The sequence below is a fragment of the Neovison vison genome, chromosome 2, assembly GCF_020171115.1.
Source record: "Neovison vison isolate M4711 chromosome 2, ASM_NN_V1, whole genome shotgun sequence".
NCBI lineage: Eukaryota > Metazoa > Chordata > Mammalia > Carnivora > Mustelidae > Neogale > Neogale vison.
The window spans coordinates 148,603,556-148,746,933 of record NC_058092.1 but is presented as its reverse complement, the minus strand read 5'-3'; the positions used below and the strand labels follow the sequence as shown (position 1 = coordinate 148,746,933).

Genomic DNA, 143,378 nt, shown 5'->3' with positions numbered 1-143,378 from the left:
TGAAGAGTTTTGGTCAGGAAGGGATGCTGTACTTTGTCAAATGCTTTTTCAGCATCTATTGAGAGTATCATATGGTTCTTGTTCTTTCTTTTATTAATGTGTTGTGTCACATTGATTGACTTGTGGATATTGAACCAACCTTGCAGCCCTGGAATAAATCCCACTTGGTCGTGGTGAATAATCCTATTAATGTACTGTTGAATCCTATTGGCTAGTATTTTGGTGAGAATTTTTGCATCTGTGTTCATCAAGGATATTGGTCTGTAGTTCTCTTTTTTGATGGGATCCTTGTCTGGTTTTGGGATCAAGGTGATGCTGGAGAGGTACATTCTTCAATGTGGCATTTAGTTTTGCTGTCATCAAATGTGGAGCAATGCTTTCTTATTGCTTAGAAGTTTTATGTTTATTTAGAACTTTAAATTTATTTTTATTTTAAAACTTTAGACTTACGTAGTTTTTCTCCCATGAGTGAAATACATTGCTATTGTGGTCCAAAACCTCTTTACCTTAAATTCAGCTTTTTGAGCCAATCATCAATAGCTAAATTCTCCCCTCTGTGCCCTTGAATATGTTGGATGAAGCATCTTAAAAGAGGGCACCACTGGGGCACCTGGGTAGCTCAGTTTGTTGAACATCTGACTCCTGATTTCAGCTCAAGTTCCGATCTTGGGGTCCTGGGATCAAGCCCTGCATCAGGCTCCATGCTCATCACGGAGTCTGCTTGGGATTCTCTCTCCCTCTCCTGCTGCCTCTCTCGCTCCTGCACACTCTATCACTCTCTCCCTCTCCCTCCTCTTCCTTCTGCCTCTCCCTCTCTCTTTCAAATAAATAAATAAATAAATAAATAATGCTTAATGGGGAAAAGAAAGGAGGGTACCACCGTTGTTTCCAGGATTTTCTTCCAGGATATTCTTCAAGGTTTGACGTTGGCACCTTCTTTGTCTTAGGGGTCAACAGAAGGCTTTCCAAAAACAACCAAACTTCTCATTTCTTCCTTAACTGTCCTCAAATAGTTTTCTGATGGAAATAAAGAGTGATCACAGTGATGCAGTCCCGGCACCTGGACAAACTAACAACCCACTTCCGTGTCACAAGGACCACCTGGCTGAGAGCAGCTATAAAGTGTCCTCCACTTGTAAGTCCCATCCTCTCCTGATGCCAGAAATGTTCCCCAAAAAAGGTTTTAAATTAAATCTTAGACTTGAGATTTAAGTCTAAATCTTATGCTCACTATGCTTAAAAAATTTCTGTATGTGATATACTGTGATATATAAATTTTAATATTCATAATAATTTTTAAAATTAATCATTTTAACCTACTGATTAATTTCACAGCCCCCTAATGTGGCCATTACATGGGAACTGGACAGCATTGCTCTGGGGCCCTCTGAATGCTGGGGAAGGGGGTCCAGATTGGGGAGAAGGAAGAACAAGGCGTGTTGCTCATGGAGACAAGTAGGTAGAAGGGCTAGGGTCAGTAGTTCTGGGTACTGGCCCTTCCCCAGTTTTTACAAGTAGGGAGAAAGGAATGGAAAGGAGAAGAAGGGGGTTGTAAATAAAAAGAATGGGCTTATGAGCCAAAATGATTTATTTTGGTTCACTTGGATTTATATTTTTGCATTAGGTTTTGTTCAAAACACTCAGCTTTGACAGAGATATGATAACCAAAGTAAGCTGCTTAGGCCTCTCTAAACCTGAAATTGTTTTTTGAAAACACAAAGAAGGGGGGAAAAATCAGAGAGTTCCATTAATGCTGGCTATTTTGTCTGGGTACAATCCCAGTAATTGTGACCACTTCAGCCTTTCAGCCTGGTCTTGATGGTCCCATAGCCTGACAGCATTGCTCTCAATCTGGCTTTCTGAAGACATAGAAAGATGTGTGGTTTTCTCCCTCCAGCAGTGGGGACACTGAATTCAAATGCTTGTAATGCACGTACCTGTCAGAAAGCAGTATGGGTTTTGGTGGGGGGTGTGGAGGGAAAGAAGGGTATTTTAGTTGCCTTGTTTACCTTGAGCTGGTGCAGGGGAGACAGCCCAGGGTTTATTTGTAGAATGTGGAACACTGTGGCCTAAGGAGACGAGGCGTGCTGTTGATGGCCAACTGCTGTGAGGTGTGCCGTGGCCGCGGCTAAGCATCTTGGCCTCTCTGAGCCTGTTTCCATCACAAATGTGGAAAAAAAAAAAGAAAGTACCATTTAAAACAGCTAAATTTTCATAGTCAAATAGTGCCATAATATATACGTAGCAATATGAACCTGAGAATCTAATTTGGTAAAATATCTCTTACCAAAAATATGCAAAAGCAAATACATTTGCCTAGAGAAATCAGAGGTAAAATCGAAAGGTCACCTAGGCTTGATGAAAATCGATCGTGTCGATAGCTGCACGACTCTGAATACACTAACTCCCCTGGGTTGTGCACTTTAAATGGGTGAGTTTTAGCATAGGTGAGTTCAATCTCAATAAAACTGTTGCTGAAAAGAGAAAAAATTCCAAAGATTTGATACTGCCTCCAAATAATGTAACTCACCTATAACTGGGCCTCAAATGCTCACTGCGTGAGTGAGTAAAGGAGTGCAGAGCTCAAGGTAGCTGCGTAGTCACGGGAGGGAACAACAGCCCTCCTTCCACCCTTGAGAAAACGCCAGCTCGACTCCCTGCAGAACCTTGAAGGCTAAACTCCAATGGAGCAGCGTCAGACATCAAGTCCATGATCAAGTTTTGTATTTTGAATTGTTCTAGTTTAAAAACAAAAATGGGGTTTATGCTTCTTGAAAGTGTCCTTAAATTTATTTCAAACATATTTCTTGACAATTTCTTGACAATTCAAGCCAATATTACTGGGCTGATTAATGTTTCCAAGTTTGCCTCTATCTATAAAACAAAGGTCTTACTGAACTCTACCTCTGGAACTAATAATACACTATATATTAATTGAATTTAAATAAAATTACTTTTAAAAAACAAAGTTCAGACCTGAATTAAACCACAAGCTCTCTGATGGCTCATTGAATTTATGTTGGTAAAATCCTTTGGCATCTCAGAATAAAACCATAAGTAAGTATAAGAAGAGACAAGGTACTGCAATTATTACTTGAGCTCAGAAAAATAAAATGAAGTGATTTGCAGTGCTATCAAGCTATGTAATTCAGTGCTTAATCTACCTCTTAAACATCATCTTTGTTAAGGGCTAGGTATATAAAACAGAGAAGTCAACAAACCCACCCCTTAAAAGACAAAAAACTGATGTTCCCATAACTAGAAACATTCCTCTTTTATTATAAACATTTAATCCCTCTAAAGAATAAGATCCCTAGTTCCAATGCTACTGAGAATCTGTCATCCCCAAAGTTTTGCAGTCTTTGGAGAGTCCCTTCCTGTCTTGTCTTCCTCTCTCTTACCCAGTTCCCATGTCGTTTTCAAGCCTCACGCCTTTTCTCAACTTGCTAAGAGTTCCCAAAATACCACCATCACTCCGAATCCGACTTTAGACTGTGTGACGGGTCGGATCCTGCCACCTGAGCATGGCGCAAGGCCCGGCTCCAGCATGTGGCTCCTAGCCTGGGCTCTGAAGACTGTTCTCAGCACAATGATCTGTGAGTCCTGGACAGTGAGAACAGAGCTGCTTGGGCTTCCTTCCAGCAGCAGTCAGAGCACACAGAGGGCCTGCTGACTGCAGCTGGGGAGTCCTGAAATGGCTTTCTGTTTGTGTGTTGTGCCCATCCACACTGCGGTCCAAAAGGGCACCGGGGGGGGGGGGTGGCTCTGTTGTTAAGCATCTGCCTTCGGCTCAGGTCGTGATCCTGGGGGTCCTGGAATCGAGCCCCACACAGGCTCTCTGCTGCACGGGAAGCCTGATTCTCCCTCTCCCACTTCCCCCACTTGCGATCCCTCTCTCGCTGTGTCTCTCTCTGCCAAATAAGTAAGTAATATCTTTTTTAAAAATAAATGCGCACCAGGGGCACCTGGGTGGCTCAGTGGGTTGGGCCGCTGCCTTCGGCTCAGGTCGTGGTCTCAGGGTCCTGGGGTCGAGTCCTGCATCGGGCTCTCTGCTTGGCGGGGAGCTGGCTTCCTCCCCTCTCTCTCTCTGCCTGCCTCTCTGCCTACTTGTGATCTCTCTCTGTCAAATGAATAAATAAAATATTTTTTTAAAAATGCGCACCAGGATGAGGACACCTGAGTCTCCTATCAGCTGCAGCCCAGCTTCCTGCCCACATCTCTCCTCTCTCTCTGCTGAGCTCTGAGCAATAGTTACACGAATTGGGGCAGGCCAGAGGTTAATTTCTCTGCTCCTTTTCTCTATTTTTAGATGTTTCTCTCAAGGCTTTATGTTCCCGTGACATTGTTCTTATAGCCAGTGGTTCACACGTTCCTTTTGAAGGCCCCACAAATCTCCCCTCCTCCACCATCCTCTTACCTTCTTTGGGAATGATGAAGGGAGCCAGTGTCCGGACGGGATTAGCACTTAGGTGAGCATCAGCACTAAGCCAAATCAAAGCTCTGATAAAATATTTAGAGACTCCTCTGGGAGATGTTCTTCTTTTGGTCTCTGGGACATTTGGAGATGGGGAGAGGAAGGGTAGTATAGACAGAAAGCTAGGATCATTATAAAGGATAATAATAAAAGCTACCACTTACAGAATACATGCTGTGCACTGGGTATTGTGCTATATGCGAGATTCCGTGAGAAATCACGGAGAAACGGTGTTCACTACTACTCCCGTTTTCCAGTGACTCGGGAGGCCTTGTTCACAGTGGGTGCTCTAATAGCTCTAATTTGAGATGTTTGCTTGTAGGTTGAATACCAGCTTTGCTGCTTTAGATCTGCCTGCTTCTTGTCAGCGTGCACAACCATTCAGGAAGTCCCCGTGAACAGGAATGCCATAGATCTAGCCCATTAGCAAAAAACAAGGCCTAAAGTACTCCTCCCAGGTCAGCCGGGGTGACGTCCTATCCACTGATGTGCTACTCTGCAAATTCCAAGAGAATACTGTCAAGTGCAGCCCAAGAACGTTAAGATCATGTGGACTATTTCCTGACACTTAGCACTACTTCAGTGATGCCCTCGGACTCTGTGTGGGTACGTCCCAAACTTCTAGAAGTTGTCAGTGCCGTTGGATGTAGGGTGAATATTTCACACTTCCAGATTTGTTCAACTGGTACCTCCATTTTTCAGGTAACAGAGAGGCCAGCCTTGTTAGTAGTAGGTTCTCGGACATAGGAAATGTTTGCCCCATAAGTTGAATACTAACAATGTGTGCTAAGCCCTCCTGGTAAGTCATTTTGTTCTGTTTTGTGCTTGGTAAATGTGCCCAATTATTCAGGAAATTCCCATGAGCATTAATGCCTTAGATCTCGCCTATTAAGGAAAAACAAATTCCTTCTCTTTCAAGTTCAGTTTATTTAAAACAGTGCTCAAAATCCAGTTTTGTGGCAAATGTCAACACTTCATCTAGAACTTAACTCTATTTCTGTCGTGTTGTACACATTATCTGATCTGATGATTTGGTCTCAAACAAAGCCAGAAAATTGGCATGGCAACATATCTTCCTTAATCATTCTTTTACCTTTAAGACCACATATATTTATGTTGGAGATGTGTGTCATGTTTTTCTACCACTTGGTGTTCCTGACCCAGCACCGGGGAGGGTGGTCAACCTTTCTAGGTATAGGCAATATACAATGTTGACGTCATGCTGATCCACTGGGTAAGCAAGAAATGGCTGGCACGCTGGAGGCTTGATAAAACACAGTGCTTCAGGGGCACCTGGGTGGCTCAGTCGGGTAAGTGTCTGCCTTCAGTTCAGGTCATGATCCCACAGTCTTGGAATCAGGTCACCTGTGGAGCTCTCTGCTTCTCCCTCTACCCCTCCCCTCTGCTCATGCTCTCTCTCTCTCTCTCTCTCTCTCTCATAAATAAATAAATAAGATCAGAGGTCAAGAGATAAACCATACAAAGATGCTGAGCTCCAGCCCCTATTCCATGTGACACAAAAGGCTTCCCCCTTTGAATGCGACCTAGAGCAGGAAGGAGATCTTCAACAGACCCAGGCTGTAGGCAGAGCAGCCCCGCTCTAGGCATATGGCCCAACAGGCCTGAACCTGGCAGAGGAATCAGTAGTGGAGAAGATGCAGGGAGGTGCTGACGGCAGGCCCCAGAGGGTGAGTCAGCAATGCAGGCTCAGGGTCTCGAACAAGGCTGTCCTGTTACTTTAAAAATAGCACCCAGGGGCACCTGGCTGGCTCAGTGAGTTAAAGCCTCTGCCTTCAGCTCAGGTCATGATCCCAGGGTCTTGGGATCGGGCCCTGCATTGGGCTCTCTGCTCAGTGGGGAGCCTGCTTTCCTTCCTTTCTCTCTGCCTGCTTGCTGCCTGCCTGTGATCTCTGTCTGTCAAATAAATAAATAAATAAATAAATAAATAAATAAATAAATAAATAAATCTTTTAAAAAAAAAAAGCTCCTGATGTGCTTCCGGGCTCTGGAAGAGATAAATGCTTTCCCGTGGACACTAAGTGGTCATGCATGTACAGCTGCTTATCAAGACCTGGGTTCTGTCAAACTCTTCAGCTCATAGGATCAGGTGAGCCCAGAGACAACCCATCATAAGAGGGAAATGGCGCATCCTAATCAAGCCCAAGCAGGACAAGAGGGTATCAGTAAGCCACAAGCTAGAGTATCCACAGCCCTGACCACTCACCATGGTCGCACCAGGAACCCTTCCTTAACTTACATGAAGAGCCAGGGGTGGGTGAGGCAGAAGAAAATGCCCAAACTTGATTTATGATGGATGCCTCAGGGAGTAAGTTCAAGCCAAAAATGGCAGCTACATTGTAGCCACATTCTTCTCCAATAGAATACAAGGGTCCAAGAACCAAAGGGCAGAGGTGAGAGTGGGCTGCTTATCATCTCCTTGACACACTGGGGGACTTTGAGCTTCCCATCCCTCCTCTGTGCTCTTTGGGGGCAAGGGACGCAATTCAACCCACACACCCCAGTAACGCACTTGGACTCAGCATCTGCTTTCCAGAGCCCCTCCCAAAAAGGTGGGGAGGCATGTCAATTCAGTTTACACAGAAGATTATTTAGTCATCTAGAGAAATGCATTGTGTCTCACTTTGTTGTTTATTATTCATTAAAGCCCAGAATCTGGGGGGGCACCTGGGTGGCTCAGTCAGTTAAACCTCCGACTCTTGGCTGGGGCTCAGGTCATGATCTGAGGGTCATGAGATTGAGCCTGGTGCCAGGCTCTGTGCTGGGTGTGCGCCCTGCTTAGGATTCTCTCTCTCCCCCTGTCCCTCCTGCTCATGCACTCTTTCTCTCTCTTCAAGAAAAAGGAAAAAAAAAGTGTTATAAAGCCCAGAATCTGTGAAGCACTTTACCACATAGATTTCTGTCAGATAGAAAAGACAACCCCAGGGGTGACAAGGAAGATTTGGTACCAAATTAGAACTATTACCTAGGTAAAGTAGAAAATCTTTGCACCCACCCTACTTTTCTTCCAGGAGCAAGGGAAGATTACGTCTGTTCAATAAACTTTATAAGTGTTGTGGGAGACTAAAGTAAAATTGAAACAGACCCTTAAACACAGAGAACAAACTGATGGTTGCCAGAGGGGATGAAATGGGAAAAAATGAATAAAGGGGAGTGGGAGATAAAAGTTTCTAGTTATGAAATATGTAGGTCATGGGGATAAGAGCTAGAACATAGAGAATATAGTCCATTGTACCATACCAGTATTTTATCGTGACAGATGCTACTTACACCTGTGGTGAGCACAGCATAACACAGAGACTCCTTGAATCACTACGCTCTACACCAAAAATAATGTGACCTGTGTCAATTAAATAAATACATAGGAAAATAAATACTTAAGTAAATACATAAATAAATAAAATTGAATCTTCATCATGTTACAAACTCTGCTTGTTTGAAATACCATTATGTGAACATTAACATATTCATAGAAGACAACCAGTAGGAAAGAAACCTGTTTAGCTTTGGTTTAACCTGCTTATTAAGAAAAATGACCCACTGGGGTGCCTGGGTGACTGAGTCGTTAAGCATCTGCCTTTGGCTCAGGTCATGATCCAGGGTCCTGGGATTGAGCCGTGAATCAGGTTTATTTATAAATAAATAAACTCTTTAAAAGAAAAGAAAGATGACCCAAATTTGGAAACAGGCAAAAGGGATGCCTGGGGATTGTTTCAGGGTCCAGGTCAAAGTTTCTAGCAAGCTTGCTAGGAAAACCTTTGTTTGACTTCCTACTTACTACTGATTAGGATATTTTGCAACTCTAAAGGAGTTTAACCTGAACACAGCTGATAGTACAACAAATGATATTTGTCTTGTCAGAGTAAAGATAACCCCCCAAAGTATCATTTTTGCCCGGTGGGAAATTAACCACTTTTGTATTTAACACAGTAATCTTACTCTACATTTTCAAAAAAAATTCTAGTCCTGATTAACATATGAACTCTTGTTCTTCAAACACTTCTTGAGCTAGTTTTACCATCCTGCCATTCCCTCATTAATGATGTAGTTAATAGACCTTGGACACATTTTGATTTTATACTTGTAAGAGGTAGTCATGCTTTGTGACTTATTGAAAATTACACTTTAAAAACTATTTTCTTTTATTTTTTTTTATTTTTATTTTTTTAAAGATTTTATTTATTTATTTATTTGAGAGAGAGAGACAGTGAGAGAGCATGAGCGAGGAGAAGGTCAGAGAGTGAAGCAAACTCCCCATGGAGCTGGGAGCCTGATGTGGGACTCGATCCCGGGACTCCAGGATCACGCCCTGAGCCGGAGGCAGTCGTCCAACCAACTGCGCCACCCAGGCATCCCTAAAAACTATTTTCAAACTTACTTAGCTGCAGAAACACCATTGTCTTTTTTTCTAATCTCATTTAAGTCCATGGGCATTCCTTAGAATTATACAATAAGGTGACTGCTTGGGAAACCTGCTGCCAAAGCAGTTCTTTAGTCAAAGGAGGGCATGGTGTGTAAATAGGCATGATGAGCCTTACTGATTAAGCCAAAGGAAAGTTTCAAGCGGCCCTGAAAAAGTCTAAACAGTAAGACAGCTCATCAATTCACATACTCCTCCCATCCCCTCATCATCCCTGACATTGAAATGAACTACTGCTCTTTAGGAAAATGAAACAGACATACACATCCTGACTTCAAATATTTAATTCAATATTTGAACTTTGATATAGATACACAGATGGATACATGTGGGTATATGAGGGTCTCTTTTTTAAAAATTTATTTATTAATTTGAGACAGAGAGAGTAAATGCAGAGGGAGAGGGAGAGAATCTTCAACAGACTCCATGCTGAGCAGGTAGCCCAATGTGGGACTCGATCTCATGACCCTGAGATCATGACCCCATTCAAAATCAAGAGTCTGTTGCCTAACAGCCTAATGTGGGGTTTGATCACAGGACCCTGGGATCATGACCTGGGCCAAAGGCAGAGGCTTTAACCCACTGAGCCACCCAGGCGCCCCCAAAAGAGAGTTTTTATTAAAGTCTTCTAGGAAAAAGACCAATAATCACAAAGATAAATACTAGAATTACAGGCAGCCACACCACTCAGAGAGAATCATACAATTCTTCTCAATTGCAAAATTGGGATCGTACTGACCATGTTACTAATGTCATTTTCTTTTTTTCACTTAACAATATGTCATGAATATTTTCTTTTGTCATTAAATATTCTTCTGCATGATTTTTCATGACCTTATTGTGGGGAGTGCCATAATTCATTTTATGAGTCTTACCATGGGCCATTTAGTTTGCTGCCTGTTCCTAATATTTTCTTTAGGATAGGTTCCTAGAAGTGAAACATTAAGAAGTGTATTTTTCTATTTTTTTTAACATGTTGCCAGATAGTCCTCCAAAGTGTGTACAATTAAAAATACCACTAACAAGGTGAACCATGAGAGACTATGGACTCTGAAAAACAATCTGAGGGGTTTGAAGTGGCGGGGGGTGGGGGTGGGAGGTTGGGGTACCAGGTGGTGGGTATTATAGAGGGCACGGCTTGCATGGAGAACTGGGTGTGGTGAAAAAATAATGAATACTGTTTTTCTGAAAATAAATAAATTGGAAAAAAATTCAAGGGAAGTGTGGAAAATGCCAATAAAAATATGTGTGGACTGTAAAAAAAAAATACCACTAACAGGTATATGAATGTGCTATTCCTTACATTCTCCACAATAATTTCATTTGTGTTTCTATTGTAGTTTCTTATTGCTATTTTTAAATATATCAGTTCATTTAATATATTGGTTAACATGGTTAGTTAATTTAATAGAGAGATTGATATCTCATGGTTTTAATTTGCACTTAATTACTAATAAGGTCAATATTTTTTCATATTTGTCTCCTTAATTTTCTACTGTGAGTTTATTTTTCCATATGAACTTTAGTTTCACTCTCTAGAAAAGATTTTTGGTATTTTTACTGAGATTCCATTAAATTTAGAAATTAACCTACAGAGATTCAGTGTGTTTATGATATTGAGCTTTTCTATCCAAGAACACTGGATATATTTCCACTTGCCTAAAATCCATTTTTGTACCTTTCAGACATGTTTTAAAGTATCCTTTTATAAACTTTGAACATATATTTTATGTTTATTCCTAAATGTATTTCTGTTATATAATTATACTGTATCTGAAGGCATTTAAATTTTATATGTCGATATCATATTTTGCTGCCATAATAGAACTATGTTGCTTTAGTCAGTTTTTTTCCAATTTATTTATTTTCAGAAAAACAGTATTCATTATTTTTTCACCACACCCAGTGCTCCATGCAAGGCGTGCCCTCCATAACACCCACCACCTGGTACCCCAACCTCCCACCCCCACCACCACTTCAAACCCCTCAGATTGTTTTTCAGAGTCCATAGTCTCTCATGGTTCATCTCCCCTTCCAATTTACCCAAAAGCACATACCCTCCCCAATGTCCATAACCCTACCCCCCTTTTCCCAACCCCCCTTCCCCCAGCAACCCAGCAACCCACAGTTTGTTTCATAGATTAAGAGTCACTTATGGTTTGTCTCCCTCCCTATCCCATCTTGTTTCATGGATTCTTCTCCTACCCACTTAAGCCCCCATGTTGCATCACCACTTCCTCATATCAGGGAGATCATATGATAGTTGCCTTTCTCCGCTTGACTTATTTCGCTAAGCATGATACGCTCTAGTTCCATCCACACCGTGGCAAATGGCAAGATTTTGTTTCTTTTGATGGCTGCATAGTATTCCATTGTGTATATATACCACATCTTCTTGATCCATTCATCTGTTGATGGACATCTAGGTTCTTTCCATAGTTTGGCTATTGTGGACATTGCTGCTATAAACATTGGGGTGCACGTGCCCCTTTGGATCACTATGTTTGTATCTTTAGGGTAAATACCCAGTAGTGCCATTGCTGGGTCATAGGGCAGTTCTATTTTCAACATTTTGAGGAACCTCCATGCTGTTTTCCAGAGCAGTTGCACCAGCTTGCATTCCCACCAACAGTGTAGGAGGGTTCCCCTTTCTACGCATCCTCGCCAGCATCTGTCATTTCCTGACTTGTTGATTTTAGCCATTCTGACTGGTGTGAGGTGATATCTCATTGTGGTTTTGATTTGTATTTCCCTGATGCCGAGTGATATGGAGCACTTTTTCATGTGTCTGTTGGCCTTCTGGATGTCTTCTTTGCAGAAACATCTGTTCATGTCCTCTGCCCATTTCTTGATTGGATTATTTGTTCTTTGGGTGTTGAGTTTGCTAAGTTCTTTATAGATTTTGGACACTAGTCCTTTATCTGATATGTCATTTGCAAATATCTTCTCCCATTCTGTCAGTTGTCTTTTGATTTTGTTAACTGTTTCCTTTGCTGTGCAAAAGCTTTTGATCTTGATGAAATCCCAATAGTTCATTTTTGCCTTTGCTTCCCTTGCCTTTGGCGATGTTCCTAGGAAGATGTTGCTGCGGCTGAGGTCGAAGAGGTTGCTGCCTGTGTTCTTCTCAAGGATTTTGATGGATTCCTTTCTCACATTGAGGTCCTTAATCCATTTTGAGTCTATTTTTGTGTGTGGTGTAAGGAAATGGTCCAATTTCATTTTTCTGCACGTGGCTGTCCAATTTTCCCAACACCATTTATTAAAGAGGCTGTCTTTTTTCCATTGGACATTCTTTCCTGCTTTGTCAAAGATTAGTTGGCCATAGAGTTGAGGGTCTATTTCTGGGCTCTCTATTCTGTTCCATTGATCTATGTGTCTGTTTTTGTGCCAGTACCATGCTGTCTTGATGATGACAGCTTTGTAATAGAGCTTGAAGTCCAGAATTGTGATGCCACCAACTTTGGCTTTCTTTTTCAATATCCCTTTGGCTATTCTAGGTCTTTTCTGGTTCCATATAAATTTTAGGATTATTTGTTCCATTTCTTTGAAAAAGACGGATGGTACTTTGATAGGAATTGCATTAAATGTGTTGATTGTTTTAGGTAGCATAGACATTTTCACAATATTTATTCTTCCAATCTAGGAGCATGGAACATTTTTCCATTTCTTTGTGTCTTCCTCAATTTCTTTCATGAGTACTTTATAGTTTTCTGAGTATAGATTCTTAGCCTCTTTGGTTAGGTTTATTCCTAGGTATCTTATGGTTTGGGGTGCAATTGTAAATGGGATTGACTCCTTAATTTCTCTTTCTTCTGTCTTGTTGTTGGTGTAGAGAAATGCAACAGATTTCTGTGCATTGATCTTATATCCTGACACTTTACTGAATTCCAGTACAAGTTCTAGCAGTTTTGGAGTGGAGTCTTTTGGGTTTTCCACATAGAGTATCATATCATTTGCGAAGAGTGATAATTTGACTTCTTCTTTGCCGATTTGGATGCCTTTAATTTCCTTTTGTTGTCTGATTGCTGAGGCTAGGACTGCTTCAGTCAGCTTTATGACTGAGTCTCTGAGCTTTCTAGGAATTCTAACATGTCATCTGCAATCAGACCTTTTTACTTCTTTTACCAATTCTCCTGTTTCTGGTTGATTTCCTTTTATTGTTTGTATTGGCTAAAACCTCCAGTACTATGTGAAATAGTAACATAGGTACTGGGCATCCTTACTGGTTCCTGATCCTAACAGAAATGCAGCTAACACTTCCTCTTTAAGTAAAATGTTACTTTAGAGCTAAGATACAGGGGAGGAGTTAAGATGGTGGAGAAGTAGGGGAACCCTATGTTTGTCTGGTCTCTTGAAGTCAGCTAGATATTTATCAAATCATCCTGAACACCTGAGAAATCAATCAGAGATCTGAGAAAAGAAATTCTTCAATTCTACAAGTAGAAAACTGACCACTTTTCGGGAGTTTCGTTTAACAAACAGACAATAACACACCCAGGATCCAGTTTTTTGTTGTTTTTTGTTCATTTGTTTTATTTTTTCCTGTTGTCATTGTTGTTATTATTGTTTTTCATCTTTCTTTCTTCCTTTCTTTTCTGGACAAAATGATGTGACAGAGAAATCCATCCCAAAAGAAAGAACAGGAGGGTAGTACTCACTGCCAGGGATTTAATCAATATGGATATAAGTAAGATGTATGAACTAGCGTTTAAAACAATGATTGTAAAGATACTAGCTGGGCTTGAAAAGAAGCATAGAAGACACTAGAGAATCCCATACTGTAGAAAGAAAAGAACTGAAATTTAGTCAAGCCGAAATTGAAAATGCTGTTACCAAGATGCAGACCTGAGTAGAGTCCATAAAAATGAGGATGAGTGAAGCAGAAGAGAGAATCAGTGATATAGAACATAAAATGATGGAAAACAAGGAAAATGAAAAGAAGAGAGAAAGGGAGACTCATCAATTCCATAAGCAAAATAATATCCATATAATAGGGGTCCCAGAAGATGAGGGACGGGAGAAGGGGAAGACAGTTTGTTTAAACAAATTATGCTGAAAACTTCCCTAATCTAGGGAAGGAAATGGGCATTCAAGTCCAGGAGCCACAGATAACCCCCCTCAAAATCAATAAAAACAGGTCAACATCTTGACATATAATAGTGAAACTTGCAAATTTCCAAGATAAAGAGAAAATCTTGACAGCAGCTTAGGACATTAACTTACAAGGGTAGAAGCGTAAGGCTGGCAGCAGACCTGTCCACAGAGACCTGGCAGTCTGGAGAGGGCTGGCATGATTTATTCAAGGTGCTAAATAAGAAAAATGTGCAGCCAAGAATACTTTATCTAGCAAGGCTGTCACTCAGAATAGAAGAAGAGATAAAAAGTTTCCAGGACAAACAAAAGCTAAAGGAATTTGTGAACACTAAACCAGGCCTGCAAGAAATATTAAAGGGAATCCTTTGAGCAAACTCTCTTTGTAACAAATGTAACAAATGTAATAAAGACCAGAAAGGGACAGAGACAGTATACAGGAACAGACATTTTACAAGTAATACAATGGCACTACATTTATATCTTTTAATAATTACTCTGAATGTAAATGGACTAGATAGATGCTGCAGTCAAAAGACATAGGGTATCAGAGTGGATTAAAAAAAAAAAAAAAAACAAGAGCCACTGAGGGGCACCTGGGTGACTCAGTCAGTTAAGCAACTGCCTTCAGATCTGATCATGGTCCCAGGGTCCTGGGATTGAGCCGAGTTGGGCTCCCTGCTCAGCAGGGAATCTGCTTCTCCCTATCCCTCTGTCCTTCTTCCCAGCTCATGCTCTATTTCTCACTTGCTCTCTCTTTCAAGTAAATAAATAAAATCTTAAAACAATAAGACATATCGATATGCTGCTTACAGGATACTCATTTTAGATCCAAAGACACTTCCAGATTGACAGTGGGGTGAAGAACCATTTAGCACGCTAATGGACATCACAAGAAAGCTGGTGTAGTCATCTTTTATCAGACAAACTAGATTTTAAACCGAAGACTGTAAGAAGAGATGAAGAGGGACACTATATCATAATAAAAATGTCTGCCCAACAAGAAGACCTAACAATTGTATTTATTCCCCTAGGTTGGGAACAGTCAAATATATAAACCAATTAATGACAGAATTTTAAAAACTCATTGATAATAATACAATAATAGTAAGGGACTTTAACACCCCACTCACTGCAATGGATAGATCATCTAAGCAGAAGAACAATAAGGAAACAAGACTTTGAATGGCACACTGGACCAAATAGACTTAACAGATATATTCAGAGCATTTCATCCTAAAGCAACAGAATATACATTCTTCTTTAATACGCATGTGACATTCTCCAGGATAGATTATATACTGGGTTACAAATCAGGTCTCAACTGGTACAAAAAGACTAAGATCATACCATGCATATTTTCAGACTACAACACTATAAAACTTGAAGTCAATCACAAGAAAAAATTTGGAAGGACCACAAATACATGGAGGTTAAAAAAATCCTACTGAAGAATGGATGGTTCAACCAGGAAATTAAAGAATTCTCTAAAATACATGGTAGCAAGTGAAAATGAGAACACAACAGTTCAAAACCTTTGGGTTGCAGCAAAGGCGGTCCCAAGTGGGAAGTACATAGTGATATGGGCCTTATACTAGAAACAAGAAAAGTCTGAAATACACAACCTAACCTTACACCTAAAGGATCTGGAAAAAGAACAACAAATAAAGCCTAAATCTGGCAGGAGAAGAAAGAATAAAGATTAGGGCAGAAATCAATGATATAGAAATAAAAAAAAAAACCAGTAGAATACATCAATGAAATTAGGAGCTCTTTCTTTGAAAGCATTAATAAGATTAATAAACCCCTAGCCAGACTTATCAAAAAGAAAACAGGAAGGACCCAAATGAATAAAGTCATGAATGAAAGAGGAGAGATCACAACTAATACTGAATAAATACAATCATAAGAGAATATTATGAGCAATTATATGCCAACAAATTAGGCAATCTGTAAGAAATGGATGCATTCCTAGAAACATATAAACTACCAAACTGATATAGGAAGAAATAGAAAACCTGAACAGACCCATAACCAGCAAAGAAATTGAAACAGTAATCAAAAATCTCCCAATGAGGGGTGCTGGGATTGAGCTCCATGTCAAGCTCCCTGCTAAGCAGGTCTGCTTCTTTCCCTTCCTCTGCTTCTCCCCCCATTTGTGCTCTCTCTGTCTCTCTCTCAAATAAATAGTCTCCCAATGAATAAGAGTCCAGGCCAGATGGCTTCCCAGGGGAAAGTCCTACCTTAAAGTTCTACCTGAAATTTTCTACCAAACATTTAAAGAAGAATCAATAACTATTCTTCTGTAACTGTTCCCAAAAGTAGAAATGGAAGGAAAACTTCCAAACTCATTCTATGAGGCCAGCATCACCTTGATCCCAAAACCAGACAAAGACCCCACCAAAAAGGAGAATTACAGACTAATATTCCTGATGAACATGGATGCAAAAATTCTCACCAAGACACAAGCTAATAGGATTCAACAGTACATTGAAAGAATTATTCACCATAACCAAGTGGGATTTATTCCTGGGTTGCAAGTGTGGTTCAACATCAGTGAATCAATCAATGTGATACACCACATTAATAAGAGAACAAGAGCCATATGATACTCTAAATAGACATAGGAAAAGCATTTTACAAAATACAGCTTTCTTTCTTTCTTTTTTTTTTTTTAAGATTTTATTTGTTTGTCAGAGAGAGAAAGTACACAAGCAGGGGGAGTGGCCAACACCTTAATCTGGGATGTCTAACCTCCAGAACTGTGAGAAAATCAATTTTTGGTGTTTAAGCCCCACTGTGGTATTTCTTTTGGCAGTCCTAGCAAACTAATATAATATCTTAGCCTTGATAATCCTGAATTGCTTTGGCCACTAGTTGTTTTTGTATTATTTGTAACAGCATTAAGTATCAACCTTATACTAGTGTTACAAAAAAGAACTTAAAAGTTTTTTTCCATTTTCTATGCTATGAAAAAATTTGAGAAATTATGACTACTTGGTCTTTAAAGTTTTGGCAGAATTTCTCTGTGGAACCATATGAACCTTCTGCATTTTTTTAAAAGATTTTATTTATTTATATTTATTATTTATTTATTTATTTTTATTTTTTTTTAAACTTTATTTATTTTTAAAGAGAGAGAGAGAGCATGAGTTGGGGGAGGGACCCTGGGAGATGGAGAAGCAGACTCTCCGCTGAGCAGGGAGCCTGATGCAGGACTCAATCCTAGGACCCTGGGGTCATGACCTCAACCAAAGTCAGACGCTTAACAGACTGAGCCACCCAGGTGGCCAAACCTGCTGCTTTTTTTGTGGACAATTTCCTTGATAATTTTCCCTATTTCTTCTATGGAATTGTACTGTTTGTCTATCTCCAGAAAATTCTAGTGAAGTGCAGTTTCCTATAAAATTATCAATTTCATCAGTGTTTTCAAATTTATGTGCATAAAAAAAACTTATGTGCATAGTGGTCCACAAAATAGTCCCATTGTATTACAAATATTTTTCTCAATAGTTATTTCCCCTTTGTCATTTCTTATATTACATATTTGGTGGCTTTCTTCCTTTTTTCTCAATTAGATTAGTTGTTTGAATACTTTATTGCTTTTAAAAAAACAGTATTTTTAAGTTAATTATATCTACTTATTTATCTATCCTCCATCTCATTGATACCTGTTTTTATTTTTTACTATTTCCTTTTTTTTGTGTGTGTGTGTGTGTGTTGTTGTTGTTTTGTTTTTGGGTTTTTTTGTTTGTTTGTTTGTTTGTCTTTTCGTTTTTTTCCTAGCTTCTGAGTTGAATATTTTATTCACTACGTTTTATTGTTTTACTTATATTAATACAGGTTTAAGGCCATTGATTTTCTTCTGATAGCTGCTTTAAAATAAGTTCTATAGATTCCGATATGGAGTGTTTTTTATTTTTATTGTTTTAAGATTTACTTATTTATTTGACAGAGAGAAAGCACATGAGAGAGTACTAGCAAGGGCAGCAGCAGAGGGAGAGGGAGAAGCTCAGCAGGGAGCCTGATGCGGGGCTCCAGCCCAGGACCCTGAGATCATGACCTGAGCCAAAGGCAGATGCTTAATCAACTGAGCCACCCAGGCGCCCCAGATACACAGTGTTTAATTAATTAATTAATTAGTGTTTAATTAGTTAATTAATTAACTAATTAGACTCTGTAATTTTTCTTTATAATTTCCCTGTTTTTTTTTTAAAGATTTTATTTATTTATTTGACAGAGAGAAATCACAAGTAGATGGAGAGGCAGGCAGAGAGAGAGAGAGAAGCAGGCTCGCCGCTGAGCAGAGAGCCCGATGCGGGACTCAATCCCAGGACCCTGAGATCATGACCTGAGCCGAAGGCAGAGGCTTAACCCACTGAGCCACCCAGGCGCCCCTCCCTGTTTTTTAATGAAAAGAGCTTTTTTAAAAATTACTGATGAAAGCTTCCTTTTATCATCTATTTTATTAATTCTGAATTTTATCACATGATAATCATAGAGTGTGGTTTGTAATGATTCTGTTTTATGGAACTTGTGCTTTTTTGTGACATCATATGCAATCATATTTCGTGAGTACTGCACAGGTACTTGAGAAAGACTGCTGTTAGGATGTGAAGTTCAATATATATCGATACCATCTACCTCATTGATTCTGTTGGTTAGATTTTCCATATCCTTATTTAATTTTTGTCCATCTTGACCTTTCTTCTACTAAGATTGGTATATGCAAGTGTGCTATTGTTAGTATTTTTTTTCTCTTGCATTTCCAGTTCTTTTTGCCTTCTAAGAGTGGCTATTGTTATAACATCATTGCTAACTCTGACTTTTATTTTAAAATATGTGCTTCTTGGGGTGCCTGGGTGGCTCAGTTATTAAGCATCTGCCTTCAGTTCAGGTCCTGATACCACGTCGGGCTCCCTGCTCTGTGGGAAGCCTGCTTCTCCCTCTCCCACTCACCCTGCTTCTGTTCCCTCTCTTGCCATGTCTCTCTCTGTCACATAAATAAATAAATAAATCTTCATTTTAAGAAAAGATTTAAAATATGTGCATCTTGGGGCACCAGGGTGGGTCAGTCAGTTAGGCATCCAACTCCTGGTTTCAGCTCAAGTCATGACCTCATGATTATGGGACTGAACCCCGCATTGGCTCTGTGCTCTGCATGGAGTCGGCTTCAGATTCTCTCACGCTCTCCCCTGCTTTCTCTCTCTCTGTCTCCCAAATAAATAAATAAAATCTTAAAAAGTAAATATGTGCTTCCTGGGGCGCCTAGGTGGCTCATTCAGTTGAGTCTGACTCTTGATTTCAGCTCAGGTCATGGTCTCAGGGTTGTGAGATCAAGCCCTACATTGGGCTCCCTGTTGGACATGGAGCCTGCTTAAGACTCTCTCTTTCCCTCTCCCTCAGCCTCCTCTCTCCTCACTCTAAAAAAATTATATATGTATATAAATATATATATATAATATGAATGCAAATAAACATATATATGCTTCTTCATATAGTGCTTTTTTTGACTTGCATTCTACTTTCTCTGCTCTCAAGATCACAGAACTTGCTTTTCTTTCTATATTTCCATCTGTTTGCTTTCTGACATTCTTTTATATACAGAATACAGTTGCTCTTATTTTATTAGACAGATTGGAAAACTTTCTATTTCACAGATTAACTAAATCCATTCACAGTTACTTACTCCTTTTGCATTAAGATTGCTTTGTTTAGGGGCGCCTGGGTGGCTCAGTGGGTTAAGCCTCTTCCTTCGGCTCAGGTCATGATCTCACCGTCCTGGGATCGAGCCCCACATCAGGCTCTCTGCTCAGCGGGGAGCCTGTTTCCCCCTCCCCCACCCATCCCCCGCTTGCCTCTCTGCCTACTTGTGATCTCTGTCAAATAGATTTAAAAAAAAATCTTTAAAAAAAATTGTTTTGTGTATAATTAGTTGATATGCTTCTCTACATGATGTGTTTACTTTGCTCTATTATTTTTAAATATTCTCTTGATATTTAGGAAACGTCATATTATTATTCTAGAGCTTCCTTTTGGAATTCTCTGTTTTCTAATGGTAGCTGCCTTTCACTTTCCTGATTTGTCCATTTGTATTCATATCTGCTGATTCCCATCTGTTGTCTAGACAGTGAGTTCATTTTGCTTTTGCTTTCTCTTTTCCTTCCTCTATTTTAGTTGCTTAAATTTTTACTTAGAATATATCTTATATATACATATATATTACTATTTTATCCTTTTTCCCAACTTTGTTTTTATCTTAGATTTATTTATTTATTTATTTTTAAGGTAGGCTCCATGCCCAACATGGGGCTTGAACTCACAACCCAAAGATCAAGAGGCTGAGCCAGCCAGACACCCACTTGATCTTAGATTTAAATTAATTATATTACATGCTCACCATCAGCCCTTTAGCTAAATATTTCACAATCATCTTTTAGTTGAAGGTTATCCTCTCATAGACTCTTCAAGAAAGGCTCATAAGTTCCATATTTCCCAAGCTCTTCCAAGTTCAAAAAATTTTTTCTATATTTGTAATACCTAAAGGACAACGTAGTGAGTTGAATAGTGTTCCACAAAAAGAGATGCTCAAGTCCTAACCTCAGGGACCTGTGAATATCAATTTAATTGTAAAGGGAGTCTTTGCAGATACAATTAAAGAGCTTGGGATGATACTATTATGGATTTCGGATAGGCCATCATTTCAATGACTGGTGCCATTATGGAGGAAAGAAGGTGAACTTTCCAACCCAGAGGCACATAAGGGAATGCCTTATGAAGAAAAAGATTAAGATCAGAGTTACACAGCCTCTAGGCAAGGAAGGCCAGAATTGCTAGCAGCCACCAGCAGCTAAGAGACAGGCATAGAACAGATGATCCCTCAGAGCCACCAGAAGAAACCAATGCTGCCAACACCTCGATTTTAGATTTCTAGCCTCCAGAACGCTGAACGAATAAATGTCCATTTGTTTTAAGCCACCAAGTTTCTGGTAATTCATTATGATAACCCCAGGAAGCCAACACAGACAGCTTAGCTACTTATAAAATCTTCCGTTCATGCTTTCTTTCCTAAAGCTATTTTTCTTTTCAAAAAGGACTGCTCCGAGCCATCAGAAGAAATGAAATCTTGCCATTTGCGACGACGTGGGTGGAACTAGAGGGTATTATGCTGAGTGAAATAAGTCAATCAGAGAAAGACAATTATCATATGATCTCCCCGATATGAGGAAATTGAGGGGCAACGTGAAGGGGGTGTGGAGGGTAGGAAAGGAATAAATGAAACAAGGTGGGATTGGGAGGGAGACAAACCATAAGAAACTCTTATTCTCACAAAACAAAAGGAGGGTTGCCGGGGGCTTGGGGGTGATAGGGAGAGGGTGGTTGGGTTATGGGCATTGGGGAGGATAGGTGCTATGGTGAGTGCTGTGAAGTGTGTAAACCTGGCGATTCACAGAACTGCACCCCTGGGGCTAATTATACATTATATGTTAATAAAAAAATAAAACAAATTTAAAAAAAGGGGCTGCTCCATAGTTGCCCCACTTTGCGTGTGAACTTTGAAAAGTCTGAAGTTTGGAAGTTATCTAATTCTCTAGGCCTTGCAGATAGTTGGTCCTTTTACTTGGTGTCTTGGAGAATTTATCTTTAAAGTTTAACGATTGCTCTATCATATGTCTCAGAATCGATCTTTGTGTGTCAATTTTCTCAAGCAGGTGTGGGCTCTTTAAATAGCAGATTCAGATTGTTTCTTTTCTTTTTTTTTTTTTTTAACAAAGCACCAGACAAGTGTCTGACCAGACTGCTTTTTTTTTTTTTAAAGATTTGTATTTATTTACTTGACAGAGACAGAGAGATCACAAGTAGTCAGAGAGGCAGGCAGAGAGAGAGGAGGAAGCAGGCTCCCTGCTGAGCAGAGAGCCCGATGCGGGGCTCGATCCCAGGACCCTGAGATCGCGACCTGAGCTGAAGGCAGAGGCTTTAACTCACTGAGCCACCCAGGTGCCCCCAGATTGTTTCTTTTTTGGAAATGTTTTCTTAGATTATAGGTTGTTACTTTTTTTTTTTTTTTTTAAGTAGAATCCAATCCCAGTGTGGAGCCCAATATGAGGCTTGAACTCATGACCATGAGATGAAGACCTGAGCTGATATGAAGAGTCAGACACTTAACTGACTGAGCTACCAGGTGCCCCAGTTTATAGATTTATTAGTTCTGGTTTATTGTTTTGACTTGCTTCTTCTTTATAAGAATTTTGAAACTTCCTTACCCACTTCCATTTTAGCCATTTATTCTCCTTTGTTTTGATTGTTTTCCTGCCTCTTTTCAATGCTGCTTATTTAATTTTTTATTTGAGACTATTTTCCCTTGGGCACTTAGCCATTTAGTCTTCAATTTGGAGATGATTTTTTATTTTTGTCCATTTCTTTCTTGAATTCAATCAACTCATTTCTTCTCTTCCTTATTTTGCCTATTTCATTCTTGGCAATTTTAGGCATCCTTTGCCTATTTCAATCTTGCCTAATTCATTCTGATTCAATGTGCTTTTCATATCCCAAATGCTTGACTGAAAATATTTAGTTTAATTCTGTGTATGGTATCACAATTTTCTTCTGGTTTCTGTTATCTTGGGGGGAAGAATTTTTATCACCTGAAATGCTTTTATCTTCCTTTTCTGTTTCCTATAGTTTTGTGTTGATGAATTCTATGCAATGTATCAGCATAGTTGGCAGTTGAGGGTATTTCACAAAATGGCTAATTTGAGGATGCTCTCCTTCATCAGGGTAGTAAAAGGCAATCTATTTAATGGCTGTCTCTGTGAAGGGAGGAGGATGGGATTGTGATCACTGATTTTGGTTCTTACTTCCAATTTTAAGACTCTAAATTTCCCTCTTTCTTCTTCTCCATACCACCAAGTCTCCAAAGAGTACCCCTTCCTTCATTTTTTATTAATATTTTTATTTATTTACTTATTTGAGAGAGAGAGAGTGAGTGAGAGTGAGCACAGGGGAGAGTGAGGAGGAGAGAGAAGCAGGCTCCCCACTGAGCAGAGAACCCGATGTCAGGTTTGATCCCAGGACCCGCGATCATGACCTGAGCCCAAGGTAGATGCCTAACCAACTGAACCACCCAGGCGGCAACCCCCCTTCCTTCTTTTGAAACTTTCTTCCCACTTTCCCTTTTCCTTTTTTGAGACAGTTACCTTAAGTCCTGCTCATTTTAAAGTTATTTCCTTGTGTAGTGTTTTGATCCACTAGAACCCTTCCCCTCTCTCCCATATTTTCATCTTTAAGTTTTCCTTCCCTCTCATGATTTTAGGTCAATTTTAGACCCCCTTGCTCCCCTCTTCTTTTGTTTTCACAGGTTTTCTGAGGTCTTCCTGTCCCAGTTCTGTTCAAAGCCTGGTGACAGAGCTGAACAGAGAATTCTGGTAAAAATTGGTGTTTATGGGGCGCCTGGGTGGCTCAGTGGGTTATAGCCTCTGCCTTCAGCTCAGGTCATGATCCCAGGGTCCTGGGATCGAGCCCCGCATCGGGCTCTCTGCTCAGCGGGGAGCCTGCTTCCTCCTCTCTCTGACTGCCTCTCTGCCTACTTGTAATCTCTGTCTGTCAAATAAATAAAAAACAAAAAAAACAAAAAAAAACAAAAAAAAATGGTGTTTATTTTTCTATGCACTGGCAATATGAGCTTTGTAATTACATTATAGGTATGAGGTTTGTGTGGCCTTGTTTTTTTTGTTTTTTTTTTTGTTGTTGTTAGTTCATATAGTTTTGGGGCACAGGTATGAGAGTCTCCTTATTTAGTTGGCTATGATCAACAGCAGTTTTCCTTGGTTTCTTTATTTTTTTATATCCTAGATTCATTTCAGCAGTTTAAAAAATTTTTTTCAAGGGCTTAAATGGAATTATTTTGAATCTATAAATTAATGTGGGAAAACCAACTTGGCCATCAGGCATGTGCTTTGGAAACTTCCAGAATCAAATCCCACTCTGCCATCCACTATTTGTGTGGCTTGGGGCAAATTGCTTCACCTCTGTGGGACACAACTTCTTCAGTTTTTTTTTTAAATAATTATAATTTAAAGATTTTATTTATTTGTCAGAGAGAGAGAGAGAGTGAGTGAGCACAAGTAGGCAGAGAGGCAGGCAGAGGCAGAGAGAGAAGCAGGCTCCCCACTGACCAAGGAGCCTGGTGCAGGACTCGATCCCAGGACCCTGGGATTATTACCTGAGTTGAAGGGTTGAAGGCAGCGGCTTAATCAACTGAGCCACCCAGGAGTCCCTTCTTCAGTTCTTTAAAAAGAAAAGAGAAAAAACCCTCAGAATATTGTATGATTATGTGTATAAGTTGCTTAACACAGGACCTAGCACATATCATGTATTTTTAGTTGGTCTACACATCCAGGAAAATATCTCTTCTTTTTATTTGAGTCTTCTTATTTCTACCTCAGTACAGCTTTATTATTATCTTCACATTTGTCTTGTACATTCCTTTCAAGTTGATAACTAGGTGTTTACTTTTTTTTTTTTTTTAAGTTGGCTCCACACCCAGGGTGCAGGTGAACACAGGGCTTGAACTCATGACCCTGAAATCACAACCTAGGCTGAGATTAAGAATCCGCTGCTTAACCAACTGAGCCACCCAGGCACCCCTAGGTGTTTTACATTTTTATTATAATTATTAACGCCATTTTGGGGCAGTGTATTCTCTACCTTCATTCACAAGAAAACTTATTTTTATCAATTTTGGATTCAACAAACTCATAGAATTCTTATTGCTTCATTATTTTTTCACTGAACTCTGTTTTTTAGGTAAATAAGAATGTAATTTGCATGCAAATTTATCTTTCTCCTGTTGATAACTATACCTCATTCATTTTTATCTCTTCCATCAGCTAGTACCTCCGGCACCATGTTTAACAATGGCAGTGATGACTGGCGTCTTTGTCTTATTTTTCTAGTGGTTCAATAATGAGTATGACATTGGCTGATGGCTTGATCTGGATGCTCTTTCTTAGGGCACTAATTGTGTAATGTGACAGTTCTGTTCTTATCATGTTAATTTAGTGATAATGTGTTCTGTTGGATATGCTTTGCTGTTGTCTTATTAAGGACTTGTATATTGATTTCTTTTGTCTTTTGCTTTTGGTGGCTATCTTTGTTAGGTTTAAATATTAGGGCTCATGAATTTCACAAAATAGATGAAGAAATCTATCTTTATGCTTTGGGGTAGTTTATTTTCCATGGGAATTATTTATTCTTTAAACATTAGAAAGAGGGGGGCGCCTGCGTGGCTCAATGGGTTGAGCATCTACCTTCAGCTCAGGTCACAATCCCGGGGTCCTGGGATCCAGCCCTGCATCGGGCTCCCTGCTGAGCAGGGAGTCTGCATTTCCCTCTTCCTTTGCTCCTCCCCCTCTACTCGTGATCTGTTTCTCACTTTCTCTCTCTCTCAAATAAAAAAAAAATTTTTTTGAAAGAGGCTGTCAACACAAGGGTTTGTAAAAATTAGGAAAAAATTACAAATAAAAAATTTTTTTGAAAAATTTTAAAATTTTCCTCCCTTTTTAAAGGGAGGAAAGAATAAAAGCCTCCTTCAAAGGAGGCTTTTATTGTTTTCTTAATTTTTAGTCAATAATTTTAGTTATTCTACTAGATGTGTCACTTCTGGGAATTTAAACTACAGACAAACTCCTACATGTGTGGAATGCTAAATGCTTACAAAGATATTCACTGCAGTATTGTTTATAATAGCAAAAGCCTACTATTAGGACATTAGTTAAATAAATTGGGGTACATCCAGGCAATGGAAGGCCATTCGGCCTTTAGAAAGGATGATGTGCCAGTTGGGAACCAAATCTTAAAATGTACAATGAAAAAAGCAAGGTTCAGGGCTGCATGTCTAGTATGCTATATTTGTGTAAAAAATAAAAATATAGGGGTGCCTGGGTGGCTCAGTGGGTTAAAGCCTCTGCCTTTGGCTCAGGTCATGATCCCAAGGTCCTGGGATCGACCCCCACATCTGGCTCTCTGCTCAGCGGGGAGTCTGCTTCCTTTCCTCTCTCTCTCTCTCTCTGCCTGCCTCTCTGCCTACTTGTGATCTCTGTCAAATAAATAGATAAATAAAATCTTTAAAAATAAAAATATAGATACATATACTCACACACTCATACACTCCTCTATTACCAGAATATCTTTAGAGGATACACAAGGAGCAGTAGTTTTCTCTAGACAGAAGTGAATGACTAGGGTATTGGTATCTGTGTCCTCTTGTAACTTCTGGGTCTTTCACCTCCTACTCAAAATATGCTAAAATGTTTCTGTCTGTCTGGGTCCAACCTCAGATGGTTAACACAAGAGAAAACATTGTACCTAAATATTATAAAAATCATAGAATCAGGCTCACTGTCTGGTTTCATGTATGTTACCTTTGTGTAATAGTCCCGAGCTACATTTCATGAGATCATGCAAGCTTCTCTGTAGCCTGAAATCTGGACAGCTGTGAAACATAATCCTGGTAAAACAAAGTTAGGCGTTGTAGGAGATAAGACCTGCAAACCGACTGCTTAGAGTAGCTTGAATAACTCAGTTGCTTATTTGGCTAAACATGAATTAAATGGGCAAATACCGGGCATCTATGGTAGTACGATTTAAGACACTAATGTTAGGCTTTTGTAGTACTTTCCTAGAGCTGCCTTAGTAAAATACCACAAACTGTGTGGCTTAGAAGAGCAGAAATTGTTTGTCTCATGGTTCTGGAGGCTGAAATCAGGGTGTTGGTGGAGCCATACTCCCTCTGAAACCCATAGGGAAATCTTCTTGCCTCTTGGCAGCTTCTGGGGATTAGCAGGCAATCTTTGACATTCCTTGGCTTGCAGCTGCATAACTCCCAATTTTGCCTTGGTCATCATATGGCACTTTTCCCTGTGTGTTTCTGTCTTCATATGGCCACCTTCTCATCAAGATACCATACTCCTACCCCCATAGGGCTTCCTCTTACCTTAATTAACCATAACTGCGACCACTCTGTTTCCAAGTAAGGTCCCAATCTGAGATACTAGGGGTTAGGATTTCAACATTATCTTTTTTGGAGGGACACAATTCAACCCATAACCACCTTTGGGGAGAAGGTGAGAGAGAATGTAAAAGCCAAAGATGCGGGAACCTACAAACACTGCATTGGGCCTGCCTGGGTCCTATTGGTGAGATTAAGTTATAGCCTCAGTCTTCACCCTAAGAACACAGTGAAGATGAGTTAGCAAAAACTTCAATCTGGGCTCCAGAGGAATTTACAAATTCGGCCCCATGTAGAGCCCCCCCCCCAACCTTCCTGGTTCCTGCTTCACTGATCTGCATGCTGTACTTTCAGCCGTTGCCCTGCTACCCCTGAGTTACCGAGAAAAAGGGAATGTACTAAGAACGGTCAAATGACAACCCCACCCTCACCCCCCACCCTCATCAGATCACAGACTTCACACCAGGAAGACTTGCGTTGGCTTCTTGTGCTATTGTGCTCCACGGGCCCCCCCTGCTGTCCACGTAAGCACCTTAAGCACACTCTGAGACGTACAAGAGCCCACAGATGGAAATGTTCTTGGAGTAATCCCAACTGCTCTCAAGTTTCTGCCCAAAGACATCCTTTTTGAATTCAACACCTGTTGACCACTAAGCCTGTTAAGAGTCTGTTCACTAAAGGCCAGATTTGACTGCTTGGTTCAATTACACCTCCACCACGAGCCCTTTCTGGCTGTCAGTGGGCAGGATACGGACTTCTGTTTGTTGTCTCAGAATTCATACACCCCCTTTTCTTGCTTTTCTGTAGTATTTTATATTATTAATCCATTTGCACCTAAGTGTTTTTATCACTTATCTAAGTGTTTTTATCAGACTATTTCTTCCCTTTTTCAGTGGCCAAAGAACTTCTAAAAAGGCAAAGAGAAGTTATTTTTATTTTTAAATGGGAATAGGTTATAGTAATACAAAGCGATAACATGTATTTAACACATATACATGTGCAAAACATAGATGCTTATTGCTTTGCATTACAACAACCTTCTCATATGAATGTATATTGAATTTATACATACACACGCACATATATTTAGAATAGCTTTTTTTTTGGTGTGATAACTATGTAAATCGCCCTAGTGATTATTCTGCCAATATTTATTCCCTACTCCATTCTCCCGTTATATATATATATATATATATATATATATATATTTAGGAGCCATTGACCTTTTCTTTAGAGTCTACAGAAATAATTCTTGCCTTGTATATGATATAATGGCTGGGAAGGATTTTTATTTTTAGCATGACATTTTGTCAAGGTTGATTGATTTCCTATTACCTGCCTGATTTTTAGAAATGCAAAGGACCAATAATTGTTTTGTTTTTTTAATCAACTATACTTGGAGTTATTTTTCTGTAGACTCCAGGCCCCAGAGAGAGTGCTTGCCAAATAAGTCTAGTGGACATCACTCTGGGGGAGGCAGAAAGCAAACAATGGCCCTGCCTTTCCCAGCCCTTGGAGCAGCAACTGTGTTCTGGAAAATGGGAAAAATAAAGTAGAAGGAAGGTTAGATTTGACTTAAAATTGTCACTTTCTGGTCTGTCTGGGTGGCTCAGTGGGTTAAGCCTCTGCCTTTAGCTCAGGTCATGATTTCAGGATCTTGGGATCAAGCCCCAAGTTGGGCTCTCTTTTCAGCAGGGAGCCTGTTTCTGCCTGCCTCTCTGCCTACTTGTGATCTGTCTAATTAAAAAAGAAAAATTGTCACCTTCCAACTGAGAGAATGTAATTTTTTGACTTTGCTTCAGCTGGGGCTTAAGTGGGAATGTATAATGTGAGGTATGAAGCACTATCTCCTCCCTTTTTAGAAGTCACCTAATAAAATCTTTCCAAAAAGGAACATGCCCAGTCATAAATCAGTGGAGTCCATTTCAATCTATACCCTGCATTCTACAATTTAGACACCAATGAGAGGCTAGCCTAGGTCGTGGTTAACTTGGATTGGTAGTGGTGGGGGCAACACCTCCATGCTCCCCTTGGTCTAAGAGGTGGAGTTTAGAGGATGGCATGCTTCCTGCTTACTTCCTGCTCATCAGGGCATTTGAAGCACAAGTTATTTAATTCGACACTACTATCAGTACTTCGTGTCAAAAGTCCTACACTCCTTGCCTACACAGCCCCAAGTAGGGTGAAGTGAGTGAGTCACTCTCCTGGGAGTGAAGCTTAATAGAAGCCCAAGAAGTCTCAGTAACCAAGATATATAACATTTTAACGCAAAATTTTAAAATAATGGTAAAGTAGGCCAGCTGCTAACTGCTTATTTCTGTAAATAAGGCTTTCAGGGGTGGGATTAAGAAGGGAAGAGAGAGGCTGAATGGTGCAAGTGCACAAATGCATTTGAAATTTGAAGTTTTGATATATTTGAAGCTTTGATGTATTGCTTATCATGGATTTTTTGTATTAATTTTAATTTTTTAAATTAATTTTGACTTTAAAAATATTGCATTAAAATATTTATCTTGACTATTGAAATGTGATTTTCCCCCACCAAATCCACAAATTTTGCAATTGAGCCAAGTGTCCCTCACTAGCCTTACCCGAGTATCGGCCCTGTAAAATGACGAGTCAACAAAAACCTATCCACCTTGTTCAACCACGACTCTTCCACGTGAGAGAACCGGGCCGCTCCCCTCCCGGTCCTCAGCGTGGGGAGGCCGCAGCATGGAGTCTCCCTGCGTCCCGTGGGCTAGGATTCTCTCCTCTGGCTTTCCTTGCGCGTGTACTGAAAGGTTACATGGGGTTTGGATCGGTCTTGCTCTGAACAGCAGAATGCCTCGACTGCGTCTGCTTTTGCACTTCGGCTCGCGTTAGGCAATGACCTCTTCCTCCGCTCAAAGTTAGCCGGGTCACTGCTCGCCCACGGCGTCCCCCAAACACCTCCCACAACCGCGCCGACCCGCAGCGATGTCCTCTCAGTGTTCCGCGTCTCAGTCCGGTGCTCTGGAGTGGGACACAGCGTGACAGGACCAGCCGTCGTCTGGGGCGCCGAGGCCGCGGACCCGCCCCAAGCGCCGGCCCGCCGGCGGCCCGGCCGCCCCATCCTTTCGCGGGTCATCGTGTGATCTCGTCTGAGCGCTCCGCCGAGGACTCCGGCGTGAGAAACGGCTCGCGCGCTTCCCGGTTTTTACAGGAGGCCGCTGAAAAGCGCGAAAAAGCTCCCCGCGCGATAGTGCGCAGGCGCAGCGGCCCCCGGGGCTGTCTTCAGCCCCGGCCTTGGTGGAACCGGCTGCGCGCTCGGCGCTCGCCAGCCCCGTGGGGGCGCTGCGAGGAAAGCGTCGGAGGCGGGCGGGGGCTCCTTGGAGGGGGTGGTGCCGGGCCCGGGTCGCCGGCCTGGGGGCGGGGACCCGTGCGGGCGGAGGGCGGTGGCCGGGATGGGTCTGGGACGGACGCGTCCCCGGGCGTGCACGGCGGCCGCGGGCCGGATGAGACGGGTGACGGCGGGTGACAGCGGGCGGGGCGGCGGGCGGTGCCGCGTTCACGCCCTCCGCTTGGCCGGGCCGGGAGGGCCCTCGGACTCGGGGCGCGCCGGGCCGGGCGGGCTGAGGCGCGCGGCTCGGACGCGGCCATGCAGGGCCCGCTCGCTTGGCCGCTGCGGCTGCTCGGGTGGCGAAGCCGGGCCGGCCACACGTGGACGCTGGGCGCCGGCGGCCCGGGGCCCCGACCTCCGCTGACGGGCCTGTGGCCGGCGCGGCCTTGGGGCGCGGGGCCGGGGCTCCTCCGGGATGCCGGCGCCGCGCGAGGCCCGCGTCGCTGGACTAGCGGCTGCCCGGGCGGGGGTCCCCGCGGCCCCGGCGGTGGAGCAGGCGTGGCGCGGCTCCTGGGGCAGTGGGCGCGGCCCCCCGGCGCCAGCAGGTGCGGGGCCCTTGCGGGGCCCGACGCTCCCCGGCTCCGGCGCGCGGGGCTCCGGGGCGGGCCGGCAGTCGCAGCCCGGGGCGGGGGCGAGGCCCGGCCAAGCGGGTCGGCGTTGCCTGCGGCCGCGGCGCCTCCCGGAGACGACTCGCGGCTGCGCCCGGTCGCGGCCAGGCGCTCGGAGGCTCAGAAGCTCTTGGGGCTGGCGTACCCGGAGCGCGGCAGGCTGGCAGGTAGGGCTTTCTCCGTCCGCTCCCCTCGGCCGTCCGCGCACCTTACAGAGCGCGTGTCCCGGGACAGTGGGGGCGGCAGGGAGACCCCGGGCCACTTGCCACACAGTGGGGAGGGACGGGCTGGCCCTTCTGTGGGGATCTTTACCAAGAAGTCCTGGACGGAGCGCTCACCTCTCGGTAGCGTTGTCGAGCCTTTCAGGTTGGCTGAGAATCTGTTCTCAGTTGTCCTTTATGTTTGTTTTCTTTGCTTGACACACACACAAGGGCAACAGGATCTCATTACTGGAGTCTTGGGGGCCGGTCTGCTTGGGCATTGCCAGAGTTCTCAGAGTGAGCTGCCCCCCCCCTTACTTTTGAAAATTTATTCTAGCCAAAAATATACCTGTTTTGTATTATGCAGTTACACCACTTCTTACAAACATTATGTATTAGGCTAAGCGAAATGAGATCAAGACAAATACCGTATGATTTCACTCATGTTGATTTTAAGGAACAGAACAAATGAACGTAGGGGAAGAGAAGGAAAACAAAGTAAGAAAAAGAGGGAGGCAAACTGTTAGAGACTCTTAACTACAGGGAACAAACAGGTTGCGGGAGAGGAGGTGGACGGGGGATTGGGCAACTGTGTGATGGGCATTAGGGAGGAGGGCACTGGATGTAATGAGCCCTGGGAACTGTGTGCAACTAATGAATCACTGAATTCTACCGCTGAAGCTAATGATACACTGTATGTTAACTAAATTGAATTTAAAAAATAAATAACATTATTTGCTTTAGACAAGTTTGTTAAACTCAAAAATTTTTTGCTATGTGAAGCGAAACAATGGAAACTTTTCAATTTGTTTCAAGTGCTTTTTGCCTCCCTGAGTGGTAAGCAGGAAGTTACTACCTCTTCAAAGAAAACCAAACACTGGCATGATGAGCAGTCTGTGTACTTCAGAAAATATGAGAAACTGTAGATCATAACCCAACTAAATCATAATTGAGTAATTTTTAAAAGAAATCAAAACGAGGGGCGCCTGGGTGGCTCAGAGGGTTAAGCCGCTGCCTTTGGCTCAGGTCATGATCTCAGGGTCCTGGGATCCAGCCTGCATCCTGCTCTCTGCTCAGCAGGGAGCCTGCTCCCGCGCCCTCTCTCTGAGGGCCCCTCTGCCTACTTGTGACATCTCTCTCTCTCTCTCTGTCAAATAAATAAATAAATAAAACAAAATCTTAAATCAAAACAAATGTTTTTAGAACGGTTTTCAGTATTTCCTCATTTAACCATAGTAGGGGAAATGTTTACATGCAAGGGCCTTTTAAGATCTAAAAGTTTTTGAGAGTCCCCTAAATCTTCATTTCTTTAATTAATATTTATTGAGCACACTCAATGTACAGTAGGCCATGGGGTTACATGGCAAGCAGAAAGAAACATGGTTCCTGTTCCCCTTACAGCTTCCAGCTTAGTGGGGGAGGAAACATAAGTGAAATAATCCTGACTAGAGAGAAAAGTGCAACCGTGATGAGGGCGTGGGAAGAGGGCCTGTGAAGTTGTCAGATGCAGCCCTTGAAACAGGTGAGAGTCCCACATGCTTTGCTGCAAATCCATTGCTTTTGAAAGAATTTACTAGAGTCATTTGTGTTGTAGGGTAGATAGAGTAGGAATCTTTTACCTCTGACTGACCTTTGAAGCTTAGGGCGATTCTTGGTATCACAGAAGTCTAAAGAGAATTTCTTAGCATGTGTGCAGCACAGAGCAGGGGCTCAGAGTGCCTGAGTTGAGGGAATAAATAATGGTCCCACCAGGTCCAGATTGAGGCCGAACTTTGGAGACCCTGAGTGCTTCAGGGTATGTCTGCCATTCCTATATGCAACTCAAAATGAGCGCAAGGAAAGCCAGTTTTGTTTTGTTTTTAAAGATTTTATTTATTTGAGAGAATGATTACAAGTAGGCAGAGAGGCAGACAAAGGAGGGGAGAGGAAGCAGGCTCCCTGCTAAGCAGAGAGCATGATGTGGGGCTTGATCCCAGGACCCTGAGATCATGACCTGAGCCGGAGGTAGGCACTTAAGCCACTGAGCCACCCAGGCGCCCCAAGGAAAGCCAGTTTTGTTTTATTCCTGAACTATCAGATGCGAGAAGGTATTTTAGGTATCGGGCTTTGCTGCTGCCCACATGTGCTCAGCACTATGGGTAGCCCAGTCCTACCTCTCTCGTAGCCATCATCCCTGTACCGTCTTTCCATTCCAACATGTCCTACCATGCTAGTATGTTGAGAAGACAGTTTTTTTTTTTTTTAAAGATTTTTTTTTTTAATTTGACAGAGAGAGATCACAAGTAGACAGAGAGGCAGGCAGAGAGAGAGGTAGAGGGAAGCAGGCTCCCTGCTGAGCAAAGAGCCCGATGCGGGACTCGATCCCAGAACACTGAGATCATGACCTGAGCCGAAGGCAGCGGCTTAACCCACTGAGCCACCCAGGCGCCCCGAGAAGACAGTTTTAAATAAAGCAAGAGTTGTACCTCCTTTTATTTTGAAAAGAGCGATTTTGATCTGCCTCATTAAGTAATTGTGAACATGTCATTTGAGAAAGCCCGATGTTGATACACTAATTTTTTTAAACAGATAATACATACATATTGTATCTTACCTGGAAATCTGATGAAAAACCCTTACTAGGACATATGAAGTCCTTAAAAGCCATTATATGTGATATATTGAAGCCAGTCTGGGTGTTGGTGTTTGTGGGGTTAAAAGGAAGTGAGGTGCCATCTTTAATTTGTAACATACCATCATTAAGAGCAGCCTCAGATGTTGGCACATCTCTTTGAAATTTGGATAAAGAGCTGTGTGTGTGTGTGTGTGCGCGTGCGTGCGCGTTAAGAAACCAAAAAACGCTGAGCTGAAGACAAGCAATTCCAGTGTTAATTTGCCAGTTTTTAGGAAAACAAATGCAAAAATCCTTTCTCAATGATTCAGCTATACATTTGATAAACAGTATTTTCATCTGTCTTTAGCAATTTGCTGAGTATGCTGCCTGAATTCCAGGACCAGAAAACTTTGATCTGAAGTAATTTATATCAGAAATTTTAAAATCAGGGTCTACCATTTGAAATGTTTCCAGATGTGTGTGGAGAAGAGTTTCAGCATTATTCCCACCCTCCTCCCAAAGGCACTGCAGTCCTCTCACTGGCCCCGTGCTCCCTGTCCCTGAGGCTCACTTGGTCTAGGAATTTGCAGCCTCTTCCTATAGCCGCCCACAAAGTTGCTCTCCCTTGTCTCTCTCTTATCACCTTGGCCAGAGGAGTCTTAAAAGATACAGGAGCTCGCAGGGGAGCCCCTGTGGGTGGACTGCTGGGATAAGAAGTAATTTGTCCAAGCCCCTTGCTGCGTCTGGTAGATAGAGGGAGGCTGTGGAGGGCTTTAGCCATCCCACTGAGTTAGGGGCAAGGAACACTGCATAAATTGATACCAGGAGTGAGCTGTGGGTGGTTGGAGTACTGTGAGGTTATAATGACAACGCCAACCTGCAGGTACATAGAGGCAGATTGCATTCCCTACACTTCCAAGGCAGATTCCTGGTTACACGGTGCAAGCAAGGTACACCTCCACCCCTCCACCCGCACTGTTCAGTTGAGGCCTCTGTGGAGAACTGGGGAGGGTGCCTCTCGTTTAAAATACTGATAAGGGCTTCTGTGGTTTGAGATTAGGACTGTTCTTAGAACCTGATGGCCACCAGGAACTTTTGCTGAATTTTTTTGTTGTATTTCTTTTATGAAGGGACCAGAAAGAACAGAGTGACGAAACCACTGAATGCAGAAAGCAAAGAGAGGGTGAGCAGTGCTTAGAGTGGCTATTTCCTCAGGCCCAAGTCAGGACAGGCGCTGTACCAAGGACAGTGCTGCCAGCACAGGGGGCCGAGCCTCCGAAATAGACTGCTCTAGAAAGCTGAGGACGTTTGTTTGCCCTGGAAATACCACATTTCAGAGAAAACGTGAACATTCTGTAGCTCTGCTATAAAATGTGTTAGAACTGATTGAAGCAGACCCATGCCTATCATATTTTAAAAGAACTCGGTATGAAGAGAAGTAGGGTTCATTATTTTTATGTTGATTACAGGTTGATCGATATTTTGGGTATATTGGATCCAAAACACTGTTGAAATTAATCTTACTCACTCTTACTCTTTTAATGTGGCAGCAGATTTGAAAGTACGTAGGTGACCACTGTCTTCTGTCCACCAAACACCGAGTGCTGGAGTCCAAGGCATTCCTCCCACGGTTGCTCAGATGCTCAGTCTTTACACATGCTGGCCGTCTGGAAGATCTTTGTTCTGCAGATTGCTCCATGAGCCTGAGCAGTTTCCTAAACTCTGTTTCCTGCTAGCCTGCCGGCTCCTGATGCCTTCACTTCCTTTCCCATCCAGCTAACATGCCAGGTTTCTTCCCCTCACCCTCTAACCTGCAATATCCTCTCCTCCTTTGTGCCCCATAATACCCACCTTGCATCCACGGAGAGTGTCATAGATGCTTGAGCACTCAACATGTCCAAAAACCAAAGTTGCCTTTCTCCCCAAAGCTGCCTTTTCTGCTCTGTCACTTCTCCCCGAGAGTGGGCTGCTGTGTGAACCCCTTTGCCAAAGCTGGAGACATTCTTGGTGCCTTGGGAAGCTAACAGTAATGAAGATAGTAGCTAATTATTGTTTGCTAGATGTTGGGCTCTGTATCAGATGCCTCACATATATGTGCTAATTTATTCCTCGTAATGTTTCTGTGAAGGAGGTATAACTTTATTGCCATTTTATAGATGAAGGAACTGAGGCACAGAGAGGTTAAGTGACTCACTGGAGGTCAAACAGCTAGATGGCAGAGTGAGGTCCAGTTTAGAACCTGTCCTCCTATCATGCTCCCCAAATCAAGGCAATCCTCAGGTCCTGTAGCATGTAGTTCTTAAAAATATCTCCAGTCCTTGTCACCCTCCCTGTCCTCTCGACCCCCATCCCAGTTCCCACCAGTCCCTCTTGCTTGGGGCAGTGGAATAGCATGTTCTGAGGAGTCTCTGTCAGGCAGCCAAGCTGGCCTCCAGCCTGCAGCCAGAGTGGATCATTTAAGATGCAAATGTGTCTTAAATGTCTTAAATGGTTGTGTCTGCCTTCAGCTCAGGTCGTGATCCAGGAGTCCTGGGATCGAGTCCTATCCCACGCTCCTTGTTCAGCAGGAAGTCTGCTTCCCCTTCTGCCTGCTGCTCCCCCTGCTTGTGCGCTCTTTCTCTGACAAATAAAATCTTTGAGTAAATAAGTAAATGAAATGCAAAGCTGACTGCAGCACTACCCAGCCTAGCGCCCTCTTAGCCTGCCATTCTGCAAATTCCCTATTCCATGCTGTGATCTAGAACCCACTACCTCTCCACTTCATTTCTCAGTATTTCTTCCTTTGTACCATGAGGTCCCTGTCCCAACTCTGTCCCGTAGCCATTCTGCTTCCTGGCCTGCCCCAACCCCCATGCTTGTTCCCCTTTCTCTGCTTCGAATGTGGTGAGATGAAGGCTTTATGTCAGTGTGGTTCTGCATTACATGAACTGGGTGACCTTGGGCAAGCTCCCTTACCTCTCTGTGCTTGAGTTTCCTTTGAAATGCTGTGGATAAAAAGGGTTTGGGGAGGATTCAAGGAGATAGTGACTACCACATGCTTCAGACAGTGGCGGGGACTCATTTCTGTGTTTCATCTACAGTCCCGGACCCTGCCTAATGGTCAGATGACTCGTTAAGAGATGGGTACCGTGTCTCGCAGGAGCTGGCCGTGCTGTACAGCTTTTTCCACGCATCCTAGGCCTCTGTTTTTTCATGAGCTAACTCTGCATTTTAGGGTTTCTTTCCCCCTTCTTTTGAAGAGTTTTTCCTTTTACTTTTTGAAGGCCATGGTTCAGGAAAATGAGGATAGCAGAAAGATACCTGAAGAGATCTGTCAAGAGGTACATGACAGTTGCTGGGGTCCCATCAGACAAGGATAGGAACAAGGAAGAGGCTTAACCACAGAGAAAAGTTAGAGAGGGATTTCAGAAGGGTTGTAGTATAGTCAGTATGTCTAGTTTAGGGAGGGATCTGAATTGATAGTTAGACATTCATTAATGTCTAAAACAGTGGTATGTAGTAAAACCTCCATTAAGAAGAATCCATATAAACAAAAGCTGAGAATAGTCTTTTACTTTTGTCTATATTCAATGTGTAGGAAAAGGACACATATGGCAATAAAATAAATGGATAATTTTTTAAAAATTAAAAGGCAAAAGGGGATATCCTTTTGAGTTTGGATTCAACTAAATTCCTTCCTCTGTAATCATTATTATTACTGTGTAAGAATTAGTGTTCAGAATCAAAATCATAGGGCATTTCATTTACAGGCTACAGATTTTGATTTGGAATCAAAGCCTTGAATTAGAGCCCTGGGGGAGGGAGGGAGAAGTGGACCCTTCTAGCACTTCACATACATTATACTCTTGGAAGCATTTGCCAGAGTGGAAGAACAGACTGGACAGAGTAGCGACTGATGAAAGATGAAGCAGAAGGCCTTCTTAGCTCGATCCCTTATTCCCCAGGACACCTCCTCCTGGAGCCTGCCTGTTCACCACAGTTGTGTCAAGCGAAATCCCAGGTTAGACGTTGTGCGTACCTGTGGGCTTTCAGTCCCTCTGGGCCCTGTCCTTAGGAGCATGGCATTTTGAAACAAGACCCCAGGTCTTTTAGCAAAGTGAAATGGCCCCCGGCCAGGTTCATATTATTAAGTTAAATTGTGGTTTTGGGATTTTAAGACAGGCACAGGGACTTTCTGGCTCTCTGCAGAGTCATTTTCATCTGTTTTTTTCTGAGGTACCAGATCTTAATGTTTCCATTTAGGCAACTGAGGAACTTTGGTCTGATACACTTTTGTGCCTTCTTTGCCAAAGTTCAATTTATTTGTTCATTCATTCATTTAATATTTATTGAACTTCTCCTCTGTGTCGGGTGGGGATATAGCAGTGAACAAAGCAGACAAAAATCTTTTATGTCCTGGGGCACCTGGCTGCCTCAGTCAGAAGAACATGTGACTCTTGATCTTGGGATTGTGAGTTTCAGCCCTACAATGGGTGTAGAGTTTACTTAAAAGTAAATTCTTAAAAATCATTTATGTCCAAATGGAGAGGTAGACAATAAATAAGTGAAACATTTAGAATGCCAGAGTTGTGGGGGGGGCCTAGGAGAAAAATGAAGAGAGAGTGAGACAGCCAATTTTGGGTATCTGTATTTTATTTTATTTTTAAAGATTTTATTTATTTATTTGACAGAGAGGGTGAGAGAACACAAGCAGGGGGAGCAGCAGAGGGAGAGGGAGAAGCAGATTCCCCGCTGCCCCCTGCAGGGCTTGATCCCAGGATCCTGGGATCATGACCTGAGCGGAAGGCAGCCACTTATTGACTAAGCCACCCAGGCGCCCTGGGTAACTTTACTTTAAATAAGGTTGTCAGAGTAGGTCTTCTCCAGAAGATGTCAGAAGGCCTCGAGGAAGGAAGAGAGTGATTGTGTGAAATGTTCCTTACTTAAAAGACTCTGCTTTCTCCTAGAGCTCTGCCAATTAAAACTGTTGACACTGAGTTCGCTCTGTACTCTTTTTAAGTATAAAAACTATTTTTTACTTGAAGTATAGTTGGTGTACAATGTTATATTAATTTCAGGTATATAATATATTGACTAACTAATTCTGTTACTCCGTGCTCACCATGATAAGGGTAGTCACCATCTGTCACCAAACAATATTAGTAATGTAGTATTCGCTATGCTCCCTGTGCTGAACTTTGGTCTCTGTGACTTAGAAGATCTGACGTCTTAATCTTTCTCAATTTCTCACTTTCTCAATTTCTCCCTCCCACTTTCCTTCTGGCACTCAGTTCTTGTATTTAAGAGTCTAAAATGTTTTGTTTATTCATTTGTTTTGTTTTTTATATTCTACATATAAGTGAAATCACATGGTATTTGTCTTTCTTTGACTTATCTCATTTAGCAAAATACCCTCTAGAGGCCCATCTATCTTAGAGCAAATGGCAAGCTTGCCTTCTTTCTTATAGCTAATAGTCCAGTGTGTGTGTGTGTGTGTGTGTGTGTGTACCAGATCATCCAGTCATCTGTGGGTGGACACTTGTGTTGCTTCCATATCTTAGTATTGTAAATAATACAGTCTACACTCTTTTTTATTAAGGTCACATAAAAGTAGTATCTTTAACTTCGGTGTTAGCATTAGGCAAAACACAAAGAGAAGCAACTGCTGTTTGCAGGGTGTGAGCGCTCCCATCTCCCAGGGCTTAGTCCACGTCGTATTCATCTAGGAGCCTCACCATTGAATCTGGTGGTGGTGGCACTAGCTGAGTTCCTGGTAGGACCAAACTCAAAAGGGATGCAGTGGCATGCACCCTGCCCCAAACACCCCAATCTTTTTCTTTTTGTAATATTTTATTTATTTATTTTAAGGAGCAGGAGAGAAGCAGAGGGAGAGAAGGACAAAGTAGACTCCTCTCTGAGTGCAGATCCTGATGTGGAGCTCGATCTCACCACCCTGCGGTCGTGACCTGAGCCGAAATCAAGAGTCAGATGCTTAACTGACTGAGCCACGCAGGTGCCCCCAAGCCCAGTCTTTATCTTTTTAAAAAAGATTTATTTATTTAGGGGCACCTGGGTGGCTCCGTGGGTTAAGCCACTGCCTTCGGCTCAGGTCATGATCTCAATGTCCTGGTATCAAGCCCCGCATCCAGCTCTCTGCTCAGCGGGGAGCCTGCTTCCTGCCCCCGCCCCCGACACCCGCCTGCCTCTCTGCCTACTTGTGATCTCTCTCTCTCTATCAAATAAATAAATTAAATCTTTAGAGAAAAATAGATTTATTTATTTATTTTACAGAGAGAGACACACACACACAGAGGGAGCACAAGCAGGGGGAGTGGGAGAGGGAGAAGCAGGCTTCCGGCCGAGCAGGGAGCCCAATGCAGGGCTTGATCCCAGGACCCTGGGATCATGACCCTAGCCGAAGCCAGAGGCTTAATGACTGAGCCACCCAGGCGCCCGCCCCAACCCCATTCTCAAGAAGGAACTACTGTTACCTGTTTCTTACTACTCTCTCAGAGATGTGCTGTGTGTATATGAACTTAAGAGCCAATGAGCAAATGTTAACATTTGTGTCTTAGGCTGTTTTCCCTAACAGGTATATCTTGGTGATGTTAATACCTGGAGAGTTGTCTCATTCTTCTGAATGACCGTGTAATATGCTTAAAATCAATGCTCCTTAATTAATTAACTTGTTCCCCACTGGCAGTTGTTCGCCTGCTTTGAGTCTTTTGCTGGTATAAGTAATGCTGTAATGAACATTCTCGAAAGTACGTGTTTTGCGCACACATATGGGAGTATGTGTATACGTTACAGTCTTAGGGGTGGGATTGCTGGGTCAAAGGGAGTGTACATTCACATTTTAACCAGAATGACATCATCATTCTCCATGGCAGTTGGACCAGTTCGCACACCCACTAACAGTGTAAATGCTTCAACCACAGCTTCACCAATGCAGTGTGTTCTCAAACTCTTTCATCCTTGCCATCCGATAGATGAAAACTGGTATATCTTTGTAGGATAAATGTGCATTCCTCTTGTCATGAATGCACTTACTTGCCTGGGGTATGTGTTGTTCCTGGTTGGGTTTCTCAATATTTTCCTTTCTGTTAAGACTCTATTTCCCTGTTTTTTATATGTGTGAACAATTGTGTTATTATCTGTTTTCATATCATGCTGCTATTCTGGAGTTTACTCTCCAAAGCAATAAGATTAAGGATCATATCATGTGTGTCATGGATGCCAGTTACAGTGTACTATTTCAAAACTTTGTATAGCCTTTAGAAATAGTATATGTAATCAAGAGCTTTAACAGCATTGTTTTGATCTTCAAGCAAAGACACATTTAGATGCCAGAGAATGACAAAGTATAGCAGGAATGCAGGAAAAATGTCACCTGAGCTGAACACCCAGATCAAGAGGCCGGGAGGGAGGTCAGAACGGATCTTCAGATTTTCATAGTTAGTTCTTGGTTATTCCTGGCAAGGAAGACACGATCAGACAGACCTGCGTAAAGCAAAAGTCATTTAGTCTGGGTACCTGGGTATGATCCGTCCCTCCCTACAGTTGCCCTGCTCGTCCCATCCCTAGAACCTGCCGGATTCTTGCCTTTAGTCAAGGGTCCAGGAACAAAAGGAAGGAAACTCCCAGCTCCCAAGAGTAGCACGTGCTCTGAACAGCGGCTCTGGGAGAGAAGTGTGGTGAGGTCGGCCCCCTGCTCCTTGCTGAAGCGCCCACGGACCTGAGAGCTGCTTGTGTTTTTCCAGCCGCAGTTGGGTTTCTGGCCGTGTCCAGTGTCATCACCATGTCTGCTCCCTTCTTCCTGGGAAAGATCATCGATGTCATTTACACAGACCCCACTGTGGACTCCAGCCATAGCCTGACCCACCTCTGCCTGGTGCTCAGCGGCGTGTTCCTGTGCGGTGCTGCTGCCAACGCTGTTCGTGTCTACCTCATGCAGACTTCAGGTAAAACAGCCCTCATCCTGCACGAGCGAGGCCTTCCAGAGGACTCTAGTGTGGTCACATGGGGTTACCGGGGCTCGAGCTTCCTGGGCCCCGAGCCGTGTGGTCCTCTCTCCCTCCCAGCGCGTTCAGTGGGGACGGAGCCCCATGTGCAGCCTGTTGGAGCTATGAATTGTTTTAGGTCACACACTCTCTTCTTGACTCTCCGTGTGCATGAAGCAAAATAAGGCAAGTAGCCTGTGCTCTGGGAGGTTTGCAAACGTGGCCCCTGGTCAGGAGGCTGGGGTTCTGCGCCTCCTTCAGGGGCCTGTGCAAACCTCATCTGCTCCGTGTTTGTGCTGTCCCTTCAGCAGGCATGGGGGGCGATGAGTTTTTACAGCAATTCCATGACAACGCCTGGCTGCTAACAGGTGGGCGACAGCCATCATAATCATAAAGCCTGGAATGCCCGACTCTAAGTCGCTTCTCATCATCTAGCTAATAAAATACTCTGCAAATAATTAACCCATGCTCACTCTTTGAAAGTTCAGTAGAGAAAAGGATTGCCAACAAGGAGCAAAATTAGCGTGGGCGAAGTTAATGTGCTGCAGCTTATTGGTGAACACTCCTTTTTAAACATCTCTCGGAGATACCGTATTTTATCCTCCACATCCACAGTCTGTGTGGGGTTACTAAGAGAGAAATCAGTGCTTGTGACCAGTGCACACCTGCCTGTATGCCAGTGCTCAGGTGAGTCCCTTCCCACTGGGGGGATGCAGGGCCCCAGACATGCCTCAGAGACTGCAGTGCCCAGAAGAGGACCTCAGGGCCAGGCTGCTGCCTGTGAGGGGGCTGCACCCCAGCTGATGCCCTTCCTATTTGCTTTTGCAGGTCAGCGCATTGTGAATAGGTTGAGAACCTCCTTATTCTCCTCTGTTCTGCGGCAAGAGGTTGCTTTCTTTGACAAGACTCGCACTGGAGAATTGATTAACCGCCTTTCCTCAGACACCGCGCTCCTCGGGCGTTCGGTGACCGAAAACCTCTCAGATGGGCTCAGGGCGGGGGCCCAGGCTTCTGTTGGCATTGGCATGATGGTATGTTGGCTGGCCCATGTGGTACCTTCCAGTCAGGGCTTTGGCCTGTGCCAAGCCTCTCAGTCATAAGGGGAGCTCAAATTGAGCTCTTTTCATCACCCTGTGAGCCACTTAGCCAAGAGGGCTGGCACAGGGCAGCAGGGACGTGGAGGTGGCCTTCCTGTGTGGCCCCCTGCAGCCTTCATTTCTCCAGGCCTGCCCTGATCTGGGAGTGGACCGTTACATTTAGAAGAGATTACATGATTGCCTGGGTTTTCTAAAAATGTGTGAAAGAATGTTGCAGAGAAAAGCAACAGGTGGAAGGAATCCTTTGAGTGCCAGGCAGTGGGTTAGAGGGAAGATTGTGAGGGACATTCTCTCCTGCCCCCAGAAAAGACAGTGTTATCTTTTTTTTTTTTTTCAATTTATTTATTTTCAGAAAAACATTATTCATTATTTTTTTTCTTTTAAAAATCTTTTTTTTCTTTTAAAAAATCTTTTTTTTCCAATTTATTTATTTTCAGAAAAACAGTATTCATTATTTTTTCACCACACCCAGTGCTCCATGCAAGCCGTGCCCTCTATAATACCCACCACCTGGTACCCAAACCTCCCACTTTTGTAGCAACATGGACGGGACTGGAAGAGATTATCCTGAGTGAAATAAGTCAAGCAGAGAGAGTCAATGATCATATGGTTTCACTTATTTGTGGAGCATAACAAATAGCATGGAGGACAAGGGGTGTTAGAGAGGAGTAGGGAATTTGGGTAAATTGGAAGGGGAGGTGAACCATGAGAGACTATGGACTCTGAAAAACAGTCTGAGGGGTTTGAAGACAGTGTTATCTTGACAAGACCAAGGGATCATTTCCTCTCTTCTTCATGTAAGGAGGAGGATGAATTCCATCCTTCTGTGCACAGAAGTAGATCTGTATGGCCCTGAGGTGAGCTCTCTGTACCCTACAACCTCTTTCCTGTCTTAACTGGGTGGCTTGAGCACTGTCCTGTCTGTTTGCCTCCCTTGAAAACAATGTTTCTCTTCAGACCTGTGCTGCTGGCCAGTAGAAATGTCATGCAAGCCACACAGGTAATTGTAAATTTTCTAATAGCCGCATTTTAAAAAGCAAAAAGAAAGATGAGGTGAGATAAATTTCAATAATATATTTTACTTAACCCAATATAAACAAAGTATCAGTTCAACATGTAATTTCTATAAAAATTATTAATCTGATATTTAGTATTTTTTTTTCCATGTTAAAATTTGAATATTCAATGTGTCTCTTATACTTATGGAGCATCTCAAGCCAGATACCAAATTTGCATTGGAGATACTTCATCTGCATTTAGATTTATAGAATTTGCCTTTGAAAAAGTAGATTGATGTACCAGGTTTTCCAGAGGTACATAAAACTTTACCAGTAACTGAACAGAAATAGAATATTCCTTTTTAAAAATTTTTATTTATTTATTTATTTTTAAAAGATTTTTATTTATTTATTTGACAGAGATCACAACTAGGCAGAGAGGCAGGCAGAGAGAGAGAGAGGAGGAAGCAGGCTCTGTGCTGAACAGAGAGCCCAATGTGGGGCTCGATTCCAGGACTCTGGGATCATGACCTGAGCCGAAGGCAGAGGCTTTAACCCACTGAGCCACCCAGGCGCCCCTTAAGTTTAAATTTTAATTAAAACTGAACAGACTTAATGGGGTGCCTGGGTGGCTCAGTGGTTAAAACCTCTGCCTTCGGCTCAGGTCATGATCTCAGGGTCCTGGAATCGAGTCTCGCTTTGGGCTCTCTGCTCAGCAGGGAGCCTGCCTCCTTCTCCTCTCTCTCTGCCTGCCTCTCTGCCTACTTGTGATCTGTCTGTCAAATTTAAAAAAAACAAAAAACTAAAAAACTAAATAAACTTAAGAATTCAGTTTCTCAGTCACACTAGCTCCATCAGAAGTGCTCAGTAGCCCTGTGATGCTGTCATTTTAAGCAGGGCAGTCCCAGAGCCTTAGAACAAGGACTATAATTCATCCCATCTCCCAAGTGAAATAGCATGGACTTATGTCCTCTTTGCTTCCACGTAGCGGTCAATCTAGACCAGAAGGAAGTGTTGCAGGCTGAGCTGGTAAGGTCAGATTATGGAATGGAAAGCTGCTTTGAAATCCTGTGTTTTCCCAGCGAAGAGAGAAGCCAAGCTCTGGAAGAGGACCTGTCCCACAAGAAAGCAGCATTTCTAAATATCGAAAATTCTGGGGCTCGGGAAGAGTGGGGAACCTCTGTAACCGTTTCAGACAGTTCAGTGTAAGTCTGATGGCTAATCAGAGCAGCCTTAGTCTGCTCAGGCTGCCCTAACAAAGTACCACAGAGCTGGGGCTTAACTGACAGATTTATTTCTTTTTTCTTTTTTTTTAAGGTTTTATTTATTCATTTAACAGAGAGGGAGAGTACAAGCAGGGAGAGCAGCAGGCAGAGTGGGAGGGAGAAGCAGGCTCTCCGCTGAGTCAGGAGCCAGACGTGGGACTCGATCCCAGGACCCTGGGATCGCGACCTGAGCCGAAAGCAGCTGCTTAACAAAGTGAGCCACCCAGGCGTCCCCTGACAGATTTATTTCTTATAGTTCTAGAGGTTGGAGTCCAAGGGCAAGGTACTGGCAAGGCTAGTTCATTGTGAGGCCTCTTCTCTTGGCCTGTTAGGTGGCTGCCACCTTGACATGTGCTCACATGGCCTTTCCTCAGTGTTTGGGTGGAGAGGGTAGCTTTGGCGTCTCTTCTTTTAAGGACACTGATCCTGAAAAGGCCCCATGCTTGACCTCATTTCACCTTAATTACCTTCTTAGGCGTACCATCTCCAAATACAGCCACACTGGGGTCAAGGCTTCCACATATGAATTTTGGGGGGACACAGACATTCAGCCTATAAAGAGCCTCATGAGGTGGCGTCACCTGGAACCTGGTCTGCAGCCCTGGCGGAACAAAGGGATTCTTCATTTCTCACAAGCTCCCTGGAGATGACTTAGGATCAGCCTGCTCACAAGAACCTAATAGTGTCTATACCATACTGTAGATTGAATAGTTTTCATTATGGTATCTTCCTTCCTGCATTAATATGTGTGTTCCTGCTGTTCCAAAACCCCTTTTTAGTGACAGGGCACCTTCAGAAAGTTCCTACCAAGCATGGAACCAGAGCACAGAGAAGGGGGTGGTTCTGAGACAGTCTCCCCAGGGGTTCTTGTGTAGTTCCTGCCCCACCACAGAGGACACCCCATGTGGATGGTTTTCTTGAGCTGCCTTGTCAGGCCCCAGAACCATCAGGCCTGCCATGATCGCGTCACTCCCCCTGCATGTGTCCTGCTGGCAGCCATCATCCTGGGGCCCTGCTGGACTGTATGACTTGCTTGCTCGGGGCCGGGGTGGGTGGTCATTCCACAAACTGAAGGTCCCAAGCTAATTCCTGCTTCAGGGCCTTTGTGCACTTGCTCGTCCAAGACCCTATTACACCTGAAATAGTCCTCTCTGTCCCTCTTTTACCCATTAGCTCTCTGGCTCTCCCCTTGGACAAAACTCCTCATGGGTCAGTTATCTAACAGGTGCCTGGAATGGCGTGTACTACATGTAGGCATTGGGTTAATGAGCTGTCAAACGAGTAAATGAATGAATGATTGGTTGGTCCATCTGTTACTGTGCGTTTCAGTGTGCAACTTTTCCTCAGCTTTTTTTTTTTTTTTAAAGATTTTTAAATTTATTTATTAATTTGACAGAGAGAGACATAGTGAGAGAGGGAACACAAGCAGGGGGAATGGGAGAGAGAGAAGTAGGCTCCTCACTGAGCAGGGAGCCCAATGCAGGGATCGATCCCAGGACCCTGGGATCATAACCTGAGCCGAAGGCAGACGGCTAAAGACTGAGCTACCCAGGCACCCCCTTTCCTCAGCTTTTTAACAAAGACTTATGCTGATTATTCTATTTTCCATGCAAATGAGATTTGACAGTTTTTAACAATTTGTTGAAAAGATGCTAGTGCCATTTAAAATCTAGTCACCAAATTGCAGGGTTGATAGGACCCACTGTGTTATTTCTATGGAAGTTGATTACTTCCTCCCTGAGCAGCTCCAACAGTTAGAAACTCCTTCTGTCGAGTCCACATCCACCCTGCTGAGATGTTGTTCCTTTGAGCTGTGGAAACAGCTCCAGCTCTCCTTGCACTTGTTAGCTGTAATGCCTGCGGGGAGTCCTCTTCCGTCTCTCATTCCATGTGGGTTTTTGTGTGTCTTGGCCGTCTTGGTCATTTCAGCAAGGCATGTCTCTCGGTCGTTCAGTGCCTTCAAGGGGATCCAAGCTCAAATACAGAATTCCTGGTGGGGCCTGGTCAGCACCGAGCAGTGTGGGCCTCCTTCCTTGACTCCTGGCCTGCCTGCCCCTCCTCTGTGGTTGAACAGCGTGGTCTACTGTGCAGCAGCATTGTATTGGCCATGGTACAGCACTGGGGGGGGGGTCACATATTTCTGTCCTTTCTTCAGCAGCTTTGCCTTCTTACCCCTGTGTGGCATGCTGCATTTTCATGGAGTTTTGTGAAGATTGAAGATGTCCGAAAAGTTCCACCCAAACAGGATGTACAATTTTGAGACAGCACCTTCAGCCTTCAAACCTGCCTATTAATTTAAACACACACACACACACACACTCTCTCTCTCTCTCTCTCTCTCTTATGTAGGTAATGAGAATGTCTTGCTACTCTGTGTAATGAACACCTTTGGCTTTTGTTTTTGACAGTTTTTTGTCTCACCTAGTCTGGCCACTTTTGTTTTGAGTGTGGGGCCTCCAGTATCCATCCTTGCTGTGATTTATGGACGTTATCTACGGAAACTAACCAAACTTACGCAGGATTCCCTGGCACAAGCCACTCAGGTAAAGGCTGCTCCCCTGTGCGGTCTCCGCCAGAAGGAACTCAGAGTGGGGTACTAGGGGGCATGCCCTCGGAGATGTACTTGGGATTTTCAAAAACCTACTTACTTTTCTTCAGTTAGCCCTCAAGATCCTAGAAACGTCAAATACTCTGCCTTCTAAACTCTAGTACCACCCATACTTTGGAGTGGATCCCACGTGACTGAACACTGTGTGAGCTCCTTAGGTCTTTATCATTTACCAGTTTTTATAGGATGGAAAAGCTAATTATATATTTATTTTTTAAGATTTTACTTATTTATCTGACAGAGAGAGATCACAAGTAGGCAGAGAGGCAGGCAGAGAGAGAGGAGGAAGCAGGCTCCCTGCTAAGCAGAGAGCCCAATGTGGGACTCGATCCCAGGACCCTGAGATCATGACCTGAGCCGAAGGCAGCAGCTTAACCCACTGAGCCACTCAGGTGCCCCCAATATTGTATTTTTTAAAAATTAAAAATAATTTACATTTTCATGTTACAAACACTGTGTGTGCTTGTAACTGAAAACCTGAAAATATAAAGAGGGAAAAGAACACATACAACCCTATCTCTCAGAATGAATGTTATTAACATTTTAGAATCTATCCTTTTTATCTTTTTTCTCAGCATAAAAATATATTTCAGTGTCTGTTAGTCCTCCTGTTTGTCTGTCTACATATATACGGTATTGGTATTTGTTTGCAAAAATGGGGTTGCTCATATACTCTGCTTCGTAGCCTGTTTTTTACTTAGTCATGTATCCTAAACAGCTTTCTACTGATAGTGTCTTAAAAATGAGGGTCCTACTTTAACTTGCCTGTAGAAATCTTGAAATGTGACTTTCCTCTCCCTGAAATGTGTTTATTATTCTCCCAGCTAGCTGAGGAACGTATTGGAAATATAAGAACTGTTCGAGCTTTTGGGAAAGAAATGACTGAAATAGAGAAATATGCTGGCAAAATGGACCACGTGATGCAGTTAGCAAGGAAAGAAGCGTGTGCTCGGGCTTTCTTCTTTGGAGCAGTAAGTAGATCATTTTGAAAAGAATGCGAAGGGTGGACGTTATGACTGAAAGACGGTGTTATTCTGTGACTTCGTCATGGATAGAAAATCATTCTCTTCCACTTCAAGACTAGGTGTGAGCCTTCATAAACTGTTTCTGTGGAAAAAGAGGAAAACCGCTACATGGAAAAAAGGCAGTGAATGATGAGGCCCAGACAGTGTGGGATCAGGCTTCCTGGTGTGGTCCAGGCCACCTGCATCTGCTTCACCTGGGAACTGGCTGGACATGCAGATTCTTAGTTTCCCTCCAGACCTAGGAACCAGAGGCTCCGGGGTGGGGGCCGGCAGTCTGCTTGAGACAGGCCTCTGGGTCCTTCTGATGCAGGCAGTTTGAGACCCACTGCGGAATAACCAGAGTCACCATGAGGGGAAATCAATAGCGTGTTCAAATTGGGAAGAACTTCAGGTGATTCAGTAATGGTCACGATTTAGAGGAAGGAGAGGCCCAGATAAGGCAGCATTGACCAGAGACCACACACCTGACAACGTTCAAGGCAGATCAGACAGATGGGACTCTGTCTGTTATCCAGCTTTGCTTGGGGTGTCACATTAAAATAGATAAACACACATATTAGCTGTGTACTTTACTCCCTTATGGAGGGAGTTCTTCATGGTGTTTTTTCCTTTGCAAACTGAATAGATTGAGTAAAACAGGAATCAGATGGGTGTCCTAGGTTCTAGGTTTTCATGTTGATGAGATTGTTTCCTTCAACACTGCAATATTTCAGAAATTCAGATTAAAATTTACTCTTTGGAAAAATCTTGTTGCATTAGTTAAATGCAAAAAGGAAATTATAGGCCGTTTTAATCCTTGTAGAATTTAGGTCTCTGGTTCCCACTTGACGTCTCTGTTTTCTTCATTTGACAGACAGGGCTCTCCGGGAACCTGATCGTGCTTTCTGTCCTCTACAAAGGAGGGCTGCTGATGGGCAGTGCCCAGATGACCGTGGGTGAACTCTCATCCTTCCTACTGTATGCTTTCTGGGTTGGAGTGAGCATTGGAGGTATATAATCTAAATAGGTTTGGGAATTATAGATTAAAAGTCAGGTTATTGTTTCTGAAATAAAAATTTAACTTTCCCATTACATCACCTCTCATCAGTTAAGTTCCAACTGAAAAAACATTTCCTAGAACATTAGTCCAACTTGACTTTGAAAGAAGAAAGATCACTGTGATCCCATGTAGGTGGGCAGCTCCTTGGCAGGGAAACTGAGGCCTCTTACAGCGTACCGAGCTCAGGGTCACACTGGAGCCATGTATTCCAACTTGAGTATTAAGACTGTGTATTTGCTTTGGCCCTAGAAGGTGGGGAGGAGAAAGGACAGTGCTGAGCAGGTGTGTCCACAAACCCACAGTCCTGTGGCAGTGGTAGTTTTGTATGAAGTTCGCCCCGTTCAAAATTGCTGAACAGTCAAAAAGTGTAAATTAGAAAGTGCATGAAACAGAGTTGCTTGCTTTTGTCAGGAATCTCTGAGTTCAGCTTTTGTTGTCCATTCTCACCTCAAGGGAAGCAAGGTCCACAGAGGCAAATCTGTGTGAAGTCTGCGAGGTTTTCTTTTCTGTACTTCTCTGACAGGCCCAGCCAACAAGGGCCAAGTGATTTCCTGCTCTTTGTTTCCTGTCTTTGAAGGCTGAGACGGAAAGGTTAGATAAATAGCTCGAGGTCTGGTCATCGGAAGTCTGGTATCCCACAGTGTCACCTCAGCCTGAGATTTTTATTGTCAGAGCTTGAAGGCAGAGGCCTTTCCTTAGACATCTGCAGGCAAGTGACGAAGTTTTCTGGACCGAGATTTTCGGAGATCCCTGAGAACAGCATTTCAGTTCTGCTGGCTGCTCTTGAAGAAAAACCTGATTAGGACCATTCAGGGTGCTGAGTGGCTTGGGGTGGTGAGAGGGTCAGCTCAGGAGCACCTGGTGATGTGGTGTTGCCCTTCTCTCTACCCCTGGGTTGAGCCTGCTGGGCTGGAGGGTCTCACACCTGGGCGGGCACGTTCTTTCAGGTCTTCTGGTCTGCCTCGGAGTGGATTGATCCACCACCATGTCCCCTCCCTGTGGCGTTTCTGACCACAGTCCACTTTCCTCCCCGGCCTCCCCTCGTCTTCGTGTTTTCTGCCACGAGCTGACTTGATCTTTCTCAGTCCCTCTGCTCTTCCCACCCTCTTTTCTCCAAACTACGTGGCCTGATAGAAACCACGTCTGTTTTGGTGTGTTCACTGCCTTACTTTTTGTCCTGACAAGTTCACAGCTATGTCTTGCACAGAAGTAGGTTGGACACATGGTTCCCCTCTGCCAGGAGTCAGTTACCTCCCCTGTAGTAGAAGCTGCTGCTGAGGCTTTGTGCTCAAGGTTTAGGGGTGACTTGCTTTCGGAGCCGCAGGCTGTCCCACATCTCTGGTCACCATCTTGCATGACACCTGCCGTGTGGGGGTGAAGCGGGGAGAAGAGGTACAGGTAGATGTGGCGGGGTCTCTTAGCTCACAGTTTCCCCGCAGTTACAACCCAGACAGGTACAGAAGGCTACAGGAACTTCATTCAAGAAGTTGAGTTCGATTTTAAATGTTTTTGTGACGCTCACTGTTCAGAATAATTGCATAATGAATCTGCAAACAAGAAATTAGATTTTATTTATTAAATAAATAAGAATTTTTAGATGTTGTTTTCTGCTTAGAACCACATACTGAAAAATGAAAATTCTTCTTGCATTCTTTGCCGACAGAGGGTGAGAAGTGCTGCTTGAAAAGCGGGCTTGTTTTGCACCAGAGAATGCTCGTACATCTTCTTACCGAACCCTGATAGGGTTCTTACTGAACCCTTGTTTCTGACTCATTTTAACAACACATTTTAAAGTTACGGGTCCATGGTATTTTGTACATTCACAGCACTGTGCAACTCCCACCTCACCTTAGCTCCCAAAAATATTTGTCATCTCAAAAGAAAACCCCACATTCCTTAAGCAGTCTGTTTCCTCATCCCTCCCTCCCTCAACCTCTAGCAACCACAGTTTGCTTTGGGTCTTCATGTGTTTGCTTGAGTTCGTACAAATGGAATTCTATACTATGTGGCCTTGTACGTTTGGCTCCTGTCATGGAGCAGAATGTTTTCAGAGTTCACCCACGTTGTAGCATGGCTTGGTGCTTCATTACTTTCCATGACCCTAACACTCCATTGTGTGGAGAGACCACAAACTGTTTATCCAGGGCCATTTTGTTTTGTTGTTTTTAGTTTCCAGAGTCTAAACTCTACTGTGTTGAACTACCTTCAACTCCTTCCTTCTCTTCTTTTTTGCATTAATAGAATTTTTTTTTTTAGAGGAATGTTAGGTTCACAAAAAGATTGAGGGGAAAGTAGGGAGAGTTCCCATATATTCCCTGCTTCTACACGAGCACAGCCTCCCTCACGATCAACATTCCCCTCCCCCAGAGTGTTACATTTGTTATAATTGACAAACCAACACTGACACGTCATTATCACCCAAAGTCCAGTTTATATTATGTTCACTGGTGTTGTATATGGGTCTGAACATGTATCTATCATCACAGCATCACACAGAATACTTCCACTGTCCTAAAAATCCTCTGTGCTCTGCCTCTTCCTCCCATCCCCTGACCCTTCACAATGGATCTTTTTACTGTCTCCATAGTTTTGCCTTTTCCAGAATGTCACATAGCTCAGATTGGCATCTTTCATTAGTACAGTGCACCGAGTGTTCCTCCGTGCCAATTTCAGGGCTCAAAAGCTCATTTCTTTTTAGCACTGACTAATATTTCATTGTCACATGGACCACAGTATATCTGTCCATCCACATATTGAAGGGCATCTTGGTTACGTCCAAGTTTTGGCAATTGTAAGTACAGATGCTTTAAATATCCATGGGCAGATTTTCATGTGGACGTAAGTTTTCTCCTTCTCTGGATAAACACAGAGGAGTGAGGTTGCTGGATCATACGGTGAGAGTATGTCTAGTGTAAGAAACTGCCAAATCGCCTTCCAGAGTGGCTGTCCTGTGATGCGTTCCCGCCAGCAGTGAGTGAGGGTTCCTGATGCTCCACGTCCTCACCATGTTGGCAGCTTGCGTTTTCGTCATGCTATTAGGTGTGCAGAGTATCTCCCTGTTGTTTTATTTGCATTTCTTTGACGACATATGATGTTGAGCATCTTTATGTTTATATACGCTTTTTTTATTATCTGTATTTCTTCTTTAGTGAGGTCTTTGGGTTCAGATCTTCTGCCCATTTTTTAACTGGGTGGTTTTCTTATTGTTGAGTTTTAAGAGTTCTTATATTGTGGATATCCATCCTTTAGCAGGTACATTTTAGACAAATATTTCTCCCACTCTGTGGCTTGTCTTCTCATTTTTGTTGGAGAGCTCAAGTTTTTGCTTTTCATGAAGTCTAATTTATCAGTTTTTCTTTCATTGATCATGTGTTGGTGTGGTATCTACAAAGTCATCACCAAATCCACAGTCATTCAGGATTTCTCCTATCTTATCTTCTAAGAGTTTTATAGTTTGTTTTTGTTTTTGTTTTTGTTTATTACATTTAAGTCTATGGTCCACTTTGAGTAATTTTTGTGAAGGGTGTGAGGTCTGTGTCTAGATTTTTTTTTTTTTTTGCATGTGAATTTCCAGTAGTTCCAGCACCATTTGTTAAAGATTGCCCTTTCTTTATTGAACTACCTTTGCTCACTTGTCAAAGATTAGTTGACTCTGTTTATTTGGTTCTGTTTATGCCCAGTGCATTTTTAACCTGAAGAAGTTAATCCACTGTATTTTGCACAAGTTTCCACAAATATATGCACAAAAGTACCTTAGTAAGAATATTCGAATACCATTTTTGCAGCATCCTTATTGAGGAAAAGTGTTACAAATGTACATTCTTGAAGTTTACATGGCTTAGTGTACTTGGAGTTTGTTTGCTTTAAGTCTTAATTAATTCATAGTTCAAAGGTGACCTTAAAGAGATCGTTGGAATATTTAACATTTCCAGATTTTCAGTTTTTAGCCTAGTAAAAGTTCTATTTGTTGAGTGACTGAAAGGGGGGGGTTGATTTTGTGGATAGGAATTTAAAATGAATATTTAGATGTTTTATATTCCTTTTAAGTAAGTGTTATATTTTATTTACATTGTATGTTTTTTGACGAGGTAGATTTTCTCTGTGACATTGTGATTTTAATTCAGTGGTTGATTACTATGGCTATCTGCATTTGTAAATTCCCAATTCAACATTTAGTCTTTATGTGAAATTAGATAAGCTGAGGGCAAACAAGGGTATGACACAGGGAATTTGAATATGGTAGTTGCCTCAAATCCTTTTTTGAAAGCTTACAGATTTTATATTAAAAGCAACTTATTATTTGCAAAGGGCTGGGGGTAGCAGATGGTCATTTCCTGGCATTGGTGATGGATATGTTTGCTTCTTGTCCTCAGGTCTGAGCTCTTTCTACTCGGAGCTGATGAAAGGGCTGGGTGCCGGGGGCCGCCTCTGGGAGCTTCTTGAGAGAGAGCCTGAGCTGCCTTTTAATGGTGGGTCTCTCATGAGTTTGTTCTTTGTTGGGATTAAACGAATGTGGCTTTGGACAGTTAGAGCACCGCTGTGTTCTGCCTGCAGAGGATGAGCATGGGAAGGATGTCATCCCTGCCACACAGCAGAGAAGGGTGATCAGAGGGGCAGGCAGTGAGAGAGGAAGGAAGGTGGTGGGCACTGCAGCTGGGCAGAGGATGGCCCTGGAAGCATGGGGGCTGACCGCGTGGTGTGCCGTCCCTGCAGGTGATTCATTACCACCAATAGCAGGAAGGAAGCGAGTGCCACCCCGGGTTGCAAATAGGAAAGGCCCTGGCCAGTCCAACAGATTGGTCTTCTGTAGTGATTCTGATGTTTGGGCAGTGGGGAGGATGGGGGGAAAGGAAGACAGACCACACATACAAAAGCCTCTGAATTTCTTGGCTTTGGGTAGTGGGCTAGGAGATGCTGGTGTTAATTGGCTAGAGCAATCTCCTATATCAGCTGCTTTCTTGGAAGCTCATTCTCGGGGGGCTGTGTGGCCCGGAGCCATAACTGTTCCTCATCACGGACTCCCAGGACATTGTTGCTTAGCCCCAGATCATGAGTTGAAATCCCGGTATTCTCCAGTGTGATGGGCTAGAGGAAATAAATGCAGCTGAAAGGGGCTGAACAGCTTTTCCCAAGTCATTAGCAAGGTGGTACCAGGCTCTGCAGCTCTTGTGCAAGGCCTACCCAATTTACTGTCCTTGTCTTGAATATTTATTTAGAGTAGATAAGATGAACTCTGGACCTGGGGAGCTCCAGAGGCAGTGGCACAGAGGAAAGGCAATGGGCTTTGAAACCAGACTGCACCCCAGGTGAAAGCTCGCTCCACCACCAGTCAGCTTGGGCAGGTGCTTGTCTTGGAGAGGCAGTGTCCTGTCATCTGTGCCACTCAAGGCTGTGAGAATCAGACGAGTGCATGCGCATCGTGCCTTGTACAGAGTGGGTGCAGAGCAGGCTCAAGGCCTCCTCCTGCCGCCGGCGCCATCTGTGTGTGGTCTGACCAGTGGGAGGCCGGAGATCTGCTGTGGTCTGATCTTCCTGTGAAGTGACTCTTATTCCGTCCCATTGCAGAAGGGGTCATTTTAAACCAGGAGAGCTTCCAGGGCACTTTGGAGTTTAGGAATGTGCACTTCAGCTATCCAGCTCGCCCGGAGGTGCCCATATTCCAGGATTTCAGCCTCTCCATCCCATCCGCATCGGTCACGGCGCTGGTTGGCCCAAGTGGTTCTGGCAAATCAACAGTGGTGTCCCTTCTGCTGAGGTTGTATGACCCCGTTTCTGGTGAGTGCTTCGTCCCATGCTAGGTGGCAGGATCCTCCAGAGCCCTTGTACTCCTGTGTTCTGGGGGAGGACGAAATTGTGCAAAGACCTGTAGTGCGAGAGTTGTGAAATCCCAGAGGACTGGTTCCCAGAAAGAAGTCCCTTACATAAGGTGTCCCTTTTAAGAAGACACAAAAGGCCTGGCAGGCAGTGTGTATGGTTCCTGTCTGACCTCCTCAAGTCCCGAGTGACTTCCTGAATTCTACCTCCTCATCTCCCCTCCTGGGAGAGGATGGGCAAGGCTGCTTCACAGCTCCAACAAGGTGCTCCCCATGGGGCTGAGCAGCACCGAGGATTAAGTACCACTCTGTGCTGGCCGTTCAGCTTGTAGAGCTTCTCTGGAAGCCTTCAGGCTGCATCTGCCCGCAAACTTGCCCTGTGGCTAGCGTGCTGACAGGTGACTTGGCACCTGGGGGTCCCTTCTGTGTGACTGCATTATGGAAACTATTTTGAGGTAGTACGGATTTTCGTAATGGATTTTTCTTATTCTGGTTTTTATTTTTAACTGGATTATATCATCTTTAGAGCAGAGAACATGTTCTTTTATTTCTTTATATCCTTTGTTAATTACGACGTAATTGGTGTATAACGTTATTAGTTCCAGGTGTGCAGCATGATTCAGTGAGTGTATATTGTGAAATGTCCAACATCCCTCACTGCACATAAAGTTTGTATCCTTCTTCATAGCTGAGCTTGGAGTAGATAGTCCGTATTAGTGGGTTTGATTTGGAACTGAGAAAACAGTGATGTTTCTCAGCAAGAAGACAGCTCTTAGTAAAAATCATATCACTCATTTAAAATTAATCTGTCTTATGATCTTTGTATCTGTGCCATTTGGTTAAGACCATGGTCATGTGCCAGATAAGTATTCGACTTGCAGATCCCGACCCACAGGATCACCAACTGTGTTAAAATAGGTGTTAACTGTACTGTTGCCTCTGGAATCCCTGTTTTGATTCACTCTCCTTGCTATAAAATTCTGAATTTAGAAAAATCCTAGTCAGGTGAATGCAAACAAGTCAGAAATATGAAGCCCCTAGTTTCTTTATCATGATGAACAAGTCAAGGAGAAAAGAAACTACATGTAAATTCCAGCCTTGCATAGTCTATAGAATACTTGTACTATTTAAGTCAAAGACCTCAGGTTTTTGCTAGTTTATGAAAGTTTACAGCTGGCTGGTGTAATTCCACACCACAGACAGAGAAAGTGTGTTTTAGTCACCATCATTGCCATCCCCAAACATTATTGAGTTCCCTCCGTGGTGTAGAATTAATTCTGTTAGCTAGGGTCACAGAGTCACATCTGATTATTGAAAAGCTCTGCTCTGATATCAGATTTGTGGTTGTGGATGATTCTCCTCTGACCGTATTTATGCAGGAAGGGCTATTTTAAGGAGTAATAAAAGAGCTAAAAAAAAAAAAATCACTGCCAGGGTTGAGTTTCCAGGACACCTCTTCAAAACGTCACCACAGAACCAGACCTTCAAAGTGGTTGCTGATGCCGACGTGGTCAGGAAGCTCCAGAGTTAGAATCTTCTGGGGGAGCCCTGAATCAATCCAGAAAGGAAGTCAGTCACTGCTGTGAGGCGAGTTGGATGGATGAACTAGCAGTGGCCTAGTCAGCTAACCACTGCAGGGAGACAGTAGACAGGGAAATTCTGTGAAATGTGTTGAGTTTAGATTCTTTCTGGATATTTTGAACATACTTTTCATCTTTAAAAGAACTGAATGTGGAAATTTTCCACCAGATCCTTTCAGTGTTTACATTAGTTGTTGGCCCCGTGACACTCCATGACTTTCCTCTCCTCTCTCCAAGGAACTATCAGTCTTGATGGCCATGATATCCGTCAGCTAAATCCAGTCTGGCTGAGATCCAAGATTGGGACAGTGAGTCAGGTAAGAAGAGAGGTTCCATTTTTGTTACACTGTCTTTTAAGTTTGCTTTTATTATTTATGTTTTCTTTAGACTTGAACCTCTCAAAAGAGAAGGAGGAATTGATGTTATCCAGATAGGTTAAACTAATCTGCCCTGGCATGTTTTTTAGGTTTGTAAATAGTGCTCTGTCTTGACCACCTTAAAGACTTGAACCAGTTGAAACCAACTTTTTATCCAAAGCCGGGGACTAGTATAGCCTTGTAATGCAGGTGGTTCAGAGAGGATGGGCGGAAGTGATAGAACTTTCTAGCTTTTTTTTTTTTTTTTAAGATTTTATTTATTTATTTATTTATTTTGTCAGAGAGAGAGAGAGAGCATGAGCATACAGGCAGACAGAGTGGCAGAGGGAGAAGCAGGCTCCCTACGGAACAAGGGGCCCGATGTGGGACTCCATCCCAGGACGCTAGGATCATGACCTGAGCTGAAGGCAGCCGCTCAATGAACTGAGCCACCCAGGCGTCCCTAGAACTTTCTAGCTTTTACGGACTCTTCCATAATTCCTATTCTCATCACTGGCAGTGTCTGCTGTTTTACATGATGGGTTTCGGGAATAAGCAAGCAAAGATGATGGCAAGAGCCAGGGTCTCCTTGCAGAGAGGTTGCTGGTTTCAAGGCAGAATGTCTGTGTGATATGGTCACTTTAATGAGGCTGTTTTCATGAGACCATTTGGTGCAGGGAAGTTCTGACACAGCTGCTGATACTTTATTATCAGGCTATGTGTACCACAGGCGGACCTGAGGCTTCCCTCATTTCTGAGCCTCTCCCTCTAATGAACTTCCCCTCACCCCACTCCACCGGCTACGGAGCAGGACGGGCAGTGATGGTGTGGCTTGGCAGTATAAGGATAGCAGCAGGGCATATTGTTTAGGGATGGAGAAAAGAAGCTGGAGGCTTATTTGCTGTTTTAGGACCATTCCACAGGGTTCTGTTAAAATGTCCTGCTCCCACCTGGTTTGGGTATATTTCAAAAAGTAATGAAGAGAGATGGGGATTCCCCCCTCGATCCTTAGTGGGAAGCCCACAGCTGGAAAATACAGATGGAGCCGGCATCTTCCATACCTGACAATTCCCAAGGGCAGGAGCTTACATTTATGAAGTATCTGCTGGTGGCCAGGCACCTGCCATGGGATCTCATTTCCTGCAGTATCTCGATGAAATCAATTCTGTTCATGGAAGAACATGAATTTTTTAGAAGTCAGCTGGGTGGATTTATGGGGAACGAGGAAGTAGAATCAAAATAGTATGCAGCTGGGCTCCTGGCTGGCCCAGTTGGTTGGCGTCTGACTCTTGGTTCCAGCTCCAGTATTGGGATTGAGCCTGTCGGGCTCCGGGCTCAGTGTGGAGTCTGCTTATCCCTCTCCTTGTCCCTCTGCTCCTTGCTCCCTGCCCCACTCCTGCGCATGTGCGCGTGTGCATACTCTCTTGCTCTATCTGTCTCAAATAAATAAGTAAATAATCTTTAAACGAAGAGTGTAAAGTTGACACTTCAACAACATGGATTTGAACAACATGGGACCCCTTATGCATGGTTTTTTTAATAGTACAGTACCATAAATGTATTTTCTCTTCCTTAGGATTTTTTTTTGAAGATTTTATTTATTTATTTGACAGACAGAGATCACAAGTAGGCAGAGAGGCAGGCAGAGAGAGGGGGAAGCAGGCTCCATGCAGAGCAGAGAGCCCGATGCGGGGCTCAATCCCAGGACCCTGGGATCATGACCCGAGCCGAAGGCAGAGACTTTGACCCACTGAGCCACCCAGGTGCCCTTCCTTAGGATTTCTTAATAATGTCTTCTTTTCTCTAGCTTACTTTATTGCAGGAATACCATATAGAATATGTGTGTAACACACAAGATACGTGTTAATCCACTGTTTATGTTATCAGTAAGGCTTCCAGTCAACAGTAGGCTATTAGTGGTTAAGTTTTGGGGGAATTCAAAAGTTATACTCAGATTTTCGACGGCATGGGGGTCAGCACCCCTAACATTTGTGTTATTCAGCAGCTGACTGTGTATTCCTTGAGAGCAATTTAATAGTTTTTCGAGGTAAGGACTATATTAAGCTTCACTGCGTTTCCTAGATATGTTTGAAGTCTGTTTTGGAATTTGCAGCAAATATGCTTTGTTTCCAATTTGCAGGAACCAATTTTGTTTTCTTGCTCTATTGCTGAGAACATTGCTTACGGTGCAGACGACCCCTCCTCAGTGACGGCGGAGCAGATAGAAAGAGTGGCTGATGTAGCTAACGCAGGTGCTTTCATCCGAGACTTCCCCCAAGGATTCAACACTGTGGTCGGAGAAAAGGGCGTTCTCCTTTCAGGTACCCTTTTGTTACTGTTTGGCCCCCAAAACTCTCTGCTCCAGAGAACTCTGCAGTATTTCATACATCACTATTAATTTCTAATTAGGCTTTTGTCCTTAGAGTTTAAGAGATTAGCTTTTCTACTTTCTAAAAATCTTTTTTATATGCTGAAAGCTCCCCAGTTTCCTTCACTTTCTACCCGAAAGGTGTTCCCAAGTTCCCACAGAGTGTCCCACTGAGTATAAGATGAGATTTTCTCTCATCTGAGGAAAAAAAGGTCCTTTCAGCTTGAGATCCTTGAAAATGGCCAAAATTAAGAGAGGTACAGGTGGCAGGCTGATGTGTTCAGGGGGGCAGGGTCTGTGAGCCGGAGCAGAACTGAAACCGAAGAGCTCTCTGTTCCCCATGTTGTGCTTTACATGTTAAACCAGGGGTCCCCAGACTCTCCTGTAAAGGGCCAGAGAATAAATATTTGAGATTTTATGAGCCACAGGTGGTTTCTGTTACATGTCCTTTGTTGATTTTTTTTTAAACAACCCTTTAAGAATGCGGAAACCACTCTTAGGTTTACATACAAATAGGTAGTGGTTGGGACCTGGCCCTCGGCACAGCGGGCAGGACTCATGGCCAAGGCTCAGTCTCTCTTCCCTGGGATGTTAGAGCACGTCGCAGCGCAGTGCATTCTGGGTACCGTATTTTTAGGCGGGAAAGAAAAAACTTGTATTCTGTTTGCTTTAGAATACAGAAGTAAGACCAATGAGTAGACTTAAAGGGAAAGAAATCTGGGGGTAAGCCCAGATAATTTCTTAGTTACAATTATTGCTATGTGCTCCCTTCCATGCGATGAGCTCTCTGTCACTGGAGTATCTGAGCAGAAGACAGATGCCTCTGTGTCAGAATGAAGGTTGCCAGGTTGGACAAAACTTTTTGTTTCAGGTTAGACCACAAAAAATTTAATACAGGCATGTTTTTATTGTGTATGATTTTTTTTTTAAAGATTTTATTTATTTATTTGACAGAGAGAGATCACAAGCAGGCAGAGAGGCAGGCAGAGAGAGAGGAGGAAGCAGGCTCCCTGCTGAGCAGAGAGCCTGATGCGGGCCTCGATCCCAGGACCCTGAGATCATGACCTGAGCCGAAGGCAGCGGCTTAACCCACTGAGCCACCCAGGCGCCCAATTGTGTATGATTTTTTAAACAATAGGCAGTGGATGAAGAAATGTTTTGGATAGATTTGCAAGATTGCAGCAGTAGAATCACACACTGCTTTGTACAAAGGCACTGCTCTGGCATCTCTCAAACACATCCTTGGGTAGAAAACCAGTTTCAGCTGCTTGTGGTGACATTATTGAGTCTCAGGGGGTTGGGCCGAGAGCTACCTCACTTTGTCCAACAAGCATGTCACCTCCTCCCTTGGAACAGGTTCCGCACGGTCTTCCCTCTACCAGAACTCTCAAGCTCCCGTTTCAGAGTGAAATAACCAAAGGTTTCAACCTTTGCTTAGTCACTTTCTGGTTGGAAGAAAGGACATCTAGTGACAGATGCCCAGTGCACCACTTGGCACTGAGGATTTCTCAGAGCTGACCCCAAACCCTCCGCTGACTGCTCAGCCAGCCCACCTCACAGCACTCCGACACCCTCACCAACTTCAGAGGTTCAAAAAAAAAAAAAAAAAGGATTTCCCTGGTTCCCTTGTGAGCATGGGGCTGCCTATTTGAGGAAGCTTTTAGGCGCACCACACATTTCAGATGTAATTGGATTTCGGTTCATCATTTATGAGCTTCTTTAGATGAAGTCATGTAATGTCCAGCAGTTACTATTAATAAGTATTTCATCCAATAAAATCAACCAGAAAGGACTGTTTCCATCACCAAAAATGTAGTGAGTTTTCTAAAATGAAGTAAGTCGGGAGGAGTCTCGAGTACTATTTGTAAGTTACAGTTGTAACTTGAGGGTCCCGTTCCCCGGAGGAAAGGAGAGAGGGTGGTGTGAGGTGCAGATGAGGAAAGGAATTCTCAGAGATGTTCTGCCTGCCTCTGTCCCATCTGCATTTACCCACTCCTATCCCCCACCCCCCAGTTTCTTCTGTTGTTTTTAGTAGAATTTGAGTTCTAAAAGGGTGGATCAGAGTGGCTTACTCAGACTTTGACTCTGCCACTTACCAACTGTGACACCCAGGATGGGTTATTTGGTGCCCTTGGTTCTTCATCTGTGTAAAGGGAATAATTACAGGATGTACTTCATAGGACTCTTTTTTAAGGTTGAGTGAGATAACATTGTAGTGCTTTTAGCCTGGTACATAGGAATTCCTCAATAAATGTTAGCTGTGATAATTGTTGTTATTACTTTTGAGGTTGATGAGGAGACAATAAATTTTTTAAAAAAGGCTTTTGTAATACTGTCTATCTCAGCTGTGACTAACCGGAAGAAGCTGCCTTCAAATCGCCACTTAGCTTATCAGAAAAACCTATTACCAGGAATTTTTGTTAAGTCTTTCAAGTTTAAAAAATATATATATTGTCATTGTCAGGTGGGCAAAAACAACGGATTGCGATTGCCCGTGCTCTGCTTAAGGTAAGCTTGACGCCACTTGGCCAGATTTTTTTTTATTATCATTTTTAATTAGGGACCTTATAATTTGTAATTTACTATGCTTCTTCCTTTTGTTTTGGAGGGGGAGGGTAGGTATACGGTTGGTAGTTCCCATGAAAGATGAGTTGGGAGTTACACTCAGTGTATGTTGTTCAAATTTAACAAGTATTTCTTGGGTGTTAGGGGCCCAGTACTGTGCTGGGGTTGTTGGAGGGAGAGAAGTTTAACACATGGACCTCTGTGAAAAAGTATGTGGTCTAACAAGCAAAGCAGTGATTCTATAAAAATATTAAAACAATACAAGTATGATTCATTGTATAATCTATAGTCAATTGCTATACTTAGAATAGACTGGAAGTACTTCCACAAGACTCCCAAGAGGAGAGGAAGGCCATTTTAGCTGAAGACCCCAGCCATTGTGGTTTTTAAGGACATGATAGCCTTCTGCTTTGTTATATAAATACCCTCCTCAGATTTATAGGTGATATTTAAAAAGAAAAGAAACAGCATTACTGAAGCATACCATAAAATTCACCAGTTTTAAGTGTACCCTTCAGTGATTTTTAGTTAGTGTACAGTTGCTCAACCGTCACAGAGTCCAGTTTTGGAACATTTCTGTCACCCCAGATAGATCCCTGGTACCTACCTGCAATCCTTCCCCCCTCCCACCTCTAGTCCCAGGCTGCTTCCAATGTACTTTCCCTCTGTCCTGATTTGCCTTTCTGGACATCTCAGATAAATGCAGTCTGACAAGAAGTGGCCTTTGCATCTCGCCTATTTTACTAGTATAATGTTTGTTTGTTTTTTCAAGGCGGGGAGGGGCAGAGGGAGTGGGAGAGAAAGAATCTTAAGTAGGCTTCACTCCCAGTGTGGAGCCTGCCGCAGGGCACAATCTCACAACCTTGAGATCGTGACCTGAGCTGAAATCAAGATCTGGAGGCTTAACCACCCCATGAGTATCATGTGTTTGAGGTCTGTTCATGTCTGTCCTATATCTCCCGTTGTGGGGGCAAAGCACGACTCAATTATCCATTCACCAGTGGTGAACACTTGGATGGGTGAAAATTTCCAGGCTGGGGCTGTTGTGAACAGTGCTTCTGTGAGCAAGTAGCGACAGGTGTCTGTGGGGACGTCTGTTTTCATTTCTTGCGTAGACACACCTAGAATTTAATGTGTTCGAGACATCAGCTGACTCTTACGTCTTCTCAGTCTTATGTGATGCTCCTAACTAAACTACAAGCAGGACCTTGAGTGTCTAGACTCTGTCTCACTCCTTTAGATCCCACCTCACACCTCTGGGTGACTGGCCAGCAGGGTAAAACGGCACTGTAAACAACGTCCAGCCCAGTGACACCCACGACGGCAGCTCAGCGTCCCCTCTAACTCTTCCGTGCGTGGGCTTATCTCACACACCTAGGAGTCTGTGCTTTTCTTTCCCAGAGCAGCTTTATTGTGATGTAACTTACATCCTATACAGTGCTCCCGTTTAAAGCAGGTTCAGTGGGGTTCAGTGTGTTCTGAGTTGTGCATCTGTCACCCTGATTGATGTTAGAACATCTAACGTGGAGAACATCTAACAAGAGACACTCGATTCTTCACCAGTCACACCTGGCCTCCTCTTATTTCTCTGTTGACCTCAGCCCCAGGTGAACACTTCGCTACTCTGTCTCTGTAACGTGCCTGTTCTGGACATTTCCTACAGATGGAGTCCTGTACTGTGGGGCCCTTTGTGTCTGGCTTCTTTCTCTTGCAGAATGTTTTCAAGGTTCATCTATGCTGTTTTGTGTATGAGTAATTCATTTCTTTTTATTACTGAGAGTGTGTGTGTGTGTGTGTGTGTGTGTGTGTGTGTGTTTTAAGATTTTATTATTTATTTATCTATTTGACAGAGAGAAAGAGAGAGAGATCACAAGGAGGCAGAGCAGCAGGCAGAGAGAGAGGGGGAAGCAGGCTTCCCACTGAGCAGAGAGCCTGATGCGGGGCTCGATCCCAGGACCCTGAGATCATGACCTAAGCCGAAGGCAGAGGCTTAACCCACTCAGCCACCCAAGCACCTTGAGAGTGTGTGTGTGTGTGTGTGATTTTTTTAAAAGATTTTATTGATTTGACAGACAGAGATCACAAGTAGGCAGAGAGGCAGGCAGAGAGAGAGAGGCAGAAGCAGGATCCTTGCTGAGCAGAGACCCCCCCCCCCGCCATGCTGGGCTCGATCCCAGGACCCTGGGATCATGACCTGAGCCAAAGGCAGAGAGGCTTAACCCACTGAGCCACCCACGCGCCCCGAGAATGTGTGTTTTTATAATATAATTGTGTTCCCTTTCAGAAGAAAACAACATGAAAAACATATTAACAATTAAAAATAATGCTTTTCTTTTTTCAGAATCCCAAAATTCTTCTCCTCGATGAAGCAACCAGGTAAGCATATCTTAGTACTATGTGTGATTGTACAGTCCAATTCTTCCCATACCCAAAACTTACTATTCTGTGCTTCTAAGTGATACAGCTGAAAATGCTGTTTTCCCCCCTTCCATGTGAAAGTGACCGGGTCTGGCTGCACAGTGACAGCTGGGAGGCAGTGGACAGGCCCAGTCAGCGTGGAAGGTTCTAGTTTCAGTTCAATCATGTTTGTGATGAGCCCCCATCATGCTCAGCAGCAGCCATACCCAGCGCTTTCTACTTCTGTGACAGCAGGTCAGTGGAAATCAAGGGTCCCAGGTTTCCTTGCCATAATAGTTTTGGAATATAAAAAATAGATCGTAGACGTGTATGGACAGGAGCCGTTGTAATTCTGATCGCAGTGAAAATGTCTGGGGCAACTGCGTGTGTGATAGGAGGCTCGTGAGCGCGTAGTGTGCGTGGACTGACGTCTTTGCTTTCTCACACCGTTTCTGGTTGGAAGTGCCCTGGATGCTGAAAATGAGCACCTGGTGCAAGAAGCTCTCGACCGGCTCATGGCAGGAAGAACAGTGTTAATCATTGCCCACCGTTTGTCCACCATTAAGAATGCCAACATGGTGGCTGTTCTTGACCAAGGAAAGATTACAGAATGCGGGAAGCATGAGGAACTGCTTGCAAAACCAGATGGGATATACCGAAAATTAATGAACAAACAGAGGCTTGTTCCAGCATAAAGGAGCAATGATCGATAACGTGAACATGAGAGACTTTAGAGCAAAACATCGTTGCAGGAAAAAAAACTTAGGGATGGTATCTGATCTGTAAATCATACTTCAGGTTATTTAAAATACGCCTATTTTTTCCAAGGTGGGGAAAATATTGTTTTGAGATGTACCTGTTCTCAATACCTTTCTATTCAGAGTTTTAATAATTGTGACTTTCTAAATACACTGAAATTATCTTCAGGTTTTTTACTTTCTTTTATCCTGGAATACCTTAATTAATATAACATGGCACCTCATTTTATTTTTTTTTACCGGCTCTTACAGATTGAAGCTATTGTCAAATGACAACTTTTAAAAGGGGGTTGTAAGTAAAAAGCCTAAATTGTTTTAGGTGATTTGCCAATCAGTCTGTAATTCTCTTGGTAGTATTTACCTGCATTGTGTCTGATTTTATTATAAGATGAAATCTTCCCTTTTTAAAATTCTGATAATCTCTTGAAGGGAACCTGAAATACAGACATAGAGGAATAGTTAGTGTCACATGGAGAGAAGGGAACATCTATGTTCCCCATATCCTGTATCTTCAGGGGTATGAGACCTTAGAAATGTGTGTTCCTCTGGGAGGAAACTGTGTTTGGATGTGTGTGATTTTCAGCATTTTTAGCACATGAAAGCCTGATCAGTTTTAAAAGGGGAAGAGGCCCATCCTTTGAATATGGAAACTTCTATTTTAATTATTCACACATTTGTTACTTTGGAAAGCCAGGCATGAACTGCTAGGTATTAACAAGGGGTAAAAATGAATTTTTGATGCCTTTTTCTTGTTTTATGTGAAGGCCTGTATTTTGAAGATTATCTTTTAAAAATTCATAATTTCTACCAAATTTTAGGTTTTATCAGTTAAATACTTTTGAAAGTTCATTCAATGAGGCAAAAAACCTAAATAAATGTAATTTCAACCTTAAAACATTTGAAGAAAGTTTAGTTCTTCCTATTATATGTAATATCAAGAAACTCTCAGAACTTGTTACTCTTCTGAAAAAAGGACAATAACCCTTTTTATTTAAGGCTATAGTTTTTTCACTCAAATGCCTCAGAATTCTGAAAGCAATGCTGATAACTATTAGATTTGCCATACTTCAAATCAGTGCTGTTAATTTGCTCTGCCTCGAGAAAAAGTGCTTTTTCTTACATTGATAATGCCAGAACTTAAGAAATAACTATGTTGATGTAATTAAAATAGAAGTTTGTCCGTGTCCTAAGTATTGATGAGTTCACTGATTATTTCATGACAAGCGTGTCATATTATAATTCATTCTACATAAGGGAATTTATTATTGAATAAAATGAACTCAGTGAGTAAATGAACTCCATGTTCTTTGTATTAGGAAACAATACATCTGTGACAATCATTTTAACAAGCTTTACTTGTATTCTTTATACAATTTGCTATTATGGTGTGGTTTTCAGAAAGCAGACAAAACAATTACAAGGCTGGATCTGAGGGAAATCTCTTTGTGCCATAGAAGTATTTACAAAATTGAATTTGATCATTTTATTTTATTTTCTAATACAAGATGTTCAATTGTGTCTTTAGGGAACATTTTTTATCCTGGATTAAAATTTATAGTGAATCATCTGTGTCTGTCACTTCTTCTAAAACATAGTGAACTTACCTGTGTCTGTCACTTCTTCTAAAACATGGTAAAGAAAAGTAAGTAGTAACTACAAGTTCTTTCATTTCCTCCCTACCTGATTGTTAATATCCTCATATTTACTTTTATTTTTTTAGGATTTTTGCTATTTACCAACTGTTAGAAGGTGGGGGAGGGACAGTAAATTAACCCCCAAACCGAGCAGGTACTTAGAGACTGGAGAACAAAGCAGGTGACTCCATCCAATTTAAACAGAGTTTTATTCAGGGTAACTTGCTGATGGGGGATCGGGTGGAAGATGGCCAGGCACCTGCACAGCTACTCTCCATAAAGTCCAGACCTTGGTCTACAGATTTTATGGATCAAGGAGATGCATGGGTGGGAGGGCACTGTAGTGAGATCAAAGGGTTTGCATGCACCTGACAGCGAACTTTTAATTAGATAATTGTGGCGCCATCCATGCATGGGGAAGGGTTAAGACTCTTACCTCCAACAGATGCATGGGAGGCCAAAGCAAGCCTCCACACATCCCAGCCTTGGTGGGCATTTCTAAGGTATGTATATTAATCTTCAAGGGGCCTGGAACGGAGAGAGGTCATAGAGCAAACATGAACAAGACGGAGGGCTAAAGATGGAGTCAGTATTGTCAATACTCCTACATAAACACCTGTTTAGTTGCTTCAGTGCAGCAACCAAGCACCCCCTGCCCCCACCCTGGACAAGGAGTTGTGCTGTAGAGTTGATGACAGAATGATTATCTGCCCTCTAGGAGCTTCTAGTCTATTTAGAAGGAGAGATAAGGCAGATAAAATTAATTACAAGGGGTGCCTGGAGTGGGTTAAGCCTCTGCCTTCGGCTCAGGTCATGATCTCAGGTCCTGGGATGTAGCCCCACATCGGGCTCTCTGCTCAGCAGGGAGCCTGCTTCCCCCTCTCTTTCTGCCTGCCTCTCTGCCTACTTGTGATCTCTGTCTGTGTCAAATAAGTAAATAAAATCTTTTAAAAAAATTAATTACAAGAAAATAGCTAAGTAGTACAGAGGTGTTGTTGCCAGCACTGTGGATGGTACCACTTTGTTTCCAGAGTGTACACGTTAACATGTTTGATACTTCCACAATCCTATAATTTATTTTTTATTTATTTGACACAGAGAGAGGAGGCATGCATAAACAGGAAGCAGCAGGCAGAGGGAGAGAGGCAGGCTCTCTGCTGAGCAGGGAGCCCGATGCGGGGCTCAATCCCAGAACCCTGGGGTCATGACCTGAGGTACCCCAGATAATGCTATAATTAACATAAAAATCTATCATCCCTTTTTCCTGGAAGACAAAACACGAATAGGAGAGATGTAAGTCAGTTCAGCACTGATGCTATATAGAAGGAGATATTTGAGAAGTGGGAGCCAGATCATGGGGAACCTTTAATATCATGCTGAAAATCTTAGCTCTTTCATCCTACATGCATGGAGAGCCATTGAGGGATATGTATGTTCATATAAGAAATTTAGAAAATAAGCCAAAAGTCCTTTTAATCACCAGAAACTCTACCTGTGAGGATAAAATTTCATGTTAATGAGCTTAGGGTTTTTTGTCCACCCTCCCAGGCTCACCCCATGTGCAAGGCCTTCTCTGACCCTGGACTTGACTGGTTCTCAGGAAATAATCATAAGCTAAATAAACTGTTACAGGATAAACCCTTGTCAGTACATTTTTATAAATTAGGGCTCTATTTTGGGAAATTCATTTTGTTTCATAAAAATGCCAAAGCTGTTAGAAAATAAATGAAAATATAAACATTACAAAACATTAAGTATATTTATGAAAGGGGTATGTGAGAACTACATTGTAAATGTTCCTATGGGGGTGTTCTACATGATTTTTACATCTGAGGCATCATGGTGATTTCTATTCATTCAAAAAACATCTATTTTGTTAGGTCCTCTGCCAACAAAGGACCTGTGCCTCCCTCAATAAACTGCCCCGTGGATCTACAAGCTAACCGGCTGCCTGATTTGTATGGCCTGCAAGCTAAGGATGGTTTTCACAGTTTTGTTTGTTTTGAAAGATTTTTTTATTCATTTAGTGAGAAGGAGAGTGTGCAAGCTGGGGGAAGGGCAGAGGGAGAGGGAGAGGGAGAGAGAGAATCCCAAGCAGACTGCACAGAGCGTGAAGCCTGACTTTGGGTTTGATCCCATGACCTTGAGATCCTGACCAGAGCCAAAACCAAGAGTCGAATGCCTAACTGACTGAGCCACCCAGGTGCCCTAGTTTTTACAGTTTTAAATGATTTTTAAAAACCAAAAGAAAAATGTTTCATAACATATCAAAGTTATATGAAATTCAAATTCCAGTGTCCATAAATAGAGTTTTATTGGAACACAGTCACACTCATTGGTAAGCAGTTGCAACAGATTGTATGGCCTGAAAACTGGAGATACTTTCTGACCCTTGACAGTTTGCTGACTGCAGAACTAGTGAAAACAATATGCATTCTTCCCTGCTTGGAGGACTTCTAAACTACAATGAAATTTAGAGTTTAGAGTCTCAATTTAGAGTCTCAAATTTAGAGTCTCAAAAAGTTCCATTGCCATTAGATGGCAATTAAATGAATGCCTTGAAAATGATTAAGCATGGATAATTTCCATGAGTTCTTCATTGTTTCCCTGCCTTTCCATTTTAATAATATCACCATTACTGTGTTGGTGCTAGTGGAATTCTAACAATTATACTACAGCTGCAGGAAACAATTCTGGCTACTATCCCGTTGTTGATTGCAGTGATTAGTGCCACAGAAATCAAAGTTTGGAAGGGCAGTCTTTAGGAAGGGTGTATAAAAAGAAGGCACGTGTTCAAGTTGAGCTTCTCATACGTGTACATGTGTCTATGAGGCATTTTTTTTATTGCAATAAAAAATGGGCTCATAGTGGACATACTGTTTTTTGACCAACTTGCTTTTAAAAATTTTACAAGAGTATTTTCCTACATCCTTAAGTATTCATTACACACATCTACATGTATTCTTTTTAACCATATAGAACTTTATAATGTGAATATACTATAAATCTATCATTGGACATCTTTCTATATTCTTTGCTATTATAAACATATTTATTATGATTTTTTTCAGCTAAATTCTAAAAGTGAATTGCTAGGTTTAAAGAGCATATACAAGGGGCGTCTGGGTGGCTCAGTCAATAAATGACTGCTATTGGCTCAGGTCATGATCTCAGGGTCCTGGGATCCAGCCCTGAATTGGGATCCCTGCTTGGTGGGAAGTCTGCTTCTTCCACTCCCACTCCCCCTGCTTGTATTTCCTCTCTCACTGTCTCTCTGTTAAATACATAAATAAAAAAAAAATTTTTAAAAAGATAGCATATACAAGCTATAAGGCTTTTTGATAGATTATTCTCTTAAAAGACCATACTAATTTATAAAAATCTCACCAAAAAATACATCAAAAGTGTATACATCAGCGCCTATTGCCCCACAGCCTTTCAGCATGAACGATTTTCATTTCATAAAAACTTCCGGCTAATTGAACAGGCAAACAATACTGTTTGGTAGTTTCATTTGCATTTCTTTAATTATTAGTCATGTTGAAGAACTTTTCATGTGTTTTTGGTCGTTTCTAGTCTTTGACTTAATGCTAGCTAGTTCATGCCCTTCATACATTTCCATTTTTTCTATTGGGGTAGCTTGCTTTCTCTAACTGATTTTCTTTAAAGAGTACAATTTTATTGGAAATACTGTTTCTCTTCGCTTGTTTGCCTTCATTCTATGTTCTTGTTTTTTGACATCCACAAATACAGTCACATCTGTATTATCTAATTCTCACAAGTGAGTACTATTAGTGATTTAATAGAGGCTTAAAACGAAGACAGTAAATAGCAGACCGGAGATCTGAAGCGAGTCCCATTTAATTCCAGAGTCTACACACTCAGTTACTACGGCAGTGGTTATCTCCGGTCCCCGGATGGCCGCCTCACCTGACACCTAGAATCTCGTTACAGATGCAAAGACACTGTGATTGGGCAGTAATGCGGTTTACAAGCCTTCCTGGTGATGATACCGCTTGAGTGTGAGAATTCTCGATTTCCTGTCTAAGGGACTATCCTATTCAAAAAGAGGTGGAAGTATAAACAAGGAAACGATTTATTGTTTGTTGTTGTTGTTTGCTTGTTTGTTTTTTAAGCAAATGGCAGCCACTAGGAAAAGGCAGAACCCTAGGTAGTGATCAAGAAGGACTTGTTCTGCCCCCAAGGCACAGTCCGGATACTGTGCCACTCGCCGCGGTCACCACGGTCCAGTGCAGGAGGCTGACGCGCACGGACCGCGTTCAGGGGCTACAGTACCAGAAGTCGCCATGGCGGGGAAGGGTGAAGAACGACTCCTGCACAGAGCTCTTCTGTTTGACTCGAGTAACCGGCCAGTTTTACCAAGGGGGGCAGAGCTGTTAGGACAGGGTCCCTAAAGGAAAACAAGAATTCGGCTTTTAACAGGTGGCTGCCAGGAGTCCTGCAGGACACGCAGGTCAGAATGTCCATTGGCGAGCTGTCCGGAGCCTGCAGGTTTTGAGCAAGATCTCAGAGAAAGATGGGGACGTGTGGCGTCACGAGCGTGGATGAGACAGCAGGGAGCGGGGAGTGACACACGTAGAGAGGAACAAATATAACTGTGAAACCGCTGGCAACTTTCCCGATTTCCCCTCCTCAGCGTGGACCAGTGAACCGACCCTTTCCAGTTCCCGAGGCGCAGGAAAGACCAGAGCGCAGAGAGGCTTTGCGCTCCGGCTGCTAAAGGGCCAGACAGTCGAGAAGGGCACCTGGCTCTGCAGTTTCACTTTCCTGACACTCCGGACACCCGCCAGCCCCCTAAACCCTCCACTGGTCACCTGCAGTACCGAGTCCCACGGCTCCAGGCAGCTTCTGACGTCATTACCACGCGCCCTCCCCGGCCCGCTTCCTACACGGCTCCGACCACACCCCGCGGCTCGGCGCAGCGCTGTTACGTCTCACCGCGCTCCTACCCCGGCCTGCCCCGCCTCCCAGACAAAGCCCGCAGCTCGCGCTGTGCTTTTGCGTCATTACCGCGCGTCCTCCCGCCTCTGGGCGTTCAAGATCCCCCGCGCGCGAGCAGAGCTACAAGCCCACAGAAGGAACCTGCGCGCTCTGTGTCGCCTCTCCCTTCCGTCATGTTCCCGGGCGTCTCCTCTCCGCGGACACCTGGGCCCGGGACCCGAAGGGGCCCGCTGGGCGGAATCGGACCCGGCTCCACGCCCCGGGCGACTAGCCGAAAAGGTCTGTCACTAGGGTCGGCCGTCAGCTCCCCGGTGCTCTTTTCGCCGGTCGGCCGGCGTAGCTCGCTGAGCTCGCGGTAAGTGACTGTCCCCGCTTCGGTCTCTTGACCGATCGGCGGGCCTGAGGGGCTAGTGTCTCCAGAAGCCTCCGGAACCGGGGGCGGCGGGGAGGAATGCCAGAGTTTTGGGGAGATAGATCTTCACCATCTTTGCGGGTAGTTACTTCAGCTTCGCTTTAATTTATCAGGCATTCACGTTGCACCTTTCCTGGAATGAGCTCTGTGCAGAGGTGGACAAATTAGCATTCAGTCGGTGGTTAGCCGCCGCCTTGCTACCCCGGTGTTGCGGCGTCATCAGTCATGGGTCTTTTAATTTGTGTCAAGGCGGTAGCCTGCTTCACTTACGGTCAAAGAACCCATGTGAAATCCGCCGACGGTGGTGGGAAAGAGCAGCTCCAACCCCGGAAAATGCCTCGTAGAGCTATTGTGATTCATATCTTCTGGTTGGTAACTGAGGGGTTCGGCCGTACACGACAACTTTGTAGCGAGATTAATAGGCGAAAGTCTCTCCACAGCAGTGAGTTAAGAATAGTAATTTTGTAAACATATGGGAAACGTGGCACATCAGTGCACATCGCCTGTTCATTCATGCTCCGCACCCACCCTTTCATGATTAATCTAGAACTTTAGGCGGTAACTTGTTTCTGAGTAGTTTCTTCCGACTTTGTCTACCCTAAAAGAACTTTGTTTTGCAAAGAAACTTAATATTTTGAAAGTGCTCTTCAGAGTGGTGATCTTGTCAGTGTTTTCTACTCCTTTTGAGAAAAGTCAGGGAATTAAAGCTGTACTTTACTTAATGTGTTTTTAAAACATTTACTTACTTCCTAGTGTTTATTTAAAGAAAAATCTTGGTTATAATGGTATGTCAAGAAACAAAGCTCACTTAATCCTCATGATAAGAGAGGGAATACGTTTTATACTGGTAACTACATTATTTTTTGAATGTTAACAGGGTGAGGAGATAAGATTTCAACTGCTGTATTTGTTGAAGAACAGGTAACAGCAGATACTCGCGATTCTAACTTCTTGTACAAATCTGGGGTCGCCTGTGTGGCTGAGTCCATTAAACGTCTGCCTTTGGCTCAGGTCATGATCTAGGGGTCCTGGGACGGAATCCCGCACAAGAAGCCTGCTTCTTCCTCTGCCTCCCTCCCCGTCCTCTCTCATGAATAAATAAAACCTTTTTTAAAAAAATCTGGTAGATTTCATAAAATTCTGTAGCTGATGAGGGAAAAATGGGTGAAAGAGAGTGGGAGGTACAGACTTTCAGTTACAGAATGTGTAAATCATGGGATGAAAAGCACAGCATAGGGAATATAATCAGTGGTGTTATAATAGGGTTGCATGGTGACAGAGTAGCTATACTTGTGAGCATAGCACAGAGTTTCTAATCACGGTTTTGTACAGCTGAAACTAATATAACATTGTGTGTCAACTCTACTTCAATAAAAAAAAGTTCCGAGGCTGATGTGAGCTTAAAGATAATCTAATTCAATGTTTGTAAAGCTTATTTGACCACAGTGTAGAATAAACTCTAGATTATATTCTGTTTTTCAAAAATGTTGATTGAGACCCTCAAAATGATCCACAATTTGGAAAACACTGATGTAGTCCAACCTTCGTATGTCACAGCTAAGGAAGCAGTTATAAGGAGTTTAAGTGAATGGAGCATACATCTGATTACTAGAGCATGAGTCAGAAGCCGTTTTCTAGATCCTGTCAGTCTTTTTTTTTTTTTAAACAAAAAATGTATTATGCAGTACGTATGAGCCAGAGTTGTGTGTTTTGTTTTGTTTTGGTTTTTTGTTTGGTTTTTTGTTTTTGGTGTTTTGTTTTGTTTTGTTTTACTGTTACACCTCATCTTTCTTCTTGTTTATCAAAGATCTTCTCTTTATGTGAAAATATGTACCTAAAAATTAGGATAGTGGAAAATAAGTTTTTCAAGGATTTTTTTTATTTGACAGAGAGCAGGGGGAATAGCAGGCAGAGGGAGAGGGAGAAGCAGGCTCCCCACTGAGCAGAGAACCCAATTTGGGTTAAGATCCTGAGACCCTGGGATCATGACCTGAGCCCAAGGCAGACGCTTAACTGACTGAGCCACCCCAATGCCCCAAGACAACAGAAAATTTTAAGATACGGTTCAAGGAATGTTGTCTTTTTTCTTTAGAGGAACACCTACACGAATATTGCCACACCACTGTGTAACCGAGTCTATGAACTATGATGTGAAAACATTTGGATCTTCTCTTCCTGTTAAAGTAATGGAAGCCTTGACATTGGCTGAAGGTAGGTGTCATTTTCCATTTGCCTCTATTAGCAGTTCAAAATGCAGCCCGGCTCTGGCTCAGATTGGTATTTGTGCTTTGTCTGATATCCCTTCACTTAAATGGGGTAGAAACAGGTAACATTTGGTTTTCACTGTAATTGAGAAATGTAATAAATTTGAAAAGCAGAGTGAGTTTAATTTTAGCACACATTTCACTGCATATGCAAAACTCATCTCATTTCAAAAGTTGATCATGTGTATGAAGTTTAGCTTAAAAAAACCCAAAACACTGCCTCACATTATTGGGTGTGATAATGCAGTAAGGTCAAGGCTTACTACCTCTTTTTCTGGATCCTCGAGGTTAGTATCCTAGAGGTTATATGTACACGTTTGTGTTATCAGTGTGGTGTACTTTTAGAATATTCTCTTGGCAGAGAATCAGAGTGGCGGTTTGGAAGAACTAGTCACAGAAGGGTCAGAAAGGCAACAGTAAGCATGAGGGATTGGGTGACTGGAGAGCAAAGTTCAGAGCATCGTCATGGATGTTCCCAAGTCGTCTTTATTTGTGATTCAATTCTAGATTTTTGTGATTTTCTGGAACAGTGTTTTTCAGACTGCAGGTAGTAACTGAAATCAGTTTAGTGGCTCATGGCCAACATTTAAAAAAAAATAGAATGCAGAATATCAGAGTGCCTTTCATATAATAATGTTAGATGCTTGTTTGTTTTATTTAAATTGTATGTGAATGCATCATGATATAAAATGTATTTCATACTGTGAATGACAGTCAAAAAAGGTTAAAGGGTACTCTGTTCGAATATTTCTCATCAACCTGAACTTGCATATCTTGCCTGTGAGTCCTTGAGAACTCAGGTATAGTGGGTTTCAGACAACTAAACTTCTACTAACCTCTGTCATGCACTGTTTTTATTATTATTTTTTAAAGTTTTTAAATTTATTTTTGTGAGAGAGTGAGCATGCACCAGAGAGAGCACACACATGAACAGGGGGAGGGGCAGGGGGAGTTGCACCTTTCCTGCTGAGCAGGGTAGGACCCTGGGATCATGATCTGAGCTGAAGACAGATGCTGAAGGTGACTGAGCCGCCCAGGTGTCCTGCACTATTTTTGTTTTAAATATATATAATATACATTCCATTTTTCTTTACTCTTTTAAAAATTTGAGCTTAAATTATATTTAAACCTTTTAACATACTCCAGGTTCATGCCACCAGACTTTTAGTAACAAATAATTCTCGGCCTCAGAGGAGAGAGTCCCTAGAAATTAGGATGTTTAAACTGAGGGGTGTGTAAACCGGAAGAACTTTTCCCTGTATGGAAACCTACCAAGGGCTGTGTGTGAAGTCAGAGACCTCAAGGACTTACCAGTAGAGTATTTGGACCTGCTTTATTGCTTTCAGGAAGAGAAAATATTGAGCTGGTATGCTGATTCAGCAGAAACCACACTTGGCCTGCGTGAGTTAGTATTTTAGCTTGTACGTTATTGATGCCTTTTATCTCGCCCCTCTACCCAGCTTCAGGCAAAGAGCAAAGCTCAAATTAATTAAATTTCTAGGGTTAACACACTTACTGAGGTTTACCACCAGTGCTTATGACAGCAATATAATAATTCAGTTTTGTCATTTAATGTGGAATGTAAACCATCGGGTGTCTGGGTGACTGGCTCAGTTGGTTAAGCGGCCGACTCCTGGTTTTAGCTCAGGTCATGGGCTCAGGCCCTGTGTCATGCTCTGCACTTAGTGAGGAGTCTACTTGAGGTTCTCTTCCTCTCTTCCCTCTGTCCCTCCCTTGTGCATGCTCTCTCTCTTTCTAAAATAAATAACTTTTAAGAAAATATGGAATGTAACCCTTGATGTCTGCATATAATAAAGTGCTTTATCATATTTTTAAAGAAAGTATTTGAAAAGTACTTATCATACTTTAAGGAAAGTATTTGAAAATCACATTCTTTTGAAGGAACAATTTTTCCTTGAAATTTTTAAATATATTTAATGGGAAAGATTATTATTTGTGTTGCCATATCAAAGTAAAATTACAAATGTTACTAAATATAGAAAGTAAGATGCTGGTTTATAACCAATATTAAAAGATATTAAACCTAAGTCCAAAATATACTTTTTGCCTTCAGATACATTTCTGAAAGTGATTATAAAAGTTAAATGGATTTCTTATTTTGGGTATTAATAACTCTTGAATTACTCAAGAGCACTTTTTGGTGTGAATGAATTTTTTTATGTGGCGATCACTTTTTTACACACACACACACACACACACACACATATATATGTAAAGATTGTAACCATAAAGAAGATCTTGGTATAAGGAATTTTAAGGGTTTTCTCTTCTTTTTGTTTTTTTTTAAAGATTTTATTTATTTATTTGACAGACAGAGATCACAAGTAGGCAGAGGCAGGCAGAGAGAGGGGGGGAAAGCAGGCTCTCCACTGAGCACAGAGCCTAATGTGGGACTCGATCCCAGGACCCTGAGATCATGATACGAACCGAAGGCAGAGGCTTAACCCACTGAGCCAACCCAAGCGTCCCTTCTTTTTTATTTTATTTTGTTTTTAACAGTTTTTCTTATTCATGCTTTAAGTTTAATTACGTACTTTTTTTTTTTTCTTTTTTTTTAGTTGATGATCACTTGACTGTTCACATAGATGAAGGAGGATGGGCTTGTCTGGTCTGCAAAGAGAAACTCATTATTTGGAAGATTGCTCTGTCACCTTTTACTAAGGTAATTGCTGTTTAGGGAGCTAAAAGGAGGTAGAGGAGAGGATTACCAATTGGCTCTTAATTTTTACCCTAAAGCTTTAGAGTTGTTAAAGTACAGTAATCTGAATCTACTCAGACCTGGCTCTGCATTTTTGTTATGATATGGAGTACTGAGCATGCAAATACATTTTCGTGTTGGGAAAGTTTCTCCCATTTAATAATTTTAAACTAGATCCATATTATTTACATTTAATAATATTAGACTTTATAATTTTTAATTAACATTATAAATGTCATTTCAGTCTGCCTAATGAAGTTTAAGACTAAATGCTGTCCACCTAACCTAATGAACTGAGTTTATTTATTTCTAAGATAGAACTCTGTTTCACTAAATCTACCAAATGATGCTTAATAGGGAAAAACTGAGGGGTGGCTGTGTGACTCAGTCAGTTAAGCAGCTAACTCTTGATTTTGGCTCAAGTCGTGATTTCTGGGTCACATAGGACTATCATTTGTGTTTCTAAGAACTTATTCTCAGCAACTTATTTTCTTTTGTGTTCCAGATCAGGCATCCTATCTTGCACCAGTCACTGGTTACTGTTGTTACTGGGCCATTGTTCTGTTGGAACTGGGGACTTGTGCTTACCTAAACTCTTAACATCTGTGGTCTCCATACTGGTGCTGCCCTGAAAATAGAATTTGTAGTTGAGAGCATAGGTGAAGGAGACGTCCTGGGGGCCCTGATGAGTTAGCAGAAGGAGCCTGATACCTGGCATAGGCCAGGAAGTATTTTCTGGACAGCTTGGTATAATTAGTTATTCTGTGGTCATGAAGATTTTAGATGTCAAATAAACAAATCAAGACTAGCCTGGGAAAATTCTATACATATATTTCTTAACCAGTACACATCTTTTTAGTCCGGAAAGATACTGGGCTTGTTAATATTCAGGGTCTGGTCTACCTCTTAAGTTTTCCTGATTCTATATCTCTTAAGATACTTTGTTTTGAAATTACTGAAAGCCCTGATGAAACCCTAATGAAAAAGATAAGAGAAAAAAGAATATTTGTAGAATGGTATTTCCAGCAATGAGTGAGAATATGAAATATGCAGGGAAAGAAAATAGTGAAGTCAGGTGCGTATTCAAAAAACTTGGATTTGATGTGAAAGATTTTTGGTTTGGGTTTCTTCTTTAGTTATCTGTTTGCAAAGAACTTCAGCTGCCACCTAGTGACTTCCCTTGGAGTGCAGACTTGGTGGCTCTCTCTTATCCTGATACTGCAGGTGAAGCACATTCTACTCAGGTAGGTGACTTAAGTGCTTATTGAAATATAGATTTTTTTAAAATAAGGGAGTTCTAGTATTAGAGGAATCATCCAACCTGATTCAGACACATAACCATAAAGCCACAGGAGTCAAGACACTAGTATTGGCAGATAGACACATAGAGAATGCAGATACAGAGGTGGCCCTTTGATCTGTGACAGCTGCAATAGCAGTTCAGTGGAGTAAGGATAGTCTTTTCAGTAAATGGTATTGAGACCATTGATCATCCTTATGGAAAAAAAAAAAGGCTTTCCCCTAAACTTCCTATCTTATACAAAGATTAACTCAAAAGGGATCATAGATTTAGATCTAAAACATAAAACTGTAAATTTTTGGAAGAAAGCAGGAGAAAATCATCATGACCTGGGATTAGACAAAGAGTTCTTGGAAATCACCAAAAGCGTGATTCACAAAAGTAAAAAATAGGTAAATTGGACTTCATCAAAATTAAAAACTTGTCTCTGTCAATGCCAGTGACAAGAAAAGAGACAAGTTACAGATTGGGAGAGAATGTTCCTAAGTCCTATATCCAAGAGAGAACTTGTATCTAGAATGTAAAATGAACCCTCAAAGCTTAATAAGAAAGCAACCCAATTTCAAAACAGAGCAGAAGATTTGAACAGATACTTTACCAAAGAAGATATAAGGGTGTCAGAGATGTTCACTTCATTGGCCATTAGGGAAATGCATACTGAAATGACAGTGAGCTTTCAGAGTACACCGATTAAAATAGCCAAAATACAAAATACTGACCCTGCCAAGTGCTGGCAAGGTTGTGGAGCAACTGGAACTCACACATTCCTGATGGTGATGCAAAATGGCACAGCTACTTGATTTTTACTTTCCTAGCAATTCCATTCCTAGCTATTTACCTCATAGAAATTAAAACTTAACAAAAGTTTACACATAAAACAGTGTATGATTGTCGTAACAGCTTTATTTGTGATAGCCAAAAGTGGAAACAACTCAAATGTCCTTTTAACAAGTGAATGAATAAACAAATGGGTTTTATCCATAGAATGGACTACTATGCAATAGTAAAAAGGAATGAATTCTTCATACAGCAACAACCCAGATCAGAGACATGCTGAAATGAGATAAGCCAGTGCTTAAAGGTTACATTCTGTATGATTTCATTTACTTGGCATTCTCAGAAAGGTGAAACTATAATGATGGAATTATACCCCATACCTTGATGGGGACAAGGTATGATTATAAAGTGATAGTTAGCATGAGGGAGTTTGGGATGTTTATGGGACTGTGCTGTGTCCCTATATTGGTAGTAGTTACCTAGGTCTATACAGGTGTTAAAATTACTAGAACTGCACAAAAAGGAAAAGAAAGTAGATTTTATAGTCTGATGATGTTTAAAATATAAGCAGGAAGGGTTATGTCCCCCCTAATTTCTATAAGTCAAATAATAAATTGCCCTAGTTTCTTTTTATCAGTGTCACTAGACACACCAGACACACCTTTTTACTGTAATTGCTGAGTGTTATGATCTTGTTTGAAGGCTATTGCTGTCATGGTTGCCACCAGAGAAGGATCCGTCCGCTACTGGCCAAGCCTTGCTGGTGAAGATACCTACATGGAGACCTTTGTAGATTTGGGAGGCGATAAGACTTACAGTTTCCTAACAGCGGTGCAGGTATGTGATGGATTTTCTTTCATATTTATTGGAAAGCTGTGATTTGCCTTGGAGTGAGATGTGAATGAGTAAAAGTTGTTTTGGATAGACCATACAGCCAGTGGGATCAGAAAGAGGCAAGAGAAGAATGTAAGGATCTAGAAGTTGAGCGGTTGGACAAAGGAAAGCCTTTTTCCTAGGACTCTGAAATACCAGTATTGGATCATAGCCCATAGTATTCATTTCTTTCAGAAGTATTTCCTGATGGTGACTTAGAAACCCGTAGACATTAGGAAGAATGGCTTGCATTATAATGTACACTCTGCAAGTTTACCAAAGAATAAAATGTGATACTTGATTTGTTGAACCTGTAGTGTGGTGAACCTGTATTTTAAAAATCAGAATTAAGGAAACACCCAATTAAAAAAAAAACTGAAATTTATGTAAAATTAATAGTATCATATATTAGTAACATGTTATATTATTTGTAAGTAAATCATTTTAGTAAAATGATACTTTTTAAAAAATTCTTTTAGATTTGTTTTAAGGTACAGATGAAGATGACTTGTTTCTGTATCAAAGCATTTTGTGTTAATGCTCTTTATCTTAGTTATAGATTGTAACTAATTTCACAATATTTGTTCATAGGGAGGAAGTTTTATTTTGTCCTCATCGGGAAGCCAGCTGGTTCGGCTGATACCTGATAGTTTAGGAAAGATTCATCAACACATTCTGCCTCAAGGACAAGGGATGCTTTCAGGAATTGGTCGGAAGGTTTCTTCTCTTTTGGGAATTTTATCTCCCAGTAGTGATCTCATCGTAAGTTGATAAAATGATTTTGTTTTACAAGCTTGTTTCTTCGTGAAATCAGTAAGTTGGAGGTTTCCTATGAAGTTGGTGTTATCTCTGTATAAATACTAGTGTATAGGAAGTAAAACCTTTGATGTTTTCAGTGAAGCATTTTTATTGTGATCAAATGAGTTCATACGAACTCTCACAAACCCTGTAACTTTAGTATTCTTAAATCATACAGATTCTCTTACATGTACATTCTTTGGATTAAAACTGTTATATAAAATTGTTATATAAAATTATATATAAAAATATAAAAACTATTATATAAAATTGTGTTTAAGGACCAGTTTTGCTTTTTGACTTAACCGAAAGTGTTCTCGACTCCCATGACTCCATCTGTTTGTGTGGATGACTCGAATCTGGATCTACTGGCCGGGCTTCTGCCTCAGGCTCTGGCATAGCGAAGGGAGGCAGATGGCAGCAAACCTGGAACGTCTCCTCTCTGCTAGAGGCTCTGTATTTGTTATTTTGAGCAATAACTGTGATAACCTGTAACGTAGAGCGCTTTCTCCCCAGTTTGCAGATGAGCGAACAGCCTCAGTGACATTTATGTAAACTGCCTGACGTTGCACGACTGCTCTGTGGCAGATATGTGCCCAGGCCTCTTTGAATTGAAAGCACATTTTCTTCTCACTGTGCTGTTTCCTTCTAACTGCAGGTTGCTCTCATCATCTGCTTTCTTGATGGTCTAAAGACCTAAAACCTAATATGCCTGAAAACAAATTGCTCATATTCCCTCTTCCCTCACATTTTCTACACCAAAAGTGTATATAAAACTCGTTTTTCTTTTGGCCTGTTAATTACTGTTCATGACCCTGTCACTGTTTTCAGTGACCTGGATATAAACTCTTCAGTGTGTTTGTGTTTGTGGGTATGTGTATGCACGCCTCCCTTCTATAGTAGATTCCATACTTAACAGATACTATAGGTTTGACTTCTAACATATCTCATTTTCATCCCTACCTTTTGCTTCCATTGTTATGCCCTAATCTGCACTCTTGGTGAATTTCCCCTAAGCCCTGGGTGGCAGTTCAGTTTACTCTCTGTTGGCTCTCTAACCCATTAGTGGCCAGAATCATGGTGCTAGGAGAAATGGAGAAAATCAGGGCTTTAACTCAAAACAATCGTGTGCCCAACTAAAAATATAACTGTACTTCATAACCAATATATACTTGAAAAGGCAGAATAATCTATCTACATATAACTTGCCACATTCCTTTTCCTACAGCACACCTCTTGAGTTCAAAAGCCATTGATAATACCTTGTTTACTAGGTTTACAAATTCACATTCAGGACTCTGCTGTGTGTCCCTAATTTTTCATTTGAGCATTATTTTTCCTCCTTTTCTAGCTATAGTCTAGATTCCAGTGTAACAGGACTACTTGTTCTCTGGAAGGCCTCATAACTTTCCCACAACTGTACTCTTTGTGGGCTGTCTGCTTTTATATTTCTAGAAATCTTACCTTGCTTTCAAGGTTCGTATTAGGATCACTCCTTTCTGGAATACTAAATAAAGAATTCCGCCAGGATTACTAATGGAATACTTATAAAACATAAATTTGAATTTCAGAAAAGTAGTTCCTTCACATTAGAACTTAAAAATCTGTAAATGTAACTTTTTTCTTCTCTCCATACAGCTTTCAAGTGTACTTTGGGATAGAGAGAGAGCAAGCTTTTATAGCCTGACAAGTTCGAACATCAGTAAATGGGAATTGGATGATTCTTCAGAAAAACAAGCACATAGTTGGGATCTAAATAGAGTCCTGAAGGAAAACATTACTGATGCTATTTGGGTAAGGAAAAATAATATTCATCTTTGTAATTCACATTTTGATTAGATGAGAATGCTAGTTTCTTTAATTATTTTATTTATTAGAACACATTTCAATGCAGTGTAGCTTTTATCATCAGATAAGTAGAAATAGGGAGTTTAAGCCTTAGAAATACTGGAGTTCACTGATTTACTTAGTAGCTTTAAAAATGCATATATTATTTATTCAGCAACTTTGAACTGTTTAGTAGGTGCTGGGAATACAAAGGTGAAAAGCAATGATCCTTATACTCATGGAGTTTATGTTATTGGTGTTTTCATATAGGGATCTGAAAGTAACTATGAAGCTATTAAAGAAGGGGTCAACATTCGGTATTTGGATTTGAAGCAAAACTGGTAAGCAATTAGCTTGTCCTCAAAAATACAGGTAGCTATTTGGGATACTAATGTTTATTGTAAAATGATGATCAGTCTTGCTGTCTGTTCTTCTAATGCTGTTCACATCATACTTTCATACTTACTGAAAGGCTTTGTGTCCTTTTCTAGAGATGCCGGTTGATTTGAGAAATATAGGCGGTTCTCAGTCCTCACCTGCATATTCTTATGTTAGTTGTCTGCCCTAGTTCGAGACTCATCTTTCCTGCTCTTATGGCTGGAGCTTCTCTTCACACTAAGAGATGCCCTCCCTGCTGCTGCTGCAGGGTCCCCCCTGCTGTCATCCTTCTCTTCTCAGTGGCGATAGCAGCCATTCTTCTGCAGCCCTTTCGCTTTAGTAAGCTTATGTTTGTGGTGATACTGAAGAAGGGAGAGTGGGGTGAGGTTTTGTCTTGGCAGTACAAGTGAGAACTCACTCAGGGTTTAAATTCACAGTGAATTTCCTCTTAGAGATGGTGCTCTAAGTGGCACTTAAGATCCTAGGTTAGTCTGATAAATCCTAGGTTAGTTATCCTGTGTTATTATTTAATTTTAATACCAAAGGTTATGTGGAACTTAAAAACCATTTATAACATGCCTTCCATGTTTATTTGACAGAGAGAGATCACAAGTTAGGCAGAGAGGTGGGGGGGTGGAAGAGCAGGCACCCTGCTGAGCAGAGAGCCCGATGTGGGGCTCAATCCCAGGACCCTGAGATCATGACCTGAGCCGAAGGCAGATGCTTTAACCCACTGAGCCACCCAGGCACCCCTAGAGTAATTTATTTAGTAGAACAAATTCTACTTGTTTTTTTGGAAGGATATTGCGGTTCTACTGTATAATTTTTCTTAGGCTCTTGAGAATGTCAGTAAGATCCTTCTTTATAGTTTCTGAAAACCTTACATAAACTATCAAAGAGGTAGAAATAGCGTGTGTTTAATTTCCACAAGTGGTTTAATTAAATATAGTTTATGTGTTTTCATATATCTTTACCAGACTTTCAGGAATTTAGGACTACTGCTAGGGTGCACCTGGGTGGCTCAGTCGTTAAACATCTGCCTTTGTCTCAGGTCATGATTCCAGGGTCGTAGTAGTAGGATCGAGTCCCGCATCAGGCTCCCTGCTCTGGGAAGCCTGCTTCTCCCTTTCCCACTCCTCCTGCTTGTATTCCCTCTCCCACTGTCTCTGTCAAATAAATAAAATCTTAAAAAAAAAAAAAATTACTGCTTCTGGGACATAGCCCATGTGGTCATACGATGTAGATATTTTTTCCACATAGTTTTCAGAACAGAGATGTAGACTGAAAACAGAAGAGAAACATGGCTTAAGAATTTCTGGACTGGGTCAGAGCCCGGGCTTGTCTCCTTCATTGTTGTCATGCTAGCAAGGTGCTTGTGGGACTTTTAAGACACAGCTCTTTTTCTCCTTCTGGACCATTTAGTGATCATACGATGTCTGTATCTGCATACGTTCTTCTATTTAAGAATACTGTCTGTCTTCCTGATGCTCACTGATGCTCTTTGATCTTTTGCTTGTGTTGGCCAGGTTTGTAACCTAGGCATATATTTTCATGGAACAGGCTTATAAGTTCTTTTACTAGATTATTACACCGAGCCTCATTTTAGATGTGAAATTGGTTTTTTTAAGTCTTAAGTGTATTGTTTTGCATATACTTATGTAAAATTTTAACAGTAAATTTTTTGTTTTTAAAATTTTTTTAAAAGATTTTATTTATTTATTTGAGAGAGAGTGAGGGAGAGCATGAGAGGGCAGAAGGTCAGAGGGAGAAGCAGACTCCCTATGGAGCTGGGAGCCTGATGTGGAACTTGATTCAGGGACTCTGAGATCATGACCTGAGCTGAGGGCAGTGGCCTATCCAGCCGAGCCACCCAGGCGCCCTGTTTTTTTTTTTTTTTTTTTTTTTTTAATTTTTAACAATAAATAAAAAATTTATTGTTAAGTTTTTATTGGTTTGCAAAATTTAGAGTATCTACCTATCGTCTCTGCTCCCTAAAACAGCTTCATGTTTTTTTCAAATGTGAAGATGTTTTTATATAGATGTCAACTAAAACTCTTCTAGCACTACTCTAAGAAGTTCTGTTAGACTGTCTCCATGAATGGTGGCGCCCCTTATCACCCAGTGTACAGTTTCCAGAGTAACTTCAATATGAAGCCTTGTCATAGGTAAGACCAACTCTGCCTCCCTCCTTGGTACATTCAAGACCACATTCTCTGGGACCTCAGTTGGTTTCTTTTTTTAGCTGTACTTTTCATCTCTGTGACCTGTTTATTTTATAACTGGAAGTTTATACCTGTTAATCCACTTCATTTTGCCCATCCCTTTAGCCATCTCCCTTCTGGCAACTAAGAGTCTTCTTTTGTTTTTCTGATTGTTTTGTTTTTAAGATTCCACATATAATGGATGTCATATGGTATTTGTCTTTTTGTGTCTGACTTACTTCACTTAGCATAATACTCTAGTTCCATCCATTTTGTCACAGATGGCAAGATCTTATTCTTTTTCGCTGAGTAGTATTCCTGGGTGTGTGTCTGTGTGTGTCTGTGTGTGCGCACGCGCACACCATGTCTTTATCCATTCATTTGTTGATGAGTACTTGGGTTGCTTACATGTCTCAGCTGTTATAAATAATGCTGCAGCAAACATAGGGGTACATATATATTTTCAAATTAGTGTTTTTGTTTTCTTTGGATAAATACCCAGTTAGTGGAATTATTGGATCATACAGTATTTCAATTTTTAATTTTTCGAGAAACCTCCATACTGTTTTCCACAGTGGCTTCACCAGTTTGCATTCCCACCAATAGAATGTGAGGGGTCCTTTTTCCTCTACATCCTCACCAGCACTTGTTAATTCTTGTCCTTTTTATTTTAGCCATTCTGATAGGTGTGAGGTGATATTTCATTGTGATTTTGTGCATTTCCCTGATGATGACTGATGTTGAGCATCTTTTCATGTGTCTCCTAGCCACCTGTATGTCTTCTTTAGAAAAACATCTATTCAGGGCCTCTGCCCATTTTTAAATTGGGTTATTTGGGGGTGGTGGTGTTGTTGTGTAAGTTCTTCATGTTATTTTAGATATTAACTGCTTATCAGATACATCATTTTTGAAATTCCATTTGTTAGGTTGCCTTTTTGTTTTGTTGATCATTTCCTTTGCTGTGAAAAGCTTTTTATTTTGGTGTAACCCCAGGAGTTTGATTTTGCTTTGGTTTCTCTTGCCTGAGGAGATATATCCATAAATATGTTGTTAAGGCTGATGTCCTAGAGATCACTGCCTGTTTTCTTTTAGGAGTTTTATGGTTTCAGATCTCACATTTAGGTCTTTAGTCCATTAGTTATTTTTATGCATAAGGTTCTTCTATATCCTGTATTAGCTCTTTAGGTCACTGCCAGTATATTATAAGTTTGGGCTAGTATTGTTGGATTCTTTTCAGGAGTCTGAGTAGGAGTGATAAGGGTTCAGGAGCTGGTGAAGATCACAGTGAAAAAAACGAGAGCCATGTTCAGATTGCTCCATTTGAAGTGATGTATTTAGTCAGTCGCTGGGTTTCATTTTTTTTCTGGTTTCTTGTTTTTAGTTGTCAGTAGGGGGCTCTTGCTCCCTGCCCCCCCAACCCCCATTAATATTTCTGAAAAATATTGAATGAAAATTGAATGAAAGTTGCTAATAAATACTACTGAATATTTTGGAGGGCTCGAGATTAGAGATCATGTAATTCTTTGTTGAGACAACAATTTTGATAGACTTACCAGAAACATAAGCTTTAAGATAGAAAAAGGTTTGTTTTCACATTGAAATTTCTGTAACTGTTAAAAACAAAATGTTCCTCTGGACCAAAGTAAGCTTTAAAGAACAAATTAGGTCAGGGTTTGGCAGCCTTTCTTTGAAGGGCCCACAATGTGGTCTCCACTGCAGCTCCTCTACTCTGTCATTGATAGCATGAAAGCATCAACAGATAGTACAGAAATGAGTGGGCAGGGCGGCATTCCAGTAAAGCTTCATTTATAAAAACTTGCTGGGGCACAGTTTGGCCTGAGGGCTATGCTTTGTCGGTCCTGCATTTGATGATTTGTTGATTTTTTTAAAAGTCATTTATTGAGCTATATTTTATATACAGTAAAACTCACCTGTTTTAGTGTATAATGAGTTGACAGATGCAGACTCATTTGACCATGAGACACAATCGCGAGATGAAATAGTTCCATCACCCCCCAAACTTCCTTGCATCCCTTTGTAATCAAAGCCTCCTTCAGTCTCAACCCTGGCAACTATTGATGTATTTTCAGTCCCTGTTGTTTTGCCTTTTTCTGAATGCCCTGTAAATGGGATCATATAATATAAAGCCTGTTGAGACTGCCTTCTTTCACTTAGCACAATGCATTTGATGTTCATTCAGCAGTTTCTTCCTTTTTACTGAGTACTGGCACACTATAGAATTACCAGGGCTTGAGGTGCCTGGTGGTTCAGTTGGTTAAATGTCCCAACTTTTCATTTCAGCTCAGGTCATGAACTCAGGGTCATGGCACTGAGCCCTGCTTTGGGCTCCATGCTCAGCTCAGAGTCTGTTTGGGATTCTCTCTCCTCCTCTGCCCTTCTCCCCACTTGCACTCTCTTCTCTCAAAGTCTTGAAAAAAAAGCTACCTGGGGTGCCTGGGTGGCTCAGTTGGTTAAGGATCTACCTTCGCCTCAGGTCATAATCCCAGGGTCCTCCATCAGGCTCCCTGCTCAGCGCAGAGCCAGACTCTCCCTCTCCCTCTGCTGCTCCCGCTGCTTGTGTTCTCTCTCTCTCTTTCTCTGCCAAATAAACAAGTAAAATCTTAAAAAAAAAAAAAAATTTACCGGGATTTATCTATTCAGCAGTTGAAGGATATTGGGCTTCCAGTTTTAGGTAATTGTGAATAAAGCCACTATAACTATTTGCACACAGGTTTTTATGTGAACATAAGTTTTTGTTTTTCTTGGGTAAATATCTAGGAGTGGGATCGCTAGGGCATATGGTTAGTATGTGTTTAACTGTATAAGAAACTGACAAACTGACTTCCAAGAGGCTGTAGATCTTTCTTTTTCATTGATTAGTGATGGGCTCCTGATTTTGGCAGCCGCATGGCACCCAGCAGACAATCCTTGTCTCATCTATTACTCTCTGATAACAGTAGAAGATAATGGCCACCAAATGTCTGACACAGTAACTGTGGAGGTCACTCAGTGCAATCCACCTTTTCAGGTAAGGGTTCTATCTATAAAGTGAATTACAGATGACAAGAACGTACTGAGTTGTTTGTCCTAACTGGTGTAGGCTCAGATTCTTTTGAGAGATTTACTTGGAAGGCTTGAGATACTTTTAAACAGCCAGCTTTTAGGCATTGCATTTTGTTTGCCATCTTAGACTCATTACTTTGGACAACCTTAGCTAAAGACAAATGAGAGTGGAAGCAGCTGATGGCACGCAGTTGTTTAATGTTGTAAGTATTGTTGAATGATGTTGATGTTCATAAGACAAAGACAAAGCCTTAAATGTAAATTCATTTCATTTAGCCTTATACCGTATAGTATCTAATTTTGTTAAACCCTTATTCTTAATGTGAGTGTAACTAAATACTGTAAGGAAGTCATTTAATTTGTCCTTTTATTTCATACAAACCTTACAGTTCTGATTATGCAAGAAAAACATGCTCAGTGATAAGATTTTTCAGGCAATGGAAAAGAGGCGTAAAGAAAACAGTTTCAGAATACAAACATTATGGAATACCACTTTTTAATGTTTTGTTTATAAAATTACTTCTTTAATAATAAACAGTATATTTAACATTTGCTGATTTCATTTAATTAGGTCATATTTCTGTTTCTGTTTCTGATTTTATATATTATATAACAAATTAATTCAATTTTCATGTGCTTGATATCTTCACAGTGAAGTAAGAACCAAAATGTTCACCAGGGATCACTTACAAAATATTTGCCAATTTTAAATTAGTAATAAAATAAATCAGTCTTATTTCTTTTCTCATGTTTGTTATAGGCTTTTAGTTAGAATCTTACCATCATGTAATTTTCAAAATTTGCTAATTATTTACAACTCAACAAATGATTTCTCCAATTGATGTTTATAAACTTATATCATATTTTGTAAATCATCCTAAGAGTAGTATTTGGGTTTTGACAAGGACAGTCTGAATTATTGTATCACTTTTATGAGATAGTGTATAAAAATACAAGTTACAAAATTATGCAGGCAAGGATTTTTGTTTTAATAATTATCATTAAACATAATCTGACATTTAATTTTCAGTCTGAAGACTTGATTATGTGTCGGTTGATGGTCCCAAACTTTTCAAATCAGACTGCCTATCTGTATACTGAAAGTGCTGTCTACGTGTGTGCCACAGGAACTGGGAAGTTTTCTCTTCCTAGGGAGAAAATTGTCTTTAATACACAAGGTACAGTATCAGTTTTAGAAAGGGTGATTAATGACTTGTTAGTCGTTCTTAGCAGTTTTCATTCTCTTTCCCTAAGTGTTAAGTATGCTACCCCCAGGTGTTACTGAGACATTCACTACCACAGCAGTAGTAGCTGACGTCACAACCCTACTGGAAAACCAAAAGGGTAGTAAAATTCCCAAACTGTTATATTTTTGGGCAAAAGATAGTAATGTTTTCCCCTGTAAGAGGCCAGGAAACAAAGAATTAACGCTAAGAAAAGTAACTGCTTACTCCTAGATAGACTAATTTATCCTGAGTTGATGTTCTTTAAGTTTGTCCGGACTCCTGGCTAAGAAGAATCCCGGGTACTGGATTCACACAGGGGTACTGGAATGGCGGTCAAGGATGGGGGAGCCAGCCAGGAGTGAATAAAGGCAAAGCAAGCGGTCTAGTCAGGATAAAGAGACTGAGGAGAGGGCAAAATCCAAGTGAGGCAACAGGATGGAACCTAGATTTTCTAGTTTTAACACAAGAGCCTTGACTTTGGGTAGGGAGAATGTTAATAAGGAATTGAGCAAACAGACTTTTTCCCCCGTCTCCATTGACCTACTCAATAAAACTCATTCTGAGTTTCCAGAATGAATAATTTTCTTTTTTGGCTTATCATACCCACTGCTATCTTGCAAGGTTTGTTTTTGTTGTCCCCAAACCGAATGACACAGAGCCTGTGTTTCAAATAACAACAGGTTCCTGACATTTGATCTGGATTTAAAAAGCTGAGTTCAAAGTAGGAGGATTATTGTAAAGGGAAAAAAAAGTTCTTGGTGTATCAAGATGATGATTTTCTGCTTAGGGCGGTAGATTTTAGAAAGCATTTTTTTGTTACGTATGTCTGTGTATTTTTCTTTCTTTTAGGAGATAGTATTTTAGGAGCTGGTTCCTGCGGTGGTTTTCCTATCCTTTTTTCTAGAAACAGTGGGTTGGTGTCTATTACTTCAAGGGAGGGTGTGTCTATATTAGCAGAAGACCTTGAAGATTCCCTAGCATCTTCAGTTGCTGGACCCAGCAATGAGGTAATGTGGTTCCATAAGATTTTAAGATTTTTTTCAGGGTATTTCCCACAAATGTTTTAGAATAACAGTTTTAAAAGAGTTGTGATGAAAACATAATTCTTTTACCTCCTTCATCTCCTCTGTCCTTTCCAGAAGCAGCTCCTTTTCAGTCCTTTACCTGTTTCTGCTGGTATTTTCTCCATATTTCTAAGTAATACCATATGTTGCCATCTCTTAATTCACCAATATTAGACATCTGTTGATTTCCTATTATAGAAGATAAGGATTTAGGATAACTTACTTTGGTTTCCTTGGCTTTAGGAGACCTATCTAGAAAAATGTTGCTGCAGCCAATGTCAGAGAAACTACTGCCTTTGCTCTCTTCAGGTCTCACATTTAGGTCCATAATCACATTTTGAGTTTATTTTTGTGTGTAGTGTAAGAAAGGTAAGAAATGGTAGTGTAAGAAATGGTCCAGATGCATTTTGCACGTAGCCATCCAGTTTTCCCAACACTGTTTGTTAAAGAAATGGTCTCTTTTCCACTGCATATTCTTGCCTCCTTTGTTAAAGATTAATTGATCATATAATTGTGCATTGACTTCTGGGCTCTCTAATCTGTTATGCTGATCTGTGTGTTTTCATGCAAGTACCGTACTGTTTGGATTATTACAGCTTTGTGGTATAACTTGGTACCTGGGATACCTTTGTGGTATAACTTGATACCTCCTACAGTTTTTTATTTTTCAGAATTTCTTTGGTTATATATATGCCTTTTTGATAAGACTTTAGTCAATCATTTAGTCCATTTTATCTTGTTTTAGTAAATGTCTTAAGTAAACTGCTGGTATAAAGAACATGGTAAACAGCTATGTGTCTGTGTTGTTGCTATCATAGGTGGGTCTGGTTTTTTTTGTCCAAGAATTCAGAATATTTTGATACCTTCACCTCTAAATTGCAGTGTTTTTATTTGACAGAGTATGGTTTTTGAGCCTTCTACAAAGAATGAAACCATAGCCCAGGAGGATAAAACCAAACTGTTAAAAGCTGCTTTTCTGCAATATTGCCGGTATGAAAAGTTTTTTGAATTAGGCCTGTTTAATAGTAGCCTAATATATGCTACTAATATATGCTACTTATTTGTTGACTGGTAGGAGTAAGGTGGAGGAATGATGCCACCATGGAGAAGATTTTTCTGAGCTTCAGTGCTATTAAAGCTTTGTTAAAAACTTACTCTGAACTTGATAGGCATAAGAGGTTTCCAATTAGTCTAGGAAAAAGCATGGTGTAACATATTCTCTTCACTTAATGGATAACAGTGTGCTATTAAAAATGGTGGTCATGAAAGACATTTAGCAAGCGTGTTTTATGTATACTGTGAAGGCAAATAAGTTGCATATAGTGGTTTAGATGTTATAGAGAAATTAGATTTCGCCTACTCATTGGGTTTTGTTGCATACAAAATCACCAGAGAACATAGTTGTTTTTTTAATACAGCTCATGATTCTGCAATCTGGCCGTTTGGGGTTGGGCATAGGTGGCCATTTTATGGTTCCCATCTGAATTCACTGTCCATGATCAGTGCCAGCCTGGTTAGACTTGCTCACATTTTTAAGAAATATTTTATTTATTTATTTGACAGAGAGAGAGAGAGAGAGAGAGGGGTCACAAGGAGGCAGAGAGGCAGGCAGAGAGAGGGGGAAGCAGGCTCTCTGCTTAACAGAGAGCCTGAGGTGGGGCTGAATCCCAGGACCCTGAGATCATGACCTGAGCCCAAGGCAGAGGCTTAACCCACTGAGCCACCCAGGCGCTCCAATTTCGAGGGCTCTGGTCATCTCTCTGATCCTGTGCCCTCTCATCATCTAGCAGATTAGCCTTGTTTACATATCTCATGTGTGGCAAGAGATTAAGCCTCAGCATACAAATGCTTTTCAAATCTTGGCTTGGGTCATATTTGCCAGTATCCTATTGGCCATAGCAAATTACAGGGGCGAGCCTGCCTCCCCCTGCATGGGAGGGTGCCGATAGAGAGTGTGCACACATTGTCCTAAAGATATATTTTGCATATCATGTACCTTCCTTAAAAGGTATAGTAAATTCACGTTTGAATGAACACTAAGGAAAATTGAGATCTAGCCTTTGTTCTGCCCTTAAATAGCTGCGTGAAACTTTGGATAGATTGCTAACATTTCTGGTATTTTGTTTCTTTCTCTGTAAAGTGTTGAGTGGGGTCGCCATTGGGCTGTCTGAAGGATCATTAGTTTATCTGGCAGGTCTTTGTTTTGAAGTTATAGTCATAGTTTACTACCTCTGTATCCCCCAGTTCTCAGCTTGTGATCCCATGGTCTCACCAGTAGTGGTATTTGATGCATAGGAGTTCACTCCCACAGGGGGAATAGCACATAAAGTTTTACAGTTCTGTGCCACTGGGGCCACTGGATGACTCAGTTGGTTAAGGATCTGCGTTTGGCTCAGGTAATGATCCTAGGGTCCGGCAATCGAGCCCCATATTGGGCTCCTTGCTCAGAGGGGAGTCTTACTCTCCCTCTCCCTCTGCTCCTTTCCCTGCTTGTGCAAGCGCTGTGTGCTCTCTCTTTCAAATAAATAAAATCTTAAAAAACACACATAATTCTGTGCCATCAAAATAATCTACTGATCTTAGTTTCTCATCCAGAAGAGGGCACCATTAGACAAGTTTTTTGGTTCTGTTTTTAAAATGTGTTCTTTTAATTTTGCTCTGTTGCATGGTGTTCAGTCTTACTGCCAGGATTTAGATTAAAATACTATGATTGGTCTTACACAAGCTTGTCCTTTAACAATTTTGACAGACTTGTGGCATCTCAAAATTTAAAAGATAATGGAGCAAGTCACCATAGTCCTTGTATTAGTTTCCTGGGGCTACTGTAACAAATAACTACAAACTGGGTGATTTCATAGAAATTTATTCTGTCGTGGTTCTGGAGGCCAGAAATCCAAAATCAAGGTATCAGCAGGGCCATGCTCCCTCTGAAAGCTCTAGGGAAGAATCTTTGCTTGCCTCTTTGCTAGCTTCTGATGGTTGCTGGCAATCATCAGCATTCCTTAGCTTGCATGTGGATCACTCCAGTTGTTTCCATTACCACATGGCCTTCTTCCCTGCGTGTCTGCCTTTACATGTCCTCCTAATCGCTGGATGTCGCTGGATTTAGAGCCCACCCCAATTCAGTATAACTTCACCATAACTTAACTAATTATATATGCAAAAATCTTATTTCCAAATAAGGTCACATTCTGAGGTTCTGGGTGAATGAGGATATGGAGAGATGCTATCCAACCCCATGTAGTCATTTCTAAATGTTCTGTAGGGGAAGATTATTAAGCTCGAAAAGGAATCCCCTGACTTGAAGTCCTATGGGTATAGTAACCTTAGGAATAGGGTCATGGATCTCTAGCACAGCTGTGCCTTCAACTTACCCCATGAGGCTAATGAAATCATTTTGGGGTTGGTATGAACCTATTAATAGTCTTAAGGAATTAGATTCTTCACAAATGGAATCATACTTTTAAAGCAGGTTTCGCTATCTCATCACTGTTGACATTGGAAGCCATACAATGTTCTGCTGTGAGCTATCCTGTGAATTGTAGAATGTGTAGCAGCCACAGCTGGCCTCTTCCTACATGGTGCCAGTAGCTCCCTCCCCCAACTTATGACAAACAAAATTCTCTTCAGACATTGCCACATGCTCCCTAGCGGCTGAAATGAGTAGATTGCACTAAAAAGTTCTGTGTTTCGTTTTTTGCTGAGGTTAATATTGCTGTTTCTATAGCATGGTTTCTTTGAAATTAATTTTTACATTATTTTTATTTGCACTTGACTCAATGTAAATATAAGATCTTTTGCTCATGACAGTTTTAAGAAACTTACTCTATTAATTAAAATAGTTAATTGCTGATTATCTTGCCTTAGTGAACTTTGTATTCCCATAACCTGTAGCATAACCAGGTTTCCAGCTTCAGCTTGGCCTTAAACACTTTTAGGCAGTTTTTCTGTGTTTCTCTATTCAGGCCCATCTCTTGTTCTACCAAGAGTCCATTTCAATGCTTTTCTAACTCTCCTCAACCTTTTCCATTTCTCTGCCTCTTCTCCCATACTTAGCAGAGGGCTCAGCCTCCTACTTCACAGATAAATAGAAGCCATTAGATAGCAACTCCCTGGACTTAATACCTACACACTTACTGCACTGCAGCTGCTTTTCCTCTTTCGCTCCCTATAAAGTGGGAAGGATTGCTCTTTCTAAAAAGAATCCCTCTTTTTTTTTTTTGTTTTGAAGATTTCATTTATACATTTAGAGCGTGTGCGCATGCAAGCAGAAAGGAGGGGCGGGGGAGGGGAGAAAGAGAGAAAATCTCAAACAGATTCCCCGCTGAGTGCAGAGCCTGACATGGGGCTCAATCCCACAACCCCAAGATCATTACCTGAGCAGAAATCAAGGTGGGTGCTTAATGGACTGAGACATCCAGGCACCCCTCTTTGTCCTTGTTTTGAATGCCACAGTCTCTTGCTTCTCTTGAGACTATGTTTTGTTATTCCTCTTCTATATCTTTGACCTCTCTTATGCTGGCTTCTTCTCACCAGCCATCAATCATATTTAATATACCATTTTAAAAAAACCAAGGGTGGGCTCCAGGGTGGCACATTTGGTTAAGCATCTGACTCTGAGTTTTGGCTCAGGTCATGACCTCAGGGTTCTGATATGGAACCCCCTGTTGAGCTCCATGTTCTGTGCCAAATCTGCTTGGGTTTCTCCCTCTCCTTCTGACCCTTCCCCCCAACTGCAATCTCTCTCTCTCTCTTTCAAATAAATAAATCTTAATAAAAAGAAAAGAAAAAGACCAGTCTTTGACTTTGTGTCCCCCTCTCATCTACTACCCCTTTTGTTTGTTCCTGTTTATAACTAAACTACCTGAAAAGTTGTTTGCCTTTGCCATTGTCTATCATAATTTTTTTCTCTCTACTCCCTTTTTTTTTTCCTACTTACTTCATTTGCCAAAGAAACACAGATTTACTGTACTCTAGGCCATTATATACAAATGAAGAATGTTCCAGAGTAGCTGTTATTCCACAAGCATCTCAGTTCAACGTGCTCACAGCCCTGCTTGTCGTCTCCAGAGCTTATTCTTTCTCTTTTACCCCCTGTTTCTGCCACTGGTAAAAATGTCCTACCATAATACATTCAGCTTCAGAGCAAAAATATATCAGATCCAAACAGTTGCCAATATTTACCTCAAATCTCTTTTTTTCTCAAACCTGACTACTTGTCTCCATTCTTCTCTGCAGCTACTGCTAGTGGAGACCCCCCTCTCTCGTCTGGGTTTCTGCAATAACTTTTTTTTTTTGTCCATATTTTATTTATTTATTTGACAGAGAGAGACACAGTGAGAAAGGGAACATAAGCAGAGGGAGTGGGAGAGGGAGAAGCAGGCTTCCCACCGAGCAGGGAACCTGATGCGGGGCTCGATCCCAGGACCCTGGGATCATGACTTGAACTGAAGGCAGATCCCCAATGACTGAGCGACCCAGGCGCCCCTGCAGGAACTTCCTATCTGAGTATTTCTGCCCCCTGTCCATATCCTAAGATGATCCTTTGGGAAAATAGAACAGATCGTGACACTTTCTTCTTAGTGCCTAAGAAGTGCCTTCTAGTGCCAGAACTCCATGACATGGTGTGTGAGGTTTTATGTACTCTGCCTTTTGATTGGTGGTGTTTCTGAGAGTCTGCCCTGGAAGGCTTCTTCCCTGGGTGACCTCCTTTTCCCTATGCTCTCAGTTCTTTGCTAAGATATGGACGTACTTACTCACAGGTGTGATGTGTGCTCTTTCTGCCACCGTGTACCCCTCCCCAGAGTCCCCTCAGCCTCGCTGCTCCCCTTCTGTAGCTGTAGGCCTCTGCTTATCCACCTTTTCTTCCAGGGAGTTTTCCCTGCCCCTTGGATGGTTTTGGTTTCCCTTCTGTGTGGTCTGTAGCAAGTGCTCTGTTCTTTTCATGTCACAGTATACTTGTAACTACTTGTTTAACTCTCTGGCTTCTTGTGACACTGTGTCCTTGGTGAAGTCTTAGAGTGTTTTTTAACGTCTTGTCATTCTGGCTCCAGTGCCTAGCATGTTGTAAGTACTCAACATATAATTATTGCATTAATAAATGCGTAATGATTGTCTCCCTTTTAAATAAACGTTACTGAAAGTAGTTAACTTTGGGGCACCTGGGTGGCTTGGTCAGTTGAGTGTCTGACTCGCTCAAGTCACGATCTCACTGGTGGTGAGATTGAGCTCCGTGTGGGGCTCTGAGCTCAGTGGGGAGTCTGCTTGAGATTCTCTCCCTCTTCCCTTCCCCTGGCATGCTTTTTCTCTCTCTCTCTCAAATAAATAAATCTTTTTTAGAAAAGGTAACTTTGGACTAAAATAGGGAACTTTCACTATTACCTTCCTCTTCTTTGAAAGATTTTATTTCTTTGTTAGAGGTGGGGGGAGAGTGAGTGTGAGAGAGAGCATGTGAGTGAGCACCAGCGGAAGGAGGGGCAGAGGGGAAGAGAGATGCAGATTCCCCATCAAGCAGAGAGCTGGACGTGGGGCTCAGTCCCAGGACCCCAAGATAATGAACCGAAGGCAGATGCTTCACTAACTGAGCCATCCAGATGCCCCCGTAGTTAACTTTTTCATGGTGAATTTTTAAAATGGTTTGCCTCCTTTAATACTTCTATTTTCTAATTTTATTTCAGAAAAGATCTAGGTCATGCTCAAATGATGGTTGATGAGCTCTTTTCCTCCCGTTCTGATTTGGATTCTGATTGTGAACTAGACAGAGCTGTTACACAAATCAGTGTGGATCTGGTAGATGACTACCCAGCGTCTGACCCACGGTGGGCTGAGTCTGTGCCTGAGGGTAAGAACTTCTACTTTTCATATTATGCAGTGATATGGTTTGAGCATATTATGGTTCTTTTATTAAAGCATTTCTTTTTTTTTTTTTAAGATTTTATTTATTTATTTGACAGATCACAAGTAGGCAGAGAGGCAGGCAGAGAAGAAGGAAGGGAAGCAAGTTCCCCACTGAGCAGAGAGCCCGATACAGGGCTCGATCCCAGGACCCTGGAATCATGACCTGAGCCAAAGGCAGAGGCTTTAACCCACTGAGCCACCCAGGCGCCCCATTAAAGCATTTCTTGAAGCATTTTTTTTTTTAGTTTTTGAAGCAATTATTAGTTTACTTTTTTTAAAAGGTTATAACTTACCTTATAGTAGATTTTGAAAAAGGCTCAGAACATATCTATGTGATAAAAACTGAAGGACTGTTAGAGCAAATCCTGCTTGTTGTATGTGAAGCAGATTAATTAGCCCTACTTAGCTTTCTTACCATTTAATTTCTAAAGGGAAATTGGTGGCATGGATAAGCATTTGGCACCTACTTATTAGCTCCCAAATTAAATGATAATTTTGGCATAATCATTGTATTTGCCTAATAAAAATTATAAATTTCCCAATGAGCGGCAATGAGCTAATCTCAGCATACAAAAGTGAGCATATCATGTCTCTGCTCTGTGCTTTCCTTTCTGCCCTGGGTGACTGTCCTTATACTTCCACCGCAGCATCACAGGCACTCAGCTTTCCCAGGTACCAGCAAACTGTCTGCAGTGTCCATTTCTCCCTCTGATTTGCTACTTAGCAAGTTTGCTAAGCCTCATTAGAGGGTTAGGAAGGAAACATCAGTGCTTACCTTTTTTCTTTGACTTCATTTTGAGCTGGCAAGCTTAGAATGATATAAAAGATTAATAATAACAGGTTTTATGTTTTGAATAAATATGGTATGAATTGTGTCAAACTACCAAAATTTTCATCTAAATTTTTTAAAATCTTGGGTAATATTACAAATAGTCGCAAATAGTTCCATGAAAAGGTTTGTAGTTTCCTTTGGTGTATAGATATTTTTTAAGTTTTTAATTAAATAGCAGTAATTATTGTAAACCCAGTACATTATGTGTTTAAATTTTGTTCTTGTGTTTCAACAGAAGCACCTGGGTTTAGCAATACATCACTGATTATTCTTCACCAGCTGGAAGATAAGATGAAGGCCCATTCTTTCCTTATGGACTTTATTCACCAAGTAAGCATCCTACTTGCTGTGAACAAGAATGGCCACAACACCCGACTTTACTGTGTCTTTTGTCACTCTCTCCAGGACAGTGGGAGATCCTTTCTTATTCTGAGGTGTTTTGTAGGGTTGGATAGCACTAATGTTTCCCAGTTTCTTTACTGTCTTGAAAGTAAATAAGTCCAGGGATGTTGGGGGATGGGGAGCTATTTAAGTATAAAAGCTGCATGGAAAACAGGCTGAAAAGAAGAAAAACAGTGTATTTCCACAGAAATGTTTCAACTTTCTTTTAAGATTCTATAATACCTGTGTGGTTTTATGTAAACTTAGGTTTTCATGAATTGCTTTGTATTATTGAAAAGATCGTGAAGAATAGTAAGGCAATGACAATGATTTTGATGATTTTGATTTTTGGGTTATAATTTTGAAGTACCATTAGAATCAAAGTTTATGTTTGTGTTGTTGTTTGTTTTTTTTCTTTTAATGGAGTACCCCCATTTATATTGGGCCTAAAATTAGAATATGTTTTTGCAGCTAGACAGAATTGTTACACAGTATCACTTAGCAAGTGATACTGAAGGACTGTTGGAGCAAATCCTGCTTGTTCTATGTGAAGCCGATTAATTAGCCCTTGTTGATCAGTAGTGGCTCCCAAGCATATTATATATCCAAATGAATACATTTAATCCCACTTTTGCTTATTTTTTCCAAAATTGGTAATGCCTTCATGTTGAAGAGATTATGATGCTGTCTAATAGAACTTTCTGTGGTGATGAGAATGTTCTATATCTGTGTTACTCAGTAGCCACTAGTTACAGGCAGCTGCTGGGCACTTAAAATGTGGGTGGTGCAACTGAGGAACTGTATTTGTTTTTAATTTATTTTAATTAAATTTAAATCATCATTTTGGTGGATTGTGGCCACCTTATTGAACAGGTCAATTCTAGATGATTCCAGAATGTTTGTAATGTATGGTTTGGCTCCTGTCTACTTTTATTGTCTTGGCAAGGGCACTCCAATCATTCAAGTCTCTCTCCTTTCTTTTTAAAGTGGTTTAGATAGACTACAGACTAATGGAGGGGGGAGGGGACAGATTTGTTCTGATGTAATTGTTTATTGAGTCAGGTATATCAGTTAACTATTAATACCTAACAAACCATCCCAAAATGTGGATTAAAACAATTCTTTCAGGTACCTGGGCAGTTTTTCTATGGATTTCAGCTGGACCACTCTTTGAACTGCATTTAGGGTAGGCTGAGCTGGAAGGTCCCCAAGCATCTCTCACCTGACATTGGATGTCAGTCTGTCAGCTGGGCCACATGGTTCTTCTCTCCTACTTAGTCTGTAATTCTCCTTTAGGCTGAACTGGCTTTCTGTGATTTCAGGACAGCCCTCCATGGGGATGAACTTAGAAGCTTCCTCAGGTCTTACCCTAGTGGTCACAAAATGTCACTTCCACCAAAGTGACATTGGTCAAAGCAAGTCACTGGCCAGTCCAGATGAAAAGGATTGAGAAATGGATTCTACCTCTTGATGGGAGGAGGCCCAAAGTCATGTGGCAGGAGGGTTGTGTCGTATATACTGGGATGGAAGGAGTTCATGCCTTACTATGGGACACCGAGGAGACACTAATTTATCAGAGGGGGAGAGAGCCATGGGTAGGAGCAGTTGCTGTATCTCTTGGCACAGACTTCCTGGGCTTTAGAAACCCTGCTGGAGTCATTCAGCTCTTGGAAACAGTATCCACTGCCAGGTAACCTAGCTGGATCTAAAATCCCCATTATGGCCATGCCTTTAGGTTTGAATTACCTTTAATATTTCAGAGCATATTATGAATTGTTAATTATTATTAACATAAACGATTGTATAACCAGATACTTGTATCTAAGGAAATACTTTTTTTTTTTTTTTTAAGGATTTTATTTATTTATTTGTTGGAGAGAGAAAGAGCATGAGGAGGGGGAGCGGCAGGCTAAAGGAGAGGCAGGCTCCTCGCTGAGCAAGGAGCCCGATGTGGGACTCAATCCCAGGACCTTGGGATCATGACCTGAGCTGAAGGCAGACACTTAGCTGACTGAGCCGCCCAGGTTTTCCTGAGGATATACTTCTGAATATGAGGTTCTCCCCCTCAAGCCAGACTCTGTGCCAATAAGGCCATATCTCATGCTAAAGAGAATGAGAATTAATATCAAGGCCTCAGGACAGTACCTCTGCCTCCAGTTTTCAGGCACTGAGGGAAGCATATGTCTTCACACATAGTTTGGAGAAGCTTAGAAGCAGGAAGTTACTGTGCTCCTGTTTGTTATGTGGCTTGAGTGATGCTAATATGTAGACATCACTTCACTGGCAGTGCTGCCGTGCTGAGGTGAGTAAAAGCAGGCAGGCAAAATTCCCTCAGGTAAAAAACTGCATTTACAGTATTTGTGGGGGAACCAGGAAGATAATTCAAATCTGAAATGACTATGCAACTCTTTTTTTTTTTTTTTTTTTTTTTTGGACTATGCAACTCTTACTTTAAAATAACCAGGTAAACAGGTTGAATAAATTAAGACAGGTTGATTCAGTGACCTATTCCATGGTCATTAAAAATAATGTAAAAAAAAAAGTTAATGTGGGAAAAAATAAGGTACAGACAATATAGTGTGACTCCTTTGTGTTTAAAAAAAAAATGCCTCCTAGCATATGAATGCCACAAAAGCAGATAAAGATAGGGAAATTTAATTGTAGCTCCAGTAGGGAATGGGCTGGGGACTCTTACCTCTCCATACTATTAAGTTTTCTAAACATGTGCAAGCCTGGCTCTCCGCTTTTGCCATGGACAGCGTGGTGGAAAGATTTCCAGAATGGTGACCTACTGCAGCGTGGGTCAGTTCTCCCTTTTTCTTGTGTTCTATGAGGGAAAAAGATGACTCTTTGCAGACTTGCCCTAGCTAGGTAACCTGTGTTGTAGCTTTCAGAGTCGTGAAAGGTTGCAACTCATACCCCAACACAGAGAGCTAGCACTGGGAAAGGCCATGTGGTTTTTCCCACCATTTTCCCACGTTTCTTCTTTTCTAGGGTGTTGCTTTACTATTGAAGGAATTAAGAAAGCAGATCTTGCACTTGTGCAGACAAGAATCATGCCTGTCTTTTGCAAAGGTAGCAGGTACATTGAGCTTTAGGAGTGTCACAGAGGTCTAGCCCCCTCTGTGTGAGGTCTCTGTTTGAACACTGAGCAGGTGCCCCCTCGGCACCCCTATGCCAGCATTAGTCAGGGCAGGCTGGGACTCAGTGCCTGAGTCACTCCTGGCTGCTAGGCCTAGGCGTTCAAATCCAGCCTTGCATATCCCGGTTCAGTCTTCCCGTTCATAGAAACCTTGTTGATACCCCCAACTCACGGATGGTTGTTGTTTTACAGAGTAGAATTCATCAGGTTTAAGTCCTCCTGCTCTAACTACAGATTGATTTATGGGTCATGAGTCTAGACCCTTACTGCATCCATGGTCCTTTAGGGGTCTGGCTTGAGGAAAGAAGACTTTAAAGGGACCAGTGTGAGTGAAATAGTGCCGAGAGTCTGACAGGGTTCCAGTTCTCTTTGCACCATGGGGAATCCAAGGTGGCAGACCAAGTTCAGCTGAGGGCTCTGGTGTCCACATTATGCCTCACAAGCCCTGCACTGTTGGTTGAGCCCCAAAGGGAGTGTGTTGGGAAGAGATGCCTTTGTGAAACGTTTTGTACTGTTCTCTTTCATGGGTCAGAGCTTCACAGCCTCTTTCCTGGCTTTGCTGTTCACTAGGGGTGGCAGAGGATGTTCCCGAGAGCGTTGAGGTCTGACCTACCGTATTATCCTTCATTCTGGCCCCAGTTTATCAGACCCACTCTCTGTTTGGTTGTATTCCGTGAACGAAGGGTTCACGTGTGCTGTCCTCTTAGTTGATAGTCTTTATCTGTAATGGCTGTAGATGCTCCAAAGTCAGGGTGCAGCTTCTCTTTGAGCAGTTTAACTAGTGACTTCAGCAAAGTGACAAGAAATGGTTCTCCAGCCGAGAGGTCATGTTCATCCTCTTACTGTCCAGATTCTCTGCTCACAATAGTGTCAGTGAGACGTGCTGCTGGGCACGGCACCCTGGGCACACAGCATTTTCATGTCAGGTCACAGTGTAGAAACAGTCTTCTTAGGATGCCAGGGTGGCTTAGTTGGTTAAGTGTCCCCCTGCTTTCGGGTCATGGTCCCAGGTTCCTGGAATCAAGCCCCACTTTGGGTTCTCTGCTCAGCAGGGGAGCCTGCTTCTCCCTCTCCCTCTGCTTGCGTTCTCCTGCTTGTGCTCTCTCTCACTCTGTCAGATAAATAAAATCTTGGAAAGAACAGTCTTCTCTCATTTAGAAGAAATGAGCTTTTTTGCACAGAGAAAAAGGAAAAAGACCTACAATGTCAACTTTTGTCTTTTGTGTTCAGCTGCCTGATGTTGCAGTGTTTGTTCTTGACATGCATACGTAAACCAGACTTCCAAGACACAAGTTGTTTTGGCTTTTCACTACAATACCACTTGTTCCTCCTGTCTTGACTGCTGATGTTCCTCAGTGATTCAGATGTCTCTTATACAGAAAGAGTGGCTCCTGTGGCTTGCCATTACACACTGTAGGGCTCTCTTTTTTTTTTTTTTTTTAAGATTTTATTTTATTTGACAGAGAGAGATCACAAGTAGGCAGAGAGGCAGGCAGAGAGAGAGAGAGGAGGAAGCAGGCTCCCTGCTGAGCAGAGAGCCCGATGCGGGACTCGATCCCAGGACCCTGAGATCATGACCTGAGCCGAAGGCAGCTGTAGGGCTCTCTTTATACTTAAGAAAAAGGAGAGGGAGAGGACTGTCACTAACCTCATGGGGGATTTGCAGAAAACCATTTTTAGCCCTTTTAGCAAAAGGTAGATTTCTCATTGTTTCTTTGAGCTCGTTGTAATAAAAGAAATCTAATTTCAGGGGGAAAAAAACGTTTTCTAACCATTTGTGTTTTTTGCCCATTTAAGTAGGACTTCTGGGGATTTGGAGCGCTGTTTATTTTTGGGTTTTTTTGTATTTTATTTAAAATAAACCTCAGCATACAAAAATCAAGTCACTCAGTAATAAAATTTGGAAGAGTATTCAGTGTTTAGATATGTCTCTTGGCTTCTTCCTGGTTGGGATGTTAACGCTTTATCAGATGAGAAAGCTTAGAAGAACTCCCAGAACCTAGTAGTAACACAACAGAAGTGGGCATCAGGTCGATCAGAGGTAGTAGGGCAAAGGATTAGAGATGCCCCCACCTTTCCAATGGCTTTTGGTTTCCATGGAAATTAGTCACTAAAGATCGAGACTGCTGAGTTTCTAGTTCACAGAGATCTAGAACCTTGAGGAGTTAGGTAGAAAAGAGCAGTTTTATGCTTTTGATAACCAGAATAAATGAGAAATAAGATAGAGTAGTGGAATAACCTTAATCTCAGAAAGGGAACATCTGTACTTTATTATGGTTGCTCATGCCTCTGGCTGAAGAGAGAGAGAGAGAGAGAGAGAGTGTGTGTGTGTGTGTGTGTGTGTGTGTGTTTAAAACAGTGGAAAGGAGAAGATAGCTGAGGTACTTTGTTGGGGACAGCTAAGGTCAGTGGCTCTGTACCCATTGTGCTGCTGGTGGGGATAAGCCTATTGTGTGTTACTATAAATGCTTTCTAAGAACATGTGTTTGTTTTTCACCAGGTTGGCTTATTTGGACGTCTTCACACTTTTGCAGTCAGAGGGATGCCCATGGCAACTCGACTGTTGCTCTGCGAGCACGCCGAGAAGTTATCAGCCGCCATTGTTCTCAAGAACTACCACTCGAGGCTCTCTGACCTGGTGAACACAGCAATAATGATTGCTTTAAACAAGAGGGACTGTGAAATCCCATCCAACCTGACTCCCGCAGACGTCTTTTTTAGAGAAGTAAGAGTAGTTTTTTGCTTTTAATGTGGCTTCTTAGAGCTCTGCCATTTGCTGATCATGCCTCAAACATGAGGGAGAAGATTGAGGACAAAAAAATCTTTTTGAAATTTTAAATAGGACTCCATATTTATTTATTACATTCCCTATAAATTAGAGCTTGCAAAATTGACTGTTTTCTACTGTCTGCTGGATGTTTTCCTTTTGCCTCTCCAAATCCACTCTTGATGCTGCCCCAGAGGGCAACTTGTCAGTGGGTTTCTGTGCCTTCCTGTTGTCTTTGATAACAGTGAGGCACCGTCAGGTTGGGAGTGCTTATCTATTAATATTTGTTCTGTTATTCCCCCAGCTTCATTCCTTCCCTGCTTCCACTGCAGTTGACTGCGCCTTCTGTCAAAGACTGCGGCTTCTCACTGGCTGCTCTCCACGTGTCCTGTAACTCCTTCCACCCAGAGCCTCTTCATCCCTGGGCTTAATAGGGGCTGCCTGTTGCTAGCCCTGGACGCAGCACCTTCCTGTAGATCCTCTGACCCTTGCTAGCACCACCATAAGCTGTCCCTTCACTAAACTCAGCTCAGCTACCTTGGATCCTACTATCTACCTTGCTTTTATTTTTTATTTATTTATTTTTTTAATTTTAAAATCTTTTTTAAAGATTTTATTTATTTATTTGACAGGCAGAGATTACAAGTAGGCTGAGAGGCAGGCAGAGAGAGAGGAGGAAGCAGGCTCCCCGCTGAGCAGAGAGCCCGATGCGGGGCTCGATCCCAGAACGCTGGGATCATGACCTGAGCCGAAGGCAGAGGCCTCAACCCACTGAGCCACCCAGGCACCCCTCTACCTTGCTTTTAAACTCAGATTTATTTTCAAAGGAAAAGAAAACCCTGCTGTGAACTTCCGAGGGAGAACAGATTAAGACGTTGGCCAGCTGGTGCCGCTGACCATTGTGATAATAGTATACAGCTTTTATTCTTGTGCAACTTTACAACCTCATGAAGGGACAGGGGAGACTTTACGCTCTCCCTATAAAGATGGTGACACTAATGGTTTGAGCTCTTCTCGCAGCTCTGCAATTTGAAATTGTTTTTTTAGCTGTGAGGAACTTTAATTCTATTTAAATTCTATTTGGTGAGTCTCATTTTTATTTCCTCCCTGTTACATTCTAGTTATAATCTAGCAGGCTATGCCAGAGTCTTTTTTTCTTCTTGATACAGTTGACCCTTGAACAACATGCGAACCCCCTTGCACAGTGGAAAATCTGTGTGTAACTTCAAAAATTAACTACTAATAGCTTACTGTTGACCAGAAGCTTTATCAATAGTCAAGTTAACACACATTTTTATATGTTATATACAGTATTATATACTCATACTTATAATAAAGGAAATGTTAAAATTTACATAAGGAAGAGAAAATAAATTCACAGTATTGAATTCATATACTGTAGGTATGGAAAAAAAAATTTGTGCATCAGTGGGCCCACGCAGTTTAAATCTGTCTTATTTAAGGTTCAACTATGTTTCATGTACTGTAACCTAAAAATAATTTAAGATGCTGAAATAGGTTCAGGTTTTCTGTTGATTCCATAAATGCATTTAGTTCTAAGAATGCCTTGTTCTTGTATATTTGGGTTAGTTTTTTCCTAAGGATGTAAGGCAAAGCACTTTTTGTTTAATTTTTTTATTTTTCAAATGTAGGAAATATCCCCAAAATCTGAATGAAAGAAAAACAGTTCACCTCAAATTTCATGATCTAAACAGTCTGAAAGGAATGTGTGCAGAGCCGGCACTTCCCTACCCCCGTCAAGCTTACAGACTAAACTCACAGGTGTCTTGCACTTGGCTCTAACTCTTTGTTGTGGAGGAAGGGGAGGAGAGTGATGGTGTCAGAAATAGAAGTGGGCAAAGAAGGGCTACAGAGAAGGTCACCTACAAGTTGGATAAGAGTACTATTTGGGAGGGAGAGGCTATCTGATGGCAGAGCTGTTCGAAGAGGTGGGGACTATTCCCGAACAGGAGGACCGTCCAAGTTAATTGTTGGGTGTGTCAGGTGTCAGGGTCAGTCCAGGTAAAGGTGAAAATGTCTTGGGATTCTGGGGAGTTGGGAACAGTGAAGAATGCATCCTAGGGTCTAAGACAGTGAGTACATGGTGGAGGGTGGAATGGTGGGGAAGAGGGTGTGTGGACTGAGGACAGTGGGGCGGATAGCAATGACTGCGTCACTGGTCATTCTGAGACCCTGAACAAGTCTAGAAGAGCCGTCTAGCCTGTTGGCTGGAAGGACTGGAGCACTGTGAGAAAAGTTAGTAGGTTTCTGTATATTTAAGGAAAGGGATTTGGAAATGAGGGGTTGTAAGTCTCTCAAGGCCTCACTTGAGAGGCTATTGGGGTTTGAAGGGAAAAAGGTAGGAGGATCCTTAAGGTATATAGATTCCTTTCACAAACTGTTGTAACTTTCATGTTCTTTTTTGGTCTTTGTTCATACATAATTTTACATGGCAAAGCAAATTTTTTAAGAAATTATTAACAAATTCTTTGAAAGAATTGAATAAGAGCCTGGTTCCATTTTCTGTTTTTTGATCAAAGTGGAAAGCATAGTAGTTAATTCATTATACCTGCATTTTCCAGTTAACAGGGGTGGAGGGGGGAGGAAGAATCTGGAAATTATCAGTTGGATCTATAATTCATGAGTAATGCCTTAGGAATATGATAGAACAAAACCAAAACTGTGATTGGTTCTTCAAAAGAACACTCCATATGGAAAATGGTAATGTTTAAGACTCTATGTCACCATTTAAAAAAAATTTTTTTTTAATTTAAAGATTTTTATTTATTTATTTGACAGAGATCACAAGTAGGCAGAGAGGCAGGCAGAGAGAGAGGAATAAGCAGGCTCCCTGCTAAGCAGAGAGCCCAATGTGGGGCTCCATCCCAGGACTCTGGGATCATGACCCGAGCCGAAGGCAGAGGCCTTAGCCTGCTGAGACACCCAGGCACCCCGATGTCACCATTTATCTTAATTCTTCATGATGTTTACTGGTCTTGTTTCCTTTGGGGTGTAGTTTTGAATCCTAGGGTTCCATAGAGTTAATTGCGTAAGGGACAGACTGTTGGGTCCCCGTATGAATAGTGTTTAAAGTCACTGAATGTACACTGAGTATGCACTCGTGGTAAAGGTGTTTAGCAAGTATTTTGACATTTTATTTGTTATGTATACTTTTAGAGATTTTATTTATTTATTTGTCAGAGAGAGAGAGCACAATCAGGAGGAGCAGCAGAGGCAGAAGGAGAAGCAGACTTCCTACTGAGCAAGGAGCCCGAATTGGGGCTTGATCCCAGGACCCTGGGATCATGACCTGAGCCGAGGGCAGTCACTAACCAACTGAGCCATCAGGCATCCCTGCTTTTTTATCTTCTGCTTTTTTATGTCAAACATGCTTTCTTACCATTTTCACATTAACAGTATTAAGAACTTCTGGCATTTAATCTTACAAATTTAATGAGCCAAAAGTCTCTTGCTAGGTTTGTTAGGATGCCTTTGACTAACACCTGAAATAGAAAAGGAAGAACAGGGTTTAAAAGATGATTTTGGGAGGTCACATTTTGCATGTTTTGTTCCCTCAGCTAGTTTGTAAGCTTAAGGGCAGCAAACCTCACTTCTGTTATTTCTGTGTGTGCTCAATGCTATACAGACTCTTAATGTATTAAGTAAATATTCACTTAATAAAGGGGGGAAGTTTGGGGTGCCTGGGTGGCTCAGTGGGTTACGCGTCTGCCTTCGGCTCAGGTCATGATCTTAGGGTACTGGGATCGAGCCCCGTAGTAGGCTCTCTGCTCAGCAGGGAAGCTGCTTCCCTACCTCTCTCTCTGCCTGCCTCTCTACCTACTTGTGATCTCTCTGTCAAATAAATAAATAAAATCTTTTATAAATAAATAAAATAAAGGCGGGGAGTTTCACTGTGGGCCGAAACTGGAAAACAGGTGTTTCAGTGCTTAAAGAACATTTTGGCTTCATTATCTTCATGTGTTAATAATGACAAAAAAATTAGAAAAGAAGTTACATACATTTGACTCTTGAACAATGTGGAGGCTTAAGGGTGCTAACCCCCCACACAGTCAGAGTGTTTTAAAAAATCATAAAGGAGAAATTTACTGTACTGTATCGAAAAACATCCACATGTAAGTGGACTCAAGCAGTTCAAACCTTTTTGCTCAAGGATCCCTTGAACATTATTTTCTCTTTCTACTGCCTTTAAATTTATTTTCACCATCCACTGTTTTATTCTGGCTAATGAGCTGAGGATATTCCTTGATGAGAAAAGCCCCTTGAGTAGAATCTGGGTAGTTGTAATTACTACGCATTGCCATAATTTTTGTTTTAAGTATTGCCTTCTCTGTATTTCCCCAGGTGTCCCAGGTAGACACTGTCTGTGAGTGCTTGCTAGAGCATGAGGAGCAGGTCTTAAAGGATACATCACTGGAATCCGTTGAATGGGCTGAGGTGGTCATCAATGTGAACAGTATTCTTAAGGTATAAAACTACCGTGAAGATTTCAGCAAATCAAAGATCAGAGTGTGGATAGAAAGAAATTGGCTTCCATATTCCTACTCTGTATTGCCAGTAATTTATAAGTGTTTAGCATTTAATTCCAAAAATTTAGAAAAATACCAGTCATTTTATTAATCAGCCAGACATTTTGAATGTTTGCCTTGTGTATTAATTTCTATGTTCCTGTTCGTGTTTGGTAAAACAAACCTTTTATTTGGAGAAGGATGGATATATCATTACAAATGTATAAATATTAAACTAACTATTTAAATAAATCACTCAAAACCTTATTGTTTGTATTACTGATTAAAATGTGCCATTTAGTCTTAGCTAATGGTCTTTATAGCAATGGTTTTCTTACTTTGGTTACTATAGTTTTCCAAAATTGAAGTTAAATTTCAAATGTAGAAAGAACCAAAAAGTAATTCAGAAGACCTGTGCTGAGTATTTTTTGGTATTAATAGACTTTGATGTTTCAAATTACCTTTAAAAATACTGGGATTCATCACTCTCTGCATATGCTAACACTTTTTTTTCCCCAGGACATGCTACAAGCTGCTAGTCATTATCGACAAAATAGAAACTCCTTATATAGAAGAGAAGAACCACCAGAACAAGAACCTGAATATGTTCCTTGGACGGGTGAGATGTCAAGCACTGAGCCCAAATACACTGATTTATTATTAACAGTGATTCAAAATATATTCCTAATGACCTTTTTGGAAGCTATATTACTCCATTAGTATAGGTTTATAAGTGAAATGACAAATAAGTGCTGTTTCCAGAATGAGCAATTCTTGTGAAAATTGCTTTATTCCCTTGAATAATTTATAGATCTCTCCATGATGTATTTCATAGTACTTTCTATGTGTCCACTAGATTTTATTTTTTATGTAATCGCTACCCCCAACGAGGGACTTGAACGTATGACCCCAGGATCGAGAGTCGCATGCTCTAGTGACTGAGGCAGCTGGGCACCCCATGTCTACTAGATTTTAGGGCATATAGTTATTCAAAGAAGCACATCCTGGTTATGGAGGTGTTGACTGTATTTATTGTTGAATTAATACAAAAAAGTATGTGGAGCAGCATCAAAGGGATTTAGAAGGAAGAAGGATCATGTTTACCTGGCTTTGTTGAGGAAGTCTCCCATAGAGAAGATGGGATTTAAGCAGGACAGAGAGCTTTCTATCAACTGAAACCTGTTTGATTTCTTTTTCCAGCAGCAGTGAGGTGATAGGTTTTAGGCAGTTGGCCTTTCTCAGCCCATGTAGAGCCCTTACTTACCGTATTAATTTGTGTGATTTCACAGCAACAAGTGGTCCTTCAGGCATCCGAACAGTAATAGAACGCCAGCATGGGATTGTCCTGAAAGTGGTTTATCCTCAGGCAGACAGCAACCTCCGAAACATTCTGACAGAGCAGCTGGTGGCACTGATTGATTGCTTCCTGGATGGTTATGTTTCCCAGCTGAAGTCTCTGGACCGATCTGGTGATCAAGAAAGATACAACAGTCTGGAGATGGAGTACCTCCAGAAGAGATCAGATCTCTTATCTCCACTTCGTAAGTACATGGTATTTAGCGAGGGCCATGGGTCTTCGAATTTGCAGAACGGATGAAGGAGTCAAATCATTAATGCAATGTGTTCAGTGTACTATCATTCAGCCAGCCATAACCAAGGACTTACTGCATGTATATACAGCTTCCTGTGTTCATTTGTTCAGCCTTGTTTTCAAAACTTCCTAGATACAAGTACCATGCTGAAGAGGATTTGAAAAGGTAAATTAGCAACAAATGGAGGCTGTCATCCAAGCTTGTCATCCGAGACCTTTACACAAATAACTGGTCTGCCCAGTAGAGCAGGATGAGGGCTATTAGAGAGGGCGCAGCTAGGAGAGTGTGGTTGTTTAGCAAAGGACACGTTCTTTCCATAGCTAAGATGAGGAAGAGGGACTTGTACACACAGGAAGGGCATAGCCTCCCTCCTAGGTAGGTAGGAACAAGCAGTGGATTAAATTTGTGTCTTTAATGAATTTATGTGGATTATGAAACTGAATGCCTGTAACTGGAAAAGTTTCTATTCCATTAATTGTTTTTAGAGTATGGTATGAGTTAAAGGTAAAATTTCAAGTAATATTTTTTTCATCACATATTAAGTTTTCACTAACAGGATTTTTTTTTCCATCTGTTCTCCTTTTTACAGTCACACTAGGCCAGTACCCGTGGGCTGCTTCATTAGCAGAAAAGTACTGTGACTTTGATATCTTAGTACAGATGTGTGAGCAGACCGACAACCAGACCAGACTCCAGCGCTACATGACCCAGTTTGCTGATCAGGTAATGAACACCGAGGACATAGGCAGTAGATCATGTAGTTGGTTTACCATTTCAAATGTTCGGTTTTTAGGAGGATGCTGTTAACTTAGATACTAATTTGTACATTATGTTTCTTTGTAAGTTGGCAGACAATTCCAAATATTACTGAAAGATTCTTTGACCTTTGAACAAAGTGTTAAAACTCTCAGTTCTATTCTGGTATTTCTAGTTATAATCAAAAGTACCTGGGTAGACGGATATTGGGAGAGTTTTAAAACTTGGAAAAAATTTCATGGGAGCACAGGATCCTACAACTTTTGGAGAGCTCAGCTTTTCTTGATTGACATAATGCTTATTTTTTTTTAAAAGTTCTCATTATAACAATCTTTAGGTGAATTTTAGTTGCTCTTTAAAGCCACTTTATTCAGTCGGTTGATAATTCTTGTAAAACCAATTTTTTTTCCTACTATAAAAGTGACATTGTATAACATTCGGAAAACGTCTATAAAATAGAAAATTTTAAATCACTCACAATTTCACCACCCAGAGAGAACCCTTTTTAACATTTGGTTTGTATTGTTCTAGTCTCCATACTCTGTAATATTGCAGACAAATATGTTTCACCAATTGCTTGTTTCCCTTAATACATTATTGATATTTGTGCTTTTCATGAACTGTTTCACAACCATGTTTTTGATGGTGTTAATGGTATATCATAAACTGGGTGTAATTTACCATATTTGACTAGGGCCTAGTAAATACTTTTGCGCCTATCATGATTTTTATCCTTTTTGTGGACTCTAATCCCGTGTTGACATTTTCCATCCATTTTTGTATTCATTTACTTTCTTTAATATATTTAGTAGTTATTTAAAAATCCTTCCATGCTACCTCCAAAATCTGATCATTCTCCGGTCTGTTCTGTTGTCTCCTTATTAGTCATATTTTTCTGCTTTTTATGTCTTGTAATTTTTTTGTTTTATTTTGGATATTGTGTATAAAAGAACCTTAAAGATGGAAATGAATGCTGTTTTTCCTTGGGGAGGCAGATAGGATGAGAGGCAGGTCACTTGATTCATCGAGAATAGAGGTGGGCCAAGGCTTGGTTGTGGCTTTTGTTACATTCATTTCATGTCCAGTTTTGAAGTCTTGTGGGAATGGTGTATTTGTTGCAGAGTTCCCCCTCTTTAGTGGAAACATCTCTTACATACCGTGTAGGACATTTTGGTCTTCCTTTCCACCCTAATCTTCCGTACTACCCAGCATTCAGCAAACGTCTGGTGGGAAAAACCAGCTAGGCATTGAGGGCCCCTCTAGATTCCTATTTATCATGCAAACCTGCATGGCCTTCTGACACAAAATTCAACCCTGAAGAATCTTTCAATCTGCACTGTCACATAGAACTTTCTTTGACACTGGAGATCTTACTCATGTAGTCTAAGGGCATAGGGTCATTGAGCACTTGAAATGTGCCTAGTGTGACTGAGGAACTGAATTTTAAAATTTTAATTAAGTTTAAACAGCTGTATATAGCTAATGGCTACCATACCACACCATGCACATCTAAAGTTTACGTGATCTTGCGCAAGATCCTCTTTTTGAATCTGAATTCCCCATTTATTAAATGAGGTGACTTAAGTTTTTTTAGGACCTTACCAATAGAAAATCTAAGTGTTTAAAGATTTCTGTTCTGCAATCTAAGACCTTTGAAAAAAATTAATATTTTAATATAGAAATGTACTTTTAAAAATTATATTACTGAATATTATTGGATTTTTTGCCCTACTATTTGTAGAATTTTTCAGACTTTCTCTTCCGTTGGTATCTGGAGAAAGGAAAGCGAGGCAAATTATTATCTCAGCCCATTTCTCAGCATGGAGAGTTGGCGAATTTTTTGCAGGCTCATGAACATCTCAGCTGGTTACATGAAATTAACAGCCAGGAATTAGAAAAGGTAAGAATAATTCAATTACATCAAGCAGAGTTAGGCAGTTTTTTACTTGATTAGTGTAGTTTAGTGATTAGAATACTATTTAGAGATTTTTTTTTTTTTAAGATTTTATTTATTTATTTGACAGAGAGGTACCCAACAAGAGAGGGAACACAAGCAGGGGGAGTGGGAGAGGGGGAAGCAGGCTTCCCACTGAGCAGGGAGCCTGATGCGGGACTTGATCCCAGGACCCTGGGATCATGACACAAGTGAAAGACAGACTTTTAACGACTGAGCCACCCAGGTGCCCCTAGAGATTATTCGAAATATGTATCTCCTATTCTCTGACATAATTTGAATAAACTGTTCTTTTTTACTTATGGTAGTGTTGCCATTACTTTTTTTTTTTTTTAAGATTTTATTTATTTATTTGACAGAGATCACAAGCAGGCAGAGAGGCAGGCAGAGAGAGAGGAGGAAGCAGGCTCCCTGCTGAGCAGAGAGCCTATGCAGGGCTGGATCCAAGGACTCGGAATTCATGACCTGAGCCGAAGGCAGCGGCTTAACCCGCTGAGCCACCCAGGCGCCCCTGTTGCCATTACTTTTAATGTCTCAGTAAAAAAAAGTATCTTTTGTGATTTGACTACTATTATAGTAAAGTACAAAAATTTTATTAATGTGTAAAGAACAGTCTATTGCCCTTTTTTGTAATGAAAATGTTCAAATTATGAGTAAAAATAGTACAAGAATTAATTTTAAAGTTTGTCCTCAACAAGTTGTTCAAGTGAATATATAGTTATTATAGAACAAAGTGAATATATAGTTATTATAGAACAGATGTTTTATACCTGTTTCTTTTCCCAATAATTAGTGTGGCTGGTTGATATTTTATTGAGTAGTTACTCCTGGTATATAGTACCAATCAGTTTTAGGTTTGCTGGTATTGGATCTGATCTTTCATTCGTATCGGGGGAAAACAGTTTTGGGTTGTACTTAACCTTTATTTCAACTTAAATTAGTACACAGAATCTTACCATTTTTCATTTTTTGTTTATTGTAGGCTCATGCAACACTTCTGGGTTTGGCAAACATGGAAACTCATTACTTTGCAAAGAAGAAAACCCTTCTGGGTTTGAGTAAATTGGCTGCATTGGCTTCAGACTTTTCAGAGGATATACTGCAGGAAAAAATTGAAGGTAAAATAAAGATTTGAACATCAGTCATGCTATCAGTGAACTTAGTGCATTACTATTATCATTTAATAGGGTTCATTAGACACAGAATCTACCTCTCCTTTATGAAGAGTCGTTTCTGTTCAGTGTTGTTAGACACTCAAGTATGTATTTTTTGGGATTCTTTTTTTTAGAGAAAATTTGTATGTCAGTTAAGAATTCCTAAGAAGGTTGTTATATGATTTGAAGAGTGCTCTGGGTACCCTTAGTGACTCAGATCCTAAGAACAAGAAGAGCTTCAAAGAAATCTTGGCCTTTTCTGAGTGGGTTTTATTATAGATAGTTGTAATTTTGAAGCTACTAGTTTCAGAATTCAAAAATTTTTGGCATCATAATTGTATACAACTATTTTGTTATATTGTTGGTTGAGAAATTGATTGGATATATTGTTATTTTTGAGAACCAAAGGGAAGGGAGATGAAATCTGGAAGGAGGATGAGGAAGAACCCTATACTGCGTTTGAATCAATGATAATCAAATGGAATCAGGATTGTTCAGAATTAAAGTTTTTCTATACCCCAGGATCATAAGTATACCTAGTCCTGTACTTCGGCATCTCATTACTATTTCTTAGTAAAAGGAAGTGAGGGTATTGAAGAAATGGTCTTGGGAAGTCTTGTTTAGCCAGAAAACAAGTTTAATGTAGAGATGTCAACACAATAGCCTCCACTGGCCAAGTTTGGGGATAATTTGAACTCCAAAAAGAGTGATAGTAAAACGTTTTATTTCACCATTTAAAAATGAAAAATCCAGGGCACCTGGGGGGCTCATTCATTAGGTGTCAGCCTTCAGCTCAGGTCACGATCTCAGGGTCCTAAGATTAAGCCCCACGTCAGGCTTCCTGTTCAGTGGAGAGCCTGCCTCTGCTGCTCCCCCTGCGTCTGTAAGGTTGGCTGATAGTCTAACATGAGAAGCCAGATTTTAGCCTGGTCACCAGACTTAGACCATGTTAATCAAATCAGGGTTTTATTTTTTGCTCCCCTGTGCACCAGAAATCATTGGAACTCTGGTCACCGTCTTGATTTGATCACTTCTTAACTTTCACTTTCTTAAAACAGTGGGAGTATTTTCAAGTGTCAGTAATTACCTAAAGACTGTCATCAGTGTATCTGGTCATAGGGAGTAGATTTTTAAAAAATAATTCTGGTTATATGATAATTCCTTATGGAAATTTGTAAATCACCAGGAAAAACACATCAAAAAAATAAATTGTCTATATAATCTCATTGCCTCATAGATTACTACTGTTACTATTTTGTGTATCCTCCCAGTCTGTTTTTCTAGGTATGGAAATTGCACAAAAATGATTTGTGTGATTGTTATAAAATTAGCATCATGTGGAGTGATGTTATTATGAGCATATATGTGCTTTGGTCACTATACTTTGCTGTGACCACTGTGTTTATGAGCTGCAGGGCAGTTCTCAGTCCTTTTGCCCTGCAGCCCAGCACACTTTCCTGGGCAAAACCTGGGATTGGGCTGGCTGCAGCCTTGTTAGCTTATCCCAAGTAAGCCTCACCAGGTCACCTCGTCCTCTTAAGGTTCCTGTTGCTTGTTAGGTTTGGTGCATAAACTTCCAGGTTTTGTTTTTCCTGGAATATACTCGTTACTCGTGGTAGCTTTTATTTTTTTATTTTTTTTTCTAAAGATTTTATTTATTTATTTGACAGACAGAAATCACAAGTAGATGGAGAGGCAGGCAGAGAGAGAGAGAGAGGGAAGCAGGCTCCCTGCTGAGCAGAGAGCCCGATGCAGGACTCGATCCCAGGACCCTGAGATCATGACCTGAACCGAAGGCAGCGGCTTAACCCACTGAGCTACCCAGGCGCCCCACATGGTAGCTTTTAAATAGATCATTTCCCTCAGTGAAAGCATATATTAGAAACTCTGGTGGGGGGACGCCTGGGTGGCGCAGTTGGTTGGACGACTGCCTTCGGCCCAGGGCGTGATCCTGGAGTCCCGGGATCGAGTCCCACATCAGGCTCCCAGCTCCATGGGGAGTCTGCTTCGCTCTCTGACCTTCTCCTCGCTCATGCTCTCTCTCACTGTCTCTCTCAAATAAATAAATAAAATCTTTAAAAAAAAAAAAAAAGTTTAAAAAAAAAAAAAAAAGAAACTCTGGTGGGAGTTTCTGAGTTAAATAACATGGGACTGGGTGACCCCCGATTTGAGGGACTTGTGCCTCATGAAATAGCCATCTGTTCTATAATTCTTTCAAACAGTAGCATGTATTTTCATAGCTCTTCTCTCCCCTCCTGTTTCTGGTGGCTGATTGTTTCTATGATTTGAATCAAGCCATGAATATGTTTTAACATCAGAAATCAGAGGTAGCAGAATTAATAACATTTTAAGGTCACCAAGTAGTGATGAGATTACCTTTAGAGATGCTCTGCTTTTTTTTGTTTTGTTTTTTTTTTTAATTCAGATTTGTTTTATGATAGAGCAGAAGAGTTTACAGCCCTCCCTACCTCTCATTCTGAATTCTAGAAATGGCTGAGCAGGAGCGCTTTCTACTGCACCAAGAGACCCTGCCTGAACAGCTGCTGGCGGAGAAACAGCTCAGTCTCAGTGCGATGCCGGTGCTGACTGCCCCTCAGCTCATCAGCGTGCGTGCTTTTCCATCCTTGCACCATTCCTTAGTCTCAAAACAACATAGCTATTTCTGGAGTCAGATGGTATAGTTCCTAGGAGTAGTCATCTTCCCACCTCCTATTTTTCTGGTAACATTCCCCTTCCTCTAGAATAAGTTGTTAGAAGCTGCTGGAGATCAGGATGCACGTTAGCAGGAAGTAGTGGACTAGCCTCTGCCTCCCTGTCGATCTCCGCCTGTTCCTAGAGATGCTCATGCAGGTGACCAAAAGAAAGTACTTGTACTTTCTTTTCAAGCAGAGGACAAATTGTACCACGAGGTACAGCTCAGGTTCTTCCACAAGAAAAATGGTTTAAGGAATTGGATTTTCATAGCCTATAAGTACTGACCTCACCCTTTTCCTCTGGAACATAACACATTCCTAAGGGCATAGCTAGATTGTGGGCTGCAGCCTGGGTAAGATACTTTTGTTGTTAAATACACTCGTAGCCTTAACTCTGCTTCTCTCTTTGCCTTTCAAGAAAGTGTTTCAAATACAAGAGCAATGTAGATCACTTTGAATTTGTTCTAATTTTATTGAAAAGAAGAGAATTCAAAAATGTCCGTATTTTAGCCATTACTAGTAATAGATTTCCTATAATTGAGCTCACAATGGCCTCTCCTTATGTAGCATATTGCAAAGAATATGCTCGAAAGGATACTGAAATATGTATACTATCTGGAACCTAAAAACAAAATTTACTCATATTTTAGAAGTATATATATCAACATTTTCAAATTAATTACTGTTGAGCATAGGCACATTTTGAAGGACAGTTTATTATGAGGATAGATGGAGTGGAATTTCCAAAGATGATAGTTTTCTTTATGATAAAGATACCTTTGACTTACTTGAAAGACAGAATGATATATTTTTCTCCATAAATTTCTCTAGTCTTGGTTATATGATTACTTAAAATAATCCTGAACCTTATTTGAATTTGCCATAGCTGTATATCTGTGAAGAAAACAGAAGAGCTAATGAATATGATTTCAAGAAAGCTTTGGACCTGCTGGAATATATTGATGAGGTAAGTAAAATCACTTGAGATGATCCCAGGCAAGGATCACAATTTATATATTTGGTTTTCTGTAGAACTGAATACATATAAAAAGAGAAAAAAATACATCTTTTAGCCAATCATGACAATGTATTAATTTAGAAAGACTCTCTGGTTCAGCTATTCCTAACTCTTGGAATGTGTATAACTCTTTCGAAAAGCTGTCAGGAGATTCCCTTTCCTGATAATTCTCACACATTCCCAGATGTCTTTTTCTGTGCATGAATAAAAACACAGATTTTCAGAGTCCTAAGGCATTTTTTCTTTTTCATTATTAAATCATCATTAGTTCCTCAGTCTGATACATTGCTTTATCAATTTATTCTTCATAGTATTCTCCCTAAGAGGAGCTGTTTCTTTGAAGAAGAGGCGGCGGTTATAATAACAATTCTGTAGATTAAATAGTTGGCCCTGCAATTGAAAGCAGTTTGGTAGATTTTTAAAATGTAGTGTATTGGCTTTTATTTACCTTGTTTCAAATCTTAGCCCTTCAAGCTTCCTGAAAAAATCAGATTATCACAGAATAATCAGAAACTAATTCTCACACAGTTACTAATTGGCTTACTCTTCTGAGTATTAATGCCTTAAAGGAAATTTTTTAAAACTATGGATTAAAGTAAATCATTTATGCAAAATTAATTAACTCAAATTTAAACCTGTATTTTTTTTAAATCAGGACTTAATGAGGATTTTTTTTTTTGTTTTACCATAAAGGAGGAAGATGTAAATATAAATGATCTAAAACTGGAAATCCTTTGCAAAGCTCTTCAGAGAGATAAGTAAGTTCTCATAACATGAATCTAAGCTATGGTTTTAGAAAAGGACTCTTTTATTTTTTTAAATTTACTTGACAGACAGAGATCACAAGTAGGCAGAGAGGCAGTCAGAGAGAGAGGAGGAAGCAGGCTCCCTGAGCAGGGAGCCTGATGCGGGGTTCGATCCCATGACCCTGAGACTAAGACCTGAGCTGAAGGCAAAGAACCCACTGAGCCACCCAGACGCCCCTAGAAAAGGACTCTTGAGGAAGATTATGATGTCATGTATCAAATGGTTTTGTGACCTAATTATATTCTAACATAATTATAAAAATTTTATTGTGTGCATTAGTAATCTAAGTTTCTCAATCAGTAGTTAGGGAAGAGTTTAAGGACTTAGGACTACTGGTATAATAAATCTCTATTTTGAGTTTATTTGTTTGAGTGGGAGAGCGGCGGTGGGGTACAAAGGGAGAGGGGGAGAAAGAGAAATCTTAAGAGGGCTGAATGCCCTGTGCAGAACCCAGTGTGGAGCTCAGTCCCATGACCCCGAGATCATGACCGGAGTCAGACACCTAAATGCCCCTCTACTTTTGATTTTAAAATTTAGACTCTCAGTTTGCACAGAAATATATATGTTCCTGATTTTCACAGAAATTGGGCCAGTTCTGCCAAAGAAGCTACATTTTGTTTTAAACAAAAAGTATATTAGAGTATCGGTACTCTCTTGTAAAGTACTGAGACCTCTTTTTTGTGATCATCTCCTTCCTGAGAAGGGAGATTTCCATGGGACATGGTGGCAAAGAAAGGCGGTGGCAGTGAAAGACAGAATAATCAGTTGGGGGATTGAATCGTTTCTAGGAAAAGAATTTGAGAGAACTTGACTTAAGTGCTAACACCCTTCCCTACTTAAAATTTTCCTTTTTATATGGTGCTGAGAAATTGCAGTAGGACTATTTTTACTAAAGCATTTCTTCTTCTGATCACTCCCAAATAGTTAAAATTGTTGTTCTATTTGGTCTTGGAGGTCACTTTCTGAAGCATCTCCCTCTGCCCGCTTCATTCTCCTTTCTAATCTTAAAAAAAGTATGCTGTCATTTGATTGGAATTCCTTGTCATGACTTCATGTTTATAAACTAAGGTGTTGGGGCGCCTGGGTGGCTCAGTGGATTAAGCCACTGCCTTCAGCTCAGGTCATGATCTCAGTGTCGTGGGATCGAGCCCCGCATCGGGCTCTCTGCTCAGCAGGGAGCATGCTTCCCTTTCTCTCTCTGCTTGACTCTCTGTCTACTTGTGATCTCTTTCTCTGTCAAATAAATAAATAAAATCTTTAAAAAAAAAACTTTAAGGTGTTGGGGCACCTGGGTGGCTCATTCAGTTAAGCATCTGCCTTTGGCTCATGTCATGATTTCTGGGTCCTTGGTCCTTATGTCAGGCTCCCCACTTGGCGGGGAGTCTGCTTCTCCCACTGCCCCTCCCCGCCACACTCGCTTCCTGTCTTTCTCTTAAATAAAATTTTTAAAAAACTTTAAGGTATTGTGGAATATATTCATTGATTACTACAAAGCAGTGGTTTTGTGTGTGTGTGTGTGGGTGTGGGTGTAAGCAGTAATCTCAACTAGATAAAACATTAAACTAGACCCTCCTTACCATTTTATTTTTATAAAAAGCAGAGTATGTTACAATATATTGTAACTGTTACCTATGGTCTGAAGATTGTACTTGGGAGTCCTTACTAGGTTTCTTATTTATTTGTAGAATTTTAGGGGAAAGATGGCTTGCTACTTTGTTTTAACATCAAATACATATGGTTGTGTTGGGTGAATAGCTACCTGAGTGTAGCTTTTTGTATCTGATATTGGAACTCTAAGTATATTCAACATTCAAACCTCCCTTATGTAAATACTTTGAAACAGTATTACAAAACTCAAGATTCTCCACCCCTGGTACAACCAGCAAAATAAAACTACAGTAGCAAACAGAAGTCATTTATTTCAGATATGTCCATGATTTCTTTTTCTTACTGCAATTTTGTTTTCTAGCTGGTCCAGTTCAGATGGTAAGGATGATCCAATTGAAGTATCTAAAGACAGTATATTTGTGAAAATCTTACAGAAACTTTTAAAAGATGGTAAGTCATTTGTTAATATTGGAAGTTATAGCATCACTTAATCAGTTTCAGAAATCTGAAAATAACGGGGATTTTCCAAGGTGTCAGTGCCAGGGCAGTTTAAGATTAAATAGTATCATACTCAGAATTAGAGAGATTTGTTTAAAATGTTTCTTTCCTCTCCCAATTGGGGGAGCATGTGTCAAGGTGAAATCTCCATCCACATGGGTCCTGGTGGACCCCAGTGGGCAAAGTCTCCATGCTGATAGAAGATGGACAAGGAATGGATTCAGATGTTATGACACCAAAACTCTGTATGATAGAAGTAACCATTTTCCTTTAATTTTTTGGTTAACTCTTGTGAAGATCAAAAACTTGAAATGATATATAAATGAGAAATAACTTTTTGCTATATAATGGACCATACTAAAGTACAATTTACAAAATGCTTTTACACGTCCATTTTGGACATGAACACTCTAAAATTCATGTTAGGAACAAAATAAAAAGAAAAGGGGATATGTTTTGTACCTAATATACTGAGCAAAATTCCATTTGCCGATTGAGACACAATAAATTAGGTAAAGAAGCTTTTGTAGGTAAAATGCTGTTCTCAGGGGGAATATGAAGTAGGGGATACAGTTGACCCTTGAACAATGTGGATGAGAGGCAGTGATCCCCAGTATGGTTGAAAATCCACATACATCTTTTGATTCCCTAAAAACTTTACTACCGTTAGCCTGCTGTTGACCAGAAACCTTACCAATAACATAAACTTCTGGTTAACACATACTTTGCATGTGTATTATATACTATATTCTTATAATAAGATAAAGATAAATTAGAGAAAATAAATTGTTACTGAGAAAATACATTTACAGTACTCTACTGTATCAAAAAAATTCGCAGGTAAGCGAACCCATGCCGTCCAAACCTGGGTTGTTTAAGGATCAACTGTATTTACTTTCATCTTTTTTCATATCACTGGGAGTTTAATGTATGGAGAGTGTTAGACTAGAGATGAGCATTTTACACATTTTATACACGTGCGGCTCATATTTATTATAGAAAATAGAAAATTCTATCAAAATATTCATACTAAATTCAAGCAACGTGCAAAATAGACTTAGTATTTATCAGTCCTTGCAAATATAAGGGTACTTTGTTTTATACCAAATGGAAAAAATACACAGTGGTAAGTTATTGTAAATTCAGTCCCTCTAAATAGGACTTTTATCCATCATACTGACATTTACACACATTTGAAAGTTTTCTATACGTATGTATTTAAGATACATTATTTAATCTACATCAAATATGATGAACCCAGTCCCTGGTACATAGTAGTCACTCAATAGACATTTGTCCTTTGAATGCCTTCAAGTATTTTGCAGATGCATAGCCCCAGCTCCTCTGTAATGGGTTATATTCTGCAGTCTTCTATTTTAAAATTGCTGGCTTAACCAGGGGACATGGTGGGGGGGGGCTTAGAAAAACAGTGTGAAACTAACAACACAGACCAGTATTCTAGGGTGAAACAGAGGCAAACTCTCAGCATTTACATGTTGGAAGCTTTTGTTTTCCAACCCCCTGCGATGGTCTCTTAGTGTTACTTTTTAGATTTTTAGTCTCCTTTTGTAAGTGATTCAGTGAAAATATAATTCCATGACTAGATTACTTGGAACTTGCTCAGAATTGATCTGGACTTGTATTTTGAAAAAGTAATACTTGGTCATCCTGTCGTGACCGATTTAATAGTGCATTCTTTTTCAAAGATGAGCAAATAACACAAAGGTTAATTAAGCCTATTCATTGTCACAAAATAAATTAAAAATTTTTAAATGAAATAATGAAGGGGTATAACAGAAGAACCTGATTTGTTTGAAAGTATTTGAAATACCTCAAATTCAGAAAGAGCTAAAATGCCCCTCTAAGACTTTCTCTTTTCTGTATTTGGAAATGAAATAACTGGGTATGGTTGATTTCTCTGTACTACTGGAGAGATTTTCCATGAGCCTAATAGATTATTAGAAAGCATTTGGACCCAAATCCAGTGCTTTCCTTGAAGATTGTTCTCATAAAAGTGCCACAGAATTAAATTGTGGCTATTTAATGTTTAGTGCTATTTAGAAGTGACTTTGCTGTTTTTATTATTCTTAGATTATAAATCATAGATGAACAACAGGAATGGAAAGTTGTGATTTTACAGGAAGAATTATTGAATTATGACCAAAGAACAAAAACAAGTAGAAACTATTAGAAAAATGAACATATGTATACAAGGAAAAGGTATATATACTTATAACAAGAAGTTAAAGACATTTATTTTTGGAACCTTTTTAATAATAGAGCTACTATGTACAATAGTGAATGTTTTTAAAGGAGGACAGAGCCTGATGGTAGTGAGAAAAAGAAATCCATCAAATATTAGTTCTGAACAGAGGGCATGCATGATAAAAATAGAAGCCAAATAAGATGTTAAATTTTTGTAGAGAATTGATCTTTTCTTTTTTTTTCTTTTTTTTAAGATTTTATTTATTTATTTTTATTTTTTTGAGAATTGATCTTTTAAAATCAATATATTTTCAGAAGTGTAATGCTGTTTGACAGATAAAAACTCCTTATTGAAAGTATTTTAATTGTAGTAAATGATCTATAAATATTTCAAATTTAGCCTCAAAACATTTATTAACCCAGATTTTTAATTATATAATAATTAAGTACAAAAAAATATTACTAGGCACTTTGAGAGTATTGGGAAAAAATCCTCAGTATATGATTTTGAGAACCTTATGCTAATATGACAAATTATAAAATATTGTATTATTAATTGAAAATTTTTTTCCCATATTCTTTATCAAATGAGAAAATTGTACATACTTTTTTGTAACTTCACAGATCCTAATTCCAACAGTTCCATTTCATCAGTGCTCATTGGCTTTCTAGCTTTACAGAGGTCTAATGAAGAAATAATTCTTCACCTATCTCATTTCAGACTATAATATATTTGAGACACTGGAGCTAGCTTTCATAATACTATACTACTAAATTATTTCCCTGTATGTAATTGGATATATATTTAATATATATAATTGTTGAAGTACTTGAATATATAATTAGATATTATATATTTGTTTGAAATTAATGTAAGTTGGAATATGTAGTTGTTTGAAATACTTGTTTTTAGGTGATTATTAGTTAAAAACTTCCACATTGAAGAAATGACTTAAGCTGTGTAGAAAATGAAAGTATTTCAAGTCTTACTAAAAACTTTGATCAGATTGGTGTTTTGACCACTAGGGGGAAAAATACTCCAGCAGCCTCTTCAAAGTAGGAATGTCATGCTGTAGACCTACAAGCATGTTTGACAGTGGAAGGAATTTAGAGCAGAGTATTTCCCAATAGTGGAGTGACATTGTATTTTAAATAGAAGCACAGATGTCATCTTCATTCATTTGGGAGTTTTATGAAAATTAAAAAGGACTTTCTGTGTTTGTGTTTATAGGCATTCAGCTCAGTGAGTACCTGCCAGAGGTGAGAGACCTCCTGCAAGCAGACCAGCTCGGAAGCCTGAAGTCTAATCCTTACTTTGAGTTTGTTTTGAAAGCAAACTATGAATATTATGTTATGGGGCAAATGTAACTTTTTCTAAAAATGGTCACTGTTCCTGAAAATGTGTGGAAGCATATCCTTATAAAAATCTTGGGCCTTAAACATCTAAAAATTTGTACAGTTTTATAACACGTGTTGCTAAATTTTATATACTTTATTTGAAAGCTGCTACAAAACACCTGTAAGACTGACTGTAGTTTTGGTTTTTTTGTTACAAGATATTTTCTCTCCTCCTTTTTCCATCTAAAATGTAGCACTTGTTATTTCCGTGCTTGCTACCCTTCCTTCCTCTTCTTATCTGTTGGGGGTTCTGGAATTCTTACTCTTGTTCTGGCTACTTGTATGCACAAAGCACTTCTCGGCCTCAATTTCTGTAACTCTGAACGTGACCAGAGTGCACGGATTGTCTCTGAAATGGCTGTGACTCTGCACTGAAGAGATCTGGAGTATTGATGTCTGTTTTGGTTGGGGCTAGTGGGCAATATGTAGTAAGGTAGATGTCAGATTTGCTGACTTGGTGTAGGACTAAAAGACTAAACAAGGAGTAATTCATGTGAGCTTAAGAACTGATTAGTTCATTGGGAAAATATTAAATATTTCTACATAAATAATTGAGTATTAATGAGAGGAACAAGACCCTTAAGTGTTTTCTAGCCCATCTATAAGTTACCATGTAATAAGTTTATAGTATTAGTGTTGGTTACAGTCTTCCAGTATGGAGATCCCGTTAGCTTCGTGTATTTTCAAGTTGATTTACACTGAATTCCAGCTTTACCACAGTCTAACGAATGTAAATCATGTGTTATGCTAGAAGCCATTAAGGTTTTCTTAAAATGGCATCATCTCCTGAAAAGTAGTGATTCCCAAAGCTTCATTGTTCTGACCAGTGTCATCACTCAGTTTTTAATCAGCTTTAAATAAAGACTAGAGATTGGACAGGGAGCTGCTGGCATATTCAGATTCTGGCCCAGTTGAATGCTCACTAAACAACTTGCTCCGACAGCTGAAAAGGTCAGAAGTTAAATATGGTGAAGAGAGGCCGGTTCCTGGTTTCATGGAGTACAGCCGTCTGTGTCCTCTTCCTTCTAGCTTCACCTCCAGCCTTTGAACACATTGTCAAGAAGAGGTTAATGGAGCTCATTACATTAATAACAGAGGAAAGACACTAGCAGCCTTGTCTTCTTCTTTTTGCAGCTTGTGTGCGGGGACAGCATCAGGGTCCAGGTTAGGAACCTATTGAAGGGTGCTAAGGGAAGTTAGGAAGAACTTGTCAGATGGCAGGTAAGAAATTGCCAAAATTCTCTTCTTACAGGACAAGGCTTTGGTTTTCTATTGGCATTAACAGTTCTTAGCTGTATGATCCTTGAATGTAATAATGTGCTATGGGGACACATCATTGTGCCCCCTTCAACGTGCTGCCACAATCTAGTAATTCCTAGTGTGACAGGAAGGCCAGTCTGAGAGTCACCCTGGCCCCGTCGATGGCATGATTTTGCATTTCTGCTGTCACGGTGTAATGCATAGTCGTCTTATTTTGAGGGAGGGGAAGGCTCGCTCTTCTAGTTCTGTCTTGTCGTCAGTAGCCTAGCACTGAAATGGTTGGATTTTTCAAAATTAGTAATAGTAAAATTAAGGCCTAAGATTTTGAATAATTTTTCTAAATTAAAATTTTACAACATAGTCTTTCCCAAAGAATTGATTTTTATATAAATTGAGTAATGGATAAGACACATTTTAAAAGTGAGCATGTTTTCTAAGGAAAGAGAAATTCTACTGACTTGGGAAAGTTTTTTTTTCCACTTCTGTCTTTGCTTTTCTCAAAGTCACAGCTTGCAGCCTTGATTAAATGAAACGATAACATGTTTTTGAAAGTGAGCAGCCAGCTTTGTGTGCTGGTATGTTTTAAGATTTTGTGAATATGAAGTGCCTGGGTAGCTTAGTCTGTTAAGTGTCTGCCTTTGGCTCAGGTCTGCTTTCTCTAGGAGCAGGAATGGAAGGAAAGCCACACCATAATGTCATCGGACTCACTTCTTAATCTGTTGTAATCTGCGTACTTGCACATGTTGAGGCTGATAACTACAGAAATATTAATGTGGTCCCACCTGTGTATTCCTGGACCTTTAATTTGGAGAATGGCTGAAGAGAAAATAGTATTTCTATGTAAAAATCCCCTTATTAAATACCAAAATACAATTTAAAAAATAGTTTTGTATAATCCTAACAATTTTTAAAAAGATTTTTATTTGAGAGAGAGTGTGAGGAGGGGAGAAGAGCAGAGGGACAAGCAGACTCCCCACTGAGCAGGGAGCCCAACACACACACACACACACAGCTCAGTCCCAGGCCCCTGAGATCATCATCTGAACTGAAGGCAGATGCTTTACCAACTGAGCCACCCAGGTGCCCTCATTAATTCTTAAAAAACAAACAAGCAAAACTGAGGAAAATGTGAAGCCTGTTTTTTAGAAAAGTATATGGGGGGGGCGCCTGGGTGGCTCAGTGGGTTAAAGACTCTGCCTTCGGCTCGGGTCATGATCTCAGGGTCCTGGGATAGAGCCCCACGTCGGGCTCTCTGCTCAGCAGGGAGCCTGCTTCCCCCTCTCTCTGCCTGCTTCTCTGCCTACTTGTGATCTCTCTATCACATAAATGAATACAATTAAAAAAAAAAAAAAAGTATATGGAATCCCACCAGCCAGAAATAGTTTCACTTACCAGTTTGAACTGGCTGGCTCAGTTGGAAGAGCAGGCAACTCTCGATCTCAGAGTCGTGAGTTCAAGCCCCACGTTGGGTGTAGAGATTACTTAAATGAACTTTTTAAAAAGTGAAATGTATCTTGGACAGTTTGGCACTGGGCATTCTGTGTATTCCATAACCTAGTGTATACTGTGACCATCTCCTAAATCCAGTGTTTCCCAGCCTTTTCCCCACTGTCATTCCTGAGGACTCTTCTTAGACAGCTTTGTCCTAATCACTCCACACCCCCATACCCCGCACCGGGAAAGTTTAATACTACAGATATACTGTCTATTTTTTTATGTGCTGTCCCTCTGGAGGCCACAGATCATTGTAATATCTAAGATATTTTTCACACCTCCACAAAAAAAGAATCCCCCCTCTTCAAAAATGCATGTCTTCACAATTCTTCGAGACACAACTCAGTGACTGCAGGACACTTTACCACGACTGTGCCGTGCTTTATTTAACGTTTCTATGCTTTCTAGCGATCTGAACACTTGGGTTAATGGTTTTGGGTTGGGTTGGGGTTTTTTACTTTATTTTTGCCTTTTTAGATAATACTAGAATAAATCTTTGTGCCAAAATATGTGCGCACCCCAAATTCCTGTAAAATTACATGACTCTTCCTGCTCAGTTGGTGATGATTTTGACATGTTTAGCAAACAGCTCTAATAATGTTGAATGTCCTTTGCTCCCCTCATCTACCACCTCACCCCTCACCCCCTCCACACACTCCGGAAAGATACTGAGCTATTGAGTGTTTATGCCCCAGGCACTTACCTAGTTTTAATCTTCAAGTCAGTGTTAAGGAGTATGTAGTATCATCAGTTGAGACTATGGAGTCTTTCTTGAAGTGAGCCTATGTGCTTTTAACAACATGAAAGCATATGAAGTGTTTTATGAATTCATATTTGAGATTTTTTTGAGAGAGAGAGAATGGGGGGGCGGGGAGCAGAGGGTAAGGGAGAAGCAGACATATGACTGTCAGAGGTGGGGGGAGGATACCCCCGGAAATACTTTACTGCAGAGTTGGTGCAAGCTTTTGACCCACTGATTATTCTGGATATTAGGAGGTGGTGGGGTGAGGGGTGGAGCTGAGGGCTCCAGTGGAATCATTAGGTCAGTACAGATGGCCAAGGCAGAAGCCATGACTTCATTGCAGGACGTCTTCGGCCTCTCGGAAAAGAACCCTTGAAGAACTGTTATGTTTCCAGAACCAAACCAAGTGCTGGGGAGGATTAAAGGAAAGTAGAAAGCTGTCCCCGCCCTGCCCTGACTACTAGTGAGAGTCGCCCAAGCCCCAGCTGTGGGACCTGGGAGTGGTCTAGCTCATTGAGCCTTGCTTTTCTGATTCTTAAAACTGAATGACTATTACCTATTTTATTTACCTCAGAATAGTTAGAAGCTTATATGCTTTTAACAATATGAAAGCATATAAAGTGTTTTATGAATTCATATTTGAGATTTTTTTGAAAGAGAATGGGGGGGTGGGGAGCAGAGGGAGAGGGAGAAGCAGACTCCCCACCCAGCAGGAAGCCTGTTGCGGGGCTCGATCCCAGGACCCCCAGACCGTGACCTGAGTTGAGGGCAAACAGCCAACAGACGGAGCCACCCAGGCACCCCGAATTCATATTTGAAACAAGAGGAAATGACAGACGGCTTAGACTCAGCGAGAGTGGGACATACAGATTTGTGAGGTGCTCAGGGTGTAGGGCTGCAGAGGAGGGAGCTGTGAACCCACAGCTGAGTAAGTAGCACAGCCCGTCGGGTGCCATGAGCAGGGCTGCACCTAAGACCTTAGAAGCAGGCTCTCTCTCTCTCAGGCATACCCTATATGGCTGAGCTTGACTTAGTTCTCAGAAGGGTATGCAGGTGGTCACCCGCTTATCGGGTGAGAGCGAAGCACTGGTGTGTTCCCCAAAAGTGTACATGTATGGAGACAGTTTTTCCACTCGCCCGTGACTCGCCCGTGAGGTCTAGTCCTAGGCCAATGAGAATTCAACAAGACCAGAATGGGACTGGGTGGCCCCACAGGGACCTGTCAGAGACTATTTAAACAGCTCCACCCAGGGGCAGAAAGCAGATGTCTGGCCGGGTGTCCTCAGCACCACCACCACCAGCACCCCACCCTCCTCGCCCCCCCGAAAGGTTTGCTGGACTCAGTCTCTTCCCTCCTGAGCATTTTCTTCGTAGCTTTGTGTGCTTGAAGCTCATGGTCTCTGGGCTGAGCAAGCTTGCTAGAGAAGAGAGAAGAACTGCACTGAGCACGAATTTTGGAAAATACTGACAACTCTGCTCCCCTTTAAAATACCAAGTTCTGGGCGCCTGGGTGGCTCAGTGGGTTAAGCCACTGCCTTCGGCTCAGGTCATGATCTCAGGGTCCTGGGATCGAGTCCCGCATCAGGCTCTCTGCTCAGCAGGGAGCCTGCTTCCTCCTCTCTCTCTCTGCCTGCCTCTCTGCCTACTTGTGATCTCTGTCAAGTAAATAAATAAAATCTTAAAAATAAAATAAAATACCAAGTTCTTAGATATTCCTATTTCAGGCCAAAATTTAAGCTTTTCCGTTTATATTGTACCTATAGTGCATTTGCCAGTTTATATTTTTCTAGTGTCCTCACTACCCACTGACAGCGGGACCTGAGGTTTTCAAAATGACACGTAGTTTTGTCACTCACTCACTCTCTAAGATAATGGAAAAAGCTAAATAGGAAACCGCAGTAGCTTTTAGCTGACCCTTGGCATCCACTGCGTAAGCCCCATCCTAACCAAACTATTGTTTAATTGACTGACGGTTTTAGGAAGAGCTACCATGATGTGGCCTCCAGGGGAGGGTTCCATGTGCTTTTCTGTCCCTCCTCCAGAGAAGCCACACCTGTCCCAGTTGCCGAGTTCCACTACCAAATGTGAACTGCAACTATTTCGGGAGCACTAAAGCACATCAGAAAAATGAACCATTCCATTCTTACTTGTCCCATGTCACTGATGTACACCCTCAAAGCACGTCACTGAGTTCATCACCCAAAATTGTGTCTCCCTGTGGCTTCCACAGCAGGCTTAGGACTGCGCTCCCACCCCACTCCACCCCACCCCCCACCTCCCACCCCCCACCAAAAAAAGAGAAAATGTGAGACCGGCACAAACTGGATGACCTCCTCTGACCCTCGCTCCACCTTACCATAAGTAGATCCAAATCCTTCTAGAAAATTTGAAAGGCATATCCCCATATATCAGTGGTATAAATAGAACCTCTTCAGCGGCCTCTGGTAGATGGTGACTCTCCAAGGTGGACCGGGAGGCCGCGGGGCCTTGGCAAGGCATCATCCTCTAAATATAAAGATGAGTTTGTTCAGCCTTTGCAGAAGGAAAAATCGCTACCCATCCTAGAATGCAATGTCCTTGTCCTTCTTACTGAGAGGGAGGTCGAGCAAGGTTTCACTTAGGGCGCTTCACCCATTCCACCACCAGGTCGCGTCTTGTGACCCAGGCCTTTCAGTTCCAGGACGGGGACACTCTTAGCCCCACCAAGGAGGTGGGGACTTAGGGGCTCAGCTCGGCCCACCCAACCTGGAGCAGGTTTGGGAGAAAGAGGACACCCCGCCCAATTCCTTCACCCCCCAGGTGTGCTGCACGTCACTGAGGAAAACAGCTCGGGGTGCCCTGGCTTTGTGCCCGGCCTTGCCAGAGCCGCCGACCCGGCCTGTCCCCGGGAGCCCTGCGCCGCCGCCTCCTCTTCCCCGCCTCTCAGTCCTCTCCTCTCGCCGCCAGTTGTCTGGGCCGCGACAGCTGCGCGCCCTCCCGCCGTCGGTGGCCCTCTCCGCTGTGGGGGCGGGGGCCGACCTGGGTCAGCCCTTGAATTGGGGCCTCAGGGGTAGAGGGGGAGAATATAAAGTTCACTGGCGGGGAGGGGCTCGGGGGTCTCCTTCCTTCCGTTCCTAGGACACTGGGTGTGACTCCTGCCCCCATCCTCTCTGTCGCACGACTGAGACACGGCTCCCTCCTCCTTCTAGCCGCGTGTGGGGTTTTGCAGGTCTGCGTAAACCCAAAGAAGGGTTGAAATGTGGGAGGCACCCTCCGCAGCGCCGGTGCGAGCAGAGCGGACGGGGTGGGGACGCCTTTCGGACAGGTGCAGCTCCGGGAGCGCAGGCGCACACACGGACCCACTGGCGCGCGCGGTGACCCTCGCTCCACCCCATCCCCTCGGGCGGGCAACTGGGCCGGGTCGCGGGGGGGTGGGGGTGGCCGACCGGCCGGGGAGACGCTCCATATACGGCCCGGCCCGCGTTACCTGGGCTTGGGCCAGGCCGCTCCTTCTTTGGTCAGCGCAGGGGACCCGGGCGGGGGCCCAGGCCGCGAGCCGGCTGGGGGAGGGGGCTCTAGTGCCCAACACCCAAATATGGCTCGAGAAGGGGAGCGACATTCCTGCGGGGCGGCGCGGGGGGGTGCGCCCGCGGGCTATATAAAACCTGAACGCGAGGACCAGCGGCCACCGCAGCGGACAGCGCCGAGAGAAGCCTCGCTTCCCTCCCGCGGCGACCGGGGCCCGAGCCAGAGAGCAGCAGGTGTAGCCACCCGCCCAGGTAGGGCGGGAGTGGGGGAGGGGACGGGGACAGGAGAACAATAGGACAGGGGGACAAGGTGACAGGGCACCACTTAGGGGAGCCTGGAGAACTCCGAGGTAGAACCTAACCGACTAATCTGATCAGACCCAAGGCCTACTTTACGGTCTTTATAGAGGAGACACAACGCATTCAGTTTTTGGAAATGTCTCCAAATTTATCCCTAGCCCCTTTGGGCTCCGCTACCTGGCGTTTAGTGTGTGTCAGGTGGATTAAAGCTTCTGCTTTAGTCATCCCAAGGGCAGTATCTCCCAACGAAGGCCTGAGCCAAAGAGCAGGAGGGGCCCCCATTCTCTGGGTTGGCCATCAGGCTTTTGAAAAGGTGCCTCTGTTCAGAGCCCGGAATGTCAGACGGGTCCGGAATGGGCCAGTCCGCCCTTGGGTGGAGCACCAAAGCCCCTCCCACGGGCAAGTCCATGCACCCGCACACCTGCCCAGCTAGCAGGTACCGCCGGCCTTAACCTTCCAAGTGAGGCCGCGCCTGGCTCTTGCCGCGGGTAGCCTGCAGCGAAGGCAGGGAAGTCTCGGGGGACCCTGTGCTTGGGTTCCCGGGGTGGAGAAATTCTCCGTGTGGGCGCGACGACCCTGTGCCCCTCTCCCCGTCGCATCGCAGCCCTGAGTCTGGGGAGAGAAGCCCGGGATGGGTCTCTTCGACTGCTCCCCCTGGCGGGTTGCCGGCCGTTCCGGCTGGGGAGGCCCGTCGGTCCCTGGGAAGGGAGGGCTCTCGGGCCAGCTGGGCCTCCTGTGCTGACGCGCCGCGTGTCTCCACGGCTTTCCTATCCTTTGCAGAAACCAGACACCATGTGTGACGAAGACGAGACCACCGCCCTCGTGTGCGACAATGGCTCCGGCCTGGTGAAAGCCGGCTTCGCCGGCGACGACGCCCCTAGGGCCGTGTTCCCTTCCATCGTGGGCCGCCCTCGCCACCAGGTCAGGCTGCTGCTCGGCGGAGGGAGCCGGGCCGGGTACCTCCGTGGAGCCGGGCCCTGTGCCACTCTGAGCCGCGGTAACGTGGGCGTGGTGTCTCCGCTCCGCAGGGCGTCATGGTGGGTATGGGTCAGAAAGATTCCTATGTGGGCGACGAGGCTCAGAGCAAGAGAGGTATCCTGACCCTGAAGTACCCCATCGAGCACGGCATCATCACCAACTGGGACGACATGGAGAAGATCTGGCACCACACCTTCTACAACGAGCTCCGCGTGGCCCCTGAGGAGCACCCCACCCTGCTCACCGAGGCCCCCCTCAACCCCAAAGCCAACCGCGAGAAGATGACCCAGATCATGTTTGAGACCTTCAACGTGCCCGCCATGTACGTGGCCATCCAGGCCGTGCTGTCCCTCTACGCGTCCGGCCGTACCACCGGTGAGTGCGCGCGGCCCCGGCCCCCACCCCCACCCCCACCCCCGACTCCGCCCGCGCCGGCCGAGGGGCTCGCGCTCACTGCCCGCCTTGTGCCCGCCCTGCCCCCCGCGCAGGCATCGTGCTCGACTCTGGCGACGGCGTCACCCACAACGTGCCCATCTATGAGGGCTACGCCCTGCCGCACGCCATCATGCGCCTGGACCTGGCCGGTCGCGACCTCACTGACTACCTGATGAAGATCCTCACTGAGCGTGGCTACTCCTTCGTGACCACAGGTGCGCGGCGCTCGGGGCACCTGGGGCGGGCGGGGTGGCGCTCGGCCCCGGGGCCCCGCGCTGAGGGCTCCTCTCCTGCTGCTGCCCCCCGCAGCTGAGCGCGAGATCGTGCGCGACATCAAGGAGAAGCTGTGCTACGTGGCCCTGGACTTCGAGAACGAGATGGCGACGGCCGCCTCCTCCTCCTCCCTGGAGAAGAGCTATGAGCTGCCCGACGGGCAGGTCATCACCATCGGGAACGAGCGCTTCCGCTGCCCGGAGACGCTCTTCCAGCCCTCCTTCATCGGTGAGTCCTGCTCGCCGGCCTCCGCGGGAGTCCCGGGGCTCCGCCCGCGCCCCCGCCCCCGGGTCGCGCCCCGCCGGCTCACGCTCCTCCCTGCGGCCCCCAGGCATGGAGTCGGCGGGCATCCATGAGACCACCTACAACAGCATAATGAAGTGCGACATCGACATCAGGAAGGACCTGTACGCCAACAACGTCATGTCGGGGGGCACCACCATGTACCCCGGTATCGCTGACCGCATGCAGAAGGAGATCACGGCGCTGGCCCCCAGCACCATGAAGATCAAGGTGGGCGGCGGCCCGCGCCCCCTGCCCTCGCGTGGGCTCAGGGCTGCGGGCTTCAGCCCCTGACGCGCTCCCTGTCTTACAGATTATCGCCCCGCCTGAGCGCAAGTACTCGGTGTGGATCGGCGGCTCCATCCTGGCCTCGCTGTCCACCTTCCAGCAGATGTGGATCACCAAGCAGGAGTACGACGAGGCCGGGCCCTCCATCGTCCACCGCAAATGCTTCTAGACCCCATTCCGCCAACAGCGCTCGAATTCTCCTCAGGACGACAAATCTGCTCAGGTTGCAGGTGGCTGACCTCGAGTCACCGCGCAGCGACTTCGTCTCTAACAACTGCAGTTGCTGCCGCCGCAACGCGACACAATGTTTATAACGTGTACATACATTAACTTATTTACCTCATTTTGTTATTTTTAAAACGAAGCCCTGTGGAGGGAAATGGAAAACTTGAAGCATTAAACTCAGCCATTCTGTCTGTTGCGTAAAGTTGTTTGTTGTGTTTATTTGCCATGGGAGAGAAGTGGCGGGGGACGGGGAAGGGAAAGAGGCCCCCCCATCTTCCCGTGTCGCAAGTGTCACTGGTGTCACTTTTCACAATACTCCCAGTGAGTGCGCTCCTTGCCACACCATTAGTTAAGTCTTCTCCCTCTGGATCAGGACAATTTCCAAACTGGCAGGCCCATTAAAGGCCCGACCTGTCCCCCTGGTGTGTGTTGAGGACCCTCCCCCTCTGCAGGGCGCTGCCCTGAGCTGCAGGCTCTGGGAGGGCCGCGGGCGGGTGGCTCCGGCCCGCCACAGGCATCGGGCGCTGTCCACGGTGCTGGCGCGCGCGCGCGCGAGCCGCTCCGCCTACGGCGCTGGGCGTTCCCTTAAAGGAAACTGGCGTCCCCCTCCGGAATCTTGAGACCTAACTGAAGGGGTTGTGTGTTCTGCATTTAATGAGCCGGTTTTCGTTTGTAAGTGAAGACAGTCACTTCTCTTCCAGACCGGGGAGTCCTTTGCTTCATGCCAAGGTGATGGTGGTATAAAAATCAGGGTGGGGTGGGGAGGAGCCACGCCCGGAGGTGGGAGGAGGGTGAGGAAGGGGCGAAGGAGCGGTCCAGCAAGGACAGTACACGCTGGGCATACACGGACCCCGAGGGCAGCCCAGCAAGGAGGGGTCTGCAGGGAGTGGAGCTGAGACTGGCCGTGGAAGAAGAGAGGTAAACAAGGGAGGAGGAACACAACCCTCTTCTTCCCGCCACTGGCCATGTTCTAAAAGCACAAAATACACTAAAGGGGGTGCAATTTCTTTGGGAGAGCACAGTACCTACTTGTTGATAAACCAGCTTAATGTTTTCTAGTGGGGTTTACCAAGGACAGTGGTACCTAAATAAAATAGACTCTGACTCAAAGAAGGTAATGAAGTTTTTTGGAAGATAAGTTTGTAAGTAGAATTAACAATATGCAGTGTTATAAACCACATAGCCATAGGTTTATTCATTTTCTCCTTTTATGGCCTATTGAAACGTTTCTGAAGTCTTTGAGGACTCTAAGACTATGCGTTTCTGAAGACTTTGAGGACTCTAAGATATCTGCCAAACCCAGATATCAAAAAAATCAGTAATCCAGTAGAATTTAAAATTTTAATAAAACAAGTCTATGATGTATCATTGCCCACGAAGGGTGGATAAACATTAAAAATTAGCTAAGTTCTAGTCTCTTGGAGGAATCTAGGTTTTACTGATAATGACAGGTATGCATACGCATATGTGAGCAAACCAAACCCATGTACACATAGACTGAATAATTCATGCAGCCAGCAGCCCGGAAAAATGTCAGTTACACGAGTTAGTTGCCATATTAAGCGTTTTTTAACCAAAACCCAAAATCACTTAATAAAGGTTTCAATAAGGTATGTAAGGAGTTAACGGCCCATTTCTCCTGTGATCATAATCAGTGCATGACTCATGGTCATTTAGAACTCGCAGAAATTTTCAATATAATCTGGTAGCCTTTCCTGCTGCATTACCTTTGATACTGCTCTTCTACAGAAAAAAAATGTGCAAATATTATTAATTGTGTAGTTTCACTGGGAATGTGCCATGTCTGAAAATTATCTTCCTTACTGAGACTTCTCTAAAAATAACAACACATCACACATTTTATTAGTGTTCTGTTAGTTTTCCTGCTTTCCTATTAGGTTACGATGATAGATATTTGGTGAATTGTATTTCCTATATTTGTCCTGAAGGAGGATGTTGGCTGTGGTGTAGTAAATAATAAGTCTTTTGAAAATGTGTTTCTAGAGCATATACAAATGTTTGTGCTGGGTGAGGGGAGAAATACTGAGTCCAATAGATGTAAGAGTATTTGTAGTAATAAGAATCAAGAAGTCCCGGGTGGCCTGGGTGGCGCAGTTGGTTGGACGACTGCCTTCGGCTCAGGGTGTGATCCTGGAGTCCCGGGATCGAGTCCCACATCAGGCTCCCAGCTCCATGGGGAGTCTGCTTCGCTCTCTGACCTTCTCCTCGCTCATGCTCTGTCTCTCTCTCTCAAATAAATAAATAAAAAATCTAAAAAAAAAAAAAAATCAAGAAGTCCCTGTGTGGAGTGGGTAATGTTACATCTTCTCCCCCAACTGAACAGCCATCTCAGAGAATCAGTTTTTGGAGCAGAGAGATTGAAAACAACAAAAAACTTCCCGCATCCACTGCTTATGGTGTGTTTCCTTAGACTTGGCAGTGGGACTTATCAGGGATCTTATTTCCTTCTCACAAGAGCTTGTGTAGTTGCCACCAATTTGCTTTCACTAAATCTATATTACCAGTGTTCAGTTGAAGAAAGAAGGAATAGACAAGAACATGAGAAGAGAGAATGTGCCAGGATTAAAAAGTTTTAAGGTTAAGTGGCAGAAAGGAAAGGATCCAAGACCATAGGACACCTTAGGCTCTGTCATTTAAACCTCTGGAAGTTTGAATTGGACCATGGAATATCAGGGTCCTTCCCAGCTGCATCTGTCCCCTGACCTATTACCCCAGATGTGGTAGAACCCACAAAAGGTAAATAAAATATTTTGCTGCCCACCTACCATGTGCAAGAGGTACAGAGAGGGCTGAGATATGGTCCTATCCTTAAGAGTTTGGTGCCACGATCCCCAATATCACTGGACACTTAAGCCTTGACTCTGATTACTGCAAAGCCTATGGGAGCACCTGGATGCAGGGCCCTCTCTGCACCATGAACCGTCAGATGCTGTGGACACAGCATTGTAGCCTGTTCAGCCACTTGTCACTGGGAGGCTGGTTTCCCTCCCATTGTTTTCTGACAAGGCTGGATGGGTTCCAAATATTGGCTCTCATGGGGAAACACAACCTTCATTGTGCTCAAGAGGGTCTGCCCTGCCTCTGGTGTTGGGGACTACCTCTTACCGGGTAGTACCTCAGCTGCAAGGACAGGAGGTAGAAATAGGCTCATCCCACAGACTGGTACTGCCATGTGGGCATTTATGTGATCAGCTTACCTACCTGGCTGCCTCCTTCTCCTCTTTGTCTCATTTCTGTCACTTTTGTCTCCTTACTGCCTATACTGTCCTTTGGAAGGCATCAATTTCAGCACCTTTGATATGTCATCATTCTTTTGAGTAATTACCATAAGCCGATGATACATGCCTCAGCTGCAGCTCTCAGAAAGAAGCAGAGAACATCTGGCCTTGATGGCACTGTTTGGGTAGGCATCACAGGACTCTGGGCCACCTGTTTCCTTGTCACCCACAACCAGAGCCAGCTCCCAAGCCACCAAGGGCTGCAACTTCCAAAGGTGGTTTAGGAAGGCAAAGGCAGCTGGAAGCTAGTCAGATGTGAATGAGGAACATGCGGGGGCTTCACAAGGGTGGTCCTGTCACATAGGAAGCTGGAGGACCTGTCTCTGGATGTAGGAGCCCTGAGCCCTCTGATTGGCCCTGTCCCCCTTATCAGTTTCTTTTTTTTTTTCTCTTATCAGTTTCTTAATGGCTTCTCCCAATAATGAAGTTTCTGAGGGTGATATGTGAATGAGTAAAAGGCAGATTGCAGAAGGTGCTAAGATAACCTTGGTGGTGCTCATGTGTCGGTAATATCAGGATTGCCTTTGTATGATAATGATTGGTGATTCCTAAACCTCATCAGTGTGCAGAGCTGCTGGCCACCAGAGCTGGCCTTGGGAATGGCAGATTCTCTACATCATGGGCCAAGGGGCAGCCATAACACCTTTGGATCCTTATCTTTCCACATCTTGACTTATTTCCTTCATGGCACCTGTACTAGAATCCTGTGGTTGCTGTAACATATTGCCGCAAAATAGGTGCTTTGAAACAACAGGAGTTAACTTTTTCATGGTTCCGGGGGCTACAACAAGTTCAAGATCAAGGTGGTGGTGGGATTGGTATGCTTTGAGGCCTCTCTCCTTGACTTATAGATGGCCATCTTCTCCCTGTGTCTTCACTTCATATTCTCCCTTTCCATGTCTAGGTCCAAATTTCCTCCTTACGTGATATACCCAGTGTAGTCAAGCTCATAGAGGAAGAAAGTAAGAGGCTGGTTGCCAGAGGCTGGGAGGAGGAAGAGAGAGGAGTTAGTATTTAATGGGCGCAGAGTTCTGGAGCTGAAAGATGGTGACAGTTGCATGATAAAATGAATGAACTTAATGCCACAGAACAGATGGTTAGAATTACAAATTTTATGTTAGGTATATTTTACTACAATTTTAAGAAAAGGTAAGCACACAAAAAAGTGCTCAATATTTTTAGTCGTTAGAGACAGATGAAAAAAAAATCAGATGCTACTATATACTTACTATAACAGCTAAAATGAAAAAGATTGACAATTCCAGATGTTGACATGTGTGTGAAGAAACTAGAATTTTCATATTCTGAGTGGGAATGCAAAATGGTACCATCTCTTTGGAAAACATTTGGAAGTTTCTTATAAAACTAAATATACACCTGCTCTAATACCTGATAATTCTATTGCTAAGAATTTAACCACAACAATTAAAAACATATATTCAGGGCGCCTGGGTGGCTCAGTGGGTTAAGCCACTGCCTTCGGCTCAGGTCATGATCTCAGGGTCCTGGGATCGAGTCCAGCATTGGGCTCTCTGCTCAGCGGGGAGCCTGCTTCCTCCTCTCTCTCTCTCTCTGCCTGCCTCTCTGCCTACTTGTGATCTCTCTCTGTCAAATAAATAAATAAAATATTAAAAAATGTATATATTCACCAAAGGACTTGTACAAGTATGCTAATAGCAGCTTTATTCATAATAGTAAAAAATAGAGACAGCTGGGTGCCTAGGTGGCTCAGTGGGTTTGGTCTCTGACTCTTGTTTTTTTTTTTTTTTTTACACATTTTTTTAAAATTAAGATTTCATTTATTTTTTTGACAGACAGAGATCACAAGTAGGCAGAAAGGCAGGCAGAGAGAGAGGAGGAAGCAGGCTCTCCGCAGAGCAGAGAGCCTGATGCGGAGCTCAATCCCAGGACCCTGGGATCATGACCTGAGCTGAAGGCAAAGGCTTTAACCCACTGAACCACCCAGATGCCCCTCAGCCCAAGTCTTGATTTCAGGGTCGTGAGTTCAAGCCTCATGTTGGGCTTCATGCTGCGCATGGAGCTTACTTAAAAAAAGAAAAAGAAAACCAGAAAAAACTGGAAACAGCTCAGGTATTCATCTTAGAAAAACAGACAAGCTGTGTGTAGTCATATAATGGACTACTATTCAGCAATAGAAAGGAAAAAACTTTAGGTACACACAACATGAATGTATTTCAAAAACATGCTGAGTGAAAAAAATGTACACAGAAACCTATATATGTAATATTCTGTTTATAGATATTAGAGAGCAAGCAAACCTAGTCTGTGATATAGAAAAAAACAGAACAATGGTTGTTTCTGGGGAGTGGGGTAGAGATTTGAGAACTTTCTGGGGTGATGGAAATGTTCTATATTTTGATAAATGTAAACTGTGTCAAACAGATCAACTTCAGTGAGCATACAATTAAGATCTGTGTGTTTCATTCAATGTACACTTTAATCAAAAGAAAAAATGGCAAGCCATAATAGAATATCAGAAGTTTTTTTTGAAAGTAATATCTATGCCCAACACAGGGCTCAAACTCATGACCCTGAGATCAAGAGTCACATGCTAGGTCACCTTGGTGTGCAGTCGGTTAAGTGACTGACTCTTTTTTTTTTTTTTTCCAATTTATTTATTTTCAGAAAAACAGTATTCATTATTTTTTCACCACACCCAGTGCTCCATGCAAGCCGTGCCCTCTATAATACCCACCACCTGGTACCCCAACCTCCCACCCCCCCCGCCACTGCAAACCCCTCAGATTGTTTTTCAGAGTCCATAGTCTCTCATGGTTAAGTGACTGACTCTTGATTTTCGTTCAGGTTGTGACCTCAGGGCTGTGATATCAGGATTGAGATCTCAGGGTCATGAGATGGAGTCCTATGTCAGGCTCCATGCTCAGTGTGGAGTCTGTTTGACAGTCTCTCTGCCCATCCCTTCTGTGCATTTGCATTCTCTCTCTCTGAAATAAATGAATGAATCTTAGGGAGGGAGTCACATGCTCTATTGACTGAACCAGTCACGTGTCCCAGAATATCAAATATGTTCTACACTAAAAAATTTTCAACACTTTTCATTTTAGGGGGTTTATCTGAATTGCATAGTGGGTAGTTCCTCTAATTGATCATCCAATCTACTAATTCTTCCTTTTACTTAATCTATCATTAAGCTCTTTTGTGGACTTTTAAGTTTCTGTTATTAATTTTTTTCCCTTACGGAAATTTTTATATATTCTGTTTTGTTCTTTTCCAAATCAAAAAGATCATATTTTTATACTTTCTGTTTCCAATGGATATTTGTTAGCTTTTCTCTTACTTCCTTAATAAAGCATCCAAAGGTATTGTGGTTTTTAAAAAAGGTTTTATTTATTTAAGAGAGAGTGAGAGAGAAAGTACAAGCAGTGGGGAGGGGTAGAGAGAGAGAGGGAGAGCAGACTCCCTGAGGAGAAGGGAGCCTGACCTGGGGCTTGCTCCCAGGATCCCAGGATCAGGACTGAGCAGAAGGCAGACGCTTAGATACCCCTGCATCCAAAGGTTTTGTGTGTGTGTGTGTGTGTGTGTGTGTGTGTGAGAAACAACGTGGACATAATAATCCCAGTAACTGGAGTCTTGGAGTCTGTTTCTGTTACCTGTTGTTCGGGTTCTTATTCATACCGCCTTGCTTCCATGTGTTTCCTTGTTGACGGTGTCATGTTCACTGTCCTTGAAGAATGCTTGTAGACTTGGAAACTTAGAATACAAGTGTCTCTCTTCAGAAAGGATCTGCATTTGCTTCCACCAAGGATCTCCTAGGATACAGCTCTTCTGAAATGATGATAAAAGTCACCGCCTGGTGTTCCCAGGTGATATAAACCGGGACAACAGATACACGTGAGGACTCAGCTGTGTTCAGTTTCTTGGGAACTTGCCCCCTCACCAACACCGCCACCACCGCTCGGTGTCAAGGTGACTTACCTTTCAGAGGCTGGTGAGGCCGTGTGCAGTGGGGTTTACTTCTGGTTCACGCCTTCCCTCGTCTCCTGTGGGGTAGCCCTTCAGCTTCACGGAGGAAGGCCCCAAGCTTTACAAAGCTGTTAAATCTCCAGTGCCAGGTAAGCTAAATAAGCAAACGCTCTCAGAGCGAGAGCTGCTCCCGGAATTGCCACACTTCTGGCTTCCCTCAGATTTTGGCCTTACTAATTTCCTAGTATCTTGTCAACTCTTCAGTGCCTGCTAAGATTTTTAAAATTCTTTATCTGGCTTTTTAAAAAAGTCGTTTGCAATAGGAGTGTTGATTCTGAGAATTTAGCCTGCCATATTCTCTAAAAATGGAACTCCACGGCTCTTCCTTCTCAGGCTTGGCTTTGGCCACTGATGGAAAATGGCACAAATCTCATAGGCAGCCTTCAGGAATTTTGCCCCCAATTCTGCTGCCTTATTTTAAAGCTGTTGTTTTTTCTCTGGGTCTAAAAATGCTCTGGGTCTGGAATATTCCCCAGGCTGACAGGGTACCAGCTGGGAGGCCGGGGTGCCGGGAGCCCTTGCGGTGCAATGCTAACGTGCCATGTGTCGACAGGGATCAGCTGAAGCATGAAAAAAAAAAAAATGAAGGGCAAAAGAGACAAAGGGCCTGGGTCAAAGTCAACACAACAGCTGCTGCAAGTGGGTTGATAGGTAATTTTTTTCTGCCTTTTTAATACTGCAATATTTGTTCCAACTTTATTTTTCTTCAAGAAATGTGTATTATGTTACTATCAAAAATAGTCAAGTGAAAAATGGGGGAAAAAAAGAAAAAAAAAACCCGAAGAGAAGAGGTCCAACAGTCCTGATGGTATTTTCAGCAGCAGGGATGAGTTTGGGCAGATGTGGTCCCAAGCCAGCTCCTGAGACAGAGGGAAGAGCTTTGGGGTTTGGGCCGGGCAGGGGATCCGAGGACCTCTGTGTCATGTGTGATCCCCAGGTGGCA

General features: G+C 42.2%; 3 protein-coding genes across 4 annotated transcripts; all 3 read left to right on the top strand.

Moving 5' to 3' along the window:
* Positions 1 to 40,165: 40,165 nt before the first annotated feature.
* On the top strand, positions 40,166 to 67,184 carry ABCB10 (ATP binding cassette subfamily B member 10). 2 transcript variants are annotated; one of them, XM_044239288.1, is made up of 12 exons: positions 40,166 to 41,714; positions 42,582 to 42,784; positions 47,522 to 47,656; positions 48,546 to 48,692; positions 49,600 to 49,735; positions 54,159 to 54,254; positions 55,351 to 55,560; positions 57,416 to 57,495; positions 59,675 to 59,855; positions 62,367 to 62,410; positions 64,809 to 64,843; positions 64,967 to 65,420. In XM_044239288.1, exons 1-12 carry the CDS (start codon positions 41,552 to 41,554, stop codon positions 65,034 to 65,036), a joined length of 1,500 nt encoding a protein of 499 aa, XP_044095223.1. In that variant the 5' UTR covers positions 40,166 to 41,551; the 3' UTR covers positions 65,037 to 65,420. The 2 variants fall into 2 exon arrangements, with proteins under 2 accessions (XP_044095223.1, XP_044095222.1); XM_044239287.1 differs by having other exon boundaries at positions 40,170 to 41,714; positions 65,328 to 67,184.
* A 5,093-nt stretch (positions 67,185 to 72,277) lies between these two features.
* NUP133 (nucleoporin 133) lies at positions 72,278 to 125,417 on the top strand. The gene is made up of 26 exons (XM_044239286.1): positions 72,278 to 72,573; positions 74,723 to 74,841; positions 77,474 to 77,577; positions 78,750 to 78,857; positions 80,393 to 80,527; positions 81,155 to 81,325; positions 83,000 to 83,155; positions 83,459 to 83,529; positions 88,648 to 88,795; positions 89,861 to 90,008; positions 90,906 to 91,063; positions 92,019 to 92,110; positions 97,798 to 97,961; positions 99,085 to 99,179; positions 104,873 to 105,097; positions 109,502 to 109,624; positions 110,185 to 110,284; positions 110,955 to 111,206; positions 111,847 to 111,980; positions 113,755 to 113,913; positions 114,950 to 115,085; positions 117,609 to 117,727; positions 118,701 to 118,781; positions 119,526 to 119,590; positions 121,609 to 121,697; positions 125,182 to 125,417. Exons 1-26 carry the CDS (start codon positions 72,392 to 72,394, stop codon positions 125,316 to 125,318), a joined length of 3,471 nt encoding a protein of 1,156 aa, XP_044095221.1. The 5' UTR covers positions 72,278 to 72,391; the 3' UTR covers positions 125,319 to 125,417.
* A 7,922-nt stretch (positions 125,418 to 133,339) lies between these two features.
* Positions 133,340 to 135,333, top strand: ACTA1 (actin alpha 1, skeletal muscle). Its single transcript, XM_044239285.1, has 6 exons — positions 133,340 to 133,571; positions 133,679 to 134,003; positions 134,117 to 134,278; positions 134,373 to 134,564; positions 134,668 to 134,849; positions 134,932 to 135,333. Exons 1-6 carry the CDS (start codon positions 133,443 to 133,445, stop codon positions 135,073 to 135,075), a joined length of 1,134 nt encoding a protein of 377 aa, XP_044095220.1. The 5' UTR covers positions 133,340 to 133,442; the 3' UTR covers positions 135,076 to 135,333.
* Positions 135,334 to 143,378: the final 8,045 nt, after the last annotated feature.

Bases quoted from the DNA above. Each gene is read 5' to 3' on its own strand.
- ABCB10 (XM_044239287.1), top strand. From the start codon at position 41,552: ATGTCTGCTCCCTTCTTCCTGGGAAAGATCATCGATGTCATTTACACA. The intron at 55,561-57,415 runs GTGAGTGCTTCG...CCTCTCTCCAAG, and splicing joins GTTGTATGACCCCGTTTCTG to GAACTATCAGTCTTGATGGC. The intron at 62,411-64,808 runs GTAAGCTTGACG...TTCTTTTTTCAG, and splicing joins TTGCCCGTGCTCTGCTTAAG to AATCCCAAAATTCTTCTCCT.
- ACTA1 (XM_044239285.1), top strand. From the start codon at position 133,443: ATGTGTGACGAAGACGAGACCACCGCCCTCGTGTGCGACAATGGCTCC. The intron at 133,572-133,678 runs GTCAGGCTGCTG...TCCGCTCCGCAG, and splicing joins TGGGCCGCCCTCGCCACCAG to GGCGTCATGGTGGGTATGGG. The intron at 134,850-134,931 runs GTGGGCGGCGGC...CCTGTCTTACAG, and splicing joins CCAGCACCATGAAGATCAAG to ATTATCGCCCCGCCTGAGCG.
- NUP133 (XM_044239286.1), top strand. From the start codon at position 72,392: ATGTTCCCGGGCGTCTCCTCTCCGCGGACACCTGGGCCCGGGACCCGA. The intron at 74,842-77,473 runs GTAGGTGTCATT...CTTTTTTTTTAG, and splicing joins AGCCTTGACATTGGCTGAAG to TTGATGATCACTTGACTGTT. The intron at 121,698-125,181 runs GTAAGTCATTTG...TTGTGTTTATAG, and splicing joins ACAGAAACTTTTAAAAGATG to GCATTCAGCTCAGTGAGTAC.